The sequence below is a fragment of the Vicugna pacos genome, chromosome 27, assembly GCF_048564905.1.
Source record: "Vicugna pacos chromosome 27, VicPac4, whole genome shotgun sequence".
NCBI lineage: Eukaryota > Metazoa > Chordata > Mammalia > Artiodactyla > Camelidae > Vicugna > Vicugna pacos.
Genome location: NC_133013.1, coordinates 18,770,274 through 18,906,809, shown reverse-complemented (window position 1 = coordinate 18,906,809; position 136,536 = coordinate 18,770,274). Strand labels below are relative to the sequence as shown.

At 50.5% G+C, this 136,536-nt stretch overlaps 8 protein-coding genes and 1 long non-coding RNA gene across 35 annotated transcripts; 6 read left to right on the top strand and 3 right to left on the bottom strand.

The window, feature by feature from the left end:
• The first annotated feature begins 24,689 nt into the window (after window positions 1-24,689).
• Window positions 24,690-44,084, top strand: FURIN (furin, paired basic amino acid cleaving enzyme). 6 transcript variants are annotated; one of them, XM_072950809.1, is made up of 17 exons: window positions 29,462-29,500; window positions 31,875-31,960; window positions 36,258-36,598; window positions 36,974-37,072; window positions 37,186-37,281; window positions 37,602-37,730; window positions 37,841-37,917; window positions 38,230-38,318; window positions 38,834-39,006; window positions 39,454-39,666; window positions 40,118-40,218; window positions 40,340-40,443; window positions 40,533-40,650; window positions 40,762-40,941; window positions 41,347-41,471; window positions 41,572-41,682; window positions 41,920-44,084. In XM_072950809.1, the coding sequence occupies exons 3-17, from the start codon at window positions 36,422-36,424 to the stop codon at window positions 42,510-42,512; spliced, it is 2,385 nt and encodes a 794-aa protein (XP_072806910.1). In that variant the 5' UTR covers window positions 29,462-29,500; window positions 31,875-31,960; window positions 36,258-36,421; the 3' UTR covers window positions 42,513-44,084. The 6 variants fall into 6 exon arrangements, with proteins under 6 accessions (XP_072806912.1, XP_072806909.1, XP_072806913.1 ...); XM_072950811.1 differs by lacking the exons at window positions 29,462-29,500; window positions 31,875-31,960 and adding an exon at window positions 24,690-24,706; XM_072950808.1 differs by lacking the exon at window positions 31,875-31,960 and having other exon boundaries at window positions 29,393-29,500.
• A 734-nt stretch (window positions 44,085-44,818) lies between these two features.
• Window positions 44,819-55,086, top strand: FES (FES proto-oncogene, tyrosine kinase). Of its 2 annotated transcripts, XM_006198430.4 has the most exons (19): window positions 44,827-45,240; window positions 45,730-45,951; window positions 46,151-46,324; window positions 47,748-47,844; window positions 47,978-48,161; window positions 49,575-49,712; window positions 49,785-49,904; window positions 50,042-50,164; window positions 50,299-50,485; window positions 50,612-50,695; window positions 51,177-51,386; window positions 51,753-51,875; window positions 52,276-52,329; window positions 52,886-53,004; window positions 53,311-53,405; window positions 53,503-53,626; window positions 53,891-54,048; window positions 54,168-54,290; window positions 54,723-55,086. In XM_006198430.4, the coding sequence occupies exons 2-19, from the start codon at window positions 45,739-45,741 to the stop codon at window positions 54,863-54,865; spliced, it is 2,469 nt and encodes an 822-aa protein (XP_006198492.1). In that variant the 5' UTR covers window positions 44,827-45,240; window positions 45,730-45,738; the 3' UTR covers window positions 54,866-55,086. The 2 variants fall into 2 exon arrangements, with proteins under 2 accessions (XP_072806908.1, XP_006198492.1); XM_072950807.1 differs by lacking the exons at window positions 53,891-54,048; window positions 54,168-54,290; window positions 54,723-55,086 and adding an exon at window positions 53,729-53,878 and having other exon boundaries at window positions 44,819-45,240.
• Window positions 55,087-60,098: 5,012 nt separating this feature from the next.
• On the top strand, window positions 60,099-77,748 carry MAN2A2 (mannosidase alpha class 2A member 2). 10 transcript variants are annotated; one of them, XM_072950792.1, is made up of 25 exons: window positions 60,099-60,183; window positions 60,947-61,154; window positions 62,037-62,190; window positions 62,725-62,982; window positions 63,054-63,198; window positions 63,321-63,492; window positions 63,921-64,048; window positions 64,251-64,424; window positions 64,818-65,004; window positions 67,245-67,422; window positions 67,734-67,936; window positions 68,143-68,325; window positions 68,474-68,588; window positions 68,821-68,888; window positions 69,049-69,214; window positions 69,714-69,950; window positions 70,196-70,318; window positions 70,636-70,750; window positions 70,989-71,122; window positions 71,296-71,437; window positions 72,975-73,108; window positions 73,422-73,496; window positions 75,033-75,227; window positions 75,390-75,500; window positions 76,128-77,748. In XM_072950792.1, the coding sequence occupies exons 3-25, from the start codon at window positions 62,059-62,061 to the stop codon at window positions 76,278-76,280; spliced, it is 3,528 nt and encodes a 1,175-aa protein (XP_072806893.1). In that variant the 5' UTR covers window positions 60,099-60,183; window positions 60,947-61,154; window positions 62,037-62,058; the 3' UTR covers window positions 76,281-77,748. The 10 variants fall into 10 exon arrangements, 9 of the variants coding, with proteins under 9 accessions (XP_072806893.1, XP_072806892.1, XP_072806891.1 ...); XM_072950791.1 differs by lacking the exon at window positions 60,099-60,183 and adding an exon at window positions 60,313-60,519; XM_072950790.1 differs by lacking the exon at window positions 60,099-60,183 and adding an exon at window positions 60,545-60,682.
• Window positions 73,101-81,812, bottom strand: LOC140689718 (uncharacterized). The gene is made up of 3 exons (XR_012064792.1): window positions 81,730-81,812; window positions 75,564-75,740; window positions 73,101-73,635 (listed from the first exon to the last, which is right to left on the bottom strand). It is a non-coding gene; the product is annotated as an uncharacterized lncRNA (long non-coding RNA).
• Window positions 81,813-82,305: 493 nt separating this feature from the next.
• Window positions 82,306-83,960, bottom strand: HDDC3 (HD domain containing 3). The gene is made up of 4 exons (XM_006198435.4): window positions 83,799-83,960; window positions 83,445-83,500; window positions 83,094-83,334; window positions 82,306-82,793 (listed from the first exon to the last, which is right to left on the bottom strand). Exons 1-4 carry the CDS (start codon window positions 83,908-83,910, stop codon window positions 82,663-82,665), a joined length of 540 nt encoding a protein of 179 aa, XP_006198497.2. The 5' UTR covers window positions 83,911-83,960; the 3' UTR covers window positions 82,306-82,662.
• A 751-nt stretch (window positions 83,961-84,711) lies between these two features.
• LOC116285790 (protein shisa-like-1) lies at window positions 84,712-86,632 on the top strand. The gene is made up of 4 exons (XM_031691602.2): window positions 84,712-84,738; window positions 85,333-85,464; window positions 85,653-85,863; window positions 86,461-86,632. The coding sequence occupies exons 2-4, from the start codon at window positions 85,362-85,364 to the stop codon at window positions 86,630-86,632; spliced, it is 486 nt and encodes a 161-aa protein (XP_031547462.2). The 5' UTR covers window positions 84,712-84,738; window positions 85,333-85,361.
• Window positions 86,633-86,723: 91 nt separating this feature from the next.
• UNC45A (unc-45 myosin chaperone A) lies at window positions 86,724-99,627 on the top strand. Of its 3 annotated transcripts, none has more exons than XM_072950797.1 (20): window positions 86,724-86,842; window positions 87,068-87,229; window positions 87,462-87,498; window positions 87,798-87,973; window positions 89,611-89,703; window positions 90,206-90,373; window positions 91,632-91,800; window positions 92,044-92,214; window positions 92,937-93,108; window positions 93,724-94,024; window positions 94,838-94,932; window positions 95,187-95,328; window positions 95,701-95,841; window positions 96,051-96,178; window positions 96,388-96,454; window positions 96,904-97,017; window positions 97,246-97,361; window positions 98,219-98,336; window positions 98,443-98,598; window positions 98,748-99,627. In XM_072950797.1, exons 1-20 carry the CDS (start codon window positions 86,837-86,839, stop codon window positions 99,003-99,005), a joined length of 2,790 nt encoding a protein of 929 aa, XP_072806898.1. In that variant the 5' UTR covers window positions 86,724-86,836; the 3' UTR covers window positions 99,006-99,627. The 3 variants fall into 3 exon arrangements, with proteins under 3 accessions (XP_072806898.1, XP_015108125.2, XP_072806899.1); XM_015252639.3 differs by having other exon boundaries at window positions 86,796-86,887; XM_072950798.1 differs by lacking the exons at window positions 86,724-86,842; window positions 87,068-87,229; window positions 87,798-87,973 and having other exon boundaries at window positions 87,475-87,498.
• A 256-nt stretch (window positions 99,628-99,883) lies between these two features.
• RCCD1 (RCC1 domain containing 1) lies at window positions 99,884-107,594 on the top strand. 4 transcript variants are annotated; one of them, XM_072950805.1, is made up of 8 exons: window positions 99,888-100,210; window positions 101,579-101,787; window positions 101,873-102,272; window positions 102,443-102,564; window positions 104,831-104,929; window positions 105,304-105,468; window positions 106,342-106,371; window positions 106,967-107,594. In XM_072950805.1, the coding sequence occupies exons 2-8, from the start codon at window positions 101,613-101,615 to the stop codon at window positions 107,116-107,118; spliced, it is 1,143 nt and encodes a 380-aa protein (XP_072806906.1). In that variant the 5' UTR covers window positions 99,888-100,210; window positions 101,579-101,612; the 3' UTR covers window positions 107,119-107,594. The 4 variants fall into 4 exon arrangements, with proteins under 4 accessions (XP_072806907.1, XP_072806906.1, XP_072806905.1 ...); XM_072950804.1 differs by having other exon boundaries at window positions 99,904-100,210; window positions 101,583-101,787; window positions 105,298-105,468; XM_072950803.1 differs by having other exon boundaries at window positions 99,906-100,210; window positions 105,298-105,468.
• Window positions 107,595-112,472: 4,878 nt separating this feature from the next.
• PRC1 (protein regulator of cytokinesis 1) lies at window positions 112,473-135,774 on the bottom strand. 7 transcript variants are annotated; one of them, XM_072950801.1, is made up of 16 exons: window positions 135,625-135,763; window positions 134,956-135,141; window positions 127,747-127,879; window positions 127,398-127,520; window positions 125,437-125,670; window positions 125,192-125,362; window positions 124,611-124,760; window positions 124,161-124,308; window positions 123,221-123,357; window positions 120,844-120,939; window positions 119,592-119,738; window positions 119,280-119,390; window positions 116,829-116,939; window positions 115,582-115,758; window positions 115,218-115,259; window positions 112,473-113,653 (listed from the first exon to the last, which is right to left on the bottom strand). In XM_072950801.1, the coding sequence occupies exons 4-16, from the start codon at window positions 127,506-127,508 to the stop codon at window positions 113,582-113,584; spliced, it is 1,707 nt and encodes a 568-aa protein (XP_072806902.1). In that variant the 5' UTR covers window positions 127,509-127,520; window positions 127,747-127,879; window positions 134,956-135,141; window positions 135,625-135,763; the 3' UTR covers window positions 112,473-113,581. The 7 variants fall into 7 exon arrangements, with proteins under 7 accessions (XP_072806902.1, XP_006198499.1, XP_072806900.1 ...); XM_006198437.3 differs by lacking the exon at window positions 134,956-135,141 and having other exon boundaries at window positions 135,625-135,774; XM_072950799.1 differs by lacking the exon at window positions 134,956-135,141 and having other exon boundaries at window positions 112,473-113,075; window positions 135,625-135,774.
• Window positions 135,775-136,536: the final 762 nt, after the last annotated feature.

The window sequence follows — 136,536 nt, the reverse complement described above, 5'->3', positions numbered from 1 at the left end:
GTTCAGGGTGCAGGAGGCTGGAGTGATCGCGTGGCCCCTAGACCGGGGATCCCTAGGTCCAGCCAACCCCACTGGGGGCTGCCCTGCCCATCCCTGAGCAGAAAGTCACACTTCTCCACCTGGCCACCCTCCTCACTTCACGAGGCAAGGGCCCTGGACTGGGTCACCTGCCTAGGTGACCATAGGGAGCACAGCAGGAACTCCAGCTCAAGGACAGGGTGCTACATAGGGGAAGGCGGAGAGGGATGCCAGCCAGCCTGCAAGGACCCCCGCCCGACAAGTCCCGCCACTCCCTCCACAGTCCTTAGCTTCGGTCTGTGCTTTGCCCCGCAGCGGGGTTCTGGCCAGGAGGACCCGGCGCACAGCAGGTGCCTAATAACATTTGTTGGATGGGTGGAGGAAGAGGCCACTCTGAAGGCATCTGCCTAGACCGCCCTCCCCATGAGAGGATAAGACAGGAGGCTGGGGCCAGGGGCTTGAGGCCTGCTGGAGCTTAGAATCTCGCAGCCCAGTTGGCACTGCCAGGCCTGTGGAGCAGGGCGGCAGACGGCAGACTGGAGGCTCCTCCCTCACCGCTTCTGCTGGCTTCACCAAGACGAGTGAAAGCTGCCTTCCAGTTGGCCTCAGTATTCACTTAGATTTCCTATTTTACGTGTGACTGATGTTTTGGTTATTAGTGTTTTATTTGTTCTCAGAAATCTAGCCAATTTCTCCGTTTATTGATTTGGAGAGGTCTTGTTTACTGTGGGCTAAGATTAATACAACCACTGATGAGTGTCCAGCTCCCTATTCTGGCCTCGGTATCTGGAGTTCGCTCACATAGGGAGGACCAGGATGTGCGGAAGTCTTGGAATTCAAACTTCAGTCACTGCTGCCTATGCAGAGCTTCAGATCCCAGCTGAGAAGGCAGCAGCCTAGGGCAGTGGTTCTCAAAGCTTCAGCATCACCGGAGGGCTAGTTAAAACAGTTTCTGATCCAGATCTGGGCTGGGGCCTGAGGGTCTGCACCTCTAACAAGCTCCCTAGTGACGCTGAGACTGCCAGCCACCCTGGGCCCACTGGCCTCGGGCAGGGGAAAGGGCACCAGGGGTCAGCCCGCAGGGTGAACTCGAACCTCAGCTGCTGGGAATTTAGCTTTGGGCCTTGGGCAAAGCATCCTCATCCTTGTTTCCCCGCAATGTTGGCCAAGCAGGTAGGTGGGTCGGAACCATCTAGAGGCTGTTTAGAAATATACAAGTGGAACAGCCTTGCCCAGTGAGAGCCACTTTCAGGAAGGGGTCTGATAGGTCTAGCCGCCTTAAAGAGACTCGGCAACAGGGAAGCTGAAGCAGGAACGCCGTTTCCCGCAGGCACTTTGCAAAGGGCACTGGAGGCAAAGGAAACCTTAAAGGCGGTGGAAAGAGTGTAAGCTGACATTTCCCAGGCCTTGCCAGCCTGGGGGAGTCAAATGGGGTCACATTACCACCCAAATTTGCCTGAGGAAGGAGTTCTGTCTCCCTGCCACACCAGGCAAATGCCACTTCGTGATACAGTCTGTCAGCTCTCGAGATAGGGGCCCATGTGCTACAGAGGCTTTCCAGAAAACCGTCATTCCAGCGTCCACTTAGAGCCAGCTCTCTTTGCCTCGATCCTGCAGCATCTGAAGTCAAGTCTCAGAACAGGATGGGGCCAGGTGCCCACCCACCCCCAGCTCAGAGTTTATCACCGGTTCACAGGAAGGAAGACTATCAAATGGCTCTGGAGTCAGAGTGCTTGTGGTTAAAGGTCAATTGGGTCAATTTATTGTGTGACCTTGAGTAAGTTACTTAACTTCCTGAGCCTCAGACTGATCATAATAGCATAACCCTATGGGACTGACTGTTATGAGGACTTAACGAGATGATGCCTGGCACTCACTGACCATGAATTATTGTTACTGTAGAGTAGGCCCACTCTGTGTGTGTGTTGTCTGTTGTATAGATCTGTGCAGAAGTTGACTGGCAAATAAACTGGACGTAGTTCTCAGTGGGCTCAGCCATTCTCAACCTGATCCTTTTATGAAATTGCCCACTTAAAAAAGAAGCCTCCAGGGATGGTTACATCCAGTTCTCCAACCATCATAAGCACCCAGATTCTGGGTTCTGAAGATTGGCAGAGAGCATCTCCTAACATAGGAGGTATCAATCCAGACTCTAGGAACCCCTGGAAGTTCCAGGGATAGATGTCTGAGGGCATATATACCCCTACCTTATATTACTATTTTTATATGTCTGTGCAGCTTTCTGGGAAAAGTCTGGCCATGACTTTCATCAGACGGTCAAAGGGGCCAGCAGCCCTGAAAGGTTAAGAGACCCTTCCTCAGAGAGGCTGAAGAAGGCCTCAAAATGTTCCCTGAACAGTACAGCCCCACCCAGGAACACAAGGGGCTCCCTGAAACGAAGACTCGCTACAAAGATGGGAGGAGCTCAGCTCTGCACCACCTCCCCTGAGAGCCAGGCCTTCTCCAAAGTGAGGAGAGGACTCAACACTGTAAGATGGTTACAGCAAATAAGGAAGTGTAAAACCCTAGGTAAAAAATGCCTGAAAACAATTAGCGCTAATGACAAGCTGCCCTCAATCTCTAGGGAGAAAAGCCTTGGGGAAGAGTGAGTGGAGCTGCCCCATCACAGACCAAGTAAGCAGAGCGGTCAGCAGGGTGTGGAGAGGTGTCCATGTTGCAGCTCAGACTAGAATAGCCGAAGGAGTTGCAGAACGGGGTGAGTCCAGGTTCTGGGGCATTTCAGCCACAGGAGCCCTGAGCTTTCCTTGGCCTTGCTTCCTCATCTGAAAAACAAGACCCTGTGGGACAGAGGTGGCCACATGACCTGTCTCCTCTGGGAGGTTGCTGTCAAGAGCCCAGAAGCCCATCTGTGTGGGGATGTGTTCAAGGTCGGCTTCAGCAGCCACTGGGGCCTGGGCGGCCTGAGTTTGACTTCTGAGTTGTCCACTCCTCCCTGGGCGCTCCTGGGGCTCGTGGGGTCAGGATGACCCTGGCACGGCGTCGCTTCCTGTACTTTCCAGAGTGGTGCAGCCACATTGTGATTCACACACACCCTGGGACACTCGGAGGCGCCGTCAGCCCCGCTGTGTTGGTGAGTGCAGTGCAAATACAGGGCCAGGCTGGCCACAGAAGGGACTCCAGGACACATGGGGTGGGAGAATTTAGCAGGGAAAGATCAGAAATGCCCAGAGGGACATTAAATTGCAGCTTTATTATGGTGAACAAAGAGATGCCTTTTCCGCATCTCCTCACAAAAATATTCCAATGAAGTGTTGCTTGTTTCCTGGTGGAATGGAACTGTTCTGAGCTCAGTAGCCCCAATACAGAGGGCCTGTGCTGCAGGAAGCAACCATCACCACAGGCTGAGAGGGTCCTATCATTCCCTGAGGGCCCGGGAGTCCCCTCAAGCTGCCTGATGTCACCAGGTCGGTGGGGCAGGAGGAGAACAGGCCAGGGGCAGACACTCTGAGCGGCTCTGCCCAGCTGCCCTGAGGGTCCTGGCCCGTCCTCTCCAGAGAGGGTCAAGTTGTACTGCCCTGTCGTGGCCCCAGCTGCTCCAGCAGCCCCTTCCCAGGGGAGAAGGGGGACCCTCCCAGAGAGGCCTGACCCCACCCCTCCCCAGTGCTGACCCCACTTCTTCTGAGGCAGCTTCCTCACCAGGCCCTGGGCTCCTAACACAGCCGCGGAGCTGTGAGTGAATGGGATGTGGCAGGTGTGAGGGGAGGTGGGGTCACTCCTCCTGAGTGGGTTAGGACAGCCAGTTTCCCTCCTGGCCAGAGTTCCCCAGGGCAAGGGACACAACCATATCCTCTCTGCCAGATGGGAAGGGGGCTCCAGCCACAGGCAAAAACCTTCCAGCCCATGGAAGTGGGCTACCCCCATCCCCAGGGCCCAGATCTGAGGTTGGCACTGCCAATTCTTCAAACTTAACTCTTCCAACCTTCAAACATGTTGTTGACTTGCTGTGTGACCTTGGGCAATCACTTCCCCTCTCTGGGCCTCTGAGGCTGCACCAAAAGAATGAATGATCCAATTTGTTTACCCATGAGGACATTCCAAAACTGTGAAGTGTTCTTTGCCATGTGATTTTACATAATCAGAGCCACATTCTTTTAAATTGACAAAAATGCAAATGGCCCTGGTAGATGACCCAGCAGTCCTCAACCCTGGCCTGTACACCCACATCACTTGGGGTGGGGAGGGTGGAATCAGAGCCTCTGGGCCTCTGGGTGGGCAGGACCTGGAGATTCGCATTTGTAGGGGTCTGCCTAGGAGAGGCATTGAGACTTTAGAAGGCAGAGTGAGGGGAGAACACAGACTCTCCAGCCCCAAAACCTGACAAAATGAGTAACAATGACAAACTGTTTATGAAGAGAATGGGCCAACATGTGAAGAAGACAATCTCCACAGCAACGGCCTCCAGGGCCCTCTGCCCTCACGGACCCCAGGCTGCCTGGGATGCAGAGGAGTACCCACACCTGGTGGGGCAGAGGGGGCCTGGGCACAGGGCATGGAAGGGATGGCAGAAAACAGAAGACCCGCGCCCCCAGCAAGGTTGGGGGGTCCTCCCCCACCCCTGCACATTTGGGCACCAGAAAAGCAGTCTTTCTCGGGGACTGTCCTTCTCTGGGACTGCAGCGTGGTTCCTGTGTGAGAACGAGCAGAGGGTCTGCGGGAGATGCTCAAGTCAACTGAGCAAGATGAAAAGAACTCGCAAGGCCACCCCACCAACTGCCAGGCAGGGGAAGGAAATCACGAGGGTGCGGCTGGAAGAGGATGAGGCCGAGGATCAAAGGCAGCTTCCCTGAAACTAATAGCTTGAGGAGAGAGAAAAGTTAATGAGAATATGAATAGAAGATAAAAAGAGCACAAAGGAGAGATGATTGAAGAATAGCACTGGGGAGGAGGGTCTGGCTTAAGTGGTAGAGCACATGCTTAGCATGCATGAGGTCCTGGATTCAATCCCCAGTACCTCCTCTAAAAATAAGCAAATAAATCTGATTACCTCCCCCTTCAACAACAAAAAAGAAAATTAAAAATAAACAAACTTTTAAAAAATATAGCCTTGAGAAATGCAAAAAGAGCTTGAAGATGGGAGGCTGCACACGGACCTTCACACATCTAAACACAGAGTTACAATGCAGGGCTCTCGCCTGAAAAGCAAATTCATAGCACAGAGAGAAACTTGAACTAACCACAACGAATTCAGAGAAAGAGGACACATAAATTCAAAGAGTTAGAAGACAATCCTCATGGAACCCAGACCTTCCAACCTAAGATGATTTGAGTCCCTGAAGTCGATTATCCCACAACTAGAGTAAAAGACTGTTTAGAGAAACTCTTCCTAGGAGGAGGGTAGAGCTCAGCGGGAAAGCACATGCTTAGCATGCAAGAGGTCCTGGCTTCAATCCCCAGTACCTCCATTAAAATAAATAAGTAAGTAAATAACTTAATTACCTCCCTCGCAAAGAAATTGTTTTTAAACAGAGAAACTCTCCTTGAAACGAAGGGGGAACCAACTGCACAGATTAAGAGGGCACGAGAGGGATTCAGACTGATGGACATCTGGAACACAACTCTTCAGGCACCCAGGAGGAAGCACCAAGTCAACAATAAGGGGGAGAAGAAAAGCAATCTGGCCTTGCAAAAGGAAAATCAAAATGGAGTCGGTGTCTCTAAGGGAGCTCTCTAAAATGGAGCCTGGAGGCCACCAAGGAAGTGTGACTTCTGTACACCTCAGCCCACGTGGAATCTGACCTTTTGAGCATTTGCCATCTTAACACAGGCATCTAGGACATCTACCCAATGTTTCAGAAACTCCAGATGCTGACTGGACCCTTATCTAAAATAACTCATGACAGCCTATCCCTTAAGGGCAAATATCCCCTTTCTTGTGTCAGCGTACAACCTCATGCCTTTTTCCTTAACAAGCCCCTGACTCTTTCTCTTTCCTGAAGTCTCCTTTGGTTTTACCCAAGTCTGTGTCTCCTGATTTACAATTCTTAAGACCCCAGGGAGGGAGGTTATAGCTAGTGGTAGAGTGTGTGCTTAGCATGCACGAGATCCTGGGTTCAATCCCTAGTGCCTTCATTAAAAAATAGTAATAATATACAAAGAAGTATATTTCTATGTGTATGAGGTGACTCTCATTGTCAATTTTTCCTGAACTTAACTCATAGCTGGAATGTACTCCAATTTGAATAGTTTGAAATATAATGTAACCAACACAGGATAATACTTTCATTTTTTTATTGATTTAGTTAATCAGGCAGTTTTTATGATATCCATTTCCTTTTGGTTGCATTATCATCTGTTTCAATCATTTTTTATATTGGAAGCAATTATGAAGATTAATTTTTATTCAAACTTCTTAGATTTTAAATAAATAGTATGATATATTAAAAAAAATAGTAATAATAAATCTAATTACCTGCCCCCCCAAAAAAAAGAATTTAAAAAGTTACAATTCTTAAGACCTCGAATAAACTCTTTTCCTATTTGTAGCCTTTTTGGTCGACGGCCTCAGAATTTTCCACAGCAACATTCAAGACCAGAAGACAAGGGAGCTGAGTGCTCAAAGTGGTATGAAAAGGGGGAAACCAAGAATATTTCACCCAGTGAGGTTGTCCAGATTCATAGACAACACAGAAAAGGTCGGGGAAAATAGCATTTTTAGGCCTTTTTTTGAAGGAAAAAAAACTACTCAGCAATGAAAATGAGAAGTGTCCGCTTTTTCAAAGGTAAAATCATGACTCTCATATGATATAAAATGAACACATGTCAAAATTTTTGTTTAACTCATGAAGTCATTAGGGAACAGTAATATTTCCCAACTGGTTCAAAAGAAAATTGGAACAACATACACATGTATCACCAGACAAGAAATACCGAAATGAATTTACAGATACGTGCAAGACTGATCAATTGCCACAGGTAACAATCGATTACATTCCGCTGGACAAAATCTATTTGCATTTCAGATGGACAAGACTCATCTGCATTGCTATAGGTTTCCTACAAGTTAGATTTGCTCAAAGACGATGGATGAAAGGCACAAGTCCCTAAGTACCGGACACCCACCGGTCTTTGGTGGTGGTGATGGTGGTCCATTTCAAAGTCTTTCACAATTTTTCCTGATACAATGAAGAGAGAACTCCAAACACAAAACTCAGGGACACAATGTTCTTAAAAAAATGGAACGGAATATATTTACGTACAGGACAAGACAAAATACCAGGAGAACTATGGTTGCCGAACAGGGTATAATTATTATAAACCTTGACAAAGTGAAAATATTAGCATCAAAATCAGGAGCTATGGAGCGTGGGGAGGGAGGATGCAGAGGAAGTGATCACTTTTTTCATCACAAGAAAAACTGAGCCTGCCCGAAGTGAAGGGTTTATTCTTCTTCCCCAAGACTCTGATCTCTTAATGAGTTTCATAATCTTTTTCTTTACTGTTAGAGAAATTCATTATAAACCAATATCTCTGTGGAAAGTAAAAATTTATTTAAGATTCAGCAATTTCTTCATTTTCTTTCTGCTAAACTCAATTAAAATTAAATACTTTAAGCTTAAATATAGCAGTTGTGGTACAATCTCATGTTTTAAAATTATTTCCATCTATTTACTTTTCTCTCTACCTATACCTCTTTGTCTGTTCAAAGTTCTCTGTGCATAGAGGACAGTCACCAAATGTTAACAGGGATGGTGGGCTGTAATAAGCATCTACTCTGTGCCAGGAAGTTCTAGGTACTGGGAATACAGGGAACAGAACAAATAAAAATCCTGTGCTCAGAAGCGGGGATGGGATAGCTTAGTGGCAGAGCACCTGTTTAGCATACAGGAGGTTCAGTCCCCAGTACCTCCATTAAAATTAGTAAGTAAATAAATGACCCTAATTACCACCCCACCCCCGAAAAAGGAAAAAAAGAAACCAAAAGGAAATAAAGAAAAAAGCCCGTGATCAGGAAGCCAGCATTCTAATGGAGGGAATTATTGCTTCCTTCTTTGTACTTTTCTGTGTTACTTGTTTTGTCTGAGAGTGAGTATGTATCATTTTTAGAAAAACAATGGTTATTACCTTCACACACACCTCAGATGATTCTTCTGAACAGCCAGAGTTGAGAAATACTACATTTTAAGCTGTATGAGTCATTAACACTTTACTGTAAATAAGGTTTTTAGGAAGACAACCCAAGGACCCAGCGTTTCGGCAGATCCCAACCCCAGCAGCTGAATCCTGGGAAAAGCGGGAGAGGAGCTGGTCCCAGGGTCTTCAGCCCCTCTCCACTGGAAGCACCAACGAGCTTGTTTTCTGAGCCTCCAGCCAGAGTTTTCTGTCCCTGTCCCTGTCCTAAGCTCCTAAGCCTGTGACACAGATACCCATTCTAGTGGGCGCTGGACCCAGGCAGCCTTGGGAAGTGTCTGGGACGTACAAGGCCACGGCTCTCCTCCCTAGGAGGTGCCCAAGCCCATCTGACTCCACTACCCTCACATCCCACTCCCACCTCTTGAGTGGAGCCCTGACCCCACCGTCTTCATTCGCACCCTAACTCTAGCCACACTACCTGAGTTCCCCTTTCCCATCCCATCCAGCCTTTGCACATGCTTTTCCCTCCACGAATCCCCTTCCTGCCCGCCTTCCCTCACCGCCAGATCCCAAGGCCCCTCCTCTGGAAGCCTCCCTGACCCCTCTCAACCCCACAGTGTTGTGGGCTGCCCTGGCTGTGGGCTGTGAGCCCCCCATTGGCCAGTCTGGCTCTGCTCAGCCCTGTGGCCCTGGGGGAGCCAGGGCCTGGTGTCAAAGAGACAGCAAGACACGTGGGTGAGACTGGGCCCTGGTCTCTTACCAGTGGGGTGATCTCAGCCAGGTCCCTTGTCCTCTCTGACTTTCCCTCATCTGAAAAATAAGGACATGGTAAAGTCTTCCTCATGGGATCCTTGAGAGGAATAAAAAAGATAATCTGCATTTTTATTTTAAGGTTTGTTAAAAGAATAACAATGAGATATGAGCTTAAAGGAGGAGGGGAGGGTGAAAGGGGAAATCATTAAGTCAGTAAGGGGAGAAAAGCAATAAAGAGTCTAACTGGAAACAAGGGCCTCCAGACCCAGTGAGAACTTCCTCCTCAGACCCCTCACCTCTCACAGCACAGCTCCCACACCCGCTCAGAGCCCTGGGGAGCCTCACCCAACCGTGTCCACCAGCTCCTGCAGAATTTCCCTCGAATCATTTTCTCTCTTCACGCAGTGAGCTCACTGAGCAAATACAGCTCCAGGGCAAGCCCCCAGCACAGGTGGGTGAACTGAGGTCACCCCCACCCCGATGGTGCTGGGTGAATCTCCGGGCAGGCAGGGGGCGGGGGTGAAGGCTGGGTCTGTCACCCTGTGTCGCCTGATGTGCCTTCTCCTCCCTCAGGAAATAGTGGCGTGAACTCTTCCCCTCCATATGCTGGGGGGGGGGTGCTGGGGAGCTGGCTCAGCACCCCCAACACACACACAGAGCGCGTGACAGGCCAGGCCAGAGCCCATGGCTCACCCGCCAGTCTGACCCCAGTCTGGCCTCTGGGCTGCACTCCCACAGTTCCCAGTGGACAAAATTTAAGTCACATTCACCCTTATTAGACACCTATTCTGTGTATTAGGTGCTCATTTCAGCTGCAAGGTGCGCAAAATGTCCCCATTTCATGGATGAGGAGACTGAGGCAAAGAGAACTGAATGGGTTGCTGAAGGACGCACGGCTGGGATTGGCAGGCTCTGACATCTTCCACCTCACTTCTGCCCGGCCCCAGGGCCTAGCAGGGACAGAGCAGCGCAATGCAGGTGTGCTGAGTGAGGCTGTAGGGGAGAGGGGGCTCTGAGGGACACGGGCGCCTTGGCTAAGCTGTTTGTGGCCACTCTGAGGGTTGGGCACAGAGCCTACATGGGGGCACAGGAGCTGCCCCTCCTCTCTCAGCCCCATCCAAGAAACCTCATTCTTTTTCCCTCACAGCCCTCCACTGAAGGAACGCCCAGAATCCCGGATCCCCTCCCCACTGTTGGACATGCAGGTTATTTCTAGTCTTGCTAAGACAAGCAGAGCTGTGATGACTCCCCTTGTCTTACAACCCTCTAGTGCCTCTGTGTGTGTGTGTGTGTGTGTGTGTGTGTGTGTGTGTGTGTGTCTAGGATAAATACTCCAAGAGCTCCAGCAGGCCCCATAGACAGGACGCTGGGCCTCATGCCAGGAGGGCACAGTTTCCAGGAGGGCCCCTCACCTGGGACAGACCCAAGCTCACTCCAGAGCCAGCCAGTCCCCAAGAATCAGCCAGTCTCCAAGAACTCTCAGAAAGACTACATTGGAACAAAAATGGCCTTTCCTTACACCAGAGATTTATTTGTTTGGTCGGTTGGGTTTTTTTGGCCAGAGGGCAGTGCTGGGCTCCAGCCCTGGGTGCACAAGGTACAAAGCTGGTCTGGGCAGATTGTTATGCAAATCAAACTAGGAAGCAGAGCTCAGGGAGCAAAGGGGTTCCTGCTGGGCCACCTGCCAGGAAAAAAACGGGGACTAGCAGTCCCACCCCTGCAGAAGGCCTGAGGGGTTCAGGGAGTGGCCCACCCAGTCCCAGGGAAATTGGTCTCAGCTCCATCCCTTGTGTTCCTGGGAGTCCCTCCAGAGCACCTGTGTGAGCTCAGAATCCAGTCTGGGCGGATCCTGAGACAGAATGGCTGTTTCCTTCCCCTTCGCTAGCTCTGGCCCCTCAGCTGCCTACATGGCGTCCCCTAGTGATGCGGGAACGTCCAGTGGGGTCTCCCCTGTGCCCACAGCCCTGACCCTTCCGCATGGTAGTGAGCTCTGTGCTAGCAGAGTGGGTCAGGGTCATCGGTGCTGGCCTGGCGCCCAGCACCATGTCGTAGATGCCCAGGCTGCGTCCCACCGAAGACCCTGACAGTGCCACACTGGCGGGGAGTGGGGACAAAGCCATGCCTGGCCCAGGGCCCCCAAGCAGGGCCAGTCCTTGGTCCTTGGTCCTTGGGGATGACACAAGCACTCTGGCCAGAATTACCAGCAACAAGCCCACAAGAGGGAGAAGGAAGAGAAATGAAGAGTCCTCCCCCTAGACCTGAGGCCAACTGGGGGTGAGGCAGGAGGAGCCAAGCCAGTTTCCCTCAAAATGGTCCACGTATCATATAACGATCCTAGACGGAGAGTCCAGCTTCTCTCGCCTTCTTTTGTGTGCTTTAGGAATTTTTAGCTAATTAACTTAAGGGCTCTTGTGCCTAGGATTGGCGATTCAACAAGCATTTGAGGAATCTGCCTGGTTTCAGACACAAGGCTTCACGTGTGCCCACTCACTCCTGTTTTTGGTGAGTTTTGCCTGTGTTTGTGTGCAGAGCAGGCTCCTTGAACAAAGCAGCCGAGCCCATGGTCTGCTCTCCAACCACTGGTGAGGAAAGACTGCTTAACCGCAGTGTCAGAGATGCGACGGACCCCACTGCAGAAGTGCGCTCTGCTTCCCTGCAGACACATGGATCAGGAGGCACCAGCGAGCCTAGCAGTCCCTAGTTTCTGTGCACATCGATGCCTGTCACTAGTGTGTCTTCATTTTACTCCAGCTGCCTCCACCCTTCATGAGTGGGGGCTGAAAAGCCAGCCTACTTCAGCAGCTCCTGAGGGTGTCTGCTCAGCTGAGGATGGGGTCAGGCCGCCTGCTGCTCAATGCCAAGTGCTAAGAGCAAGCCTCTGGGCCTTTGCCCACATGTCCCTCTGCCCGGGGAGCCACTTGCTACCGTTCTTTTAAAAAGAGGTAAAATCATGACTGTCACACATATATAAAAATGATCATGTGTTAAAGAGTTTATTATACCCCTCAGTTGATGAGGGAACTGGGAGATGTAACCAGATCAAAAGAGAATGTGAAGAACAGACACATTTCTTGATGGGAATATGGAAACGAATGAGGAAACAGAGACAAAACTGAGCAGGGGAAGTCAGTCTGTTCTAAAGGTCAGTGCGGAATCTGCAGGATAGACAAGAATTAGTTTGCATTACTATCGGTTACCTATGCTTTGCAGGGTTGTAAAATAGCCTTCATAGAATGGAACCCGATAATCCCAGGGGTGTCCTGAAAAGTTGAGTTAATGCAGAGATTTTCCACCGATGTACAAAGATTTGCCTACACCCCTGGCCACCAAAGTCCTTCACCCGGCCTGCTGAGGTCACGCCTCCCCCAGGACCTCAGAGACAATGTAGGGGCTCCAAGATGGGGTAGGGGGCAGGGTAGGTGCCATCCACTCAGCTCCTCTGGTCCCTTGAACTTCTGATCACACTGTTCTGTCTCCTCCATCAGACTCATGAGATTCTCTCTCATTGCACCTGTGAGAACTCAAGAGGCATCTGTTGAATGAATGAATGAGAGAACACAAGAATGAGACAGTAAAGGACCTGTAATGAAGGGCAGCAGTGCCTCCTGAAAATGCACACGTTCCCAGCTTGATCTCACCAAGGGCGTCTCAGAAATAAGGCTCCCAGAGCAAACAACCTTGGAAATGCTGGGTTAAACATAAACAGGTTCTTTGTTTTTCCCCTTTTAATCGCAGCACATCTAAGAGCCTTTGATATATCAGAGTGCCCTATGAATCTCTCCAGGAGGAGATTGCCATGTTCCAGCATTTTCCATGCTTATCTGATGGTAAGGCAAATTTTTTTTTTGATGGAGCAAAGGTGAGGGTTCTGGAGAATTTACACTGAGAAACACCAATTTAATCCAACCGGCCTGAGGTATTTCATAACATATAAGTGATTATCACCTGCGGAGCACTCTGGCTCCAGCATTAGTGTTCCCATGGTCTTGGGCAGGTTAATGTCGCTGCGCCTTGATTTTTTTTCTCTATAAAATGGGACTAAAAACAGAACTCGCCTCAAAGTTGCTGTAGGGTGGGGGATTAAATGAGTTAGTGTGAGGAAAACACTTAGTGTAGAGCCTGGTACAGGATGTACTCAATAAATGTGAACCATGTCATTATTAGTTATAAAAACATGAAGGATCATTTATTGACTGTATTTTTGCATCATCTCACTTGATCCTCACAAGCTTGAGGTCAGATGAGGAAGGCGAGGCAGATGAGGGTAGAACACTTAGGAGCTGAAGTCACTGGCCCAGGGCCTCGCAGCCTAAGTGGCCAGCATTCTTGGACCAGGCATGAGGCCCTAAGAACAAGCGTAGCTCAGGGCTTGGCATGAAGTAGCTGCTTAATAAAGACTGGTTTCGCCTCTTCCGCTCTCCTCCCTCCTCCTTTCTTCCCTTCCCCCTTCCTGCCAAGAGTCATGCTGGGCCCCAGTCTGAAGGTCACTCCTGGCCAGGGTTACGGTGGTGGGATGGGTGGAGCTGCCGGCCAAGGGCTCCCAGATGCATGAGCAGGCGCTCAACCACTGAGCCCCCCCAGGGCTTTACTCTTAACACAGAGAAAGGGCTTAAAATCGTTCTTAATTCAATGAATGAATGAGCGATGCCTGTGCACTGGGGCTTGAGTGGGCTGCCCGGGCCACCGGAGCTGCCCGGACCACTGGAGCCGCCCGCAGGATCAACACAGACCCACGCAGGGCCCCGCCCGGCCAGAATCCCTGCCCCAGCTGAAGGCCTGCTCAGAGAAATGACTCAGCTGGAGTGTTCAGATGCAATTTTCCACGTCCACCGGACGAAAGGTGTTTTCATAACAGCTGGGGATGACGAGGCAGCAGTAGGCTGTAAACAGCAAAAACGGCCCCGGTCTGAGGCCCCACCCACAAGCAGGGCCTCTGAGGCTGGAAGCTTCTCCACGGCGGCGGCGCCTCCTTCACGTCCAGTGAGACCAACAGCTCCTTCCTTCATCTGGCAAACAGCACAGAGCTCCCCTAAAATGACATGGAGACTCATCCAGGCCACTTCCTAAACTGAGGAGGGAGGTGAGTAACAAAGCGGGACCTGCAGCCTCAGGGGCCTGCTCTGTCTCCCCAGGTGCCTCGGGCCTCCTTGGGACTGGAAGCCTGCCATGGGCCAGTGTCCTGCGGCCAAGAATCTGGGGGGTCCTGCGCTGAGCCAGGGTCGGGCTGGGGCGGTACCAGCGCACGGGCAGGGAAGATGTCCCTCCCCCCCAACAATGACGGTCCTGCTTGGGGGAAATGACACACATGTGCTGAAACAACTGATGGTGTGAGACAAGGAAGGTGGTGCTTAATCCTCTGGAAGGGCTGCAGGAAGTAGGGCAGCACCCCCACCCCTACTCACTCCCCCATCTGCACCCCCTCATTCATTCATCCAGACAGTCATTTATTGGGCATTTTCTAAAAGTCCACCTGTCACCTTCACCCCAGCTTTCCCATCTCAGCAAATGGCACCACCAGCTACTTTGGCCAACAACCAAGGAGTCATCTTTGGTCCCCAATTTTTCTGATACGTCAGGAAACCCCATCCACTTTACTTCTACGACATATCCAATGTCAGCCCACTTCTTGGCCAAGCTGCACACCTCTGGCTTGGATGCTGCAGCAGCCACCAGCTGGACTCCTGACCCTTTGGCCTTGTCCTCTGAAATCCATCCTCCCCTCATCAGAGTGACCTCGCTGCAGCATCACTCCGGCTCAACCATTTCCTGTCTTCAAGTCCTTCATTGGGTCCTACCAAATGTTAAAACTTTTTAAGGAAATTAAGCAGACTAGCTTTGGCATCAGGCTATAAAGAGATGAAATGAACAGAAGAAGGGCCCAGAGGCAGAGCTGTGCATGAACAAGAACTTGCTACATGACAGAGAGGCATCACCAACCAGCGGGGAAACAACAGACTCTTTTATAAATGGTGTTGGGACAAGTGGTGGTCCAGATGGAAAAAGTAAAATTAGATCCCAACTAACACCACACACACAACTCCAGGTGGATTCAAGGCTTACATGTGAATAGCAAAATTTTTAACACACTTAGAAGAAAATCAAGGAGAATATTTTTATGACTTCAGGGTAAAGAATGATTTATTTTTTAAATAAACCTTTTGCTAATTACAGTATGCATTTTAAAAGTGCACATTATACATGTACAACTCCATAAAAATCTCACAAAGTGAACCCGGCGCTGTACCCTGCACCCACGCCAAGAAATAGGATGCCGCCAGCAACTCGGAAAGTCTTCTCGTGCTTCTTGGGGGGAAGAATATCTTAGGTGCAAAAAGCATCAGCTGTAAAGGAAAATATAATGAGTCTGATGGCATTAACATTCCCATCTTCAGTTCAACAAAAAATGCCATAAACAAGATTAAAAGATATGCCACAATCTGGAAGAGATATTTGCAATACATATGACCAGCAAATTAGTTTCCAGAATATATAAAGGACTTCTGCAAATCAAGAAGAAAGACAACCAACCCAACAGAAAATTCAGCAGAAGTTGTGAACAAATACCTCCTAGGAAAAGAAATCCATATGGCCAATAATCATATGAGCAAAGAGGCTCTACCTTGCTGGTATCAGAGAAAGGTAAATTAAGACAACGATGAGATATTATGTCTCACCTACCAAATTCACAAAAATTAAAAAAAAAATGATGCTGCCAAATGTAGATCCCATGGCTGGTGGAGGAATAGATTGATAAGGCCATTTGGCAGGAGCATGATGTGGCATCTTGCCAGGTTGAAGGCCAGCATATCCATGACCCAGCCCTTCCTCCTCCGGGTACAGACTCTACAGAAGCTCTCATGTGAGTGCCCCGGGAGGGAAACTGGAAATATCATCAAAGCATGAGACAGTCATGCAGTGGAAATAGCCAGGCAATTAAAGGAAGCAAAATAAAAGGGAATTATCAATGAGTTACAGCAAGCAGGACATGTATGCAAGGCAAGATGTGAGAGATGGGAACAAAACCAGAGTCTTTGGGAGGAGAGAGAGCCTGCCTGAAGGGGCTGACCCTGAGGGGCTGAGACATAGGCTGGGCCTGGAGCACTGGGGAGAATTTATGCACAAAGAAATAGGAGAAACAACATGTTGTTGTTGTTGTTGTCGGTCTCTTTCACTCATTTTGCAAGTAATAAAGGTAAGCCCCAAGAAGGGAAATGACTGGCCATGTTGGTGACCAAGCTGAGATAGTGACTGGGCCTCCCCTGCAATTCTGTGCCCTTTCTATTGCCCTCCCACCCCTGCCCCTCCTCTTAGTCCTATAGCCCCTCCTCGCAAAGACCTGGACCAGTGCAGTAGCCTCCTCCTTGGCCTCCCTGCCTCTTGTTCTCCAATCTGCACAAGGACCGAGAGGCTTTCTTAACCCAGCAGCATCATCACGTGGCTCCCCTACTCAGAAGCATCCTCAGCTCGCCACAGCTCCTGGCTCTAAGTGCAAACTCTTAGTGGTCTCCTGTTCAAGGGAGTGAAACAACTGTTACTGGGTCACAGATTCTGGGCAGGACTCAGAGGGGACAGCTTCTGTCTACTCCATCACATCTGGGGCCTCAGCTGGAAGACCTGAAAGCAGAGGGCTGGAACCCTGAAGGCCCCTGCACTCCCACGGGGTGAGCGATGCTGGAGATTGACAGCTGGGCACTGGCTGGAACTTCTGCGTGAAGATTGCTGTGTCCAGGACTTCCTTACAACATGGCAGATGGGGTCAAAGGTCGAGAGAGGGAGGCCTTATCAATTTTATGACCTAGCCTTGGAGGCCACACTGCATCATTGCTGCCATGTTTTCTTCATCAAAGCAGCCACAAAGTTCTGCTCACATTCAAGGAGAGGGGAAATGGACTCCACCCACTGTTGGGGAGCAGCAAAGTTTTAGAAAATCATATGGGACCAAAAATATTTCTGTGGCCTGTCTTAAGACAGTTGACACAGGGAAATATTGGCACGTAGAGCTGACATGTGTGGAGCAGCTTCACAGCAGGCCTTGAGTGGGAGCCTCTCAGTATGTGCAGAGTGGAGAACAATAGGCAGGGAGGCCAACGAGCAGGTTACAGGTCCAGGCCTTCGGTGGAGGAGCCATGAGGGCTGGGAGGAGGGGACAGGGGGAGGGCAATAGGAAGGGCACAGAATTGCAGGGGGGACCCAGTTACCTTCTCAGCTTGGTCACCAGTGTGGCAAGTAATTTCCCTTCTTGGGACTTACCTGTAAAATGAGTGAGATGAAAAACAAACAAAAGAAGATCTTCTATTGAAAAAAAAGAAGGAGGTCTCATTCCTGTTGTGGACCTTTTGAGAATCTGATGAAAGGAATGAACTCTCTTCTCAGGAAGAAAGATACACTCAGGCACATACATGTAAACTGGGCTGAGCCTTCTGGAGTGCTCAGAGTCAGCCTCGCTCAGTGGCTAAGATGGAGCCTCTGGACGCAGAATGTCTGGATGTGAATCCTGCCTCTAGTCCTCACCAGGAAAGAGAACTTGGGCAAGTGACTCTCTGCCTTTGTTTCCCCACCTGTAGGAGTTAGGAATGCATTTGGCTGCAGGTACCCGAGGACCCCGATACTCATTGGCTTTGGCAAAATGGCGGCTCTGTTTCTCTCACCCAGTGTGAGAGAAAAGCCCAGTGTGCATGGTTGCTGATGTTGTTTGGGGAACTCAGACAGAGGATTTTTGTCCCTTCTCTTAGAAAGTCTCCTCACCCTGAAGACCTGCCCTTGAGCTCATTGCCCGAGGTGGAGTCATGTAAGTTGCCCACCTGAGCAAGGGTGAGGGGTGCAGCATTAGATGCGTGGTTCTCAACCAGGGCCAGAGTCACAGCTTGACAGGATGTGTGGAAATGTGTGGGACATTTCAGATTGTCACCGTGATTGGGAGTCTGGTGGGAGGAGAGGGTTGCTGCAATGCATGGACCAGTTTTACATAAAGAATCCCCCCCACCAAATGTCTAAAGTGTCCCTTTTCAAAGAACTCCAAAGCTCTTCTAGTCTCTCTAATGGAGATGATAAAGAAAGGAGGGAATGCGGGCAGGTCAGCCAGCCCATGGCACCTGCCACCACGTGTACCGCACAGGATGCTGCCAGGGGCATGGATGAGTGCTCAGGTCAAGGCACAAGCAAATGTTGGGGTCCCCTGAGGGCCCAAAGGCTGCAAATGAGGCCCTCCGAGACCATAGCACCTGGGGCCCTGCCAGGCCTCGTAGCCAAGAGGAGACACTGCACAGAACCAACCATAGGACCTGGAGGTGGACACACGTGGGGACACAGAGCATCTGCTAGTGCTCTGATTTTACACGGAGCATCTTGCGTCTCTTTGAAGCCTGCCTGGCCCTCAAGGCCACCAGAACGTCCTGCCACATCCCACCGTCTGTCCCCAAAGGGACCCTGACTCAGCAGTAAACGCAGCCAGGCAGGTAAAAGGAAGTGGGGGAAACGTCACTGCTGCTTGTCACCACGTCCGTCCGCCTGGCCCAGTTCCCGGCAGGGAGGGAGGCAGCAGTCCCCAAGTGGGCGTGGGCCAAAGCCACAGGCCTGCCAGCCAGCCAGCAAGATGCCTGGCAGGACATGTGCCACCTTCAGGATGGGGGGATGGAGAGGTCTGGGGAGGAGGCCTGTGGCCCCTTCCCCTCGCCACTACCCACCAGGCCTGAAGGACAGAGAACCGGATCTCCCGGGGTGGACCTGTCCCCACCCGAGCCTGAGGGTCACCACCCTGCAGAGCAGGCCAGGAAGTTGGCCCTCTGCTCACAGCTGGAGCCCAAACCATAGGCTTTGTGTACCTTTGTTTAAAGGTAGTGGGTATTGTTGTCACTATTCCGATGACAAAAGCAAATCCAAGTCGTGCTTATTGTCCAAAAGTTCGAAAAGCATAGAGAAGAAAATATAAATCCAGCCTCCAGCCAGTCACCTAAGACAACCATTCTCAGCCTGTTGTTATGTTTCCTTCTAGTTTTTTTTAGTGTGTGTGTATATAAACTTCAGTTTACATACCATTTTATAACCAGCTCCTTTTAAATTTTTAATTATTTTTGTTTTAAAATGCTATGGATCAGTCGATGCCAACAATTCTTCCTCCCACCCAGTGCTACCAATGTCTCCTTCCCTGGGATAGCCTGTGTGATATGGGTGGGCACACGGGGCAGTGGTCCCAGGAATGGCCCTTAGGAAGCCAGAGGTGGGCATCCTTTGCCATAACCTGTCTCCAAGCAGATTTGATGATTTACCCACCAAGTCCCCACTAACCAGGGAATTCCCTCCATAAATGGGAGGGGGCCTCTGTCCATGGTTCCTCCCACTAACGCACAAAGGGGGCCGCTGTTTCAGAACTTTTGGGCCACTCCTCATCCCTCTTGTGCTTCCCTCAAATTCAGAAGTCGATTTTCTCACCCTCCAGGTTTGGCCAAGGTATTTCAGTTCTGGTGACTACAGAGCCAGTGTAAGAGGCAGTTTCCCGCAGAAAGCTGCGGGTCACAGGCTGGGCTCTTCGAGCTGGAAAATCCTCAGGTAATTCTAGTTGCCCTCCCTGAGCACCTGTTGTGTGCAAGCACATGCCAAGCATTTTATAGAATTAGTTCATCCCATTCCTGTGACATCTCAGCAGGGGAGGTAGCATTAAACCCGTTTAATGAATGAAGAAACTGAGGCTCAGCAATGTTAAGCCACAGGTCAGCTTCCTTGTTGATGCAGCAGGCATCTGAGGCCAAGAGAGAGGAGATGACCTGCCCAGAATGGGAACCATCCTAAAGCAAGTATTGTCCCTTGGACTGGGACTGGCCGCCTCTGTCTGAGGGTACTGGGGCCTTGGACACAGGCCGAAGACTAAGGCTCAAGTGGACATATCGGGCCCCCAGTCATGTTCCAGGCACTGGGCCTCCCTGACATCTGCCCACTGCTGCCCCGCTGACTCATGGAGCCCAGAAAGTCCAAATTTTATAAGGTCAACCCAACCACCCAGAGACTTCACCTCCTGCACTTGTTGACAAGAGGGGCTGTAATGTCTTCTTCCACTGGGCATGTGGACGTGGGGACACACACATGTGCTCTGTCTCCCAGACCAACTGACCAGTCACAGGCAAAGGCTTCTGGGCCAGAAGTAGGAAGACTAGAGCTGCAGACCCTCCTTCCCCACTAATGCCCCACATGACCCTAGCCAGGTCTCACTCCCTCCCTGAGCCTCAGTCTCCTCATCTGAGGAATCCGAACGCTGTGATTCCCAAGAGGCAGGGATGGTAAAGACAGATTTCTTTTGCCCCTCACTCAGGAATGGGTCTTCCACCAACAGGAGCCATTAATCTCACCTCATGTGTGAATTTTGATAGATTAGCAGTGGCCATCTAGAATGCAGTGGAAAGAAAGAGTTCACAGCTGTGTGGTGACGGATTAGCAATGTCTGCCATGGATTAGGACAAAGAAGTGGTGCGTGTGTGCTGTGTGTTTACCGTAACTGTGATCCCTAAGTGTCTGTCCCAGGTGAACCCGCAAGGAGTTCCCCAAACAAACCCCATAGGTGAGGTGGCCCAATAACCCCATTTCTGTGAAGCCCGAGTCCTTGGAGAAATTATGCAGCTGTAGAGAGGGGATTTTGCATTGATTCGTGCTTCCCATAGCCACTTCCTGTCCCAGATAACCTGCTCCAGTGCCTGCACTGGGTTTATCTGTGAGGTCACTGCTACCTTGTGGTCTCCGATTCTGAGGACTCCCGTCATGGAGACCAGTGCTCATAGGCTGCCTACTTTCCTGACAGTGCCCCGCTTCTAAATGCCCCCATTACCAAAACTCACACCCCCTCAAGACCCATTCTCAGCCAACATGCAAATTCAGACCTGATTTATGTGGCTCAGATGGCAGAACACCTGACTCTCCCCAGAGTGCATGCTAAAAGCAGAAACTTAAGTCTAGTGGTGGGATTCCAGACATTGTGGCAGGTGGATGGGGACACATCTGAGGATGCAGGGACAGTCTGACATTCCTCAAATCAGTGAGTGACTTCACCCCACCTTTGTCACTGCTTGCTGAACCCGAGCAGGTCTCTGCTGTATTTCCTCCTGGGACACTCTTGTTTGGCTCTGACAGATGATTCCACTCCACCCTGTTTCCCAAGTCTTCTGGGTTGTAGGGCTCCACACCCAGTGCTGAGGGCCAAGGGAAAAGCCCTGTGCTGGTCAGTGGCTCTAAATGGCCAAGAACAACTTGGGCAGTTGTACGCAGATAGGGTAGGGGGTCCCCAGAGAAACAGAACCAGGCATAGCTTTCTTGACATAAAAGAAGCCATTTTTGGCCTAAGCCATTTTGTGATCTAAGCCTGGCCACAATGTTTGCCCTGGAACAGGTCTCGATAATTAATGATCTTCAAGGAAGTGAAGGAAAGCTGAAACGAAGGAAAAGGAGTCGAGAAACAATAGTTTAGCAATAAAAGGGTCCTAGTCCCTCCTCAAGGGATATACATCACACTGTCTGATACACATCTTTGAGTTCTGCAGGAATTAAGGCCCCCACCCAGGCAGAGGATAGTAATTACATGCTGAGACCCCAGCCTGGTCAGAACCTGAGGAATGATGATGTTGACCTTTTCTGACCCTCATGAATTCAATCAACTAAAGTTTGGACTCTGTTGACCTTTGGCCCAATTCTATGTTGAATTAGTCTCTGCTCAAGCCCCTTCATGAATATGCATATATCAACCAACCCCCTTCATGAATATGCATGTTCCCTTAGCTTAAAGCTTCCTTAATTTTGCTGTTTGAGGAGACACTGCTTTGGGAAAGATCCCCAGTGTTCTCTTTGCTTGCTGCAAGTAATAAATCCTTCCTTCTCTGGCTCTTTGGCTTGGTTGTGTCTTTTGGCTCAACACCCACCAAGAAGCAAACCCAGTTTTCGGGTAAAACAATGGGGAGCCTTTTACAGGATCCTAGAATTTTCCTGAGAGAAGGAGTCCCACCTTCATCCACTACACACGGCCCTTCCACAACCCCTCACCAAATGAATGCTCAGTTTCCACTTAAATTCCTCTAGAGATGAGGTGCTCAATTGGAAGGGACAGAAATTCTAGGTATCTTCATCTTTGTGCTTTGAGGTAGGTTCAAGTTTTTCTACAGTGAAATCATTCACTCAACAAGTATTTTTGGAGCACCAACTATGTGTCAGGCACCACTGTAGCCACTGGGGATACAGCAGTGAGCAAAACAGAGAGAGCTGACATTCTAGTGGAAGAAGAAAGTCAACAAGCAAACAAATAAGGAGACTACAGAGTGTGTCCAATGGTGAAAAGTGCTGTGAAGCAACGGAAGGGGGTGGGGAGTGCTGCATTTGCATTTTCACATACTGGAGGCCCTGAAGGTGACAAAGTCCTGAGAGATGAGTGAGCACATGGATGTCATGGAAGAGAGGTCAAGACAGGTAATAGCCAGTGCAAAGGCCCTGAGGCAGGAATGCTGTTAGAGGGATAGAGAAGCATCAGGGAGGCCTTATGCTGGAGCCAAATGAGCCAGGGGGAGGACTGTGGGAGATGAGATGAGATCAGGAAAGCACAGGGTAGGGTGGATGGTGTTTACATATGTGTAGCTCTTGTAATGCAAGAAGCCAAAGTTTTTAAACAGGAAAGGGTTAGATTCCAGCAGAAGGGCAAACCCAGATGAAAAGAATACCCAAGTCTAACCATGGGGAGCCAAGCAAAGACCACACTGGTAACGATGTGATGGGACCAGCTTTTCTGGAACTCTATCAGTGTCTGGCATATCACCTGAGCCAAAGGGACAGGGGACAGGATAAGTTAGCAATTTCGTTTTTACAATCAGTTGTATTGCTCTAGGAAAATAGAAACCAAATTACTAAGTTACTATGCCATGTGGAAGGCTTAACAGAAGGGGCTGCGGGGAGTGGAAGGGAAGGGTGTTAGTGTTCCTGAGCCTGGATCTGAGGAAGGGTAAGGAGGGAGGCACAGAATGATGCCCTCCCCTCCTCCCTTGGGCCTGAGTACACCCCCTAGGACCCTTGCCAGGGGAGGGTCTCTGGCAGGCAGTGGGAGTACCCAGGCATGGAAGGCCCAGGCATTTGTCATGTATATACTAGAGCGAGTCAGCTCCAGCAGCCTGGTGGGCCCCAGGTGTCCTGGTCCTTGAGAGCCAAACCCCTACCCTGGGGACGCCATTCAGAAGGATGGCAGCCAGCTCCCAATAGGACTCTACTCGTTTACTGTCCTCTTGGTTGAACTGTTAATATGCCCATTGCCCAGGAAGCAGATGAAGGTCAGACATGCTACGTGACTTGGTAACCACACGGGCTGAGGCGTCACTCCAGGCCTCTCTGACCGCCCAGTCTCTCCTGGACTTGGAGCTACAGGCTGAGGCCTCAATCGGGAACAAGAGTAGGCTCAGGACAGGGGATGAGCAAACCCGACAGGAGAGGGGTCGGGAGAGACAGTGAGGCTGGGTGGGAGCCGAGGGAGGTGGAAGGCCACAGGGAGGAGAAGGCTACAGAGTCCACGCTTTCAACCTGAGCACAGCCCAGGCCCAGCCCAGCCCATCCCAGCCAGCCAGAGACTGTGTAAAGAACGTTCAGAACTTTCAGTCCTTTGCCAGAACCTGACAAAGTGTCATTGTTATATATTGTCACCAGTCATGGACATAGATTCTTATCTTCTAAATGGTGTTTTTGGCGTGTGTGTGTGTGTGTGTGTGTTCACTTTGATACTGAGAGAGGAGGCAGGGTCACATTACAGACTCAGCACACTTTCAGACAGGATTCAGGGAGAAGGTCCCAGGGAGTCCAGGCCCCTGTGGGGGGCTGTGACCCATGCAATCCCTTTTCACCCTCTGCCTCAGGCCCCATGCATCCTGCCTGGCCCAGCCTAGCAGCACCTAGCCAAGGTGAGCAGTTGTGGCCAGGACTTAATGACAAAGAGCGTAGTAAGTTTCCTGTCCCAGCTACCAGCCCTTGTAGTGATCACTGGGTTAGTCTGACCCAGGATTCAAATTCTGACTGTAACTTTCCGAGCACCTGTGACCTGGAGCAAGTTATTTAATTGCTTTAGGACTAAATAAATGTTCTCATCTGTAAAATGGGTAGTGCTTACTTTATAGAGTTGTTTGGAGGATTACATAAGACCCTGCATGTAAAGCGCTTAGCACAATGCCAGCTCATAGCAAATACTCAGTAAATGTTAGCCATTATGATTATTTTCATCATCATTACTGTCGGCATGACCACCTTACAATCTACTGTTGACACAGGATTTCACTGCCCAAGTTTGCATTTGTGTTTATGATGGTGTTGGCATCAAACAGTCCTTTTTAATTGCTGCTGGTTAACAAGAAAAGAACAGAGGCGGATTTAATGCGTAAATGATGCGTTGAAGCCAAGTGCAGGCCAAATGATGTAACAGCCCACTGTGCAAACAGAGGTACTGCGGTAATTCAAGTAGAAAAAAGTAGTGGGAGAACTGAGTCATTTCCCAGCACACGGCAGCATCCATAGGCATGTCAAACTCAAAAGGAGATCTGCTCTCATTGGTCAGTCCCATATCGCTGCAAGTGGCAATTTTGTTTTCGCCAAACAACATCATCCTTCCCATTAAACTAATGTTGTCACTTTGAATTGTATTGGGTTTGTGGTTTTATTTTTATTGTGTAAACTTCTCCAGAATGTATTGCTAAGTAAAAAAAACCCAAAAAATTAATATGCTACCTTTTGATAAAAAGAGGGAAGTATAAGAAAAGAGATAATTGTGTGTGTACATATATAACTTTTATTCTTCTTTTTTGCAGAAAGAAACACTGGAAGGATAAATCCAATCTAATAAAAACTGGTAAGTGTGGAAGGGGTCTGCACAGAAGGGGCTGAGGTAGGAACAAAATTGCTTTATGTGTATTTTTCTATAAGTTTTGATTCATTTTGGATTGCTGGTTGCATGAGAACTATAAGAAGGAGTATGCCCATCTATCAAAATTCATCAAATTGTACATGTGAAATATGTGTAGTTTACTGTGCAGGAATCATACCACAATAAGGGTGTTTTTAAAAAAGTGGAGTATGCCTAATACAACAAAAATAACTTACCTTAATCAGTACTGGGGAGGCTGCAGGGGTCCCTTCCCCATAAAGGGAATGCACAAGACTCAGATTAGAGACTTACTGACAGGGATAAAAAGCCCTATTGCTTCCCAGGAGAACGATCTTCCTAGAATACTATCTGGAAAACATTTCTTCTCTCTAAAAACAAGACAGTCAGGAAGATCGGCCCTGCCAGGCCTCTATGCAGACAGAACTTAGCAGCACAACGATGTGGCCAGTGTTGGGAGACAGTACAGCCACCTGTCTCCCTGTGGCCAGACCCCTTAAAGAGCACTGCCCACTCCTGTATCTGAGACAGGTTCTGAAGCACCCAGGCCCCAAGCAGGCATCAGGGTGTAGGGTGGCAGCTGCCAGTGAGACCCCACCTGCTTCAATCAGCCTGGTCCTTCTGCCCCAGGGGGCTGTCCACACTTTCTGCACGTCATGATGCGAACATGTTGGGAAGCACTGCCTCAGAGGAATGTCCGCTGAACTCCGACCTCAAAGGCAAGGGGTCAAAGGAGCGAGCAGCTTGCAAAATGGTTACATGGCACCTCGTGGGCCACCCAGGAACCAGGCCACACCAAAGGCTGCTCTGAGCACAGCGGTAGTGCAAGGAGGCTAGCAGGTCTCCTCCTAGGGAAACAATAACCTAAAAGCACCAAGGAAGAGTCCCAGGGTGAGGGCAGAGATTTCATCCATGAACGCCTGTGTTTGGGCCAATGCGGAGGAGTTAGAGACGCTTCCATGGCCAGCCCGCTGGAAGAGCCTTCCTGCCTCAGACTGAAGGGTTCATTTAATCATAGTAGCCACCGTGGCTGACCTGGCCCTGTGCTGAGTGAACACTTCACAGGTATCATCTGATGCACTGGGTAGTTTTCACCCCAGTTTACAGATGAGGAAACTGGGGCCTTGAGAGGTTAAGTAATTTGCCCAGGGATGGCGGGCTGGATTTGAGCCTAGGGCTGGGCTGCTAACTGGCACCCTCTGTGGGGGAAGGGCAGCCCCACAGTTCTGTAGTGCACACATTACAGAAACACCCACACGTATGGCAAGGAGAGTACAGGTAAACAAGCCTTGTCCAAGAAAAAGTCAGAGGTGAATCACAGCAGAGCCACCCACAGCACGGTGCCTCAGGAATCGGCGTCTGATTCAGCTCTAGTTCACTCTCTTCTAGTGGCAGAAAGCTAAGTGGTTTGTGTGTATGCTCCCCAGGTTCAAATCTTGGATCCTCCTCGTCCTAACTGTGATCCAAGCAGGTTCTCTAGGCCTCAGGGTCCTCGTCTGTAAAATGGGAATAACAATGGTGCCGTGCTGGCCCAGGGATGCTTTGAAAAATAGAGGCAATCGGAGGAAAGCACTTAGCAGGGTGCCTAACAGGGAAAGAGCTTTCTGAGAGTTTGAGCTTTAATTCAAGGGCCTCCCTTGTTGCCAAGTCTGCAGTTAAAGATGCTGATAGCAGTGTGATTTAGGGAGAAACACCTGAAACCACCCAAGCAGTTGGGCAGTGGGGGCCTGGGCCCGGCCGTCCTGGCCAGCTTTCAGCCTGAGGAAGCTCGGCCTTCCCAGCGTAGGCAGTGGCAGGGCTTCCGTCCACCCTTCCCAGGTCTGCCCCCTGTTCAGGAGCCCACAAACCTGCTTCCTGGGTTATGAATGTCACCCAACTTCCCCAAGCCACACCTCTCACCCCTCGTGTAACAGGGAGGGCCGCAGATGGCACCTCCTGCATAGAGCTCTTGTGGGGCTCCAACTCTTACCCACCACGTGTCTTCTCTCCCCACAGTAGTCAGAAGGGCCCTTGAAAGGGGCAAAGTAGTAAAATTCGCCCCAAACTGCCCATTGTTGCGGGAGTTCGATTCCACGTCCTGACCGGCCTGCCACATGCTGCGTGGTCTAGCCCTGCAGACCCCTCTCATCCCATCTCTTCCCACTGTCACCCTCTCCCACGGCGCTCTGGGAAGTGCCTGCTCTCCAAGGACAGGAGCTCACACAGCAGGCCCGTGTCCCACGGTTTCCTCTGCCTGCTGCCTGGGACACCTTCTCTCCAGACCTTCACATCTTTGTCCCTTGCTGGAGCCTTGGCTCAAGTATCACCTCCTCAGAGAGGCCTTCCCTGACTTCCCCAGGGACTACAGCATCACCCTTTGCTATTTTTGTTCCTGAGTTCATAGGATGAGCTGAACTTCTCTTATAAACTTATTTACTTATTTACTTGCTGTCTGCCTCCCTCACCACTGGAGCCCTGGAGCAAGGCCTGCACCCAGCAGGTGCTCAGTGAATATTTGAGGAAGGAATGAATGAAGCCCCTAGTGCATAATCAACCTGCCACAAACAGAGATTTTTATTGTCACAGAACATTCGCTTCGCGCAGCCTCTCCTGGCTCCCCTGCCTCACTCAGGGCTCCTGAGAACCTCGGTGGAAGTCCCTATCAACTAAAAAGCACTTGAACTGTCAGTGAGAGGCATTGTTGGCCGCCCACAGCTCTCCCTCCTGGGCTTCTCAGCACCCTTCCCTGCCGAGTGCACAGCCCTGCGCACGGGCAGTGCTGGCAACTTTCCCGTGCAGCCAGCTCCTATAAAGGCTCTCTGCTCCCCAGGTGTACCAGCCCCACTGAGGGATAATACTTGCCCTCCTCCAGGTATTAACTGGCTTTTCCCCCAGCAATGTTTGTTTTAGGGATTAAAGGTAGTAGAGGAGCCTGTAATTTCCAGATTCATCTGTTCCCTTCCTGGCAGCCGGCACTACATTTGTTATTTTATTTTCCCAAGCCCCTGATAATACCGCTCCAGACACGTTGGTTTGATAGCATCACCCAAAGGGAAAACTCTCCAGTGCTTCCTCTAAGCCAGCAGACAGGCTCTCGCTGGCTTCATGGAAGGACACCTGAGCTGAATGTTCTCAGCATCCCTTTCCTGCCTTCCCTGGGTCAGCCTTGAGGTACCTGATCCTTTTCTCCTTTTTTTCTGTTTTCTTTTTAAGTCCTACCGTGCCCCCCACCCCCATTTATCTGGCACAGTCAAGAAATGGCTACTTCACGTTAGTAAATTTTCAAAATAATTCCTTTCAAGCACTAAAACTTGGAACAATGAAATACATTTTAAAAAGAGCTTTATTGACGTATAATTGACACACTGCAAACTGCACCAATTTAAAGTGTACAGCTTAATCCGTTTTAACGTTCGTTTATACCCATGGAATCATCGCCACAATCAGAATAATGAACATATCCATCACTCCCCAAAGTCTCCTCCCGCCCCGCCCGTCCCTGCCGCTCTTCCCCCAGCAACCACGGATCTGCTTTCTAAATACATATTTAATGCAAAGCTGTCTCATCCACTTCCTCACCTAAGTAAACAGAGTGTGATCAGCGTGATTGTTCCTCTCCTCGATGCAGCATTATCGTTAGCATTCCTGAGAGCCATGTCCTCAGATGTCGTGGAGATACATAAGATTGCTTGCCCTGAACACTAAATGGCCCCATTGTTGCACTGCCCTGCCTGGCAGTTTGGGGTTTGGGAGTTTTCTCCCTTGCTGCCAGCTGTCTGGGTGCATAGTTCTGAGTAGACAACTCCTGCTGCCTCGAACCCTGGCACGCCAACCCACGCCACTCCCATCCCTCATTCTGGACCAGTGGTTCTCGGCCAGGGGCAATTTTGCCTCCCAGGGAACATTTGGAAATGTCTGGGGATATTTTTGGTTGTCATAACGGGGGTGAGGGTGCTATTGGCCCCTAGTGCTTAGAAATCAGGGATGTTGCTTAACATCCTACCATGTATAGGACTGTTCCCACAAAAAAAGAATCATCTGCCCTAAGATGTCAGTAGTGCCAAGGTTGAGAAATTCTGGTCCGGATTACAAAACTAATTGGAAAACTCAACAAGAAGACATGTTAATTGAGTGTTTCTTTTCTGGATCAAGAGGGAGAAGGAAGGGCAGAGCTTGTTGGAGCTACAAGGCCAGAAGGGAGGGCACAGCTTCAGGAAGATCCTGGCGTTTCTCAGGTACTTCCGTCTAACTCTACCAGAGGAGCTCGCTGCCTTCCTGAGGACAAGCTCTAGGGGACTCAGCTTGAGGCTCCAGGGCCCAGCATTCAGCAGGTGCTTAATGAATGCCTGCCAGACTAGACTGTACCCAAAGCACCTATTAGGTGTCCAATTGTGAGTAGCGCTGGCTGGGCATTGAAGGTAAAGCAGAAGACACAAAGCAGGCAGAAGGGAACCATTAAACTGACCAGTGACTTGGGGATGTGGCGGAGCCAGCAGGTAAGAGGTTAAGTGCAGATGTAGCCCAATAATTGGGAAAATGAGAAGGGCTGGCTGTGCCGGGATCCTGTCCCAGCGTGACCAGATGCATCACCAGCCGACTTCTAGCTCCTCCCCCCACCCACAGACACCTTGTTTGCCTGTCCTATAAAGGAGGTTTTCCCAAAGTGGTTTAGCCAGAACTGGAAGGGCCCTGCCCCATGATGGGCTAGGAAGAGCCTGATTGTTGCCCCAGCAGCGTTCAGGATGAACCCCAGGTGTTCTGGAGCGAGATGGTGAAGTATGGGTATGCTTTGTTCAGTTTTGCATGACTAAAAGTTTAATTATCTTATTCTAAAAGTTATGGTAGAAATTACTGAAAATGCAAGTAAGCAAAAAGAAGACAAAAAGCTCTCAAATCCCACCCTTTTAGGGAAAACACCAATTAAATTTTGTTGTCTGGCCATCTATGCATGTATGGATGTGGTGTAGACATTTTGATTAAAACCAGGTGTGGGTGCTGCGGCTGAAGGCTTTGTTGGAGGTGCCTGAGGGTGGGGAAGAGATTTGGAGAGAAGAGGACAATGGGAGTTCCTGGGGTGAGGGTGACTGGCTGGATTTTACCATAGGACTACTGTTGCCCAGGAGCCTCCCAGATTAGCTCCAAATCCAAGGATCAAGAAAGGCCTGGCTGGCTGGACCCTTCCTTTGGGATCCCTGCTGGGAAGCTGGGTACTTCCTCCCTCAGGCCTTACCCATCAGGCCCTGCTCCTCTTCACAGGTCATCCTCCACCCTATCTCTAGGCTTCTGTCACCTAGGGTCCCCTGTCCTATTAACTGTAAAACTGATCATGTGATCCAGAGGCTCTGGGGCTTCCCAGGGTAGCAGGTGGGTGTGGGGGGGTGCCAGCTCCACAGGCGGTTTAGCTCCCTCTGGCCTTAGGGCCTCAGATAAATGGGGAGTGATGAACGGAACAAAACCTGCCCACAGGACTTGTTCCAGGAGATAAGGGAAGAAGTTGGCTAGCGGTCACCAGCTGTGGCAAGCTTGGATTCTCTCCTGAGGGCCCATTCTCAAGGAGAGTGGCTTCCACATTCTTTTTTTAACAACAGGATTGTTGTAAAATACAAGTGTATGTGAAATCCTAACCCAGGAGCAGGACTAAGGTGAAGATGCTCTGGGCAAAGGCAGGGCAGGTGCTCACTCGCTCAATCCTCTCCTCTCTCCTCCCCTCAGTGATGCACTTCTGAGCAACACAGTTTAACGAATTCTCCTCGTGCCAAAGGCAGGATTGGAGGGGCAGGCTGTCGGGAAGAAACTGGAAAGCTCCAGTTCCTCTGCCAGGATGGCAGCCATCTGAGACAGGGCTAGCCCCTCCTCCTCAGCCCCACTGCGGCTCCCCTGGGGCCAGCCTCCAGGATGGGTGGGGCACTCAGACAGGATTGCTTTCTTTCCAGGCTGACCTTTCTGTAGGTCAGAGGACAAGTGGGAAAGGCACTGGGGGACTGAGAGGCTAGGTGGGGCGAGCGCTGTCCCTATTTCCCCTCAATGAGGTTCTCTTGCTCACAGACTGAGGAAGAACCGTGACTCACTTCCTGTCTCCATCTGACTGAAGTATTGTTCTCCCAATGTGGCTGGTGCTGCTGCTGGAGGCTACCCCAGGGTGGCCCCTAGGAGTCTGCTTCTTTGGGGGCCGGTGGTGGTTCCCACTCTGAGATAGGGCCAACTGGACTTATCTCTCAACTCAACTTTCAGAACCCCACATTCTTCCCCAAATTTCCAGTTTTTGCATGGGTGCCCAAATGGTAACTTAATCCATTAAATGAACATTATCTCCATTTTACAGAGGGATAAATTGAGGCTCTGAAAATGAAATAATGCCGCAGGGATTTGAACCCAGGTTTGTTGGTTGATTTATTACCTACTTACCTAAGGAATATTACCTAAACTTTCAGGACCTCGGTTTTCTCCTCTGTACAGTGTAGATAGTGATACATAAGAGGTGCCTGAAGGAAAATTATACCCATCTTAACGGGGTTTGTGGTGAGAACAAAATAAGTTCACACAGGGAAAGAGCTGAGAACAAAGGGCTCCTGGCTCAGAGTACGTGCTCAGCGGTGATCATTTTTGTTATTATCCCCAAACCTGTGCTGAGGAGGCCACAAGGTAATACTGTGCTTCCAGGTTATCTCAGAGGGAACAGGAAAGGATGGGCAGGGACTGCTCTGCAACCTTGGAGTAACCCAGCCTGGGGAGCTCTTGGCCATACTTCCCCTCTTTTCTTTCTCAGCTCAAGCAGTGGTGGCCTCAGCCAAGTAGCACAGACGTTTTCTAGGGCAAGGACCCAGGGAGAGAGAAAAGCCGGCTGGTATATTGCAAGTAGTCTGGATTTAGGCTCTGCCGAAGCCCCAGATCGACCTCCTCCAGGATCTGAGACCTGCTAGTTGTGAGACCCTGGGCAAATTATTTGAACTTTGTGCGCCTCAGTTTCCTTATCTGTAAAATGGGATTAATAATGTCAGCCTGGGAGGATTATGTAGATTAAATAATATACATAAGGAGGAGATAATATAAAGTGACTGGCCTCGTGCCTGGCAGGCGGTTGGAGTTAAAAAAAAAAGTTTAAAAAAAATTAAAGGGGGATGGGCTACTTGTTCCGCTTATTCACCTGTCTTTATAGATGCAGACAAAATCGTGGGTCCTCTTAATAGGCCACGAGGATTTGCCCAGCCGCGGAGAAGTCTGACCTCCGGTGGGGTACCCCAGGTGCGTCATCCCAGGGCACTTAACCCGGTCGTGCCCAAGCTCGTGGCTCAGAAGTGGGGAAGTGGGGGAAGGAAAGAGCCAGCTCCCCCAGAATCCGGCCGAGACTGGGCTCAGAGCGACGCCGCGAGCCCTCCCCAAGTTCCGAGTTCGGGTCTCCGCGGCCGCCGGCCCAGGGAGCTCGCGGCGCGAAGAGCCGAGCCCGGGGGCGGGGGCGCGGGCATCGGGGCCTGGGGGACGCGCCGAGCCGCCGCCAGGGCTTTGGGATCGCCGGCCCCACTTCCTCCCCGCCCGACCAAGAGCCGGAGGCAGCAGGCGCCCCGGAAGGCCGCAGGGCCGCCGCTCCGGGACCGGCGCTCGTGGTCTGCGGTGCTCCCGCCCGAACGCAGCGCGGGCCCGGGCAGCATGGGCGACGCGGCGGGCCAGGGCCGCGGGACGGCGGCAGCGGCCGGGGAGCGCGGAGGTGGCGCCGCCAGGGGGAGGGGCGCGGCGGCGGCGGCGGAGGAGGAGGAGCCCGGGCCGCCGCAGCGGCTGACAGCGGCCGGAGTAAACAAGCCGCGCCGCCGCGGCCCGGCCGCTGCCCCCGCCCGCGCCGGAGCCGGAGCCGAGGCGGAGCCCTGCCCTGGTCGCCGGCTCGGCTGAGGCCGCGCCGCCGCGCCTCCCCGCCTCCGCGCGGTGACGCTGCTGCCGGGCGCGGGGACCGCGCCGAGCCCAGGCCCCCGCCGCCGGGCTCTCCGCTCGGCCAAGGGGCGCCCGAGCCGCCGCGACGCTCGCCTGTAAAAGTTTCCCCGCCCGGGCTCCCTAGGGTAAGCGGCGAGGGCGCGGGGCCCGAGGAAGGCAGAGCGTCGGGAGCCGGGCCGGAGGGGAGCCGGCCGTACCGGGCCGCTCTGCCGGAGGAGCGGGCTCCGCGGCCCGGGCGCCCTGGCGGGGGATGGTCGGGGGCGCTGGCGCCGAGGCAGCGCTGACCCGGGCCTCTCGGGCCCGGCTGCCCGCCCGGCTTTCGAAACTGCCCCCGGGGCCGGCCCCGAAGGTGGAGCTGTGGGGAGCAGGAAGGGCGACCCGCAGCCCACCTGAGCGCGCCGGGCCCGGCTCGGCCCCCGGCCTCTATCGGTGCCGGTACTTTTCCGCTTGGGGCCGGGGCGAGCCCTCTGACCTCAGGAAGCGCCTGCCGGGGCCCCCGCTGGGGCCGGGATGGGGAGAGAATTCCAGAGGCGCTGGGTGCTCCCGCCTCCCCGCGGTCTTTCGGGGGCCGCCGCCGGCTCGCCCACTCCGCGGCCGGGGAGGGCCTGTGCTCCCTCCGGGGGAGGGGAGGAGCGGCTGTTTCGCGTGGCGGAGGGGATTATTCACCCCCGGGGCCTCGCCCCCGTCCGCACACCTGGGCGGCGAGAGACTCAGGTGAGGGATCCGCGGGCGCTGGGAGGCTGGCTCAGGACGGTTCTGGGAGGCCTGGCCGAGGCCCCTGCTGCCCCCGTGGGGTGGCTGGACTGAGGGGCGGCCTGCTTACCAGACAGGTCTTACAGCAGTCACTTGTCAGTTCAGTACCTGCTTTCCCTCCATTCCCTACCCTTTGCCCCTGGGGATGCAGACCTTCCTCCAGAGGGTGTTGGAGTTATTTCTGCCTTGGGAAGTGCTAGGGTGATGTGGCCTAGCGAGGGCTGGGCGGCTGCTGTCCAGGTGTGGACACAGCATGGAAGAGTAGCCAAGCCTGACCTGTCTCAACCGTAGCCGCCCAAGTTTTACTATTTACTATATTGGACTTCTACGTAAGATTTGATTTTTAGAAAGTGATTCTGTGACTTAAAAGAAAAAAGTTTGGAAACCTCTGGTCTAGCAGTTTTTACTACCAAGGAAACTTGAGGCCCAGAGAGAGGAAGTTACTTGTTTAAGATCACTCAGCAAATGAGTAGTTGAGTGGGGACTGGAATTCAGAATTTCAGCAGCGCCTTCAATGCCGGTTACAGGACCTGACTTGGTGTCTCTTTGCTGAAGAGTGTTGATCAGTTTTCCCAGGCAGCCCTGTCCACGTCAGACCCCCAGTGCCTGGGAAACAGCAGCCAGATGGGGGTAGGTTCAGTTTGGGTGCCTCAGAGGGGCTGTGTCCTGTGTCGGGAGATTCCTGGGGCTGGAGAAGCGGGCTTTGATAAAAGCCAGGAAGACCACCCACAGCTCTCCCTGTGGCCACAGCCTGGAGCTGAGTCCCATGTGAGAGGGCATCACAGGAGGCTAGAGATACAGCAAGCCTCTGGGTTTGAGCTAAACTAGGACTCAGAGGGTGAGTCAGAGTCTGGGATGGGGGTGGGGAGAATCCCATTCATTCATTGTTCTCAGTGCCTGCTCTTTTGGGAGGTGGTCCTCCTTCCCTCCAGGATGCTGAGGCAGAACTATCTGGGGGTTTCAGGCTCTGTGGAAGCCATATCCACTGCTCACCATGGCTGGGGATGCTGGGCAGAGGAAGGCTGGTCCTTTCTTGGGGGATTGTTTGGTTGGGCCTGAAGCCTGCTTTCTTTTTGTGTGCTGCGAGGTGATAGTTGATTGTCTTTAATGCCAAGCAGCTGCAGCTCCATCCACAATGTGCCAGAACCTGGGCTAGAATCAGATGAACCCAGTCTTGATTTGGGGGCTACGTGGCTCACAGCTCTGTCATCAGGAGGTGGCCTGCTTGGCATCTGGACCAGGCAGCTATTGTGGGAAGAAGGGTAGAAGAGGCTTTGTTGCTGTCAGGTTCTGCCCCTAGGGCCCCACATCCTCAGTTAAATGAGAGTCTTGGGGTCTCTTCATCCCCTCGGGCCAGATATCTGGCTGCCCAGCCATTGCTCAGACCAGCTTTCTGGACCTTGGTCGCCCAAAGCATCATGGGGCTGTAGCTTCTGGCCTGTCCGGGAACCCTGTGGACTCTGCCCATCAGGGTGAGGAGGAGCTGCATTGTGGATGCCTCCTGCCATCAGCTGTCAGGTTATTTTGGTGTAAACTGAAAATACTCCAAGAACTGTGTGTTGAGTCTCTCCAGTCTGCAGGGTGGGACCACAGCAGGAACAGGCAGGGAGGCTGGTTGTGGCTGAGGGCAGCCCCTAGGGTTCCCAGTGGTGAGCTGCCTGCCCATCTCCCCAGGGCCTGGGTGAGCCAGGGAGCTTTGTTTTGCCATCCAGCAGAGTGGCCTCCTTTGGGGCTGGACCCTAGGAGTGGTGGGTGCATCCCAGGCCCTGTGGACAGTGCTCTGCTCAACAAGCTTGGCACTGAGGTGGGATACCTCTTGCAGCCCCACTGGGACCTTCCCCAGCTCCTCCCCACCCCAAGGGGCTTGGCTTCTGGCTAGTCAGGGGCCCTATGTGGGGACAGTTATGTGGCCCCAGGCAGAGAGGTCCAGCTGTCTGTTTGCTGAAGGAGGAAAAACAACATGGGGACTATTGATTCAGCCTCACCTTGGTGCTCCTGGCTCAGCAGCCAGTGTTTGCCCTGGCTGCCCGGGCTCAGATTACGCAAGGCTGGTGGGCGTGGAGCAACCAAGGGGCTGCCGCAGGCCTGCAGGCCAGGGCTGGGTGGCCCCAGCATTTCCCAGGAAACAGCGTAAAAAGGACCCTGACTTTGCTGATGGTCGCCTGTTTGGGCCATAGAGGGAAGGTGAAGCCACTGCGATCCCCCATGCTCAGGCCCCAAAGCCCCCATCCCACCTTAGATTGCCCACTCTTTCTTACCAGGGACTGTGGGTCTTTGCAGATAACTCCCTACTGGGTCTGCTTTGCTGAACCAGGAAACTCTAGTGAGCTGTGTAGGTGCTACTCATTAAAAAACGAAAAAGCCAACATTGTAATCCTTTATAATATTTTATAGACCTGGGTAATTAGGAAAATATACAACAGCACAAAGAAGAAAACAATTACTCATAATTCTCACCATCTTGAGAGAACCATTGTTAACATGTTAGCATGTGTCCCTCCAGATTTTGCTCTGTGGTTATATATAAGCATACACGTATAAATAGTTTTTCAAAAACCAAGAGGGATCGTGTGTATCTATTGCTTTATAACCCATCTTTTTGACTTTGATTCTGGCAGGCATCTATTCAGTTCTTGCTTCTGGTTTTAAGTGACTCAAACCTTGTTACTTTTTATCTTGCTCCTGGATTCTTGTGTGTGGAGGGTCCATTTGTCCACCTACCTGATTGCCCTTGAGGGGCCGGATTTTCACCCCTCTCCCCCAGTGCCCCTTTCAGTCCTGGATTGGGCCATGGAGGGGAAGGCATCTTTAGTGTGTGGCTGGGAAGAGACTGACTCTCCCCCTTTTCCTTGCTTGTACCTCTCAGAGCCGGCAGCCCTCGTCCTCCCCGCACAGCCCTGCCTGTCCCGGCCCCATGCCCCCGCCAGCCAGCCCCGGGCCACAGGCAGTGAGCAGGTACGCGACAGCCGAGGCCCTGTGACCAGGCCAAGGAGACGGGGGCTCCGGGGTCCCGGACACCTGTCCCCCCCCATGGAGCTGAGGCCCTGGTTGCTATGGGTGGTAGCAGCAGCAGGAGCCTTGGTCCTGCTGGTGGCCGATGCCCGTGGCCAGAAGGTCTTCACTAATACCTGGGCCGTGCGCATTCCTGGAGGCCCAGCCGTGGCTGACAGTGTGGCACACAAGCATGGCTTCCTCAATCTGGGCCAGGTAGGTCTTCTTCCCTGCTGCTGGACTAGGCTTAGGACATGATCGGTGGTGGGGCCAGTGAGGGCAGGGCACCGGGAGCAGGAGCTCTGGGGCTTGTCTTCTCAGGGGCATCTGGGTAGGAAGCGTGTTCTGGCCAGGGATGAGAGCCGTGTTTTGTCCTGCCCTTGGGCTTCTAGCTCAGTGGACCAGCATATCCCAGGGAGGGTGAGCCCCCTTGGTCCCTGTGCCTCTTGCTAGGTCCTGGGCAGGGAGCAGGTGCCCACCACCCTCTGCCGTTGTGAGCCTCCCCTCGCAGCCGGTTGTCCACCCCCGTCCCCCGCCTCCCCAGGGACTGACAGATGGAAAGCCCAGCTCAGTCTCCCTGCTCTGTTGCAGATCTTCGGCGACTATTACCACTTCTGGCATCGAGCAGTGACAAAGCGGTCCCTATCACCTCACCACCCGCGGCACAGCCGGCTGCAGCGGGAGCCTCGAGTGAGTGCAGCCCCAGCCCCTCCTGCTGCCACCCTTCCCTTTCTGTTTTCAGGAGGCCTCACTCTCCCTCCCCGCTCCTCCACCCACACCATCTCTCCCTCACTCCCTCACAGGTAGAGTGGCTGGAGCAGCAGGTGGCAAAGCGACGGACCAAACGGGACATATACCAGGAGCCCACGGACCCCAAGTTTCCCCAGCAGTGGTACCTGGTACGTTGTCTCCCCAGCTGTATTTATCCATCCACGGAGGGGTCCTGCTGGTGGATGAGGCTGACTTTGAGGCTTCCATTCAGTCTTCATCTGTCTGCTGAGTAATCTTTCTCTAGCCCATTCTTCTAAGCCTGAGGAGTGCCCTTCCAGAGTCCTTTGTAATTCCGTGGAGCCCAGACAACCAGTGGTGGCATTTCAGGAGCAGGGGCGGGTGGAGAAGGAGTTTTTGGGGGTGACAAAGGGATTCTTCAGGGTTCCCGTAACCTCCCCCAACAGCCAGATCTCATAAGTGCGGGTGATGGGGGTGGGTGTCTCTGCAGTCTGGCATCACCCAGCGGGACCTGAACGTGAAGGACGCCTGGGCCCAGGGCTACACGGGGCGTGGCATTGTGGTCTCCATTCTGGACGATGGCATTGAGAAGAACCACCCGGACTTGGCAGGCAATTATGTGAGGAGATGGGGGTGGGAGGCAGCGATCCCTGGCGAGGGACATCTAGGGATGTTCCTGTTCTGTCAGTGTGGTCAGGCTGTCCCTGATGATGGGCACATCTTTTCCAGGATCCTGGGGCCAGCTTCGATGTCAACGACCAGGACCCTGACCCCCAGCCCCGGTACACACAGATGAATGACAACAGGTAAAAATTGGCAAGTCCTTGGCCTCTGCTTCCCTTCTTTCTTCCACTGAGGCAGCAGGGCCCAGTCTGTGTTAAGACATGCCCAGCCTGAGAGACTGAAGTCTTTTCCACAGTCCCGGTCTGGCTGTAACTCTGAGGGAGGGTTTGATGAGAGCGGAGGTGGCCATAGGCTGAGTGGAGTGTGTAGAGGGGGAACTGTGCACAGACACGGGACAACCGTCAAGGATGGAGCAGCGTGTGACCTTTCCTGCTCCTCAGGCTGCATCTGCCATTCTCTGTCCACTGCTAATGCTGTGCTCTTGGCCCTGACAGGCATGGCACACGGTGTGCGGGTGAGGTGGCCGCAGTGGCCAACAACGGTGTCTGTGGCGTTGGCGTGGCCTACAATGCCCGCATTGGAGGTGCGTGTGGGCTTTGGCCTCCCTGTCTTTGGAAGGACCCTTCGGGTGGGATTCTCCTCTGCTCACTTCCCATCCAGCCACTGTCTGTCACTTTCCCACTCTGGATCCTTGGACCACATGGCTCTTCTTTGGAGGATTCTTAGCAACTCAAAGAGCTGAACCACCCGTGGTGGTGGCCCTGTGCTGCATGGTGGAGGGAGTGTTTCTGAACAGGTGTCTCCCTAAATCTTCACCACCCACTCTGAGTCCTTACATGGCAGGCCTTGACCACCATGGTCCTTTGGGACCCCAGAGACACATCCTAGTCTGGAAGGTGTGGTTGAGGGCCAAGGTGCTCTCTTTTCCCCTGCCCGGGTCTTGTCTTTGAGAGGCAGAGACCGCAGCCGGCTGAGGAGTTAAGGGGCTTACGGTTTCCAAGCACCAGCCTCTGGGTGCAGGGCTGGATGTGCTCCAGGGGCTGCCCCTGGCAGCTGGACCCACGCAGCATCCCTCTCCCCGCCCCCCTCTGCGGCCAGGGGTGCGCATGCTGGATGGCGAAGTGACAGATGCAGTGGAGGCACGCTCACTGGGACTGAACCCCAACCACATCCACATCTACAGTGCCAGCTGGGGCCCCGAGGATGATGGCAAGACCGTGGATGGGCCAGCCCGTCTTGCTGAAGAGGCCTTCTTCCGGGGGGTCAGCCAGGTGAGGTGGGGGTCCTGGCCCAGCCCTGGACACCAGGCCCAGCCTCTGAGGGGCAAGCTGGGTGGCACTATCTTTTCCCTACTTTCTTCTTTGTGTTTTTCTGTACCTGTTTACTTAGTCTTGTGTTTAATTTTAATTTTACACAGAGCGTGTTTATTAAAATGTTAAGGGATTAGAAGCACAGAAAAAGAATAAAGTAAATAAAAATTGCCCATAATTCCGCTGTCTGGAATCACCACTGAGCATTTGGGTGGTGGTTTGGGTCAATTTTTTTTATGCAAAAACAGATAAGACACACCAGGGATCTCACAGGGGAATGGGGGTGGGGGTGGATAGAGGGTCCCCGGAGAATGAGGCTCCAGTCTTCCCAGTCTCCAGCAGTGTCTTCCTGCCAGGCCTCCCCCAAGTCCTGTTCTCTTGAGTGACCCCAGCCCACTGTGTCCACAGGGCCGTGGGGGGCTGGGATCCATCTTTGTCTGGGCCTCAGGAAATGGGGGTCGGGAGCACGACAGCTGCAACTGCGACGGCTACACCAACAGCATCTACACGCTGTCCATCAGCAGCGCCACGCAGTTCGGCAACGTGCCCTGGTACAGTGAGGCCTGCTCGTCCACACTGGCCACGACCTATAGCAGTGGCAACCAGAACGAGAAGCAGATTGTGAGTCTTTTCCCGGGCAGAGGCTGGGGAAATGGGGCTGCCTGCTGGCTCTGCCCAGGGCTCTCTTTCCAACCCCATCTGCCTCCCACCTGCGTGTGGCTGGGTGGTAGTGGCTAAGGCATCATGGAACGGGAGTTGGGGGGCTCTCTAAGACCCTTGGGGGCTATGGAGCTATTGCTGAAGCCCCTGAGAAGTGTATACTCTCCCTAAAAACATGCATTGCTCTTAATGATCTCCAGCCTCTAGTTCAACCCCCTTGTTCCTTGGGAAGCAGGCCCGGAAAGGGCCAGGCATTGGTCTGTCCACAGCAAGTTAGCAAGGCAGAAGCTGGGACCAAGGTGTCTTGGCCCTGGCTCCCAATTTATGGTGCTCAGGGCCTGTGGGCAGAGGGAGGGCAGGTAGGTGGCCTCTGGGGCCTTTCACCCTCACAGGCCCAATATCATTCTGGTAGGTGACCACTGATCTGCGGCAGAAGTGTACAGAGTCTCACACAGGCACCTCAGCCTCAGCCCCCTTGGCAGCTGGCATCATCGCTCTCACTCTGGAGGCCAAGTAAGTGGTAGGGCTGAGGGGCAACCCTGTCCCCACTAGCGCCCTCTGCTGGACAGCCCTGGGTCTCCAGCCTTTCTCCAAAGAGATTGAGCCCTCAAGCCTCTCCATTGCTCCTTTGCAGTAAGAACCTCACCTGGCGGGACATGCAGCACCTGGTGGTACAGACCTCAAAGCCAGCCCATCTCAATGCTAACGACTGGGCCACCAATGGTGTAGGCCGCAAAGGTGAGGACAGGGTGGCCAGTGGGCTGGATGGGCAGTTGGTGGGGGGCATTCTGTGCCTCCTAGCTGACTCTGCCTTCCCTGCCCCACAGTGAGCCATTCGTATGGCTACGGGTTGTTGGATGCAGGTGCCATGGTGGCCCTGGCCCAGAACTGGACGACAGTGGCCCCCCAGCGGAAGTGCATCATCGACATCCTCACTGAGCCCAAGTGAGGGCTGGACCCTGGCTGGGAGGGGGCAAGTGGGACCTGAGGGTCGCAGGGGTGCCCACTGGTCCCCCTGGGCCAGGCTGATAGACCATAATGCTGCTGTCTGCACAGGGACATTGGGAAGAGACTGGAGGTGCGGAAGACCGTGACCGCCTGCCTCGGGGAGCCCAGCCATATCACACGGCTGGAGCATGCTCAGGCGCGGCTCACCCTGTCCTACAATCGCCGCGGTGACCTGGCCATCCATCTGGTCAGCCCCATGGGCACCCGCTCCACCCTGCTGGCCGCCAGGTGCTTACCCTCCCCACCGCCTAGCTCGTCCTCTCTCTTACCCTACCTGCACTCATTCATTCATTCACTCACACAGTCCTGACGGTCACCAAATACATACTTCTTCACGGGGGCACTGGTGGCGTTTTGGGAGAGACGATTTTGTCCTACAGGACTGTCCCGTGTTGCAGGAATCTCTGATTCTGCTGATTAAATGCCACGTCTGTGTGCCTTCCCATGTGTAAAGCCCTTGCACATTTCCAGAATCTTCTGGTTCAGAACATTTGGCCTCTTGGGAAACAGAGCCAGCAGGCAGTTCCATCCCAGCACTGGGGGAGAGTGCATGGTCCATGTGTTGTGGGCTAAGTGTCCCCTGGCTGGGGTCTCCCAGAGGCCTCAGGCAGCTGTGTGTCCTTTCCTTTCCAGGCCACATGACTACTCTGCAGATGGGTTTAATGACTGGGCTTTCATGACAACCCATTCCTGGGATGAGGACCCCTCTGGCGAGTGGGTCCTAGAGATTGAAAACACCAGCGAAGCCAACAACTACGGTATTGGGGGCGCTTGAGGGCTGGGGAACAAGGAGAGCTGACGGGGTCTGGGGTGCCAGGCATGGTCCCAGTGCCCTCTAACTCTTATCCCCCACAATAGGGACGCTGACCAAATTCACCCTCGTGCTGTACGGCACGGCCTCTGAGGGGCTGCCCACACCTCCCGAGAGCATCGGCTGCAAGACCCTCACATCCGGCCAGGCCTGTGTGGGTCAGTCATGGATGCTGTTGGGGTTTGGGGGCCCAAGGCTGAGGGGACAGAGGGTGCCCGTCCTAAAGGAGGAAAAAGGGTGTGAAGAGACCCTGGGGCCCTTGAGATGACCACAGTTCTCGGGCGAGGAGCTCCTGGAGCCGCCAGTGACTGTGCTTGGGGCTGAGGTCCACAAGCTCGTGGCTCGACGGTCAGGGGGAGGTTAACTGACACCCACCCTCTCTCCTGTGCTGGCAGTGTGCGAGGAAGGCTTCTCCCTGCACCAGAAGAGCTGTGTCCAGCACTGCCCTCCAGGCTTCGCTCCCCAAGTTCTCGACACACATTATAGCACTGAGAACGACGTGGAGACCATCCGGGCCAGCGTCTGTGCTCCCTGCCACGCCTCGTGTGCCACATGCCAGGGGCCAGCCCCCACAGACTGCCTCAGCTGCCCCAGCCACGCCTCCCTGGACCCTGTGGAGCAGACATGCTCCCGGCAAAGCCAGAGCAGCCGCGAGTCGCCACAGCAGCAGCCACCCCGGCCACCACCCCTGGAGGTGGAAACAGAGCCGCGGCTGCGGGCGGGGCTGCTGCCCTCGCACCTGCCCGAGGTGGTGGCCGGCCTCAGCTGCGCCTTCATCGTGCTGGTCTTCGTCACTGTCTTCCTGGTCCTGCAGCTGCGCTCGGGCTTCAGCTTCCGAGGGGTGAAAGTGTACACCATGGACCGTGGCCTCATCTCCTACAAGGGGCTGCCGCCCGAAGCCTGGCAGGAGGAGTGCCCATCCGACTCAGAAGAGGACGAGGGCCGGGGCGAGAGGACCGCCTTTATCAAAGACCAGAGCGCCCTTTGACGAGCGCCTACTGCCCGCCCCTTCGAGCCCATCCCCTCCTTGGGCACTTTTTAATTCACCAAAGTATTTTTTTATCTTGGGACTGGGTTTGGACCCCAGCTGGGAGGCAAGAGGGGTAGAGGTGGCTTCCCATCTTGGGCCACCTGACTGCCTAGGGTGGGACCCCAGGACCAGCTATGGGGGCAGGGGAGGACCTCTCCCCACTGTTAGCACCCCTCTATGTGGAGAAAGGAGTGAAACCTTTAGGGCAGCTTTCCAAGGTCCAGGCCCTAGCCAGAGGTCCCTGCAGAGTGAAGAGGGGCAGCCCTTCCCTCATGAGATCCCTGACCTGGGCTGCAGCTCTTGCCCCTTCCCTGTCCCTCTAAAGCAATAATGGTCCCCATCCAGGCAGCAGGGAGGCTGGCCTAGTGGGTATTTGAAGCAGGAGGCCACCTCTCCAAGGGCTTTTGCATCCCTGACCCTGTCCCCAACCTCTCTGGTGAGCCTTGGGCGGAAGCAGTGAGTGTAGGAAGGGACCAAGGCAAGGCAGGTACTTCTAGGGTGCGCACATGTGCACATGTATGTCCCTTTGCCCATCTCCACTACAGTTGGCTGCCTGCTGAGCGAGGCTGGCCCGGCCCCATGCTGGTGTCCTGACCACCCTCCCCTCTCTGGCACCCTCCCCTCCCGCCAGGGCCCAAGTCCCTGTTTTCTGAGCCCGGGGCTACCTGGGCTGTTGGCACTCACAGTCCCGGAGCCCCTGGGTGGGTGGTGGGGAGGGACGGTGGCCCAGCCGGCCTCTCCCGCCTCCCACCCGATGCTGCTTTCCCCTGTGGGGATCTCAGGGGCTGTTTGAGGATATATTTTCACTTTGTGATTATTTCACTTTAGATGCTGGTGGGTTTTTTGTTTTTTGGGTTTTTTTTTTTTTTGTATTTTTAATGGGGGTAGCAGCTGGACCATCACCTTCCCACACCCACTGTCCACCCTGCTGTTCCCCCGGCTGTCCTGGCCCTGTGGTGTGGGGGGCTGCAACGTGTTGCTGAGTGAGGAGTAGGTGAGCCCCACATCCTGAGGCAGGCCAGGCCAGGCGGGCCCCAGGAAAGGAAGATCATGGTGGGAGGGGCAGGCTGTCATCCGTTTCAGATGGGGCTCGTAGTGCCAAGGGCTCATGGGTCACTGGTTCTCCAAATGCCAGGGGTGAGCAGGCGGTGGTGTTGAGCCCCCTCTAACACTGTGCCCTGGTGGAGAAAGCACTGACCCATCCTGCCCCCCAAGTCCCTCTCTTCTGACGTGCCTTTCACACCCCTCCCGTTAGGACAATCAGTCCCTTCCCATTTGGGAGCCCCCTTTTCTTTCTCTCCCCCAGCCCCTCTTGGCACCCAGCCACCTGCCCAGGGGTGCCCCCTCCTCTCCTATCCCCCCTACCCTTGTGGCCAGCCCAGCTGGTTTTGTAGGATACTGGGTTGGTGCACAGTGATTTTTTTTTTCCCTTGTAATTTAAACAGGCCCAGCATTGTTGGTTCTATTTAATGGACACGAGATAATGTTAGAGGTTTTAAAGTGATTAAACGTGCAGACTATGCAAACCAGGCCTGGTCTCCAGTGTGATGATAACTGTTCTTCCCAGAATCCTGGGGCTGCATCTGGGATGGGATGGGGTGGGGGTAGGGGTTGGGGGCAAGTTACATGCCCACATGATGTCCTGCCTGCCTCTAGGTGCCCAAAGTCCATCTCCTGAGGGGTTTAGGGCCTCCTTCAGGTGAGATGTGGAAGGAGACAGCAGCTGGAAACAAGTCCTGGGGTGGGACAAGTGAACCCCAAGGGTGGGACTAGCTAAGCACTCCCACCCCCACAGGCCTGGACTCCAGAGGGGTGGAGAGTAATGGCCTGTGTCCAGTTGCTCAGGGCCTCCCTTGGCTGAAGTGGCCCGGCCACCAGCTATAAGGTTGAGGCCTTTAGTGGGGCCTAACTGAAGCAAGATGACTTTTGCTGGGGAAAGCCTGAGTCCCACTCTCAAAATGCCACACTTCTCCAATCCCCGGCTCAGGCCCCTGCCTGTCCCAGGTTTCCCTTGGGACCAGAAGCCCCTGCCTGGCAGTAAGGGAATGGTGCCAGTTCCACCAGGATCTGTGCCTGAGAAGCAGGCCTCTCTGGGATATTTACTTGGAAATTTTATTCAAATGGAGACTGGCGCCTGAGCTCTCCTTGGGGAATCCAGTGGGTGGGGAAGCCCTGGACTAGGCTTCCCCCTTCCTCTTCTGGGACAGCCCTGGCCTGCTGCTAGGACTGCCCGCCTGCCCCCAGGCTCTGGACCCCAGGCTTCTGGGCCCAGTGCAAACCTGCAGCCCCGCCCTGTGCCAGGCGCCGACCGCGCACCCGCACCCGTGGGCCCCTTCCCTGTGTTCTCGGGCGCTGTCCGGGCCCTGGGGAGTGCTGGGCGCAGGCTGCTCTCTTCTGGGCCATTCTTTCCTGGCCCCCTCCTCCCTTCCGTTTCCGCGGCTGGCCATAAGGCCGGCTGGAGGCAGCAGGCCGGCGCTGGGCAGGGGGGCGGACAGGCGTCAGGGGCTCCCGCCCGCCCCTTCCCCTCTGCCGGCCCGCCCCGGGGCCTGGGCCAACTGAAACCACAGGAGGAGGAAGCGCGGAATCAGGAACTGGCCGGGCGGTGCAGGGCCTGAGTCTGAGTCTGTCCTCGGTGGCCCCAGGAACAGCTGCGGGTGACTCCTGCCCCGAGGCCCAGGAGGCCGTGGTAGGAGCAGGGGGCAGCGGGCAGGGGGGCTGGGCAGGCAGTCTTGAGAGTCGGACTCGGGCCTGGTGGGGCAGGGTCCGCGGAAGGGCAAGGGCGGTTGTGTTGGCGGGGCTGTGGCTGCCGGGGGCGCCAGAAGGGGCGGGCTTGGCCCTGCCAAGGGCCCTCTGCGCACTGTGCCCCTGCCGTGGGTGCTGGGTGCTGGGTTCTGGGTGGAAGGGCCCAGGGAGGAAGGCTCTGGGAGGTTTCTGTTCCAGGGCTGGGAAGGGGACTCCTGGTAACAGGGACGCAGGAAACAATGAGGGCCTTCCCAGGCCAGGCTGCATTTTGTACCTATGGCTATATTTCAACAGGACAGGACCCCAACTCCTGCCTGTCTGTAGCTCCTCATGGCTCCTCTTGGACCAAAAGCCCCTCGCCTCCCTGTCCCACCGCTCCATTTCCAACTACTGCTTTGCCCCCAGTGGTGGCCTCTCCTCTCTCTCTCTCCAGGACGACACTATGGGCTTTTCTTCAGCTCTGTGCAGCCCGCAGGGCCACGGGGCAGTGCAGCAGATGCAGGAGGCTGAGCTTCGGCTCCTGGAGGGCATGAGGAAGTGGATGGCCCAGCGCGTCAAGAGTGACAGGGAATATGCAGGGCTCCTGCACCACATGTCACTACAGGACAGTGGGGGCCAGAGCCGAGGCATCAGCTTCCATAGCCCCATCAGCCAGGTGGGATTCTACGGACCCTAGACCTCCTCACCTTCTTCCCACCCTTGACCAAAGAGTTCCTCTGTGTGCTGGGCATGGGTATATCCGCCTGCCCCTTCCTTTCCCAGAGCCCACTGGGGAGGGTTGGAGATTTGGCAGGCCCAGGCTTGAAAGCCATCATCGCCCATTCCCCATCTCACCCGTCTCGTGTGTGCTGTAGTCGTGGGCAGAGATCACCAGCCAGACGGAGGGCCTGAGCCGGGTGCTGAGGCAGCACGCGGAAGATCTGAACTCAGGGCCCCTGAGCAAGCTGAGCCTGCTGATCCGGGAGCGGCAGCAGCTGCGCAAGACCTACAGCGAGCAGTGGCAGCAGCTGCAGCAGGAACTCACCAAGGTGGGTGGGTGGCACTGGGGTTTCACCTGGTCATTTCTGCCTACTTTTTGAGACTAAACGCACTGGTTTTGCACAAGAGCCCCTGGATTCTCTGGGGAAGTGGAAGTATCTGACCACAGGCCTGACCCAAGGCCTACTCCTGCCGCAGCTTCCTTCCCGCCTCCTCCCCCACCTCAGGCTGGCCTTTCTGTGCATCTTCTGTCTCCTAACTGTGTGCCTGCGCTCAGTGCTGGGAGTACAAGGATGAGTGATCCAGCCATCGCCTGGGAGGAATGCAGGGTCTGTGACCCACCTCCCGCATTGCACCCGCTGGGGTCTGAGAGATAGTGAGAGGAATGAGGGCTATTCTGCCTGCCCTTAGTCCAGGTTGGCTCCTCCCAGGGCCCTAGAGACACCATAAGGCAGCAGCACGGCCCTCTGATTCAGATGTTAAGGACCAGGGCTGCGAAGTGGACCTGCTTGCATTTGAATCCTTCCCAGCTTCTCAGTCTAGAGACGGTGTGATTGGAGCTATTTATGTGGCTGTTTTAGCCTCCTTATTCGATGTGCTGGGCTGCTGCCTGCACCACACCCCTTCTACCAGCCCCAAACGTAGCCTTTCCACGGACCCACAGCGGCCCCTGGTGGCCAGTCTTGACCCCTTCCACTCTCTCCTCAGAAGATCATGTAATTCAGGGGGTCTGCTTGTTTTTGTAGGCAGTTACTGGAACACAGCCTTGCCCGTATATGTTCATATTATCCATGGTTACTAAAGAGCTACAATGGCAGAGCTGAATAGTTTCAACAGAGACTGCATGGCCTACAAGCCTAAAATGTTTACCATCTGGCCCTAAAGAAAAAGGCTGATCTAGTCTATGCATTTAGCTCAGCTACAGATGGAGAAGCTGAGGTTCAGAGGAGAGGAGTGGAGCTTGCCCAAAGTATGCCAGTGCATAAACAGGGACCTGGGATGAGAACTCTGGTGTTAACCATCTATGGTTCCTGCCACCAGGAACGGAATTTGCGGGACTCAGCGCAAAATGAAAATGTGGGGCCCCTTGTTATAAAATTAAGAATTTCAAGATGGAACCAATAGAGCATTAAACCAATCGCAGAGCCCTTCTGAGTGTGGAGTTATGTGCCACAACTGCACAGGCTGCACACACACCTGCCACCAGATACTACTCTAGGCCAAGGAGGGACAGTTGTAGCCTGCCCAGTCCACCTCTCTGCCTCCCTCAGGGACCTGCCCTTAACCCAGCTCCTCTGACCTTAACCTCAACAGCAGAGGCTAGATCCCAGAGGTCTCCAGGCTCTAGTTGAAGGATGGACCTGGATGTGCTGCCTGCCTGGACTGCAGGACCTGTTTAGGGCTTCACCTTGAGCAGGAATCTCTCATGCCCTGGGGACCTACTGTCCCACTTGGTTTCTTCTCTCTCTCCAGACCCACAGCCAGGACATTGAGAAGCTGAAGAACCAGTACCGAGCCCTGGCACGGGACAGCGCCCAGGCTAGGCGCAAGTACCAGGAGGCCAGCAAAGGTCTGGGGCTGCCCTCCCTCCCTGGCAGGGCGGGAATCCCAAGCCAGCTCAGACCAGTCCCCAGGTACTCAGGGAGGGGACGCTGCCTAGGCCTCTGTGCTGTCACCCACACCCCCTTGCCCCCACCTGTCAGACAAGGACCGTGACAAGGCCAAGGACAAGTATGTTCGCAGCCTATGGAAGCTCTTCGCTCACCATAACCGCTATGTGCTGGGCGTGCGGGCCGCACAGCTGCACCACCAGCACCACCACCAGCTCATGCTGCCTGGCCTGCTCCAGTCCCTGCAGGACCTGCACCAGGAGATGGCCTGCATCCTGTAAGCCCACAGCCCCGCCCCACCCCACCCTCATCACAGCCCGGAAGCCCTGCCCCCGTGCCCAGAGGCAGGGTCCAGAAAACCCAGCCCTGTCAAAGTGACAGTCACATAATCAGGTGCCAGTCTACTTACATCCAAATTACATCATTCCAGGGCCGTTACTGCAGGGGTTTATTGTATTTATTGAACACTGTTCTAGCCTCTGTGATACAGCAGGGAATGTAGACAAAAATATCTGCCCTTTAGACTGTTCATTTGTGAAGAAAGAAAAGGAAATCGATACAATACAGGTGATAGGTGCTATGGAAAAAATAAAACAAGGAAAGAGAATGAGGAGACGGGGGACAGGGCAGGAGGTTACTGTTTGAAATGGAGTGGTCTAGAAAAGCCTCACAAGTATGGGAGTGGGCCAGGGGGATATTTGGAAAAAGGCCATTCCAGGAAAAGGGACCAGCAGGCTCACAGGCCCCAACGTGGGACAGTGCCTGAAATCCAGGAACAACAAGGAAGCCAGTGTAGCCTATGCAGAGTGAGGGAAGGGCAGAGTCAGACACAAGGCTGGAGGAGTCCAGGGAAGACGGAGGAGTCCAGGGAAGACAGAGGGTCCAGCAGGACTTGGGCTCTGTGTGGACCAGAAGAGCGACGTGATCTGAACTGTCTTAAGTATGGCTGCTGTGCTGAGAATAGACGTCAGGAGGCAAGGAGAGGACTGGGGAGACCAGACAAAAGCTACTGGAGTGATCCAGACCACAGACCACGGCCACTGGATAGGGCGGTAACAACGGAGGGCAGAAGTGGTCAGGTCCTGGGTGTACTTTGAAGGCAGAGCCAGTGGAGTTTCCTCATGGATTGGAAGCAGGGTGTGAAATAGAGCAGTCAAGGATAACTCCAGGAATTTGGCCCAGAGCACCGGGAGAGATGGTGTCTCTGTGGAGAAGGTTATGCAAGAAACAGGTTCAGGAGACAAGAACAGGAGTTTCTTTTTTAGCTGGGGTAGTTTGGGTGTCTAAGAGATGTCCAACAGGACGGTTTGAGTAGGTGGATGGTTACATGAGACTGGAACTCTGAGAGGTGCTGGGACTGGAGTTATAAATGTGGCGTCAGCAGCACATCCATGGCTTATGTGTGTATCAGAACCCCAGAGTCCCAGCTGTTGGGCTGACTGTCCGGAGTAGGCATGTTTGTAGCTCACATTTACCAAGCACTTCCTCGCACCACACACTGCACATAGGCTCTTATTGGGTCCTTACAACCCCAGGAGATGCCAAGTAATTTGCCTGTAGTCATTTGGCTGGTAAATGATGGGTGTGGGGTCAACCCCAGGGTGGATCCAAACCCAGTTACATGAGCCCCAAGCTTCCCAGCCATGCCCAGCCTGAGGCCCTGCTGACTGGGGTTCCTGTCTGGGGGCAGGAAGGAGATCCTGCAGGAATACCTGGAGATTAGCAGCCTAGTGCAGGACGAGGTGGTGGCCATTCACCGGGAGATGGCTGCAGCGGCTGCCCGCATCCAGCCTGAGACTGAGTACCAAGGCTTCCTGCAACAGTATGGGTAAGTCCCTCCTTGCAGCTCCCGAGGGCCAGGGCTGCTGGCCTGTTCACTGACGGGCACTGTTCCCCGCAGGTCCACACCTGACGTCCCACCCTGTGTCACCTTTGATGAGTCACTGCTTGAGGAGACTGAGCTGCTGGAGCCCGGGGAGCTGCAGCTGAACGAGCTGACTGTGGAGAGCGTGCAGCACACGTGTGTGGTGGCTTGGCTTAGGGCCTGGGAATGGATGCTGTCTATACAGAGCTGTGGCCAGCCCACCAGGCTTGTTTGGCTCTGCAGGGATGCATCTGAGGGGCACGGCTCTAATACTGCCCTTCCTCTGGGCACAGGCTGACCTCAGTGACAGATGAACTGGCTGTGGCCACTGAGACGGTGCTCAGCCGCCAGGAGACAGTTACTCAGCTGCAGCACGAGCTCTGCAACGAGGAGCAGAATATCCACCCCCGGGAGCGGTGAGTGGGGCCCACCTACAGCAGCCTCCTGGCCCTCCCTTCCATCCCTCTGGCCTGCCTGACCCACTGCCAGCCACTAGCAGCAGGCTGAGCTCCTCTCTCTCCCTGACCCTTCCACCTGCCCCTGCCTGCAGGGTGCAGCTTCTGGGCAAGAAGCAGGTGTTGCATGAGGCGCTGCAGGGGCTGCAGGTAGCACTATGCAGCCAAGCCAAGCTGCAGGCCCAGCAGGAGCTGCTGCAGGCCAAGCTGGAGCAGCTGGGCCCCGGCGAGCCCCAGCCCGTGCTGCTCCTGCAGGATGACCGCCACTCCACCTCATCCTCGGTGAGCCGCCCACCCACTGCCCATGCTGCCAGCCATGCCCGCCAGCCCGCCCCAGACCGCGCTCCTCATTTTCGCCCTCCCCCTCCCCAAGCCTGGCCACCCGCTGACGTCTGTCCCTGGCCTCAGGAGCAGGAGCGAGAAGGGGGAAGGACGCCCACCCTGGAGATCCTTAAGAGCCACATCTCAGGAATCTTCCGCCCCAAGTTCTCGGTGAGTGGAGCCCAGCCTGGGCTGGCACCTCTGCCTTTCTTTAAGGGGTGGGCCAGGCCAGGGGCCTCAGAGATGTACCCTGGGTTGCCCTAGAGAGGTGGCTATTCTCAGGCCACCTCTCTTTACTGAGGAGTCCCCTCTTCCCTGGGATTCAAGAAGAAACCTGCAGCCTTGTTACCCTGTGGCTCTCCTGGCTCCAGGAGTGGGTGAGGGCCTGGTGGAAAAAGCAAAAGCTTGGTTTGGGATCAGCCAGCCTGGGCTTCCCAGCCCAGCTCTGCCTGGAGCAAACCTGAGCAAGTTTATCCCTGGCTTCAAGGGTTATGGATGGCTCTACGTGGTACTCGGATGGTTTGTGAGGGGCACGTGAGAGAGACAGAGACAGACAGATAGATATTCCCCAATTGGCCCCTGGCTGGCCTGGTGGCCTCCCCTGACGAGCTGGCTGACTGACCCCTCCTTGCTCCCCACTTCCCCTTTCCAGCTACCCCCACCGCTGCAGCTCGTTCCAGAAGTGCAGAAGCCCCTGCATGAGCAGCTGTGGTACCACGGGGCCATCCCGCGGGCAGAGGTGGCTGAGCTGCTGACCCACTCCGGGGACTTCCTGGTCCGGGAGAGCCAGGGCAAGCAGGAGTACGTGCTGTCTGTGCTGTGGGACGGCCAGCCCCGACACTTCATCATCCAGTCTGCTGATGTAAGTGGGGCCTGGACCCAAGCCTTCCCCTTCCCATCCTTCCCCTCCCCTCCACCTCATCAGGGAATAACCTTGAAAAGGTATGAAGGAGCTACCTTGTCTCAGACACCTCCCTGGCAGAGCTGAAAGAGGCCACAGAGACTACCCAGTCCCTGCACTGAAACAGAGGCTTAAGCCTTCAGCGTGTGTTCACGCTGAAGATGGGAGAGCAGACTTGTCATGCGCCATCAGGTTCTGCCTCTGCCACAGGTCTCTGCCTCGTGTCCCAGGCAGTCCCTTTCTCCCTGCTGCTTTTCCTCTCCCTTCCCAGGGTTCAGGCCCCTTCAGCAGTGGAGGCTGTTGACCCCAGGTCCCCCTGTCCCACAGAACCTGTACCGACTAGAAGGAGACGGCTTTCCCAGCATCCCCTTGCTCATTGACCATCTGCTGCGCTCCCAACAGCCCCTCACCAAGAAGAGCGGTATTGTCCTGAATAGGGCCGTGCCCAAGGTGAGCCTGCGCCCAGCCCCTGCCACCTGCTTGGGGGTGCAGGTTCAAGCCCACATAGAATCAGAGGAAGAGCTTGCCAGGCCCCAGTATAGAAAAAGGGTGCAAAGGGACTCCTCACTCCCCAGAGGGCCAGCCTCCCTCTAGTTTGGAATGTCCAGGCCACTCCTGTTCCCTGGGCCACACACACCAGGCTGGTGCTCCCCCAATTAGTGTCCTTGCCTGGCCCCAGAGTCACCTGAGTGTGATCCTGATGTGATCTAATCCCCATTTTACAGACCAACAAACCAAGGCACCAAGAAATGAAAGACATAGCATTGGTGGGGGGTGTTCAGTCCTTCATAGGGCCCAGCATGCCCTCCTTTCATTGACTTCTTACCCCTCCCACTCCTCCCTCCCCCAGGACAAGTGGGCACTAAGCCATGAGGACCTGGTGTTGGGCGAGCAAATTGGGCGGGTGAGTTGAGTGCACTCTTCCAGCCTCCTGGCTGCCTGCTTTTCCCTCCCCCAGCACCGCTGCCTTCAGGCCGAGTCACAACAAGGCCTCATCTACAGAGAGCGCTTCGGCCTCCCTGCCTCCTTCTGATTCTCAACTTGTACTTCTGACTCCCCGTCCAGCCACTCTCCCAAAAGTAGCCGTCCCGAGAACTCCCCAGAGACGGCTCTGCCAGTAGCACCTGCCCCCCAGCCTCCTCAGGGAGGGGAGAGACTCTCTGTTCATGTGAGCTATAAAATACCTGCTCAGGAAAGAAGTCACTTTCCTAAAAATCAGATGCTTTTCCAATGCAAGTGAAAGTGATTTTTGGATTTTCCTTGTCACTTCTCAGTGAACGTGGCAAATCAGAGGTAATTGTCTCTGCCTATCCCCGTGTGTACACTCGGTCCTCTGACCGGAGAGCTGGGATGATTAGCTCTAAGCATCAGGGGTAGGTGGGGACAAGCTAGGCTGTGCCCTGAGTAGAGAAGAGGACCACAGTCTGCAGAAGACAGGTGGGAACCCAAGACCATTTCAGGGGAATTTTGGTGAAGTATTCAGCGGACGCCTGCGAGCGGACAACACCCTGGTGGCGGTGAAATCTTGTCGAGAGACACTCCCACCTGACCTCAAGGCCAAGTTTCTGCAGGAAGCAAGGTGGGTGATCAAAATAACCATCACCATAGGTTCCCCATGTGAAGGGTTCCTCTGCGCATGGTGTGACACCAAGCACTTAATCCTCACAGCCCCCTATAGTGTGGAGGGGAAGGGGCTCAGGGACCCACCCAAAGTCACACATCCAGGTCTGTTAGCCTCAGAGGCCGAGCTCTTCTCTTCTGCTGTCCTTCTCCCATTCTCCCTCGGGCTGCCTGGGCTTCCTTGGGGCTCCCAGGGCCGAGGAGGTGAGTGTACAAGACCCCAAGGCAGGAGCCTAAGCAGCAGTGCCCCCCCGCCCCCCACCAGGATCCTGAAGCAGTACAGCCACCCCAACATCGTGCGTCTCATTGGCGTCTGCACCCAGAAACAGCCCATCTACATTGTCATGGAGCTTGTGCAGGGTGAGCAGAGACAGCTGATCTCCAAGTGTGGGGCTCTCAGCCCAGCCAGATCTGCCCCCATCCCCAGAAGTCTCAACCAGTTTCCCCCCACCCCCAGGGGGAGACTTCCTGACCTTCCTGCGGACAGAGGGAGCCCGCCTGCGGGTGAAGACTCTGCTGCAGATGGTTGGGGACGCAGCTGCGGGCATGGAGTACCTGGAGAGCAAGTGCTGCATCCACCGGTGAGGGCGAGGGCGTGGCAACCTCATGCAGCCCCCGCCAGTCCCACAGCCAGCCCCCGCCCCGACGCAGGCAGTGCTGTCATCCCATACTCCCCTCCCCAGCAGGCACCAGCTCCAGAGGTGGAGCTTCCCTCACTGACGGACCAGGAGTCCCAGGGGCAGGGAGCAGCTTTGGTTCATGGCTGTGTCTTGAGCGCCCAGGCCAGGCAGGTGACAGGTGCTCATGGATGTTGGCTGAATGAGCCCCCGTCCTGCTTCGCCCAGAGACCTGGCTGCTCGGAACTGCCTGGTGACAGAGAAGAATGTCCTGAAGATCAGTGACTTTGGGATGTCCCGGGAGGAAGCCGATGGGATCTACGCAGCCTCAGGGGGCCTCAGACAAGTCCCTGTGAAGTGGACGGCACCCGAGGCGCTTAACTACGGTACCTAGGCCTTTTCCACTCTGGCTGCAGGGCCCAATGCTGGGCATGGGTCCTGATCCCTGGCCCTCTCTGGCCAGCAGATGCGGGCAGCCCACTCACACTGCCTTACCTCCTGGCAGGCCGCTACTCCTCCGAGAGTGACGTGTGGAGCTTTGGCATCTTACTCTGGGAGACCTTCAGCCTGGGAGCCTCCCCCTATCCCAACCTCAGCAATCAGCAGACTCGGGAGTTTGTGGAGAAAGGTAAGGGAACCCTGCGGTGTGACAGCAGCCTCCAAGCCAAGCCCTCTTCTAGTGCGCCAGCTGGACTCTTCCAGATACCCTAATCTTCTAACCTTCCCAGTGGGGCAGAATAAGAATAATCCGGCGGCTACCAAAACAGGAATGACCCCTTGTTATGTGCCAGGCCACACACTATTCCATTTACTCTTTACAGCATGTGAGGTAGGGATTAACAGGTCCCTTTTACAGAAGGAAACACTGAGGTTTGCAGAAGCCACACAACTAGCACACGGTGGCCTGAGATTAGAACCTCTGTGTTTTTGGTGAAGAAAAGTGTGTCCTTATGAACGGTGTGCCTTAAGCAGCTCCCGTTGCTCAAGGTATGCCCTCAGGGGCTGCCAGAGGCCCTCAGACCCCCTCCTCATGCCCAGTGTGCTGTGCCTGACCTCACAGGGGGCCGCCTGCCCTGCCCGGAGCTGTGCCCCGACGCTGTGTTCAGACTCATGGAGCAGTGCTGGGCCTACGAGCCCAGGCAGCGGCCCAGTTTCAGCACCATCTACCAGGAACTGCAGAGCATCCGAAAGCGGCATCGGTGAGGCTGGGGCCCCACTTCTCAAGCCAGTGGCCTCTGCAGGCAGGATTGTACCTCCTCACCAGCTCCAGCTCACACCACTGGACAGCTCTTCATTGTCCTGGACTCCAGCCACCGGTATCCATGCTGCCAGCAGGGATGCAGCACCGTGTCTGCTGTGCATCCCTGCTCCTGCCAGGGCTTCCTCCCCCAGGCAGAAATAATAAAACCACTTGTGCCCATCAAGTACTCTTGGCATGTGCACTCCTCTGGAGGGCAGGTCTTAGAAGGAGTAGAGGCTCTGTAGCATGGCCTTGGGGGAGGAGGAGGACCAGCAGTGGTCACAGGCAGAACTAACAAGGTTTGGTAGTTGCTGGATGTGAGACATGCACGGGGAGGAAGTGAGGAGATCAGGATGATATACAGGCTTCTGACCAGATGGTGGTGTTATTCCTGAAAAAGGATCATAGGCAAAGAAGCAGAGCTGCAGGAAGGATGGGGAGTTTGGAGACACTGCATCTGAGGGGCCTATGGGGATGTGTGACCCATAAGTCAGGAAGCTCAGATGTAAAGTAAAGGCTGGCAGCTGAGGTTTGAAAGTCACTAGCTTATAAATATTAGAGACACTATGTATGTGTATAGCAGTTACATGAGATTCACGAGGGAAGAGAAAAGTGTTAGGGGAAGTTAAATTTCCACTCAAAGGAGACAGAGTGGCTGCAGAGAAAGAAAACACTTTCCATCTCTCAAGACAAGTTTACTGAGCTGTGGGGTAGCAGAGCAGGGAGCCCTCAACTCACCTCCTCCCCTAAGTTCTCCCCTCCCAAATCTATAGAGTTATTTGAAACTTTTCTAGCTAGTGAAGATCAGGAAGACAAAGATGTATGAACAAACTGAAAAACAGAAACTGGGAAAGATTTACAGCACCAAAGAACAAAGCAGGCAGAAATTTGAAGTGGAATGGCCACCCCCCAAGAAAGTTCAGGAGATAGTTAACATATATTTTCAAAGAGATAAAAGGCCTAAAACTTGTTTAAACAAAAGGAAATCAAGATAGAGTGTGATGTGATGCAGTGAAAATACTGAGAATTCACAGTGGAGCCCCATCAGAAGTGGTAAAAAGCAGAACTGAAGAACTTCTGCTTCTGATAGGATGTGGTAGGTCTCCTCAGGCCCCCACACCCATTGCAACAGCTAGGAGGAAACGTAAGGTGAAGATAGTAATTTTTAAAGAGTGGCAAGTGGTAGGAGAAATACAGACCATGTGAACTATAGTTTCAAGGAGGAGAAAGTCTGTCCAAGTTGACCTGGTTATGGGTGGGTAGTTTTTTCCCTGAGACATTTGCTGATCTGGGACATCTCTGATGATCAGAATTGCCCCAAGCAGAGACTCTATTGGGGGAAAAAGAAATGGACAGTTTCTGGTGCTTACAATGACTATGCTATGGACTGGCACCTGGAGGAACTTGAAATGCAAAGCCAGCTTTCCACCATGGAACATTTGCTGCGTTCTAGAGCCATGTGGGCAACTAGGAAGAAGCTGGGTTGGAAAGGCAGGTGTTTAGAGGGAAGGGGCCTGAAAAGAACAAATAACTAGTTTCCCTCTCAGGATACTGGCTAGATTTTAAAACCAATGAAATGGGCATTACCCAGTAAGTGTTTGTCATTAAAGGGAAGTGGTACATCCAAGGGCAGAGTAAAGCAGGCAATAATGGAATCTCCTATTGCATGAAAGGGTGCTCAGGCACCAGGTGTGGCTATCCCCAGGGGCAGAGTCTGTGCCAGCACCTTGGGGTCCTCAGGCTCCTCAGTATACTGAGATGCCTGAGGACCCAGGCCTGGCTTATGGACAGATGTAGAGCATTAACAGCCAGTGGAGTATCCTGAACTTCTGCAGCTGTGCAACCACAGAGAACACCGGTTACAACTTTGCACAGAAAAGGGAACAACACACAATGGGCAGCGCTGCTGGCTATGTGCTTGCCCTGGAAAACATGGCACAAAGTCAATTCCCAACACACCTTGTTACATTTTGGCTACTTGTGGGCAGCAGCCAATGGGCTAGCAGTCTAGAGTCTAGCAGCAGGACAACTGCATAATCAAGTCCCCACTCCTGTAGGAAAAGCATGATGGCAACAGATTATATGTGACACATGTCCCCTGTTCACAACCCATGGGGATCGTGATGGTTACTTTATATATCACCTTGGCTGAGTCATGGTGCTGAGATATGTGGTCAGATATGATTCTGGATTGTTTCTGTGGAGGTGTTTTTGGTTAAGATTAAGATTTAAATTGGTGGACTTTGAGTAAAGCAAAGTATCGAGTTCCCACTATAATGTGGGTGGGCCTTATCCAATCAGCTGAAAGCCTGAGCAAGAGGGAATTCGGCAGCAGACGGCCTTTGGACTTGAACTGCAGCATCGGCTCTTCTCTGGGTCTCCAGCAGGCTGGTCTACCCTCTAGATTTTGGACTTGCCAGCCCCCATTACTGTGTGAGGCTCTTCCTTAAAATAAATCTGCATCTACCTATGTAGTTCTACCTACGTCTATTTATCTCCAATTCGTTCTTCTCTGTAGAATCCTAATACAGGGATGTCCGTGGAAAAGGACCCTTTGACCATGAACATCAGTGAAACCAACAAGCTGTCAGAACCACTGCCACCTGGGTACACTGTCACACAGGACATGGCAGTTCATCTGTAATCCAGGGCCAGGCTAATTAACGTGCCTGGATTACTAGCTACACAGTGGAGTGGCAGAGGGAGCTCTGGAGCACAAAGCCTGGGGCACTGAACCTGGTTGGTCCTAACAAATTATTATGTATCCTCTACTTTCCCCTTGAGGGTACCACTGGGCATTGCATCGATGCAGTAGATGGCTTTTTCTGGGTACAGCACAGCAATTCCTGTCTTCACAGTGCATGTGGGCCATAACATTCAAGGACTCCTAAATGGACTATGTTGCATCTTTGGGTTCTTCAAACACATCCAGTCGGGCAACAGCACTGCCTTTATAACCAAGAATACCCAGGGGGCATTTGCTGGACATTTTGTGCCCTGTGTCACCAATAGGTGGCAGGTGCCAACAAAAGATGGAATGTACTTTTAAAGAAGAATCTAAAACAGATAAGTGAACAACCAAAGCTCAGCTCTCAGTGGACCCCACACTCGAACAAGATGGCGTGGATTCTAAATGTGGCCATTCCAGGGAAGGATGCTTCTCATTTGGACAGAGTGTTTAACTATGAGGTCGGGAGGGAGAGAAGAGGCCCCAGTCGGCTATAATAGACTCAAACAACATATTTAGTCCTTCTTACTCTTCTTTTTACCCTCTTAGGCCTACCTCCAGGAAACAGGCTATTGGAGCTATGGTGGCAAAGAGGAGCCAGAGGGTGGGAAATTCTAACCCAATGCTTCTTCTACTGCCCTGGATATACTTACAGACATCAGGCTTGTGCTTGTCTGCCAAACACCAACCAGTCTAAGCTATGTAGTGTAAGTGGTGATAGACAATCGTACTGCCTCAGGCTTCATGCTGGTCAGTCGAGGCAGCAAATATGCAATTGCCAACATGTCTTGCTGCACTTAGATTAATGAATCAGGAAAAGTGGAGTGCTCTATCTCTCAGGTCATAAACAGGGTGGCTCTCAGGTTGATCCCCAGTGGCATCTGGGACAGAGTGGTTTGGCTCCAGATAAGGAGACTGGCTGTGGTCTGTCCTGCAACTGGGCCTGATCATCCTGCTGGGAGGCATAGTTATGGTCATGCTCATCGGATGTTGTCTAAGACAGATAGAAAAGATTTGGTCCAAGCTCCCATCAGTAAAATGAATCAGACTATCTAAGGGGTGACATGCTCCTGGAAAGAATTCTTAGCTGGATGCATGGAAGATTGGGGTGGTGGGAAGTAGAGTTTTCAGAAACAGCTCTGACACAGTGCCTTGACCACCTTGCCTGGGGGCAAGGCTTGACCACAGTCCAACCCAAGTCTTGGCAGAACACACTATGATCCCTGCTGGAACAAGGGAAGCAGCAGCCTGGTGAGAAGCCACCCTCTTCTGAGGGAAATGCCACAAGGCCCTTTCTCCTCCCTCTTCCGAGTTTCAGTTGAGTGCAGGCCTTTCCACCTTGCTCCTCCTCCTTCTCCCATTTAGAGTGTAGCTGCAGGCCATAAAATTGTCTGATGGTAGTTGAGTTGGCACCTCAGCCACAGAGAGACCTACCACCATGCTGCCTGTCATCTGGTCCCTCTGGTTCAGTGTTGGCCTGTGACTAGGGAAAGCTGCCACACCATGCTGGTCTTGCTTTTGCTGTCTGTGTAATAGCTGTCTGGATCCATTGGGGCTTGTCATCTCCTTGCTGGCTGGGTCTCATGGAAGTGTAGTAGGCACACCTAGCAGCTGCATAGTGTTCCTGGTGGCCCTGTTAGCTACCATGCTGCACTTAGGGCCTGCTTAAAAACTCTTGATAGAGGGGAAACTTTTAGAGCGATGGGAAAGTCTCATGTTTTCATCTGAGCGGTGATTACAGTTGTATATACATTTATTAAAACTCACCAAGAAGTACTTTTAAGACTTGTGCCATATACTGTAAGTTGCATCTCAATTTTTAAAAAAATAAACCACCAGAGAACCAATAAGAGCTCTTGAAAATAATATTATGGTTGCCAAAATGAAAAATTCATTAGGAAGGTTGGAAGGTAAATTTCCCAGAACACAGGGCAAAACACACATAGAGGATGATGAACCCAGCTTAGGTCTTAGACCTTAGTAACAGGCATTCTAGTTTAGCAAATAAATCTGGAAAAATGTTTCTGAGGGTGATAAAAGAAATGGGAGTAAAAACAATGAAATGAGTTTGTAAATCTAGTTAACCAACTAAAAAGTTGTTTAAGCAATTTTCCACAGTTTGTAAGTGACAGTGGAGACTGGCACAATCCTTTTGGGGGGCAATAGAATGCCAAGTATCAGCAGCCTTTATCAGTCCTTATCTGTCGCCCAGGTAACCTCACTGGTGCGAATTTGTCCTAAGGTAATAATTTGAAAAGAAGAAAAGTGTGGAATTCATAGAGATGTTCACTAATGTGGTTTATTATGCTGCAAAATTATAAACAACTCAGATGCCCAGTAAAAGGAGAACAACAGGAAAACTGTGTTACTGACTGGTGGCAAGCACGGAGAGGGATGGTGATTCCTGCACCGTACCAACAGGAGGCAGCACCCCTTCGCCTGAGGAGCGCAGCTGTATCAAATTAAGGATACCGACACCGGAACCGGGAAAGGCTCGGAAAATGTACTCCATCGCTCGGCTAATGAAGTGCGGGAGGAATGTTTATACCACCGGTAGTTAACATGCTTACTCTAGGAAGATTCGGAAAACCTAAAGTTGCGCGCCCCTCCACTCCGCTCCGCAGCGCGCGAAGGCCGGGGTCCGGACTGCGGCTGCGCACTGCAGACACGCTGCCGGCGCCCGGGGCCACGACGCTGACAACACGGGAGGCTGGACCCCGGAGCCGAGAGAGGGCCGCCCGAGGCCCGGCTCGGCGGGGCGCACCGGCAGACAGCGGCGGGGCCGCGGCGAGCAGGCGGGGCCGGGGCGGCGCGGGGGCGCGGCGAGGCTGTCCCCGCCACGCACGCCGCTCGGCCCGGCGGCCGCGAGAGGCGGGGGAGCGGCGCCGGGTGGGTGCAGCGGAGTCGGGGGTGACGGGTGGGCGGGCGCTGGCCTTCGCCTGAGTCGCTGCCCCCGCGCCGGCTGCCGCCCCCGGGGTTGTGAAGGGCGCAGCTCGGCCGGCTGGGCTCGGAGCGGGGCTCGGAGCGGTGCGGACGGAGGCCGGCCGCAGAGGTAACGCGCCGCTTGGGCGCGGGGAGGGTTCCGAATGCCCTGGCCGAGGCCGGGCTCGAGCGGCAGGAGCGCCTGCGGCGCTTCGGTGTCGGAGACGGCCCGAGCCCCCCCACTGGGCAGTTGTCGTTGCGGTCCCGGGGCCGGCAGAACCGGGGAGGGCCGCGGCCGGGCAGGGCCGGGAGGGGGCTGGGCTGGCAGACAGACGAGCAGCCGAAGACCCGGCGGCAGGTGCCGGCCCCCGGTGATCCAACTCTTTCTCCTCAGCTCCACCTACTTTGGCCTGGACCCAGCTTCCAAGGGCTAAAAATATTGCCCGGAGACTCCTGAGTGGAATCAGATCGCCCTAAGTAGGGCACAACGCTGCAGAGGCGACATAGCTCCCCAGCCCCAGGGCTGGAGGAAGACTCCGGAGTCGCCGCTCCTGCCCACGCTCGGCCCGGCAGCTGGCGGTCCCACTCCGCCCGGCAGGCAGGCAAGTGCGGGCCGCGGGCGGTGGCGGAGGGCACTGCTTCTCTGAAATTGCCCCACAACCGAGCAGCTGTGCCTAGCTTCTCCCTACCCAGGGGATCTTCGACATCAATCACTGTTGACTTCCAAGGGGGTCCCCTAAATGCTCTATAAGCAGAGGCTGAAAGTTACCCACTGCAGGAATCAGAACTAACAGGGAGAAGATGTAGGGCTCTTTATGTTAGAAACAGAAGCTGTGGCTTCTTCTTAAGTTCATTTTGCATTTTTGAATAGGAGAGGAGCTGTGCCAGGCACTGTTTCTGGTGAGTCTGATCCAAGAGGGCAGGGAGAAAGGCTTTCTTCTGAGTCTCTTGGGAGCTTTAGCTAGCTATATCCTTTAAATCAAAACAGATACCAGTTTGTTCCTCTCAAATTAGAAGCACATGGCCAGGGAGCCTGGACACCTACCTCCTTTAACTAACTGCCTGTGGTTTTTTTGTAGGCAAGCTCTGAGAGCGGCTGGTTATAATCAGGAAGTTGTATGGTGAACTCAGGAGTCACAGCTGGGAAGTTTGTTATTCGGTTGTTTTTTTATAGCATCTGCCTGGGAGAGAGCATCATCTCCATTCTAGGGGCAGAGCTGCTACCAGGACCAGGCAGGACTGGCCTCAGATGTGCCTTTTTCTATGCTTTTTGTATCTCAGCCAAGAGAATACGATCCAGGTTGGGTCAGGATCCATAGCCAGTGTTTGGAAGTTTGGGATTTAGTGCTTGGAAGTTTCCTTTTCTTTGGAGTCAGGCAAATAGGTGTTCCTCGAGAGCAGCCCTCAGGAGCTCATTGGAGCATTTGGTGGAAAGACCTCCAAGGGGATTTTGCCTTCTGGAGCTACATCTGATGTCCCTCCAGCCAGGTGTGTGTGGAGGCCAGTATGAAGCTGAAAAAGCAGGTGACAGTGTGTGGGGCTGCTATCTTCTGCGTGGCTGTCTTCTCACTCTACCTCATGCTGGACCGAGTGCAGCATGATCCCACCCGCCACCAGAATGGTGGGAACTTCCCCCGGGTGAGTCATGCCTGTCTGCTAATCTCTTTGTATACAAATCATCTGGGATCAGGTTATTGCCCCATCTGGAGAGTCATGTCAGCCCAGAGCAGGAATATTCTGGAAACTCATAGCTGAAAACAATGATGGTAAAAAAAAAGAAAGAATGGAGGGAAAAAATGGCAATATGTACTGCCACTTTGTCCTCCTGAATTCTTGGCAGACATTGCTAATGGATTGCAGCATTCTTTCCCAGTAAGCCCCAGTGCAGTCCTTGTCAGCATGATGCTCCAGATAGGCAACGCCAATTGTTGCGAGTAGGCGTGGGAGATTATATCTTTGCCAACCGTGAGCTGGAGAGTGAGGGTACTCCCAAACCAAGAGGATTGCAGTTCTCCGTAGTGGTGTGCAACTCTTCCCTTACCTGCCCAGAGCCATCCAGCCCTGTAGGCTCATGGTCCTACCTTTGATTGGGGAGGGCCTCAGGTGTTGGGCCCTATGCAGAGATCCTGTGACGTAAGGAGCTGGGCGTGATTGCTTTGTTTTTTTTGGCAGAGTCAAATTTCTGTGCTGCAGAACCGCATTGAACAGCTAGAGCAGCTGTTGGAGGAGAACCATGAAATCATCAGCCACATCAAGGACTCCGTGCTGGAGCTGACAGCCAACGTGGAGGGCCCACCTGCCCTGCTGCCCTATTATACGGCCAACAGCTCCTGGGTGGTGCCACCAGAGCCCCGGCCTAGCTTCTTCTCCATCTCTCCTCAAGACTGCCAGTTTGCTTTGGGGGGCCGGGGCCAGAAGCCAGAGCTGCAGGTAAGAGTCAGAGCTGGCAGGGACCCACGGTGGCCATGGCTGGGGCACTGAGCTGCTCTCCTGCCTGGCAGATGCTGACTGTATCAGAGGAGTTACCTTTTGACAATTTGGATGGCGGTGTGTGGAAGCAAGGGTTTGACATCTCCTACAGCCCTCATGACTGGGACACTGAAGACCTGCAGGTGTTTGTGGTCCCACACTCTCACAATGACCCAGGTGAGCGCCCAGCAGACCCCTGGGAGCCGGGGTGTGGAGTAGGCTTTCTGACGGCAAAGATAAGGGAGGGAGAGTTGAAGAAGAGGGTGGTATCTTCAGGGGATCCTATGTTGGCTCCTCAGGCTGGATTAAGACCTTTGACAAGTATTACACCGAGCAGACCCAGCACATCCTTAACAGCATGGTGTCCAAGCTGCAGGAGGACCCCCGGCGGCGCTTCCTCTGGGCAGAAGTCTCCTTCTTCGCCAAGTGGTGGGACAACATCAATGCCCAAAAGAAAGCAGCAGTCCGAAGGCCAGTGCCAGTTGGGGAGCACGGGAGGGCTGTGGGCCCTAGGATGGATGTGAAGTCGTCTCCTGGTACTTTGGGTACCAAGGGGCCAGGGAGAGGCAAAGGCAACCGTGTCAGAGATGAGGCGTGATGGTAGAGGGGCCCGGACTGAGAAGACAAGAAGTGGTAGTTCAAATCAAAGTAGTATGAACACAGTCGAAAAGAAAGCACAGGGCCTAGCCCCTGGAAGCACGGACAGAGGTCCAGGGCTAAGCAGAGCCAGGGCAGCATGGAGGTTGGCTGGAGGGAAGGGAGGGCTCATGTCTATTTTCTTGGCCTTGGGTTCGGGTGGGCTGGCTCAGTGAGGCCAGTACACATAGGTCCTGGCATCTGGTTGGCAGGACTGAGCAAAGGGTCTCCACCCTACGCTGAGTGTGAGTCCTTAACTCTAGGCTGGTGGGAAACGGGCAGCTAGAGATTGCGACAGGAGGCTGGGTAATGCCGGATGAGGCCAACTCCCACTACTTTGCGCTGATTGACCAGCTCATTGAGGGACACCAGTGGCTGGAGAAAAACCTCGGTGAGTCTGGCTCAGGAGTGGGAGTCTGCGCCCAGAGGACAGCAGGGGGCTATAAGGCACAGGGATAGGCAGGGGTGGTTCCTTTCTAGGCTAATTTTACCAGCATGGACCTGGTGTGACGGCAAGAGGGGAACTGGGGCCCCAGTACTGGGAGGCCAGGCTGTGAGGCATTCAGGCCTCTGGCTTCTGTGCCCCTGCCCAGGTGCAACCCCACGCTCCGGCTGGGCAGTGGACCCTTTTGGATACAGCCCCACCATGCCTTATCTGCTGCGCCGCGCCAACCTGACCAGCATGCTGATTCAGAGGGTGCATTATGCCATCAAGAAGCACTTTGCTGCTACCCACAGCCTGGAGTTCATGTGGAGGCAGACCTGGGGTAAGGCCAGGTAGGGTGGAGGGGGTCACAGAGTAGTTCTCACTGGGAAAGGACAGGGATATCAGAAATAAGACCCATGTGCCCTTCCAAGCAGACCAACAAGCACTGGTGCAGACTGTCAGAAGCTCTCTCCTTCAGGTTAGGTGGGAATCACATCGGCCTCTGGCCTCTACAGGGCCTGCTGTCTGTCCCAGGGGTCCGAGCATACTGTTCCTTGGAGGAGCTGTGGGCTCCACAGCCCTCCCTGTGTCCTGACCCTTGGCCTACATGTCCTCTGCAGCCCTAAGTCTAGCTCAGGCCTCACACTCTATCAGGGCTGCCTTTAGCTGGAGCAGATGCCTGTCCTCTTGGCATCCCTGTGCCCAGGCTGACTGCCTGATTTGTCTTCCACAGACTCGGACTCCAGCACAGACATCTTTTGCCACATGATGCCCTTCTACAGCTATGATGTCCCCCACACATGTGGCCCAGATCCCAAAATCTGCTGCCAGTTTGATTTCAAGCGCTTGCCCGGTGGGCGCATCAACTGCCCTTGGAAGGTGCCGCCCCGGGCTATCACAGAGGAGAACGTGGCTGAGAGGTATGTGCTCGCAGCCCTGGAATGGGCGTGGTGGTGCCATTTTCCCTCAACAGAGGAGTCAGGAAACCTGGCCTCTGGTCTGGGCTCTGCTGCATGGGGGAACTTCGGGTTCTACATCCATAAAATGGTGGAGGGTTCAGGCCCACAGCCGCTACAGTGGCAGCTCCTTTACTGCGTCTCCCAGGAACTAGAGTGGCTCAAAGGAACCACCTTTTCTAGAATGAGAACGTTTTCCAGTGTCCTAACAAACTGTCAGAGCCAGCAGACTGACTCAGAGGTGAATAATTCTCAAATCAGGTGCAGTGCCTTACAACCTTTAGCCTGGGATGCCTTTAAGCTCAGGCCTCCTGTCTTGGCTTGAAGTTGGCCAGGATCCTCAGTGCTCTGTGCATCCAGAATCCCATTCAGAGGCATATTCCATCCCACCCAGCAGCCTCCAGCCTCCAAAAAAGCAGACCTGTTTCCTTTGAGAGAATTCTTAGGGACCCCTAAAGACGTTGCTGAAATCAGCTCCCCTGGGAAAGGGTGGATTAAGAGAAAGCTAAACAAACGATTTAGCCAGAACTGGATTGGTTTTAAGAATATAACAAGTTGAGAGGGGGAGATTGTAGCCCAGTGGTAGACCGCATGCTTAGCATGCACGAGGTCCTGGGTTCAATCCCCAGTACTTCCTCTAAGAATAAATAAATAAGTAAACCTAACTGCCTCCCCCCACCAAAAAAAAAAAAAAAAAAAAAGAAGAATGTAACAAGTTGAACTGGTTTTCCTGTTGCAAGACTCTGATTTCCCTGATGTCCAAGAGGTGAAGCATGTGACCAAGAGAGAAAGAAAGTGGTCTTTTGTTTCCAGAATCCAGAAATCTGACTGCTGATTCCAAGCAAGAATCTAGGGCTTTTAAGGCATGATTTTTCTTAAAGCAGCAGCTGTGATCTACAGATGCCAGGCCAGGTTTAGAGAGCAAGTCATGGGCGGTAACTTCATTTTCTCCTTTAAAAGTCTTGTGAGGCTGGCGAATTAGAGGAAAGTGGCATTTGATGAGTTCTTTCTTGACAGCAAAGTGGAAAAGAACAAGCTGGACCAGTATGGTTTAGTAGATTAGTGGCTGGTTGAACTGTGACACCCATAACATGCCTACCAGGTCGGTCTAAAAAGAGAAGAAGGCTTTAATGATATGCCACAGGGCTCTGGTTTTTATTGATTTTATTAGTGACTTGTACAAAAAAGAAAATAATAAATGTTTATATATAGTTCCTATTATGTGCTGGGCATTGTTCTGTTTAACATATACTAGTTTGTTCAGTTCGTTTTAATTTTCGTAATACTATGATGGCAGTTACTGATGTTATCCTCATTTTATAGAAACTGAGGCCCAGAGAGGTTAAGTAACTTACTCAAGGTTGCACAGCTGGTGCACGGGAGCTGGCATTGGTGAAGTCTGGCCCCCAAGTCTGGGCTCTTCTCTCCCACTAACTGGTAGGCAAAACAAAGCTGGAGTGTCGGAGTCAGGATCCCAAAAGATCTCAGTAGGTTAGCACGTGGGCCATATCTACCAGATAAGATTTATTAGATATAAAGGTAAGGCTCCACCCTTAGCTTCAGAAAACAGAATAGGAAAATTCTGGATGAGAGAAGATCTTGCTGGGCTCCGTGCACGGGAAACATGGTCACTGATGTCAGCATGGTGGGGGCTGCCAAACGCCTGTGTACTTACACTGCTCCCAGGGTGGCTCTGGCCAGATTGGAGGTGTGTGGCCTGTCTTGCCTTGGCGGGTCAGCCCACCCTGGACTCCCATATTCAGCGCTGGGCCCCGCACTCTGGGATCCTGGCAGATGGGCTGCTCAGAGAACTGCTTGTGAGTGGATTCTAAACCACTGTGTAGGGACCAAATAGCTGGAGGAGCTGGCATGGTGGAGCCTGATGAGAAAGCACAGGGAATGTGAACATATCTTTTATATGTCTGAAGGACAGTCACGGGGAGGGAGGACCGATTTGTTCTGTGTGGTGTCCACGGGCAGAACTGGGGCCAGGGAGTTGAAGCCATGCATCAGGAAGAACTCTCCAGTTGTCCAGAGAACACTGAGCTCCCTGGGACTGGGCTTCCCACCCTGTAAGGTATCTGCCCACAAACTGAGTGACTCCGTGATGAGGATGTATCAGAGGGCTTCCTTCATGCTGGCTCTGCTCCTGATCCTGTGCGACCGAGACTTCACGCTGGGCCCATTCCCCTCCCCACCCACAGGGCAGGCCTGCTCCTGGACCAGTACAGGAAGAAGTCCCGGCTGTTCCGAAGCAACGTCCTCCTGGTGCCACTGGGCGATGACTTCCGATACGACAAGCCCCACGAGTGGGATGCCCAGTTCTTCAACTACCAGCGGCTCTTTGACTTCCTCAACAGCAAGACTGACCTCCATGTGCAGGTGTGAGGGGCTGCTGAGCTGGGGAGGGGCCTCAGTGGTGCTGCAGCCCAGCCCTTCCTGTGAGGTTTCGTGCTCCGTGTTACCACTCCAAAGCAAGGGTTTGTTCCCAATTCTGGAGCAAGATTTCCCTTTTGTGTCACAGTTCTTTCCCAGGCTCCCCAGCTTCTGTGAGTCCCAGAAGGATAGGATGTACCGTGACTGCCCTCTGCGTAGGCAAAATCCCTGCCCTTAGCCCCCAGCCACAGTATCGGGAGCCACAACTATCAGCAGACTCTAAAACTGATGGAAGCGGGTTTTTGGGGTCCCCACAGGCCCAGTTTGGCACCCTCTCTGACTATTTTGACGCTCTATACAAGAGGACAGGGGTGGAGCCAGGGGCCCGGCCTCCAGGTTTTCCTGTGCTGAGCGGGGATTTCTTCTCCTACGCGGACCGGGAGGACCATTACTGGACAGGCTATTACACTTCCCGGCCTTTCTACAAGAGCCTGGACCGCGTCCTGGAAGCCCACCTGCGGTGAGACCTGCCCCCACTCCAAGCTGGAGTGAGTAGAGTAAGCCTTTGGGGTTTAAGGAAGGGCTGGATTGGCTCAGAAGGGACTAAAAGGGCATGGAGACCAAGACAGGTGGAGAAGGGGTGGGAGGAAGAGGAGCAGGGCTTGCAGCGTGAGGGTGGCCCCGGGGAGCTGTGTGGGCAGGAGGCTGACTTCTCTCTCTGGGCAGGGGGGCAGAGATTCTGTACAGCCTGGCTGTAGCTCACGCTCGCCGCTCCGGACTGGCAAGCCAGTACCCGCTCTCGAACTTCGCTCTTCTGACAGAAGCTCGGCGCACACTGGGGCTGTTCCAGCACCACGACGCCATCACTGGCACTGCCAAGGAGGCAGTAGTGGTGGACTATGGGGTCAGGTGGGAGCCCTTTTCTCTTTCCCATCAGCTCCAAGCCTCTGCCCATGATTCCCAAAAGGAGGATGCACCAAGAGCTCGTCCTGCTGGCAGGTGGACAGCCTCTTGGTGGTCATCTCTCCCATGGTCCCTCTCCTGCCCGCCCTCCCAGGCTTCTGCGCTCCCTTGTCAACCTGAAGCAGGTCATCATTAATGCAGCTCACTATCTGGTGCTGGGGGACAAGGAAACCTACCACTTTGACCCTGAAGCGCCCTTCCTCCAAATGGTGAGCCCCGCTTCTGCAGCTGCTCAGGGGGACCCTCTGGTGTGTGCAGTCCTGTGCCAAGAGCTGTGGTATGAAGGTGTTGCTCCTTTTCCTTCCTGGTCCTGGGGTGAAAGATCTGTGCCCAGCCCAGCTGGTGGTCCACGTCTAGGACAGGTGGGGGGCGGGGGAAGCAAGACTCCAAGTCGGGCTGAGCCCCATGATGGTTCTTCCCTTCCCAACCGCTTCATTCCAGGATGACACTCGCTTAAATCATGATGCACTACCAGAGCGTACAGTGATCCAGCTGGACTCCTCACCCAGGTGAGCCATGCCAAGCACAGAGGCAGTCCCTCCCTGGCTCTAGGCACCCTCCCACCCCCGCACCTGCTGAACCATCAAGGGACTCTTGGCCTGGCTGCCGTTCCAGCTTCCACTGCCCCAGAGCAGTGGCCTCCTGGGTGAGTCTACCTTCTACCCACAGGTATGTGGTGCTATTCAACCCACTGGAACAGGAGCGGCTCAGCGTGGTGTCCCTGCTGGTCAGCTCACCCCGGGTGCGGGTCCTTTCAGAGGAGGGTCAGCCCTTGGCTGTGCAGATCAGCGCACACTGGAACTCTGCCACTGACATGGCCCCTGATGTCTACCAGGTGGGGCCCGACCTCGGCCTTGTGTGCTGATCCTTGGCCTCTCCCTGGGGCCTCACTCTGCCCTTCTACACCAGCTTCCCACCCTCCTGCTTGTGGCCCTCTTACTCCCCAGGCTGGGGACAGGAGTCCTGGGGAGAGGGGTTGCCCCGAGGACAGTCATTCCTGGGATTTGAGTCTGTCCTTGAGAGGAAGGTGAAGTTTGGGATACTGTGATGATGGTAAAAGTGTCGATTATGTTGCCCCCTCATTTGTTCATTCAGCGTATGTTTACTGAAACCTTACTGTGTGGTTACCATTTCATAGTTTTTCAGATGTTCTTTGAGACTTGTGAATGTCTGACAAGGGGCAAGGAATGTCGCCTCCCCTTTCAGTGGAGGCAACAGAGGCCCTGGTGGGTACAGGGACTTGATCAGGCTCTCAGGGCCTGAACCCCAGACCTGCGTCCAGAACTGACACCCATGCCGTGGCCCGCACTTTCTCACCGCTCCCATGCCCACAGGTGTCTTTGCCCGTCCGCCTGCCGGCCCTGGGCCTCGGTGTGCTGCAGCTGCAGCTGGGCCTGGACGGGCCCCGCACCATGCCCTCCTCTGTGCGCATCTACCTGCACGGGCGGCAGCTGTCCGTCAGCAGGCACGAGGCCTTCCCGCTGCGCGTCATTGACTCCGGCACCAGCGACTTTGCCCTTAGCAACCGCTACATGCAGGTCTGGTTCTCAGGCCTTACTGGGCTCCTCAAGGTAAAGGGCCAGGGGCTGGAAGCCAGAGGAGGGCACGCATATTGGGGGATCGTGCCAAGCTGCCTCTGCCTGGAAGCCTGCTGCCACCTGACTGAGGGTGGACCCAGGAGCGGGCCTTCTCAGTTCTGAGCTGACAGCACAGGGAAGTGGGCTTGGCTCCTTGGGGAAATACGTCCATGCCCTCCCAGGGGGCAAGCCTGACATGCTGGTGTGGGGCCAGGGGTCAGGGCTGTGTTTCTTGGCAGAGCATCCGAAGGGTGGACGAGGAGCAGGAGCAGCGGGTAGACATGGAATTCCTCATCTATGGCACCCGCACATCCAAAGACAAGAGTGGAGCCTACCTCTTCCTGCCTGATGGCGAGGCTAAGGTACCCTAAAGACACTGCACACCCCAGCAGGCCCTGGGAGCCTCGTGAGCAGAAGGCACTAGGAGATGTGAACTGAGGCAATAAGGAAGGGCATGGGCCTTCCTCCAGGGTGACCCCAGCCTGCCGGGGTGCCTCACCCATGCTACCCCTGGTGGATGTAGAGGGCTGAGGAATACCACCTGGGGGCCTGGGCCCGGCTCAGCCACGGGTCTCAGCCCAGAGCCTACTGGGAACACGTCCTGCCTGACCATGGGCTGGTACCCCCCTGCTTTGTACTCCGTGCTGTGGGTTCAGCTGCCACTTGCTCTTTTCCCCAGCCCTACGTCCCCAAGGACCCACCTGTGCTGCGCGTCACAGAGGGCCCTTTCTTCTCAGAGGTGGTTGCCTACTACGAGCACGTTCACCAAGTGGTCCGGCTTTATAACCTGCCAGGTTAGCCTCGCCAATGAGGAAGGCTGGGAAGGAAGTGTGGGCTCTGTGGGCTGTGACATGCTCTTCCTCCTGCCCATTCTCTGTTCACACATCTGTTCCCAACAAATGTATCATTGGAGACAAGAATGACACCTAATTCTCTCAGAGTAGAGGTTGTCCAGAAATGCTGGGAATTGCCTGGGATTGGGCTGTGACTCACCCTCACGCCACTCGGCCCCTCCCGCTGTCCTGTGCCCAGGGGTAGAGGGGCTGTCTCTGGACGTGTCATTACTGGTGGATATCCGGGACTACGTCAACAAGGAGCTGGCCCTGCGCATCCGGACGTACATCCACAGCCAGGGCACCTTCTTCACGGACCTCAACGGCTTCCAGGTGATGGCCAGGGCCTGGGAGACCCCATGGAGCAGAACTTGAGCTGTTTACTGCCTCTTTCACAGGCCCCGGTGGGTGGTCTGCCACCAACAGAGGAGGAGGAATCGGAGTCAAGAGTGATAAGGGGCTCAGATAGCGCCCGGACACTCTGATCTGCTGGCCTTGCCCCACAGGTGCAGCCCCGGCGGTATCTGAAGAAGCTGCCCCTGCAGGCCAACTTCTACCCCATGCCAGTCATGGCCTACCTCCAGGATGCACAGAACCGCCTAACGCTGCACACTGCCCAGGCCCTGGGCGTCTCCAGCCTCCGTGATGGTGAGTGGGGAACAGAGGCTGTGTGGAGGGTGGAGGGCAAGGTTGAGAAGCTCATCCCTGACTCCCAGACCTGTCCCCTTTGCAGGCCTCCCCCCATCTCCAGTCTATGCAGACCATTAATAGCTCCTGTCAGTCACTCACCGGCAGGCCTTAGAGGAAGGCAGCCGCCTGCCATCACCCTTCCCCTGGTGTAAGCAGCTGTGGAGATGACTGGGGTGGAGGGGGTAGGTGGCCTATTGGATCCACTCCAGAAGCATCAGAGTGTTGGGTGATTTCAAGTGTGCAACCCCGTTCTCCTGGTCAGGTGGGAGTAGGGGAAGTTGGAAAAGTATGTTCAGCATTATAATGAAATACTTAGCAAAGGAGAAAAGTACATCCTGCTTTCCTACTGGTGGTCATTAAAAGAGAGAATGACATTCTTAAGAGTCAAAACCAGGACACGAGGAGACTGACCTGGAACTGGTCACGCCGGGTCAGCCCAGGTGGCTCCCATATCCTCAGGATAAAGTGAATAGTTTGCACTTAGAGGCCTCGGAGGCCTTCAGATCATCCATATTGGGGATGGAACCTTTGTGCAGGGGTGAGCCAAGAGTGCCCAGTCCAGGCTCTGCGGGGGCCTGCGGCAAGCACAGTAGGGACGTGACTCCCTGCTGGAGGCAGTGTGGCTCTGCTGCCTCTTTGCCCAGGTCACCTTGGCTATAAAATTTCTAATCCAGTCCAGTGTCCCCAGTTGGTTCTCTCTGCCCTTCTGGAAAAACGTGCTAAGTGATTGTTTTATATGCAGGGAGTCCATTTTAGGATTTTGGGGTGTCTTTCTGTGGTTGCTCAGGGCTGGGGAGATAGGAGGGCAGATAGAGCCATCTGTGTGGGCTCCTCTCAAGAGATTCTTAAATAACAGGTGCTGGGAAAATTCCTCATCCCAATGTATGTCAGCTTTGCAGAGAGTCCCTTTCCCAAGCATATTTTAAAAAGAAAGCAGAGGTGATCATCTGCCACCTCTTGTCCCCAGGGCAACCCCAGATGAGCTGTGTCTCTGCCTGACAAGCCATCTGGCTGTCCTCTCTCAGCCCTCCTTTTGACAGCTGCGGCGGGCAGAGCTGGAGACCACGTGTTCTAGTCCCAACAAAATCTGCCCACCCTGAGAAAACCTGCCCCAGGCCAGGGCCCCTGCAGCAGCTGCTGTTGGCTGATGATGGGGTTTTGTGTTTGCTGTTTACTTCATTTCATGCAGCCAGTCTACAGACGGCTCCCTGCCTGGGCACCCAGGCCAGCCCTACTCCTGAGCCACAGAGCACAGGTGGTTAACTGCCAGGGTCAGGCTGCCTGCTCTGGGCTCTTGTTTCCTCCCCTGTGAAACCAGTCTGGCACTAAGCCCCTTCCAGCTCCAGGTTCCACAGCTGCTTTGTCCCCTGAAGGACTCAGCTTCCAGCCAGCTCCCTGAGCTTTCCCCTCGGGCCTGTGGTTGGGGTTTTTCTTCCAGAGGTTGGTATCTGGGGGTGAGGGAGGCAGGCTAGGGGCTCACAGTTAACTTCCCCAGGCCAGCTGGAGGTGATCTTGGACCGGCGACTAATGCAGGACGACAACCGGGGCCTGGGCCAGGGGCTCAAGGACAACAAGAGAACTTGCAACCACTTCCGTCTCCTGTTGGAACGGCGAACCACGGGCAGGGAGGTAAGTTCTGGGCCTCCCCTAAGGGAGCCAGGTCAGGCTAGGCTCCTTGGGTGGCCCTGGGGTTCCAGTCTGGGCTTGAGGAACGTACTGGAGGTGGGCAAGGGACAGTGAGAGTAGGGCCTGCTCCCCGGGGCGGCGGGGAGTGTGTCTGCGCTGTGCTGCTGCATCTCACGGAGCGCCCCTCTCCCACAGCACCCTGTCACCCTGTCGCCTGTGCCCTCCTCATGCTCATCTCCCGCCTTCCCAACCCCATGTCCTCTAACCCTTTCTGCTCCTACCCAGCTCATCTCATGGCTTTCTTTGCCCCCACCAGCCTGGCTTTTTCTCCAAACTGGCAGCCATGCTTAGGGGCTTGATCTTTCACAACAGCAGGAGCAGGAACCAAGAGGTAAGGGCCAGCAATGGGGTGCTGAACTAGCGTTAGCGATTCGTAGCCAGAGTTGGAGCCTGTGGATGGCAGAGTCTGCTGCTCAGTGTCCCACGTCTGGGGCTCAGTCACTCATCAAATAGCTGCTGTGCTGTAAGGACTGAGAGGGACACAAATGCATAAGATATTAACTCTGCTCTCTGGGAATCCTCTCGTGAGTAGGGGTTGGGGACAAGCTATGTGTGTGAAAATATAAGGTAGAAAATGGGTGCATCCACTGGTCCTGAGAACGTAGTGGGCCAAGGGGATCAAGGACAGCTTCCTGGAGGAGGTGTCATCCATTCGCATCATCGATGAATGGGAGTCTGCCCTACACACTTGAACCAAGGCACAGGATAGGAGGCAGGAAAGACAATGTGAGCGGGGAATGGCCATGAGTTCATTCAGCTAGACTAGAGCTGCCTGTCCACTGTGATAACCACTAGCCACAAGTGGCTATTTAACCATATTAAAACTAAATACAATAACAAATTCAGTTCTTCATTTAAACTAGCTACACTTCGGGTGCTCGATAGCCACATGTGGTATCTACTGTGTTAGTGCAGATATAGGATATTTCCATGATTGTAGGGAGCTCTAGTGGCCAGTGCTGGGCTGCCATCGGTGGGTAGGTTGGGGCAGACAGTAGTGGGCCTCGAATGCCTGGTGAAGAGTATGGATTTCCTCCTAGAGGCCAGTGAAGGATCTGAGCTGGGAGGGACACTGTTGGGACTCTGCCGTAAGCAATTCAGTCCAACAGCAGGGAGTAGGGTGGATCTTCAGGGAGACGGGAGCAGATGTGACAGGTTAAAGGCTATTCAAGCAGGAAATGTTGGTGACTTGAACTAAGCTTTGGGAGGTAGAAGCTGGGGATGTTTGTGAGGACACTGCTCAGTGGGAATGGAGATCGTGGCTGAGGGAAATGAGAGATTATGGACAACAGGAAGGAGGGTGGCGCTAGGGACAGAAATCCAGAATGTGGAAGAGTAGCTGCCATGGAAGAAAGTTCAGCTTAGGCCTGTGAGTGTGATGTCAGGTCAGCCATCTAACATGTCATCCTCAGGCGGCACAGCTGTGGGGACCCTGGGGCCCAAGAATCAGGGCTGGTGCTGTGGATCCAGAGTCATGTTTGAAACCACGGGGTTGCCCTGAGGACTTTCTCCATCAGAGGCCCATCTTCCATGATGAAGCATCTGTCTGTCTTTTTTTCCATCTTCCTCCCTGCACTGAGAATTTCTGTGTGATAGAGACACTGCTGATGGGAGTGTGTTGCTCATGATAGTGTTATGGAAGCAAAACCCAACAGAGTTAGAGGAGAAATGGCCAGTGAAGTAGCCCTTTCTCAGTCATTTGAGATGGGAAGTGACCGTACTTAAAGGGTCCTGGGGTCAGGCACCCCTGTATCCGGACACATCAGAGAGGTTCCTTCCAAAGGAACTGACCTGGATGTGCTTTTATCCTCACCCTCACCTTCTCCCGGCTCCATGTCCTCACCCACATCTCTGGCCAATCTTTCAGGTCCAAGATGGCCTGTCTACCAGCTACCCGTCCCTCCTCAGCCACCTGACCTCCATGTACCTGAACACCCCTGTGCTTGCCCTGCCCGTGGCCAAGAGGCAGCTCCCAGGCCCTGCTCTGCGCTCATTTCATCCTCTGGCCTCCTCAGTGCCCTGTGACTTTCACCTGCTCAACCTGCGTACACTGCAGGCTGAGGTGAGTATCCTGCTGGGCGCTGTACCTCCGGGACCAAATCCTGGCCTTTCGTCCCCCGGGCTCCTCCCTGTCCCAGTCCTGCCTTCTGGGCAGAGGTGCTGCTGCACCTGAGCCCTGCAGAGACACCCTGCCCCCACTGCCCTTCATGTGTCTGTCATCCAGGACGACAGCCTGCCCTCGGCAGAAACTGCACTCATCTTACACCGCAAGGGTTTTGACTGTGGCCTTGAGGCCAAGAACTTGGGCTTCAACTGCACCACAAGCCAAGGCAAGGTGAGCAGGCCCCAGGTGTGGGAAGGGAGCCCCTGATGAGAGGAGGGCAGGGAAACGGAGCACCTGGGGATGGCAGGCTAAGCGAGCTTGGTGACGCTGCAGCGAGGAGGTTACTCTGGGGCCTTATGGAGAGAATGAAGAAGCTGTCAACATTTGTTTTCAAAGCCTCTGAGGCCTGGCAGGGGCCAGTTCCAGACGCAGCATACAGGTGGAGAACTTCGGTTCCATGAGTAGGTACTTCTGTCAAACAAGTGGAAACACCAGAAATTAAAAACCAAAGGTTTTTACCTGGTTTTTACGCTGTTACCTTGTAAGCTCTATTCATTGTTTAAGCCAGCAAACGCTAGCACTGATAAATGCCTCCGTGCGCTGGGTGCCAGTGACTCAAGTGAATCAAGATATGGTCCCTGTCCTCAAGGAGCTCCCAGTGAGTGCCACAGTTCCTATCCTAAGGTCCACAGATAGGCTTCTGGGTTGAGTGAACTCACGTGTGTGTGTGTGTGGGCACCTTGCTGCGGAGAGGGCCCGTAGCTTCTGTGAGGTTCACACAGGTTATGTAGAGGAAGAGCGTCACCATCAAGTGATTCAGCGCCCAGCACTGCCCTGCACCTTCTGTCCTCCCCACAGGTGGCCCTGGGGAGCCTTTTCCATGGCCTGGATGTGGTTTTCCTGCAGCCAACCTCCCTGACGTTGCTGTACCCCCTGGCCTCACCCTCCAACGGCACTGACATCTATTTGGAGCCCATGGAGATAGCCACCTTTCGCCTCCGCTTGGGCTAGGGCTTCTTGTGGCCTGAAGAGAACGTTCATCCACAGAGACTGCCTCCTCACATGAGGTCGGGGTGGACAAGCCACACTGGGTATCCTGTCCCGATCTACCTCTCAGAACTGTGACAGACTGGGCTCTGCCCTCATTTTCTGTTTATTGTGGCTTCTGTGTTTGGGAGCAACCCATAAGCCCACTGTTGGGTGGGTGGGGCAGACGCCAGCGAGATGCAGGAGGGAAGGCCCTTGGTCAGAGCGAGCGGTGCCGGCCTTGCTTTGGGTTATGAGTATATCCACCTAGTTGTGCACAGGCTCAAACACCTGTCCTTTCCCCCAAATGGGATGGAGGAGAAGCAGGGGAGGTCAAGTGGGTAACAGCCCAGCATCAGGGTCCCCGTAGGCGAGAGCTGGCTCTAGGGGAGTCCTGTGGTTATATAAAGACCACAGGTCCTGGTGTGATGAGCAGGAGCAGAGTGATGCCAGGAGGCGGGGAAGGGGACCGAGAGTTAGCAGTGGGGTGGAGGAGTAGAAGGAATCGCTGCTTTCTGTGACTGCTCCCCTCTAAGTTCTCCCTGACCCGCACACCCTGGCCAGGGCTACAGAGTGGCAGGAAGGATTCATGAAGACCGTCATGGCCAGAGGTCATAGGACACTTCAGGTACCAAAACCCCATCTCAAACTGGCATCTCGGTCTCTGTTGATTTGTGGGATGGTGGCAGGGGCACAGAGGTTCTTCATCCTACTTGACTTCTCTTTGGTTCCTGCACTCTGTGCACCTCTGTCCCCAGGAGCTCCTCCCTGTCATGGGGATGTTTGATTGGGCATATTTCCTTTCCCTGGGAAGAAAGTGAAGCCTCTAGGACCCCGTGTGGTGGGCAACTTGAGAAGGCTTTCAGCACCGTCCCTATGGTCAGTCATGAAGCTTCACCCACGTACATCCTTCTACTGGAGTATTCGATTCCTAGCGCAGGAACGAGGAATATGTAGATGAAATTAGGAGGCGCTGTGGCTACTTATCAGCCTTCATCAAAGCTTCGGTTAATAGAGCAAAATTTATGATAGTCTGTATAGATGCTGAAATGATACTGGGTAAAATTTAAAATCTATCCCTTATTAAACTCTTAGTAAGTTAAGGTTAGAAAGAAACATCCTAATCGAGATAAAGGTGTCTCTGTCTGAAACCAGCAGTCACTGGCATTCTAAAGAGTCAAACAACACTGGCATTCCCCGTCAAGTCAGAAGCCGGCCAAGGACATACTGTTATTTAGCCATGTTCTGGCACTGCTAACCCCTGCAGTGGCGCAGATGAAAGAGGGGAGGAAGAGTTACAGCTGTCATTATTTGCAGACGACAGAATGGCCAACCTATACAGCCTAAAAGAATCAGCTGAATTAAGAGCATCCCTTGAGTCTACCCAAACGATGCACATCACATTCCTGTACGAGTTCTGTTCTCTCCAAATAAAGTCCATGTACTCCAGTGAGACTGGATACTTTTTGGAATTTGATAGGTTCTAAAGTTCATTTAGAAGAGGAAATGTGTGAGAATACTAAGAAAATTCTGAATGACTGTGTCAGAGCGGTGGTGCTGCGGTGGGTAAGAGGCACTTGTCCCATGGGACTTCTCAAAGGACTCTCGATCAACCATGAGTTCAGTCATTGTGGCCTGGAAGTGGGATCAGGCTGCTGGAACCAAAGGGACAGCCCAGCAACAGACCCAGGTGGAAGGGGATTTGGTATAGAACACAAGGAGTATTTTAAGTGGGAAAAAGATGGATTATGTAATAAATACTACTTTAAGACAACTGCCTAGCCATTAAAGTAAGAGATTCTCTACCTCACAGTTTCCACAAAAATTAGCTCCAGAGGGAAAACGCAAAAAACTAAACTACAAAATTACTGAGAAAAATGCAGGATATTTTTGTACCTCTGGTGTAGGAAGGTCTTTTCTACACATAACGTGAAACTTAAAAGCTATAATAAGGGAGAAGATAAACAGGTTTTACCACCAAAAATATACTGAAAGTTTCTACATGATGGAAGCCATAAAGGTTAAAACACAAATGACTGATGTGGGAGAAAATATTTGCAGCCCTTAAAAAATCAGTGAGTACAGTTACTTCAGGAGAAGAGCTTGCTCCTTAGAGCAAGTCACTGGGGACTGGTCAGCAGTCATCTAAAGATTCAAGAGTGACCAGCTGAGTTCTTCCAGGTCATCCAGGGTCCTTGCAGCACCAGGCCAGGGCACATCAATATCATAGTGGAAGATTATCAGTGTGAAGTGCTTAGCCCAGTGCCTGGTACATCTAAGAGCTCAGTAAATATAAGCTACAATCATATTAGTAAAGGACACTAAACAGTTACACTACAGCAGGTGTTATTTGCTAGTATAATATAATTTATAATCAAATGGTATAGAAGAATCTGTGAACCCCTAGGAAATTAGCAGAATAAAGCCTAATTCTCTTTGGAGGTCTTAGATGTGCAATGAAATTATTCATCTACCAGGAACTAAAATGTTTACTCCTAACTGGCCTTTTAGAACTATGTAAGGCAGCAATGCTCAAGGTGTGGTCCAGAATCACCAGAATTGCTTATTGAAATCCCAGCTTTCTGGCCTGTCCTGACCACGGCTGCTCCTTTAGCCTTGGTGCTGGAATGGGTATCTGTGTAGCAGAGCCATGGATCCCAGAGACTGACTTGTAAAAAGAGCAGGAAACAAAATCTCCCTTTAGTGCACAGAGGGAAAAGCAGATTCCTTGGCACAATTTATTGAACCAATAGCTGGGCATAGGGGCCAAAGAATCTGCCATTTTAAACAAGCTCCCAGGTGAGTCTTTTGCACATGTAATGTGGAAATGGGCCGACTATTTTAAGGCTAGCAGCAACCCTTTCCCACAGAGTTCTGACACTGAGGCCTTACAGGTTTGGGGGTTACAATCAAAACTGAAACCAGGGCGTAACATAGAAGCAACTTCAACCACTGTAAAGGGGCAGGATTCCATTCTACAACTCTCCATCTGCTTAGAACCATTCTGTTTCCATGAAGAAGGGAGGGCCGTATGGCCAGCAGAGACCATGAGAAGAAAGGCAGACTCAAACTATGTAAAAGCTGGGTCTCCCGGAGCAGGGTGGGCCAGGCCCAGACAGCGCTCCAATTTGGCTTGCCTAGGGGATGGGTATAACCATGAGCACCTGTGTGGAGAGAATGGCATCTTTACCTAAAATTGACATGCTTACTACACTGCCTGTCACTGTAGTTAGCTAATGACACTTGTGCACTCATAGAGGGAGGAAATCACAGTGTGGGTGGTAGGAATGAGGCTTACCATCCAAAAGAGAGATCTCTGAACCAATTTTTGTTTTTCCCTAACAAAGCTATGTACAAAGAACAAACACTTCAAGGGGCAATTTTCATAGAAGTGATAGAGAAGAAACCAGTTCCTTCACAACAAACCTCAATTTTACTTAGGGTCAGTAGGAAATCTGATTTGATCATAACAGTTGCCGGGACCAAGTGATTTTGCAGAGAGTCTCCATCCATGTTTGCTCTGACTTTAGACCTCCCTAGTCAAGAGTAAACCTGAACTGAAAGAACTCTGAAATCCGGTCATCTAGGCACAGGGAGCCTATGTGGGGTTGAGGATAAGGACTCACTGGCATTTGGAATGTGACAGGGTTGAAGACGTAGGACACAGCGTCGGGCGTAGAAGGCCTGAGCAGCTCGGCAGAGGAGGAAAGACTGGGGTTTCCTTGTCGGAATGCCTGGGGACTTGCATTCAAACTAGAGGAGTAAGCACACCTGTACTGCTGCCCCCTCAACTCCTAATGCCTAGGAATACTAAATAAAGTATTAGAAATATAAAAGCATCGTAATACTCAAGACAAGAGGAAATCTCCTTTGACCAGGAATGGAGAGAACAGCTGCAGCCACAGTGGAAGCTGAGGCCGTGCGGCTCACACTCTGGACAGGGAACCAGGAATAACGCAGGGATGTCAGGACACCAGGGCCTGCCTGTCTGAGTGAGGAGTGCAGGCAAGAAAAAAGAGGCTGCAAATAAAACCATGACAAAATCCAAGCAGTCCAAAACAAGACTTTGAAAATGTGTATAATTATCAAAGGGCTCAAAGAAGATACTCATCCTTATACTGAGAACATAAATGAGAAGGGGCAGATTTCCCAAATTAGAAGTCCTGGAAATGCAAAACTACAATTATTGAAATATATGTATGAGCTAAACACTAATCTAGGTGCAAATGATAGAAACTTTGTGGGTTTGGAAGATGGAACTGAGGAATCATCGAGAACACATCACAGAGATAAAATGAGAAGCTAAGAGAGATGGAGGATAGACCGAGCAGCCATGACACAGTGTTTAATAGTTTTAGGAGAGACTAAAGAGAACAGGGAAGAGGAAACAGTCAGAAACTCCTTGTGTAAATGAGGAAATGAAATTATTTAAAATTATCAGAAAAAAAATTATAGTATTAAAAAAAATAAAGATGGAGAGACAGTGAGTGAGAATTAAGGAGAGAGGGAAAAAAGACCCAGAAATCTGGCAGATCCTTGGCTTTCACTTTTAATGTAACAGCTGTTAGCAGGGACAGTCAGATCCTCAGGGTAGCCAGGAATCTCTCTGTTGTCCTTCTAATTCTAGGCCAGAAGTAAAACTTTTGGTTCCCAGGCAAGCAAAGGCCAAAATAAGCATACAAGTAATCTGTGAAGACTCCTATCATCACAGACTTAAGGTAGTAATGTATTAACATTAATTTACTTAAAGTAGTAACATATTAACATTAATTTCCTGATGTTGATGTTTGTAGTTTGATTTGTGTAGAATTTCTTTGTCCAAATACTAAAATATTTAGGAGTGATAGGGCATCAGGTCAACAAGTTACTCTCAAGTGGTTCAGGGGAAAGTTACATTGTACTTCCAACTTTTCCGTAAGTTTCTTGATTGCTTTTTTTAAAAAGTATTGAATTTTAAAAATCCACTACATTGGCTCAGATTAAACAGGTTATCCAGGAAGACCTCAGACTTGTAATCCAGATCCATTAGCTTCTTTATACTTGCTCTTTACTGTATTCAGTATGGTTGGAGCTAACCTCAATTTTGGTCATTCTTGTCTGCTTAAAAAGTCCCAGCAATGTGGCAAAAAGAAAGATTCTGGTCCTGATTCTGTCATTCTTCCATCTATTTATCATTAACAAGTCTTCTCACCTCTCCGAGCTTCATATTTCATTTATAAATGAAAACAATAATCCCTATCTCATTTGGTTCTTATAAAGAACAGATGAGGTAACACACGTGAAAAGGTTTTGTAAAACATCAAGCACCTTGAGACCCCGAAGTCGCCTTTGACCTAACAACCTCCGGATCCCCCCACCCCACCCCGAGTGTATTCTTTTTATTTGGACTAATAAGCCTTAACTGCTAAGCGGCGACCAAAAACCCATCCATTACTTGATCCCTCCAGGCGGACACGCTGAAAAGCTCCGCCTCCTCTTCCAGACCCCGCCTACCGCCTGGCTCCAAGAGTGGGTCAGTTCCCAGGCCACTTCCCGAGGCACCCGGAAGTTCCTGTCGCTTAGCAACCCAGGAGTGCTAACGGTGAGGCGGGGTGGGCTGCAAACTGCAGCAAGTTTCAGCTGCCACCCGGAATATGAGGGAACCGCAGTCCCCCACTGGCTCTATCATGTTGCTGCTGGGGGCTCGCTCATGCTCAGCAAGAGCTACCAGTAAGCTGGTTGGCACTCCTTTCCAATACATCTGTCAACTTGTCTAACTTTCTTAATGAGGAAGACTGCCAGTTTTTGAGCACCTACGTGTCAGGCTCCATCAGGAACGTTACATAATCCACCCCTGACAATTACATAACCCAGCTGACGGATAAAGAAACCAGGCTCTGAGGGGTTGAGGCCCTCAACTTGAGGGACCTGTCCCAGGGGCACATAATTGGAACCCTGCCCTACTGAAGGGGAGGTATCCCATCTACTGGCTCCCCACTGGAGAGGCTGGAGAAGGAGCAACAGCAACTCAAACCTTTATCCAAATACTTTATTTTGCATAATGACTTTCAAATCAGCAGTTTTAAGCCCAAGTCCCTGAGGAGCCAGAGATCCCATAATGCAAAATAGCAAACAGACCCAAGACCTGGAGAAGGGAAGTGAATGCATTAGAAATAGATGGCGTGCATGAGATTACAATCTGGGGCTCAGTTCAGTTGGCAAGGGATCTTCAGAGTGAGAAAAGACAAGTGTATTTGGTCTCTAATATCTGGGCTGAGCTAACGAGGGAAGGAGCTTGGGAGGTACCGAAAAGCAAAAGCTGGAGTATGAATCTTCTCTGGTCTGAGCAAGGATGGAGTCTGTGCCACCAGATGGCTCCAAGCACTGCTCAGAGTGTCAGCCCCCGCTCCTTAAACAGCTGCTTTAGAGCCTCTTCCAGGTGTGGGTTTGTTCCCTGAAGACCCTTCACCACCTGCGCTGCCCACTCGAAGTATTCCTGGACTCGGTATTCAGACCATCCTGCATAAGAATGGACAGGAAACTGTTCATGTCCAGGACAGCACTGGATTTTGCCCACTTTCCTAAAGGGCTTGGTGCAAGGCCATGAGATGAGTTCCTGATGTTAGGATTTGTCCCGAAGACTTCCCCTTGGCCCAGGTACTGTATTTCTACTGTAGGAAAGATCAGAGTGGTCTAATAAGATTAGTTCAGGGAATTAATAAGAACACCCAGGCTTTTTTTTCAGGGAAACTGATCAACCTCTGCCTTCAGAAGGTGGGCACGCCTCCCCTTTCCCTCGGAAAAGATGTGGGAGCGTACCCTCTGGAGTGCAGCGGTTCAGGTCCCTCAGATTGTACAGCTTGTCTGCCAGCTTCACCAGTTTGGCCCCGGGGCTGCTGTGAGGTGCATGCTCCACCTGCAGCCGCTTTCTCTCCTGCTTGGGCAGAGTCTTATCATCTGTCACCTCCTCCACCAGACGCCGCACTTGAGCCCCAAAGTGGAGCTCCACCTCATCCAGGGTGGTGTCTGTGTCCTCTACCGTATCATGGAGAAGAGCTGCCTGGGGACAGGCTTCCACTCAGTCCTGTGACACCAGCCAAGTGGTGCCCAGAGCTGAGTGGGGCCCCTGACCCCCACCCCAGCCTCCTAGCAGAGAAGGAGGAAAGTTACCTGTAACACCACAATGTCAGTGATTCCCGCCTCATGGGTCAGGATCCGAGCCACACCTGACGGGGTAAAGCAGGAAGTGAGACAGGAGGGAGTCCCGGGGCAGTGTATTATGGGTTTTGTAGAGCCTGATGTGACCCCTCGCTAGCTGGGTGACCTTGGGCAAGTCTCTTATTTTTTGGATGTCCGCTGTACAAAGGGAACAATCATGCCTACTGCCCCAGGTTGCTGTGAGTCTTAAACACCTGGCACAAAGCTTGGTACTTGGTGCTCAATGAGGTGCATGCCCTCCGCATTCCCTTCCCGAGCCCCACCCCCTAGATGCTGCTGCCTTTGCTCCCCCGGCGGCGCGCCCACCGATAGGGTGGTTGATGTAGGGGGTCCCTTCGGGGTCTTTCCGTCGCTGCCATTGGTGCTTGCGAGCAGCGAAGTCCGCAGCCTCCAGCAGCTGGGCCACCTCGGAGCCCATCGCGCGGTTGGGGCGGGCAACTTTGGTCCCGGGAGCCCGGGGAGCGTGGCCCGAGAGCCCACAGCGCCCCCTGGCGCCACGGAGGCCCGAGGATTGTGGAGTCTGGCCCAGACGGGTTCCTCTGGGGCTGAAGTGAGAGCAATGGGTGTGGGAAGCTGCCTCCATCATCGCAGCCCCTGATTCACTGCAGTGTGCTGAGGGTGCAAAAAGAATGTCCTGGCTCTGTGGGAGCCCACAGCGTGGGGAAAGGAGGAAAACAGACAAGAAATACGACAATGGCCTTACAGTGTCCAGGGCAGAAAGGCACAGGGGTCTATGGTAACTTGGAAGAAGGACAAGTCACCTAGTTTCCCCAGGAGGGGCCTCTCTCACCATAAAAAGACAATCTTCAACCTGTCGATGCGCTGAAAATTCTTAAAGTGCTCTGAAAATATTTCTCCCTGCAAGGATGGGCCTGGTTGCTGTAGGCAGGGGAGCATCACATTTGGGGTCAGAAGACCGTAGGGCCCGATCTTCTGGAAACTGGAGCCTACACTGGGAGCCCTCCCTAACTGTTTCAGACTTAGGCTCCCAGGCCGCAGTGCTGTTTCTGTAGGAATTGTCTTCTTTGTTCTCAGGTGCTGGGAACAAAATTTACATTTATTTCTTGTGCCATGAGGGTTCCTATTTCAGTCCCTAGGAACTGCTGTGGGCCTCTGGGGTGATAAGTATTGTCACTGCTGTTCTGGGAGCAGGATGCCTCTGTAGACTCTAGGACAACACAGCACGGCTGGCTGGTGGCCTTTGGCCTTGTGGAGAAATTCTGTCTCATCAGGTAGCATCTATGAGGTATGAGGGGTAAGAGACCTGGTGACCCTGGGAGAGCTTTCCTTGTGAAATGGGGTTGGCTGGTAGCTAAGTATACTCCAGTCCGATTGGTAGCTTTTGTACTTTGGCTGGTAGCTGGGGCAGATGAAGTCTCGGGGGAAAAGTTAACGAAAACACTCACCCTTGGTTTTCACCTAGTCTTAGTGGTTGCCATGATGCAGAAGTTAGGGAGGGAATCTCCAAACGCTGAAACTGAGGTCTCTGGGGCCTGAATTGGAACAATCAGAATTCCCAGGGCTTCCACGGCAGCCTGAAAGTTGAGAGTGGGTGGAGAGAAACATACCTGGTTCTAAATGCTTGTCTGTTCTTCAGGCTCAACTTCTCTATCGTTCCTCATTCAGTCCTCTAGTTTTCTGAGCCTTTTCCCCTTCACCTCAGAGAACCTTAGGCAGCTTGGAGCCACAGTCCCATTGTTTCCCAATAGAAAATAGAATCTCAGTCACTACAGGTCAGTGACAGAGAAGCTTCAGGTTTGTGTTAATGGTGCTTTGGGGCTTTGATTTTTATTTCCTTACTGTCTGGAGCTATGCTTAGCAACAATGTTGGGATTTCTAGGACCAGGGCTGAGGTGGAGGTGACCACTCATGGGCTTCCATAGGAGGCCGGGCCCTCTGCTGACAAGCCTGTTGGTAGGGCTACTGCTGTTCTTCAACTGGATGACGCTTGCCCAGCCGACCTCTCTCTCAGGTACAGCGCTCTCCTCTGCCCACCACCCCCTCGGGTACCCTCTTCTTTTAACAGGATATAGGCTGCTCTGGGGAACTGGTGGGTTGGAAGAGAGGCTGCCCTTCTGATAATGGCTGATCCCTTTCACTCTCCAAAAGGGATGGAGTGGGGTGGGTAGATCATTCCTACCCCCTTGCGCCTCCCTTTAGCATTGGCCCACTACCCCCACTTGTGCCAGTCCACCTGGGATGCTGATGGCCGTCACTCCCCGGGTTTCTTCTGTCCTCGGCTCTCTGATACTCCGGAGGAAGCCTACTGCTGCCACCTGCAGGCTGCGGGGGGCTCCTGCTGCACCCGGGCTGAATTTCAGGCCTTGTACCAGGTCAATCTGTCTGCCCTTCCGCCTCCTCCCATCCTCAGGTGAGAACTCCAGCCCCAGAGCACTGGAACACTGACAGGATGTTCCAGTATCTGGGGCTCTATTACTAATTTCTGGGGTGGGAGGCTTGTAGCTTACAGACTAGCGGAGAGACAGACCTCAAGCATAAAATCACGTAAATAAATGATTATAAACCTGTGAAGGAAAAGTTCAGGGGGCTGTGAAAGCGGGTAACAGGGAGACACTGTGTTGTGTGGCGGGTTGGGGTGGGACAGGTGTCAGTACTGAGAGGATCTTGTAGTCCGTGGATTCCACGCATTATAGTCGGGCTTTTCAATTCTGAGTCTGTCCATGGATGACTTGTACCTGTGAGCTCCCCGAATCTGGGGTGTGTGTGTGTGTGTGTGTGTGTGTGTGTGTGTGTGTAGGTTCACGCTTCTCAGGGGCTCTGTGAGCTCCCCGAATCTGGGTGTGTGTGTGTGTGTGTGTGTGTGTGTGTGTGTGTGTGTGTGTGTGTGTGTGTGTGTGTGTGTGTGTGTGTGTAGGTTCACGCTTCTCAGGGGCTCTGTAACCCACAGGCTGCAACAGTGAGAGCGCGGCTTGGGGCCAGCATCCTGATACTCTCCCGTCTCCCACAGGGGCCCGGGCCCGCTCCTAGCGCTGGATCTTTACAGCCTGCTGCTCATGGCTCTGATGACGGCAGACCTCGTGCACTTCTGCCGTGGTCGGGACCGGTGTACCGGCAGGAACGGAAGTCCCTCTTGGTCCTCCGCCGCGCGCCCCCTGCAGGTCTCGGCCGGAACACACTAAAGGCGCCCAGGGATTCTCTGCGCCTGCTGACCGGGGCCGACCAGCCCGCCTCTCTCCCGGCGCGCTCCCGCCTTGGCCCCGCCCCGTCGCTGCCACCGCTTTTGACGTAAGACCGGGGCGGGGCAGCCGATGGCGGATTCCCGAGCCTAGAGCGGCCCCGCCCTAGAAACTGCGCCTGCGCACGCCTGGGACGCCGGCTCCGAAATGACTGTGAGTGGTCCAGGGACCCCCGAGCCCCGGCCCGCTGGCCGCGGGGTGCGTACACATCGCCCGCGCCATCACCACGTCGCTCCTGCTCTGACCATTCCCTAGCCTCCTCCCCCCTCAGTCTTGGCCCTCCGTGGGACTCGCTCCCGACCCCCAGCCTCCTCTCCCCTTAGCTCCCCGGCTCACTCTTGAGTCCACCTCCGACGTTTCCACCCCTTTCTTCCACAGGCCAGCTCAGTAGAGCAGCTGCGGAAAGATGGCAACGATCTGTTCAAATGCGGGGACTACGAAGGCGCCTTGACGGCCTACACCCAGGCCCTGGGTCTGGGCGCAGCGCCCCAGGACCAGGCCATTCTGCACCGGAACCGGGCCGCCTGCCACCTGAAGCTGGTGAGGGAGCCGGCTACTCTTCCTCTGGCCTGCCCAGGCCCCTGTTTGCCCATCTCGCTGTTGCTTGGGCCCCCACTGCACATTCACCTTCCCTGGCCACCCACACTTGTCTCGTGCCTTTTGGGCCTCTAGCTGGCAGGAGATCTGGTGACTCAGGAGAACAACTCTTTTGCCCAGTTATTCCCCAAAAAGGAGATGACCAGCCTCTAAGGCCCGTGTTTTTCTCTTACAGGAAGATTACGATAAGGCAGAAACGGAGGCATCCAAAGGTATGGGAATGTGGGCCCCTTTGTGGAGCTGTGAGGCTTCTGTGATGGGGCAGGGATTCTGGGACCATTGCGCCTTCACTTTCTTCTCCTTACACCCTTGAAACACGGCTGCCTTCTTTCTTTCCCACTTCCCCGGGCATTTCCTTTTCTGCAGCTACCCTCACCTTTTCTGAGGCTGAAGTTCTGAGCCCCACATCCGTCCCCCCACCTTCCTCTGTGGCCCTCGAGATCTTTCCCTACTGCTCTTGCCTGGAGACGGTGGCCTCATGGGTGCTGACAGAGCTCCCGTTTGTGCTCAGCCATTGAAAAGGATGGTGGGGATGTGAAAGCACTTTACCGGCGGAGCCAAGCCCTAGAGAAGCTGGGCCGCCTCGACCAGGCTGTCCTTGACCTGCAGAGATGTGTGAGTCTGGAGCCCAAGAACAAAGTTTTCCAGGAGGCCCTGCGGAGCATCGGGGGCCAGATTCAGGAGAAGGTATGAGAGTAACAGAGAGAGCAAGGCATTGACCAGTTGTAGAGGGGCACTGGTAAATGGATCTGGGTCAAAGGTATAAACATAGTTCTCTGGAGAGGAGATACTGATGGCAAATCATCTTGTAGAATGGCGCTCAGCCTTGCCAGTAGTTAAGAAAAAACAAGTTAAAATAACAGCAGGGTGCTGATTTTTTTGGTGGTCTGTTTGACAAACATTTAAAGTTTGTACACATCGCTAGAAGAAGGGAGATAGACACTTAAGTGGTGAGGTTAGGAGGGACATTCATGACTGCTGGAGGGGTTATCAATTGGTACAGCTCCTTGGAAATGTCCTTTACCATATGTCTTAAGTGAGCATATACTGTCATTCAGTATGTTTACTTCTTGCTCTCTCTCCTAGAGAAGCGTTGCCCATGCACGCTAGCAGATGTGTGTATGGTTGTTTCAGCCTTGCTTGTAGTAATGAAAAATTGGAACTGCCTAAATGCCCAGGGGAGTGGCTAAATAAACCTAGTGATGTCCTTACTATAGGCTCCTGTGTTGTAGTTACCAAGACAAGGCAGATCCACATGTGTGAGTGTGGAAAGCTGACACTTAAGTGGAAAAAAAGCAAAATATACCGTAACACACATAACATGATACCATTTATGTTAACGTGATCCCCCACATATGCACCCAAAATAATACCATGTTTTTTCCCATGGGTACACTTGGATATGTAAATTTTTTTGGAAGAGATTTTGCTTGATCTGTTCCTTTTTTTTTTTAAGTAAAGAGACATTGTGTGGTACATATATTAAAAGTTAATTTAGGAGAAAAGAATCTAAAGGTCATTATGAACTATAATCAAGCTTGAATCAGTCAGATAATTTGGTGTTAAAATGCTGACACAGTGGAAGCAAGTAATATGATGGCAAACACCTTATCAAAAGGTTGAGAGCTACCTTTTGATCGGCAGGGGCTGCATAGAGCCCTGTGTTGAGAAGGGTTGGGAAGTAGGTTGCCTGGGCTTGTGTTGTGACTGATCACTCATGCTCTGCCACAGATGCCGGAGGGGAGAGGGGAGCGGCACACATGCTAGGCACGTGCTACTATCCACGCCCAGGAACCCTGGGAAGGGAGAGGGCCTTGTTAAGGGATGAGCTTCATTGTTCAGATTATTTTTAAAACAAAACAAAACCAAACCCAAAAAATCTATCAAAAAGAAAATCCTCAACCTAAAGGGAGTGTTAGCAACTACCTCGTGACCTGCTGGCTCCCTTGCAGGAGGTTTAAGTGTGAATTCAGTGCCACGGGCGGTGTAGCCAGGCTGCCACTACATACATGGCCCCCCAGGAGTGGGTTGCCTCTTGGCTAATAGGACGCCAACCCTTCTGAATGGCACTGCCTTCAGCATGGGTGCTGCCCAAGCGGGAAATGGCTCAGAGAAGAAAACAGCCAGGTAAGTACAGGAGAAGCTGCCAGGCGAGTCTCTTCCTGCCCAAGGTAGCTTAGTGCGAGCCCTAAGCCCAGACATCCTTGCTGTGCCTCTCAGAGACAGGAGCCAGGCGCTGGGAGGAGCCAGAGAGGACAAAGAGGGAATGTGTTGTCCCTGGCCAAGAGAGATGATTCCTGCCATGCTTTGTTGGTTTGTCGTAGGTGCGGTACATGTCCTCAACAGATGCCAAAGTGGAACAGATGTTTCAGATACTACTGGACCCACAAGAAAAAGGAACTGAGAAAAAGCAAAAGGTATAGGAACAAGTGAGTAGGGACTGAGCTCCCCTAGTGCTGCCCGCCCCTCCCTGTGTGCTGCTGTTGGCCCCGGATGTCCCTGCTGGCCTGGTCTGCTGTGTGTCGCTCTTAGATTGTGCAGCTGGGCTCACAGAACCTCTGGAGCTCAGAGGGCCTGGGTCCTGAGTGTGAGCCAAGGAGAGGGGACCAGTATTCACTGAGCCCCTCATTGACCAGGCCCTGTGCTGGGAGCTGGGTGTGTGGAGGTGACTGAGGCACAGTCTCTGTCCTTCAGTCTTTGCCAGGGACTCAAAGCTCCATTTACTCGAACCGTCAGTGAGGGAGCAAGCTCCTCCCTCTACTTACAGAGGAGAAAACTGAAGTTCAAAGAGGTTAAATTTATGGCCAGGGTCACTCAGCTGCTAAAAGGAAGCAGTGAGACCCAGAGCTCAGGGCGTCTGCATGCCTCACCCTGTGCTGTGTGCGGTGTTCATATTATGATGCCCTTCTTATGATGCAGGCTTCTCAGAACCTGGTGGTACTGGCCCGAGAGGATGCTGGAGCTGAGAAGATCTTCCGGAGCAATGGGGTTCAGCTCTTGCAGCGCCTGCTGGACACAGGAGAGACCGACCTGATGCTGGCAGCTCTGCGCACGCTAGTCGGCATTTGCTCTGAGCATCAGTCACGGGTAGGTGGGGCGGAGGATCTAGTTACTACCTCTGTCTGTCTGTCCATTCACCCACCGGTCCACCTCTCATCTCATAAAGTCTAAGGAGATCTGTAACAAGAGAGGCAAAATTAAAATGACACAAAAAAAGGCCAGTATGATTTGGGACAAAGTGGGGCCAGGAAAGAGCAAAAGCAGCCCACTGACACCCTGAGCACTCGTGTCAGGTGGGCTCACAAGTGTGGGCCTCGGCTCTCCTGCAGTCAGCCCCAGAGATGTCTGGTCTCTGGCCCCTCACTGTCTGTGTGGTGAAGCTAGCTGGTTGTGGATAGCAGGGTACCTTCCCTCACCATCAAACTGGCATTTCCCTTGGAGAGGTGTCCTCACAGTGAGTGATGTGGTCAGTGATGTCACTCATAGCATCTTTACCATCGAGACCATGACTGGGTATGTAGGGCTGGACCTTGAGATGATTCTTCATGTAGATGGTGGATGTCCCACACAGACAGTTCAAGTTCAGCAAGGACAGCCCTGCCCTGGACCAGTGTCACAAAGTTCACGCTCTTTCTTGAGCTGGCTGGATTCAGGGGACAGGGACTTGACCCTTGGTTGCTCTTAGAGGAGCCCGCAGTTCCTAGATCAGAGGTAGAATTGTGAAATAGTCTATGAAAGTTCTTCAGACCAAGCTTGGGGTCTATTTCTGGGTCTCCCAGGACTAAGAATGGTCAAACTGTATGAATTCCATTGCCTTCTCCAGCCTTCCTGCCCATCCTTGTGTGAACAGGGATGGACCCAAGTGGACCTTCTGGGTTCTTCCAGCTTAGAAATGGATGGAGAGGCCTTGTGGTTCATTCCGTGTATGTCCACATCCCCAGGGTGTAGACGGAACCTCAGGGTCGGTAATGGGGAGGAACTTGGTGCTCCTGGGCCTGGTAGTCGGATAGCTTTGTCTAGGCCTATGTTTCTTCTTCCTAAGGAGAGACAAACCAAAGCAGCTGCTCTCAGGACCACGATATTCCTTGTCTTCTCTAATTAGAGCCCAGGAGAGAGAGAGAGAGGGAGGGGGTGGTTCCCCTGGAATATTTTCTTTAGGATGCCCTTCCAACATGATAATCCTGGCATCACCCTGGCCACACCTTCAGGCAGGCCCACTTTGCTTTCATGTGAAGCTGCTTCCACCCAAATGTCCTTCCCTCTGACCATCCTCTCTGACGCACAGTCATGGATCTCCATGGCTGCCCTTCACCAACGGGAGGCTCTCTCCACCTTTCTCCCACAGACGGTGGCAACCCTGAGCATGTTGGGAACTCGGCAGGTGGTCTCCATCCTGGGTGTGGAAAACCAGGCTGTGTCCCTGGCAGCCTGCCACCTGCTGCAGGTTATGTTTGATGCCCTCAAGGAAGGCGTCAAGAAAGGCTTCCGGGGCAAGGAAGGCGCCATCATTGTGGGTGAGTGGAAGCAGGTCTGTGTCCTGGAGGGTTGCTGTTGTGGAGGGGAAGGGACTGAGCCAGCCAGGCCGGCTACAGCTGCAGGTTGTTCAAGAATAACAACAATGGTGACCGTATTTTACTCTGGGGTTCTAAGGAGCCAGGGTGCCTGTGGGGAAGGCTGGAGCCCAGAGTCCAGGATATAGACCCCTCTCCCTACTGGCACGTTTCAAGGTCTGGGCACTAATGTCGTCTTCTTGTCAGATCCCGCCCGGGAGCTGAAGGTCCTCATCAGTAATCTCTTGGAGCTACTGACTGAGGTGGGGGTCTCAGGCCAAGGCCGAGACAATGCCCTGACCCTCCTGATTAAAGTGGTGCCCCGGAAGACTCCTAAGGATCCCAACAACGGCCTCACCCTCTGGGTCATCGACCACGGTAGGTGATCCAGTTTTAAAAAGGAACAGAAAGAGACCAAGCATATGTGTAGCATCTTACTTGGGTGGCAGGGCCTGCTTGTCCCCAGGAGCGACTGCAGCCAGCATGTGTCTGCACTGAAGTGCACACGTGGCCTGTGCTGTACCCTTAGGGAACTCAGCATTGGCCTTTAGCCGAGTACACGTGCACCTGCGCGCACGCTGAGCAGGCCTGTGAGCAGGTTTACGGGGAGACTGGGTCAACTTTCTGTATCTGAAGTTTTTTTCAGTGAGTGTGTATCACTTCTACACCAGGGAAAAAATTCTTAACGTTTAATATATAAATTCATACTTCTCTTTCCCCCTAAAAGATAAATGAGAAAAGCTTGCATAAGTCCCAGCATAAGCATATCTGTTGGGTGCTCATCCTCTCTTATTACCCCAATAACCCTACAAGGTGTGGGTGTTATTTTCCCCTTCGGTTCTACAAACAAGGAACCTCAAAGCCCCAGCGCAGTCGGCCCCACAGGCACGCCGGCACGCAGACCTCACTTCTGAGGTCCTTCCCTGACCCTACAACTGCCCTCAGAGGCGGTGGATCAGCCACCCAGATGCTCTGAGCCTGTCTGCGCTCCGTAACCTTTGTCTACTTTGTCCAGGAGTGGTCCTGCCTTTCCGTGCATCTCCTAGGAAACCTAGGGGTTGGAACTAGTGTTCTGCTGTCTAAATAGAGTGTCTTTTCAGGTCTGAAAAAGATTCTGGAGGTGGGGGGCTCTGTGCAGGACCCTCCCGGGGAGCTCACGGTGACGGCAAACAGCCGCATGAGTGCCTCCATTCTCCTCAGCAAGCTCTTCGATGACCTGAAGTGTGATGCTGAGAGGGAGAATTTCCACCGACTCTGCGAAAACTACATCAAGTGAGGGACTGGGCCCCATCTCCCAGTGCTAGGGTTCCAGCGAGGGTTCTGACTCCTTGGGAAGGGACAGCAGTGAAAGGTTTTCCACAAGAAGAGCCGCCTTCGGAGGACTGGTGGGGGCCAGACACAGGGTTCCCAAGGCCCACTTCTTGTTCCACAGTGACCTCCCCAGGGACGTTCTTCCTCGTCAGTTCTCTAATATAACCAGTCTCCTCAAGCACATACTGCTCGCTGAGCACTGCCTCTGTGTCTGTTCTGACACGGCCGTGCAACGTGACAGTCCTTACCTTTATGGAGCTCACAGCTAGAAGACTGATGGAGGACCGGTCATGAAATAAGCAGCACAGGTTCAGATCTTAGTACAGGAAAACAGACGAATGGGGTGGTGTGAGTGTGAGTGACCTACACGAGGTGGATGCCGTGGGGGAGGCTGGAATGAAAGCCGAGATGAAGAACACCAGCGCCAGCCGTCTAGGGGAATGTCCTGGTCTTCTCGTTGGCAGCTTGCTGATCTTGCCCAAGTAGTGCTGATGCCTGGCCAGTGGAGGGAAAGGGAGGGAGGAGAGTCCTTTGATGCTGGCTTCAGTGTGACAGCTGCCACCCTGTGCCCCTCAGGAGCTGGTTTGAGGGCCAAGGGCTGGCCGGGAAGCTGCGGGCCATCCAGACGGTGTCCTGCCTCCTGCAGGGCCCATGTGACGCCGGCAACAGGGCCCTGGAGATGAATGGTGTCATGGAGAGCGTGATCGCTCTGTGCGCCTCGGAGCAGGAGGAAGAGCAGCTGGTGGCTGTGGAGGCCCTGATCCATGCAGCTGGCAAGGCCAAGAGGGCCTCATTCATCACGGCCAATGGCGTCTCTCTGCTGAAGGACCTGTACAAGCGCAGTGAGAAGGACAGCATCCGCATCCGGGCACTGGTGGTGAGACGGCGGGCCTGGAATGGGCCGGCAGGCGGCTGAGCAAGGGTGCCGGGCTGGCTGGTGTCTCAGGGTGCGGCCCAAGCGGACTCTAGGTGAAAATATTGGACATGCAGGGCCTTGTTGAGGCCAGAGGCAGGGACCCGGGCGCCTCCTAACATAGGGCTTATGGTCGGGTCAGGGAGATGAGCCTTATGCAGAGAGGACACTGAGAACGTGGGGTGGCACATGCTGCCCCCTGCAGGCGATGGGAGCAGCACCAGGAGGAGCTGATGGAGGACTTCGGAGGGCACACTGGGCCAGGCCGGTCAGAAGGGCTGTATGAGAAGGCTGGGCCGGCAGGTGGCCCCAGGAGCTGGTGGTTCGGGGGCCGTCTGGCTTCTGTGAGCCTATTGCAGCCGTCACCTTGAGGAAGCCAGTCCTCCTCTTTGGGGTACTTAGTCTTGGGTTTCTCCAACCTGTGAGGATCTTAGTCTTGGCTGAGGCATTGTCTTCTCCCCACACATCTTAGCTCCACCTGTAAAGAGCTTCCTTGTATGATGTGGAAAACGAACAGAGCAAATCTCTGTGCAGATCAGAAGGGCGGGGGCCCAGGCCTGCACAATGGCCAGTGTGTCAGTCTCTACCAGATGCCATGTCACGTGGCCACCTCAGTAGCTGATTTTGCTGCCCAGGGCTCCAGGTGGTAGCCCGAGGGGGTGTGCATGGCCCCAGAGAGCCTGGAAGAATGCTGGGGGGCAGCCCACACCAGCTGTGGAGGAGCCCTGCTCTGCCCATGTCCCTTGGCCAACAGCTGCATCTTGCCTCTTCAACCAGGGACTCTGTAAGCTCGGCTCGGCTGGAGGGACTGACTTTAGCATGAAGCAGTTTGCTGAAGGCTCCACTCTCAAACTGGCCAAGCAGTGTCGAAAGTGAGTCATTTAGCATTGCCGTTTAGCATTGCCACCCCCTCCTGCCAGCTCAGTCTCAGGAGAGGAGGGTCTAGGTGGACGCTGGGGCCTCCTCACTGCCCTGCCCTCCCCCGGTCAGACCCTCCTGCACTGCCATGTGAACTATTTCTGTGTATGTGGTGGGGATGCCCCAGTCTCTGGCTTTTCCCCCTTGGTCCTGGTGTGCTCCTCTTGTCACCAGTTCTGATGGTCGTCGCTACCCTGCATGTTCACAGGTGGCTGTGCAATGACCAGATTGACGCGGGCACTCGGCGCTGGGCAGTGGAGGGCCTGGCCTACCTCACCTTCGACGCTGATGTGAAGGAGGAGTTTGTGGAGGATGAGGCTGCCCTGAAGGCTCTGTTCCAGCTCAGCAAGGTAGCCCCCTGCAGTCATCTGGGGACACTGTCTAGGATTAGAGCTTATGGGGCTTTCTTGGCAGGTCTTGGCTAATGGCTTTTGTGACCCCAGAGCAGGAGAGCTGGTAGTCTGAGTGACCGGTCTGTGTGGCGTAGGTACACTGACCTGCCCCAGCAGTACTGGGAAAGACAATCTTTTAGGGGGAGTCGGGGAGGCCAAGTGTATGAGCTCCCAAAGTCTGGGGCCACCCTGGGGCCTGGGAGGTTCCTAGATTCTTCCTGGTGCCTGAGTGGTCCAGCTGACAGTAGAATTGAGAGCCTGGACAGCACTTATCCTGGTGCTGCTCTGTTCCCTGGAATGGCCGACTGACCGCCCCTCTGCTTTTGGCAGTCTGAGGAGAGGTCAGTGCTCTTTGCAGTGGCCTCAGCGCTGGTGAACTGTACCAACAGCTACGACTACGAGGAGCCAGACCCCAAGATGGTGGAGCTGGCCAAGTATGCCAAGCAGCATGTGCCCGAGCAGCACCCCAAGGTGAGGGGCCGCTAGGAGGAGCTTGGGGGCCTCCATGGCATTGGGACCAGTTGACCTGAGGCATCGACAGCAGATGAGCCTTCTGTTTAAGTGGCTTTTTTTCCCTTCGTTTTCACGTTCATCAATTTGTGCTGTGAAGAGGGTCCCCCCACCCCGACTTTCTCTACCTAATAGCTGAGGCCCCCCTGCTAAGCTGCCTCCTTCCCCAGGATAAACCTAGTTTCGTACGGGCTCGGGTGAAGAAGCTACTGGCGGCTGGCGTGGTGTCGGCCATGACGTGCATGGCGAAGACTGATAGCCCTGTGCTGACCAATTCCTGCAGGGAGCTGCTCTCCAGGTGAGCCCATCTTGGCCACCCAGACCTTTCCCAGCTCATCAGCCTCGAGGCTGCTGACGGAACTACAGAGGGAGCAGGTCTTTGTGCTGTGGGCCTCCTGGAGCAGGGGGACCCCCCATGTGGCTGCCTTCCTTTGCTTAGCCCAGAAGTGGCGGGTCTGCCTGCTAGAGCCCTGGGCCGGCCCACCCAACACAGCCTTCTCCCTGCAGGGTCTTCCTGGCTTTGGTGGAAGAGGTTGAGGACCGCGGCACTGTGGTTGCTCAGGGAGGGGGCAAGGTAAGCAGGCTTACAGACTCCTTCCTGATGGTCTATAAAACATGACTCAGTGGCTGCTACACCAGAGGTGAGTGTTAGATGTGGGATGGAAAAGTATTATTAGTGACCAGCAGGAATGTCTTCCTGATGAGTGATGCTGAAACAGGCGGGCCCTTAGCACCCTCGGCACTTTGTACCTTAATAGGTCCTGAGCTCTCCCTTCCCTTGTGTCATTGACCTTCATGGCCCAGTGCCGGGCACAAGCCATGTCTAGCCCTTACTGTGTGTTCCAGGAAGGGTTTGGGTGGCTTACTGAGAGACCTCAGGAGAGAGGGCATGAGCAGGAGTATCGTTCAGCTGGGGAGAGAGTGGGGGAGGGTGAGGGCAGCACAGTCAGGGTCTCAAGGCCTCGTTGTTCGGGCCTTACATTTTTGAGTACATCTTGGACATTGACAGGCTTGTCCCTACAGGCTCTGCTCCCGCTGGCCCTGGAAGGCACTGACGTGGGGCAGACGAAGGCAGCCCAGGCTCTCGCCAAGCTCACCATCACCTCCAACCCAGAGATTACCTTTCCTGGAGAGCGGGTATGTGTCTTCCTGCTCCAGCGCTAGCCTGTCCTCCACCCCTTCATTCAGCCTTGGTGGCTTTGACCCAGGCTGTGGCTCCTCCTTGGGGCTGACAGAAAGTGAGAGCTTTGCTGAGCCCTGGGATGGGCAGGGCAGCCTTCTTTCAGGGGGCAGACTCCATCTTCAGGGCTGTGGGGTGGGTGGGAGCTGAGGCATGTAGCCCTGACAGGTGGTTGCATATTGCAGATCTACGAGGTGGTCCGGCCCCTTGTCTCCCTGTTGCACCTCAACTGCTCAGGCCTTCAGAACTTTGAGGCACTCATGGCTCTGACGAACCTGGCGGGGATCAGTGAGAGGCTCCGGTAAGGTCCCTTGGGATGTAGGGCCTGGGCAGGGCATCAGGGTATCAGACTATCCCCCTAAAGCACTTTACAGCTTGGAAAGCACTCCTCAGTCACTCACTTATTTCCTCCTCACAGTGACTCCTTTGCATCATAGTTGAGGAGACAGGCCAAGAAGTTTGACTTGTGCTGTGTTCCATGAGAGGGCAAGGAATTGGACAATGACGGTGCAGGCCCTAGAGTCAGACTGCTGGGGTTCAAATCCTGGCTTCACTGGTTACTATTGTGTAACCTCACAAGTTATTTAACCTCTCTGTGCCTCAATTTCCCCATCTGTGAAATGGGATGATTATAGTACCCGTGTCATGGAGTCTTGGTCAGGAGAATTAAATGAGAAGATACATGTAAAAGCATTTACTACATAGGTGCCTGGCAGTGTGCCCAGTCAAGACGCGTTAACTATTATTGCTAATTGTTACCTTGGGCACGTTACTCACTACTTAGCCTCAGTCTCCTCTTCTGCAAAATAGTAATGATAATCACACCTGCACCTTCATCACAGGGCTGTGGTGAGGAGTAAGGCAGTCCAAGTGCTGGGTCAGGGTAAGTGCTCAAATGTTAGGTATTAGTCTCACCATCACCACCACCTGGGTCTCCTAACTCCTAGGTAAGAGCATTTTTCAAGGTCCCCTGCTATCTCCTAGGCCTGGTTAGAAGGCTAGAAGCCACTGCAGTTCATACTGGGTGTGGGGTGGGGGTCTTTGGGTATTGGCCAAGGACATCGTTGACCCAGTGCTTGATTGTATGGGGACAGGAGGGTAGGGGTGGTGGATGCAAAGGCTCTGAGGATTCTGACCCTTCCCTGATCCGCCCCACAGACAGAAGATCCTGAAGGAGAAGGCTGTGCCCATGATTGAGGGCTACATGTTTGAGGAGCATGAGATGATCCGCCGGGCAGCCACGGAGTGCATGTGTAACTTGGCCATGAGCAAGGAGGTAAGGATTGGTCCAGCCAGCTGTGGCGGGCAGGCATGCAGAAGTACCAGTTCCTGCCTGGGCTGTGCCCTGGCTGACCCAACCCACTGCCTTTCTCTGGCCACAGGTACAGGACCTCTTTGAAGCTGAGGGCAATGACCGGCTAAAGCTGCTGGTGCTGTACAGCGGAGAGGACGACGAGCTGCTGCAGCGGGCAGCTGCCGGGGGCCTGGCTATGCTCACCTCCATGCGGCCCTCGCTCTGTAGCCGCATCCCCCAAGTGGTCAGTGCCTCTTCTTGGTGAGGGAGGGGAGATGGGCCAGAAACACTCAACTGCCCTCGGTTGGCAGAGGGCAGTCCCAGGGTGTGTGGGTGTCTTCCCTGCCAGGCTTGAGCCTGCTGCTCATGGTCACACTGCCCTGTTTCCTGTAGACCACACACTGGCTGGAGATCCTCCAGGACCTGCTTCTGAGCCCCAACCAGGAACTGCAGCACCGGGGCACTGTGGTGGTGTTGAACATGGTGGAGGCTTCGAGAGAGACTGCCAGCACCTTGATGGAGAGCGAGGTGCTGGAGATCCTGTCAGTGCTGACTAAGGGCAAGGAGAGCCCCGTCACAAGGGCTGCCACAGCTTGCCTGGGGAAAGCAGTGGAATATGGGCTTATCAAACCCAGCCAGGACGGAGAGTGAGGGCCTGCCTCATGGACACGCTACCTATTGCAGCACAGGGAGCAAGGATAGAGGGGGCTTTGGCTGGTGGGGGCTGGAATGTCGAACACTCTGGCCTCTCCTCTCCAGCTGCCCTCTGATGTCCTCTGTTCTGAGTCAGGGACCCTGTTCATCACAGCCCTGCTCTGTCAGCACTGCTTCCAGCCTCACGCAGCAGGGCCCTTTTCTGGTACTACTGTAGACAGTTGGGAATGGGGAAGGTGCATCCTGACCCAGCCTGTGGATCTTTGGCATTGGAAAGGACACAGCGCAGCCTCACCAGCTGTGAGCATCACTTGAGCCTACTAGCAGGACCACCCCCGGGTCCTCTAATAAAAGTGTGTGGAATTCAACAAATGTGTGCCCTGTCGCTGGACAGGGAGGGCTGGCTGTGGGGTGGAGTCTGGAGCAGGAGCTGGGCATGGTTTCCTGTGTGCAGCGCAGCTTTACAGCAGCACAGCCACCTCTTCGAAGGAATCCAATGGATTCCCCACCCCAGAGCTCACTGAATTGCTACTTAATCCTGTTAGGACAAGATGTAAACCTAAGAAGTGAATAGGTAAACTATTCAGTTGTGTGGAAATAAATGCATATAGGCCCTTCAGTACTTTTGCCTTTGTATTGAGGGTTCTTAGTGATCTCCACTCAGGCAGTGCTCGGAATCTGGGGTTTGGAAAACCTGAGGGAAACTCCAGTAACTGGGCCGGGTGGGAGAAAAGTCTGGGCTAGGCGGGCTTCCCTGTCTGCTTACATTGAGTACCAAGCCCAGCTTGAAGCTCATTGGCTCAACAGAGATAAGTGACAAGATTCCGAGCCAATGAATGGTAAAATCTGTCCGGAGCCTGCCTAATACGGCTGCTGCTTGTTGGGTATCAGACCTGCGCGTGTCCAGTAGCGAGCCGCCGCCGTACCACGCTGACGGGGAATGACAGGCGATACCCGTCACCAGGGTCGCCCGTCGCCAACTCTTTAGATGGCTCTGGGTGATCCCCAACGGCTTCCAATCCGAACTCGGAGGCCCCGCACATGGCTGCGGAGGGCGGGACCATTTGGTCCAATCTCTGCCTCGGGCCCACACCCATCGGAGGTTTCGCGCATTCCACGCCCTAGGCCGCAGAGGCCACAGTAGGCCTCGGGACCGGCTCGACCGAGCTTGGACTAGACAGGCTGCGGGGACTGCAGGCAAGGTGAGTACCACCCAGCGGCTGCCCGCCCTGCGCGATGGCGTCACCGCCCTCGCCAGCGATTGGCCCCGGGGAGACTGCGGCAGCCAATGGGCGCCTTGTCCAGGGCGCGACTCTTCAAATCCTTCCACTTGCGGCTGCCAACCAAGTCCCGGGCTGAGGAACAGTTCCTAGGCGGTCGCCCTACGCCCCCTCACTTTCTTTGTCCATCGGAAGGAGCTGCTTGACGGGGTGTAGGACACAGGGTCAAAATCAAGGTCAGAGGTTTCCTTGGGTTGGATTGAACCCGGAAGTGGTTAGGAGACTAGGCAAAGGTCAAGGAAAGACCAAGGATCTGACTTCAAAGGCTCGAAGATGCCATTGAAATTCTGATCAAACCAAACTTGCTGTACGGAGAAAGTGGCCTTGCTGTTGTAATCTCGACTGTGGGTCTGTTTCCCTATTATGCATGAGCTCCTTGGGAGCTTCTCATCAGCCCAGAGTAAGGGATCAATAAATGTGTGTGAAAGGAATAAACGACTAGATGAAGTCCAGTTGAAACTGCTTTGTATAGGTCCCTCGAGACCAATAAGTCATTTTTATCTATTCTAAATACTGGATTTAGTAAACTTAGTGTACTTAACCATGGTATGTGCCAGCACTTGAACCCTTTATTTGCATCTGTTACCAAGATTCTACAAGGTGTGTACAAACCCTCCCCTACTCTCCAGCTTTGTAAAACTGAAAAAACTGAATTGGACTGAAAGAGCTTAAGTAAATTGGCCAAGGGCACAGACACTACTAGCTGCAGAGGCAAACACGTGAACTATGGAACTGGACCTAACCCGTGCAGGGCACTGCCTCTCAAACAGTCTTTTTACTAGTGGGAAGAGCACTGTATGTGGAGTTGGTGAGCCGAGTTCAGCTCTCAGCCCCGCTCAGTCCTAAGCTGTGTGATAGGATAAGGATTACTTTGAGAGTCTCCTGTGCCAAATAGAGGCAGTTCTAGTTCTCAAGATTACATGGGGAGGTATGTCTGACACTAGGACTTCGGAGAAGGAGGGGTTCAGATCCTAGTCCAACGCCTAAAGGAGAGGCCACTTAAAATAGCTCCTGCCCACTTCGTGGGACAGTGAAGTTGCTTGAGTCAAAAGGGAGGACAGAGAAAGTATCCTACTCTAGGCAGCTCAGAATCCTCCTAAATCTGGTAGGATTTTAGCGAAGCCTCCCACTCAGCGAACGTTTGTGGAATGCATATCGTCTGCCTCTGTGGTTAGGAGGATGGCATTTTCCCCATTTTACTGGTAAGGCAGTTGCAGTGTCCCGTCAGGGCTCATCTGGAAGAATCTCGTCCGGTTCTGCCCTAATCTTCGGTCCCGCCACCCGCCCCAGCCAGGTCACAGCCAGCAGAGGGCGCCGCCGGGGCATGGCCGGGGAGCGCACCGGGGCCTGGTTCGGCTTCGGTTTCTGCGGCTTCGGGCAGGCGCTGGGCTCCGGGTGCGGGAACCAGGTACTCAGTCCCGAGCCGCTAAGGGCGCCAGGCGCGGGCCTCGATATCTGCCGCGTGAGCGCGAGCTGGAGCTACACTGCCTTCGTGACCGGTGAGCGCCGCCCCCGTCCCCATCCCGGCCCCCGGCCCTGGGTGCGTGTCCCGCCCGCTCCCCAGCCCGCTCTTCGCCCCCGCAGGTGGAGGCCAGGTGGAGCTGTCCGGCTCCGCACGCGGCGCCGCGGGCGGCTGCAAGGACGCGTGGGCGTCGGAGGCGTTCCTCGTGGTGCTGCGACCCGGGCCGGGATCCGGACCCGGGGCGGAGCTTCAGGCCTGGGCGCCCGGCTCGGCGCTGCGCGGGGAGCCCCTCTGGGCCCAGACAGTGGTGCCGGAGGCCGAGCGGAAAGACGGACCCGGCGGCGGTGAGACCCAGGCTGGGCCGCTGCCGCTGCTGCCCTGCACTTGTGCCTACGTGAGCCCGCGGCCGCCCTTCTACCGGCCTCTGGCCCCGACGCTGCGGGCTCGCCGGCTGGAGCTGGGCGCCGAGCACGCGTTGCTGCTGGACGCGGCGGGCCAGGTGTTCTCCTGGGGCGGAGGAAGGTGAGTGGCGGCTTGGCCTGGTGGGCGGCTGGGCCTTTGTGCGGATGGGGCGGAGCAGGTAGACGTGGCTCGGAGTGGGAGGTGAGCATATAGGGGGTGGGAGAGTGCCTCTGGGGAGGGGAGGAGGCCTCTTGGTGTTTCTGTAGCCGACTAAGGTCTCCCTTGCTCAGGCACGGACAGCTGGGCCACGGGACTCTGGAGGCAGAGCCGGAGCCGAGGCTGTTGGAGGCGCTTCAAGGCCTATCCATGGCTGAGGTGGCCGCAGGAGGCTGGCACTCTGTGTGTGTGAGTGGTGAGTGACCTAGTGCTTTTCAAAAACCAGCTCAGGGGCTCCTAGTCTCCAAACCTTCCGCCGCCTTAGTTTTTCTTTCCCAGTTTGATGGATGGCATATCCAGGCGTCCTTGAAAGCTCACCCCACATCAGTCAGCCCAGTCATTCATGACTCCCCAATGCCTTCCAGGTGAAGCCGCTCTGCCGCCACGATTGCCCACTCACACCCAGGCCATTGCAGTTTTCTGTTACTGGTCTCCCTACGCCTCCCATCCATTTGCCTTCAGCCACTGCTACCTTTCTAAAATACTCCCCAATAGAAAATGAAGGGGTAAGAGGCAGCCCAGCCAAGGAATACGAGGAAGGCAGGTAGCAGTTGCTCAGGGAGCCATGATGTATAGCACATAGTGGACACTTAGATGCCCACGAGGAGGATGCTGGTGGTGAGTGTGAGTTCTGGTGGTGCTGTGGCTGGTGACCTAGGGCCAGAAGGAGTAGTTTAATTTTGGATTATGTTGAGTCTGCTGCTCTGGCAGGTGATCCAGGTGCAGCTGATTCCTAGGCTGTTGGGTGGGGCTGGGAGCCAGTGATCTTTGTAAGGATCTGCATCTGGGGCTCTGGCTGCCACCTGTATTGTTACCAAACCAGGTCTGTTTGCCTGATGCGCAGCAAGCCAAATGCTGAGGTGCTGGGGTTTACAGCCAAGAGTTTATTCATAAGGCAGCCAAGTGAGGAAACAGGAGAATAAATCTCAGATCTGCCTCCCTGAAAGGGGGTTGGGGTATTTATGGGGTAAGCAGGGGAAAGATGATTGGAGGCAGGGAAAAGGTGAGGTAATCAGTGTTTGAGCAGGTATCTGGGTTACATGCTTCTGCATATTCAAAATGGAGGCACTTAGCATGATCTGAGGTGGAGTTTTCCAGCCCTCTGTCATTAAAAGGCACTCACTGGCCATCTGCCCAGGTCCAGTTTTAGGGTCAGTGGTCCCAACTAGTCCCCAGCCAGCTTTCACTGGGCAGGAGCTGACTCCAAGTTCCTGTAAAAACAGCTGAGTTGTGTGAAGCTGGGAGCATATGCAGTTAAAGAGAAAAAAAGACAAAAAACTAAAATGAACTTAATGAAGTCAGTTTACAAGCAAAGAGGTTTTACCAGGCTGTTCCCTTGTCTGTTGTTCTGTAAGACAAGTTCAAGAATTTCTACCAGTTGCCATCTTCTGTTATCTCTATGGGTCATGGTTTCAGTGTCACCAGTGATCTTTAAAAACCACCTATGCCTGTAATCTCTCCTCCATGTTCTCATGCAATGGGCCTGGGTTGGCAGTCAGGCTTGAAGGGAAGAGAAGGGAGGGCTGGAAAGTGAGCCCAATGGGGAAGCTCACACTTAAGGTCCAAAAGGAATTTGAGGCCTTGGTGTAGTGGTTGGGGCACAGATACTTCAAACCAGACCTCTTAGGTCTAAATCATCACTCTTCTTCTCGAGATCTTGGGCAGAGCACTTAATTTCTCTGTGCCTCAAGTTTTCTGTTAAATAAAATGGGGATGTTGTGCTTAAAACACCGGCACAGATTAAACTCTTGATAAGAATTAGCTACTATTGTTAGTGATTTTTAGCATTAGGGTTGTTGCTCCAAACAACAAACTATAGTGTTGTGGGGGTAAGAAAGGTGAGAGGTTCTAGAGGTCTTCTGGGGGGAGGGGGAGGGCATAATGGGTAAAAGTGGTCAACTACATGATGACGGTTGGAAACTAACCTCTTGGTGATGAATGCTCTGTAATGTGTACGGAAGTCAAAATACAATGTTGTACACATGAAACTTATATAGTGTTATAAACCAATGCTACCTCAATTAAAAAAATTTTTTTTTAAGAAGAGGACTTGAGCAGGACCAGTGGCAGGTGGGACTGAAGAAAGGGGCCTGGGCTCAGTGGATTTGAAAGAGAAATCATTGAGGAACTTCTGGGGGCACGATTCCAACGTGGAAGTTGTGGGAGGGAGCAATTTAACTACAAAGGGAAAAAGTGGAAGTGGAGAGGAAGATCCAGTAAGAGACTTCCTTTAAGAAAAGGTGACCTGAAGGCACTTGAGGGGAAAGGGGACCCGTTGAGGCAGGGAAGCTGCTGGGCCTGAGGGAGGCACCTGCGTGGAGTGCTGACTTGGGCAGACAGGCAGGAGTTGTCTCCAGGGAGCTAGTGGAGAATAGGGGAGTTTGGATGGATGCAGGGGGCCGAGGAGGTGGAGGGGGCATTATTCACAGTCTGTTTAATGGGGTTCCCTTTATGTCTTTCAGAAACTGGGGATATTTATATATGGGGCTGGAACGAATCAGGGCAGCTGGCCCTGCCCACCAGGAGCTTGGTGGAGGATGGAGAGACAGTCACAGGGGAAGGTGAGTGTCAACTCTTGACTTCTGCATGTTTCTGTCGTTCCTGACTCCTGGCTATATGCTGACCTGAGAGCTATAGTGCTCAGTAGGTGTATGCGACATCCTTGGGACCCCCAGGACACAGCCAGGACTCTGAGCCCCTTATGAGAGGGAGTTTGGCAAGGCTGATGCCAGTGTCAGCGCTCCACTCCCCATAAACCTCTCAACTCCAGCACTTCCTGGGGAAGGTAGGGGTTGGGAGCACCAGCTCTGGAGCTTAGCTTGTGCTTCACCTGTGGTATTGAGTGAGTTAATGTATGGATAAGGTTTCGATCAGTGCTCAGTGAGTGTTAACCATCATTGTCATCATCACTCTTATTGCTTCTCTGAAGCCACAGGACTGAATGAAGATGGTTCTGAAGTGAAGAGAGTAGCCAGGGGTGAGAATGGAGCCCCTGCCCCCTTTATAGCTGTTCAGCCCTTCCCAGCTTTATTGGATCTCCCCATGGGCTCAGATGCCATCAAAGCCAGCTGTGGATCCCGGCACACAGCGGTGGTGACAAGTGAGTGGGGCTGGGGAGGCTGGTTCAGGATGGAGCAGAAAGTCACTCCACCCCAGTCTCCAGCTGGGAGCTGCAGAAAAGGGTGTGGTCACCTAAAAAAACTATCATTTCAAGCGTCTCTGTCATGTACTAGGTAGCTGCCTCTCTCAGTACACCCCGACATGGCTTTAATAGTGGCTCCCTGGCCGGTCAGACCCCAAAGGTTCTTCTTCTGGAGGGAGGCTAGTGTTTGCCAGCCTCCTCACCCGACAGCAGGGCCTGCTCAGCTTTGCTTCTAAGACTCTTGAACTCAGCAGCTGTGAGAGTCAGGCCAATCAGCTGGCGTATAGGAAGATAAACTTTTTTTTTCTTTTAAAAAAAAATTTTACTTATTTATTTTTTATTGAAGTATAGTCAATACTTCTGGTGTACAGCACAATTTCTGGTGTACAGCACAATGCTTCAGTCATATAGGAAGATACATATATTTGTTTTCATATTCTTTTTCACCATGGGTTATTACAAGATATTGAATCTGGTTCCCTGTGCTATACAGCATAAACTTGTTTTATCTATTTTATGTATATTAGTATCTGCAAATGTAGAACTCCCAATTTATCCCTTCCCCTACTGGTAACCATAAGTTTGTTTTCTATGTCTGTGAGTCTATTTTGTAAATAAGTTCGTTTGTAAGATAAGCTTTTTCAATCTGGATCCTTTTCACCCCAAATGTGATTAGACAGCTGTTAAAAGAGAAAGAGAATATGTTGTCCCTTGCCAAGCAAACCTCAGGACGACTGTGATGTGCTGGCTATGGGTTGTGGCAGGCCAAGGAGGACAAATGCCTTGTCAAAGAGCAGTGGTGACGGCCATTTACTGTCCTTTTGGTTGCAGGAACCGGGGAGCTCTACACCTGGGGCTGGGGTAAGTAAATGGTTTGCTTTTGTGATGCTTAAACCACAGGGAGGAAAGACCTGGGGGTAGAGGACAGGTAACAATAGCCATGCAGACAAGTGGAAGCAGGGGCCTGGGCCGCCTGACCACTGGGAAGACTGGGACTGAAAAGCTGTCTGTCTATTCCCCTCTCTGGAACAGATCTAGGCACACTTAGAAGGGCAGAGACCAGACAGCAGAGAAATAGGAAATATCAGTACTTCCCATCTACTTTTCTTAAGGGAATATTTAGCCAGCATTTGTGAGAAACATCTTTTGGTCTGGCACTGGGTAGAGAAAAAGGTAAAATGAAAATCTCTGCTCTGAGCATCTGAGTTGAGGAGTGGGGAGCCTGGAGGAGCATCTTGCCTGGAGTGGCTGCTGGCCACTGCCTCTTGAGGACCTGCAGACTTGCCTGGTCCTGGAGGCTCTATGGTGCTGTCTCCTGACTTCACAGAGCAGACACCAGCAGAGTGCTGGCTTAAGCCTGCAGTTCGGTTGGCAGGCTGGTTTTCCTCCCTGGAGGGGAAAAGCGTCAAGGCCCAGGGGAGAGGAGAGGATGGCAAAAGGGCTTATTTCACTTTAGGTAAATACGGACAGCTTGGCCACAAGGACACAACCAGCTTGGATCGGCCCTGCCGTGTGGACTACTTTGTAGATAAGCAACTCCAAGTAAGGACTGTGAGCTGTGGGCCCTGGAACACCTACGTGTATGCTGTGGAGAAAGAGAAGAGCTGACATATACAAAAGGGCATAAAATAAATGTACGGTAGAGTAAAAAATTATTAAGCTAATGCTTGTGACACTTCACCCAAGTCAAGGAGCACCATTGCTGGCCAAAGGCCCGGCCCTCGCCCCTCCCCGTCACAGCCCTCTTGAACCACCTATGAGCAACATCCTCGACTTGTCCTCGCATTAGAAACCCTAGAGCTTTGGAAGTGGATGCCTAAGGCCAGCACTGCCGACACAGTGAAATCAGAACTTAGTTAGGGGTGTGGAACCTAGATGTGGGTAATTTTAAAGCTGCCGCATCCCACCCCAGGTGATTTTGAGGTAGTGCCCATATGGGGAACCACTAGAGGCCATCTTCTTTTGTTATTTCTCTTCCCTGTCTTCATTTCGAATTGTACCGTCCTTGTATGCATCTTTATACAATATAATTCGTCTGCTTCTGAACTTTAGGTAAATGGAATCACTCTGGGTATGTTCTTTTATGTCTTGTTTTTTCATCAACATTAATGATTCATCTACAGTGTCCTGCAGTTCATTCATTTTTATTGTTACATGGTATTCCATTGTATGGATATTCCTCGTTATATATATATACTCCTGTTGATAATAATTTCTTCTTTTTTATTGAGTTAAAATACACATAAAATTTACTATTTAACCATTTTTAAGTGTACACTTCAGGGATATTAAATGCATTCACATTGCTGTGCAGCCATCACCACCATCCATTCTCATCTCTTTTCATCTTGTAAATCTGAAACTCCACACCGATTAAATAACTCCCCGTTCTCCCCAATCCCTGGCAACAACCATTATACCTTCTGTTTGTCTGTATGATTTTGACTACTCTTAAGTACTTCACATAAGTGGAATCATACAGTATTTATCTTTTTGTGACTGGCTTATTTCAGTTAGCATAATCTTTTCAAGGTTTCATTCATGTTGTAGCATATGGCAGTATTTCCTTCCTTCTTGGGCTTGAATAATACTCTGCTCTAGGTATACATCACGTTTTGGGTATCCATTCATTGGCTGATGGACACTTGGGTTACTTTCATGCTTTAGCTGTTGTGAATGATGCTGCTGTGAACATGGGTTTACAAATATCTCTTTGAGACAGTTTTTACCCAAAAGTAGAATTGCTGGGTCATAATGTAATTCTATTTTTATTTTTTTGAGGAGCCTACATACTGTTTTCCACAATGGCTTTTCCATTTTATAGTCCCACCAATCGTGCACAAGGGGTTCCAGTTTCTCCACATCCTCACCCAACACTTTGGGTTTTTTGTTTTGTTTTGTTTTGACAGTAGCCACTCTGATGGGTGTAAGGTGGTATCTCATTGTAGTTTTGATTTGCATATCCCTAATGATTAGTGATGTTAAGCACCTTTTCATGTGCTTATTGGCCATTCATACATCTCTTTTGGAGAAATGTCTATTGAAGTCCTTGGCCCATTTTTGAATTGGGTCTTTTTTTGTTGTTGAGTTTTAGGAGTTCTCATTTTACTCTGGATATTAATCCCAGATAAGTGACTTGGAAATATTTTCTCCCATTCTGTGGGTTGCCTTTTTATTCCATTGATAGTGTCTCTTAATGTAAAGTTTTTAAATTTTCATGAAGTCCAGTTTGTTTTTTCTTGCCTATAACTTTGGTGTCATATATAAGAAATCACTGCCAAGTCCAATTTCGTGAAGCTTTTGTTTTCCCAATTTCATTGTTTTAGGTCTTACATTTAGGTCCTTGATCCCTTTTGAGTTATTTTGTATATGGTGTTAGGTAAGGGTCCAACTTCATTCTTTTGCGTGTGGACATCCAGTTTTCCCAGCACTATTTGTTGGAACGACTGTCCTTTCCCCATTGAATTGTCTTGGCACCCTTGTCAAAAATCATTTGACTGTGTATGTGAGGGTATATATGCCATTTGCAGCAACATGAATGGACATGGACATTGTCATCCTAAGTGATGTATATATATATGTAAGAACATTTTCTTAACCCCAAAAAGAACCCCCTTACCAATTAGCAGTGACTGTTCATTTATCCCAGCCTGTGGCAACCATTAATCTATTTCTATGGATTTGCCTATTTCATATAAATGAAATCATATAATATATTGCCTTTGTTTGAATCCTTTCAGTTAGTTTTCAGGGTTCATCCATGCTGTAACATGTATTAGTACTTCATTCCTTTTTATGGCTGTGTAAAATTCTGAAGAGATATACCTCATTTTGTTTATCTGTTTATCAGTTGATGAACATTAGAATTATTTCCACTTTTTCACTGTTATGAATAATGTTGTAAACATTCTTGTACATGTCTTTGTGTGAATATGTTTTCAACTGGTATAATACCTAGGAGTAGGATTACTGTGTCCTATAGTAATTTATCTTGAGGAAGTGCAAGACAATTTTCCAAAACAACTATACCGTCTTACATTCCCACCAGCAATGTAGAGCCAGCCTTGCATTGCCAAGATAAACCCCATTTCATTATGATGTATTCTAAAAGTTTTAAATTCAATTTTGTAATATTTTGCTATGGATTTTTGTGTCTGTGTTCATGAAGGATATTAGTCTATAGTTTTCTTGTTTTATGTTTCTGTCGTTTGGGTACTGGGGTCATTCTGGTCTATAAAAGAAGTTGAAAAGTGTTCCATCTTATGTTTTCTGAAATTGTACAGAATTGATGTTATTTTTGTTCTTTAAATGTTTAGTAGAATCTACCAGTAATACCGTCTGGGCCTGGAGTTTCCATTTTCAGAGGGCTTGCAATGATGGACTCAATTTCTTTTATTGCTGTAGGGCTACTTAGATTTCTTTTGGGGTGAGTCTTGGTAAATTGTGTCTTTCAGGGACTTGTCCATTTCAGTTGTCAAATTTCTGTGCACAGAGCTTTGTAGTAGTCACTTACTGTTCTTTTTAAGTTTGAGCCTATAGTAATATTCCTTTTCTTGTTCCTGAGGTTATCAATCTGTAATATCTTTTTTTCTCATTTTCATTCTTTTTCACCATGTTACTATAAGATATTGAATATAGTTCCCTGGGCTATACAGTATAAACTTGTTCTTTCATCTATTTTATATATAGTCGTTAGCATCTGCAAATCTCAAACTCCCAATTTATCCCTTCCCACCCTGACCCCACCCCTCCCCCCCGTAACTATAAGTTTGTTTTCTATGTCTGAGTCTGTTTCTGTTTTGTAAATAAGTTCATTTTTTTTTTCAGATTACACATATAAGTGATATCATATGGTATTTTTTCTTTCTCTTTGTGGCTTACTTCACTTAGGATGACACTGTCCATGTCCATTCATGTTGCTGCAAATGGCATTTTATTCTTTTTTATGGCTGAGTAGTATTCCATTGTATAAATATAACACAACTTCTTTATCCAGTAATCTGTTGATGGACATTTAAGTTACTTCCATGTCTTGGCTATTCTATCTAGTGCTGCTGTGAACATTGGGGTGCATGTATCTTTTTGAAGTCAGGTTCCCTCTGGATATATGCCCCAGAGTGGGATTGCTGGATCATATGGTAAGTCTATTTTTAGTCTTTTGAGGAATCTCCATACTGTTTTCCATAATGGCTGCACCAAACTACATTCCCACCTCATTTCTTTTAATAAATGAGTTTAGCAAGGTTGCAGGACAGAGAGCAATATACAAAATTCAAATGTATATCTATATACAGGCAAATAACAACCATTCTAACTTAAAGATACCATTTACAAGAAATATGAAATACTTAGGGATAAACCTGACAAAACTATAAAAGATCTATACACATGACCTACAAAATATTCCTGAGAAATGAAAGAAAACATAAATAAAAGGAGATATATGCCTTGTCTGTGGGTCATGTCAGTTCTCCCCAAATTGGTCTATAGAGTTAATGCAACGCCAACAAAAATCCTACCAGATTTTTGGTAGAAGTTGACAAGCTTTTTCTAAAATTCATATGAAAATGCAAAGGACCTAGAACAGACAAAATAACTTTTAAAAGTACAAAGTTGGAAATCTAACATTGATTTCAAGAATTAGTATAAATCTACAATAATTAAGACAGGGTAGTACTGGCATTAGGACAAACAGATTAGTGGAACATAAACTCACACATACATGATAAACTGATTTTTGAAAGTGGTACATAGGCACTGCAGTGGAGAAAGTTTAGCTTTTCAAGTAATGGTGCTGGACAACTGGGTATCTGTATACAAAGAAAGAGAATGATCTTAAAGCCACACCTGGAGCCATATAGATAGATACATATAGAACCAAAATGGATGGATCAGACATAAATGTAAAATCTAAACTTTAAGCTTCTAGGAGAAAGTCTTCATCATCTTGGGTTAGGCAAAGATATCTTAAAGCAACAGTAGCACAATCCAAAGAACAAATGGACTTCATCAAAATTAAACCTCTGCTCTTCAAACACACTAAGAATGAAAGCCTGAAATTAATGTTTTACATCAGTTATACTAACAAGAAAAAAAAAAGAATGAAAGGAGAGGCCACAGACAGGGACAAGATCTTTGCAAACATACATCTGATAAAAGGAGTTGTAGAATATAGAGTTCTCAAAACTCAACAGTAAGAACACAACTCAGTTTTTTAAATGGGCAAAAATAGTGAATAGGTACTTCACCAAAGGTAAGAATGATGGCAAAGCAGCAAGTGAAAAGATTTTCAACATCATCAGTCATTAGGGAAGCACAAGTTACCACGAGACGGCACTGCACATCAACTAAAATGGCTAAAATTATAAAGACTGACCATACCAAGTGTTGGAGAAGATATACAGAAATTCGTACTTTCATACATTACATGATTCTACTTATATGAAACTCTAGAGAATGCAAACTCCTCTATAGTGACAGAAAGCAGAGTGGTGACGGGGTGGGGATGGAAGGGAGGACTTACAAAGGGGCAGGAAGAAACTTTTGGGGGTGACAGTTATGTTCAGTAACTTGATTTGATGAAACTTAATGGTTTCTCACAGGTAGATATGTCAGAATTTATCAGCGTATACAGGTTAAGTATGTTTTATAATAAATATAAAGGTGGTTTAAAAAAAAGCCAGGCTGCCTAACCCTATTAAAGCCAGTCCTGTTAATGACAAATAGCAATGAAACCAGAAGTTTCCTAATAGTACCTCAGCCTCTGTACATCAGGAGTCAGGCTTTTTATTCCTCTCAAAAACTTTTTTTCTCAGAATAAGATGTTCTTTAGAAATATACAGAAGAATGAAAATCATCCTCCCAACTAAAAATTTCTTGTATGTCATTTTAATCTTTTGTTTTCCAGACAAAACCAACCAAAAAGTGATCTGGGGAAAAAAATGAAAACATACCACAATATATACATTTTGAAACACAAGTATACACATTTTAATTTATTTTTAAGAATATATTTATATTTTAAAATCAGGACATGTATATGTACGACTAAACAGCATGGCTGATGCAGACCAAATCCACACTGGTTAAGCTATGAGAACCATTCAATGTGCTGACAGTAGTACTGGCGCAGGCAGACAGAAGAATAAATACTAGTGCTTTGGGGAGCACAGTAGTGATCGGCAGGGTAGGTAAAGAAGGAGCCTCATCGTGGACGCTAAAGCAGGAACAACTCCCCAGTACTGACATGTGCAAAGTTCCAGCTCTCCACGACAAATGGCCCAACCCATCCAGCCTCTCAACATGGCTGGCAAAGGGAGAGGGGTACAAGAACTCAGGCATAAGGGGCACAGGGATCGGGGAACTGGACCCAGAGGAAAACTGAAGTAGAGTTCAGACAAGCATGTGTATTCATCCACATACCCCAACAAAGGGCAGTGCCCTATATAACAGAACTGTACACAATTTAACAAAGGTGCTCCCAGCTTCCCTGTCACCTCTTTGGCAGTGAGTTAGGCCATCCCAGGTTCTGACACACAGACATCTTCATCAGGAGGAAGGCTGGCCTGTGTGGTGGGGAAAGGCCTTTAGGTGAGGGCAAAGCTATTGTAGCTATAGCATTAATTGAACATGCCTAAACAAAAAAGATGTTAATTGCTAATTATAAGTGTATGAGCCAAAAATTGCTTCATGTCCCATACCCCAGGGCTGGGCACAATCATTTTCCTATACAATGGTGAAGTATATGTAATAAGCCCTTGATGTGCATTAGCAAGTAGAATACGGGGTAGGGAAAGAAATTAGGTTCATCTGCTAAAATTTACACTTACTGCTAGGAACTAAGTTTTAATGTATTTCTTGAGTCAAAATAAAACCAAGTATCTAAGGACCCACTAAGCCCTATGTTGGACTTTCACCTGTAACTCATTCACTTCTGTAAGTTAGGCCCATGGAAATGGAACTTGTCTAGGCTCTCAAGCACACCTACGCTGAAGAAACATTAAACCACCCCTGTATAATTAGGTCCAGTCTAGGCACGGGAAGCCTCAGCTGGCTGACTGATCAGGGCTTCTCAGGACTGGATGTTGGTTGAATTGAGGATTCGAGAAGTAGCATCAGATTTGGAAGCCTTTGAAAGTTCTCGCTGTTGAAAAATAAGTAACATCAGTGGCAGTACTGCCCCCAGTTCATGCATGCCCCACCCTTGTTAACATGGGTTAAGTGTCAACATAAGGCCCTCTGAGGGCTGTTTGTCTAAGACAGTGGTCCCTAGCCCAGCACAGGCTGTGTTAGGAACAAAAGGTGAGGGCCTCTGAGCACCATTATATTAGTCAGATAAGCGTGTGCACATATGCCCTTGACCCCTCTCCTCAGCCAGTACATTCTATAAAACCTTATAGAAGAGAAATCCCTTATACTTCACAAAGTACTGAGTTGTCAAGCTAGATAGGCAATAAGCTTTGCTCTTTTGAGCCCTTTATGAAACAATGGGCCAGAGCATATATCTACCAATCCCTGGGGCTGAGGGCCTTATAACCTGCTGGTGATTTGATCTCATGCTGGAGCACATGGTATAGAAGTAGAAGACAGAGCATGAATGATCACTGAGAAAGACAGATGTTAGTAGAGGTTAGTTTGTTGGCTTCAGTGCTGCCTGGCAGAGTCTACCAGCTATAGCAAACAAAACCAGAAGAATCTCCCCCAGTCCCAGCCAGAGGTAAACAGACATTTAAGCCCCAAGTGGAGGAAATGGGACTTGGCTGAAAAAATGGAAAAGAGAAAGCTAGACTTTGTCCAGCAGTCAGCTAGCCAGACTGACAAGCAGCCACTTCTATAGGCAGAACCACACCAGTTAAGTAACTTGAGAAAAGTAACAGAATATGAAGCTAGCTTCATTGCTCAAAATGAGCTGTAGCCTTGGGCAGCTGTCACATTCTCCATCACTGTAGCAAGAGAGTTGACACCCTAGGCTTTAAACTCAGTATCCTTCCCAAGGGTGAAGGGCAGCCTCACCACTCAGTAGGAAGACACTGAGGGAAGTGAGAACAGACATTGTTAAGGAAACAGCACTACAGTTAAGTGTCAGCAAATATGGAGTAGGTTACTAGGAGCCAAAGAGCATTGTGGGAAAAAAATACTCTTCTAGTGACTCATATATATGCTAAATTAGCAGCTTAATATGGTAGAAACAGGCAAAGGCAAAGAAATGAGCAATGGCTAGCTCAGAGTAGACAGAAAGTTGGCAATTCAGCTCCGAGGGGTTAGTAAGATATATATACTCCAGGAAATAATCAGCACACAGGCCAAGAACCTCGTAGGCAGCACACAGCTGGGGCCCTCCCCACGTGATGGGGCCTCTATTCTTTCCAGCACATTGGAGGCCTTTAATGTCACAGCTGGGGAGGGTGAAGGTTTTCTGTTGTGAAATAACATGATTAAAAAAAATTTGCCTGACTTTTAGGTGGGGCTGAGAATCCAATTCAAGTCTGAACAAGTTAATCAGCAGGTTAGTCTGTTGGGAACTAAAACAGATATTTACCATTTTTGAAATCTGTATTAGGAACTACTGCTTTCTTAAAAAAAAATTTATGATAGTACAGCTGAGATTATTGGTTAGTGTAGCCCTGTGCCTAGATGGGAATGAAGCCAGCAGACGACAGATCAGTTTGGAAAAGGGACATGGGACATGCAGGGGTTGCCATACAGACCTGAAGCCCAACAGTGGAGCTGTCAGAGAGGGACGGATCCTTCTAAGAACAAAGAATTAAGACAATTACCAAGAACTCCACCAAGAGAGCACCAGGGCAGTGATTACAAGGGTCACCTCCTGCAGCCAGGGAATGGTATTTCTTAAGCAGAAGGGTCCGGGTTAAATGTCTGGTTGCTGCTGCCATCTTCCTATTTACCCACCTCAAACCACCCCCACCTCATGCCATGGTCAAGGCAGGAAAGGGATTCTCAGCCTCCAAAGAACTGTCCTAACTAATAGCCTGGGTGCCCTTGGGAAGATACCCACTCTGCCCCAACTGTGTGCTCCCCAGAGACTGGTAGATATTAGAAAAGGTGAATTACCGCAAACTCAGAATAGGTGCTGGCAACAGAATTAATGCTGAAGTTGCGTCGGAGGGGGGCCGAGTCAGGGTACCCACCGCTGAGGATGCTGCCATTGAGTTCCTGGTTCTCCTTGTTGGCTCCATGCTTGATGCTGTGAGGTGTTTTTTTCCCCGAACAGGTGGAAGTGAGGACTGGCTATAGAGGAAAGAAAGATCAATGTATCAACCTTATAATGACTACACACACACTAGCTGTCAAAGGCTGGATACCATCTTTATATTATTCAAGTGTCTGTAATCCTATACTTCTAGTTTAAGAAAACCAAATTCTTAATGATTTGCAGAACACCTATCTTGTGTGTAGTCTGTAAAATACTTGTAAGACTGAACACATTTTAGCATATACTCCCCCACTACCCCTCTCCTTGTGCAAGAGTATTTGGGTCTAGTGATCCAGTGTCACTGGGCTAGAACCCACATGCAGGGACTGAAGACCAGGCTTTGAACTGAGCCTACAGAGACCACCACCTGCTCTTCAGTTTCCCAGTCACATCCCCAGTGCTTCCCATGATACTAGTGGGGCTTAGAATGACCATGCTCTTCTTTCTCTCATTTAGGTTTTGACAGATTAGCTAGCTTACATCTGTCAACTCTCAGCATCTCAATGATAACCGAATCCAGGGATCTTAGAAACTGGAACAAGTAGGTGGGGCCCTGTGTAGCTGAACCACACTGACTCCTTTTTGTCAGCTACATCTGATGCCTGCAGTCCTACCCGCTCTGTCTTTTGCCTGACAGCTCTAGCCTACTCACAAGGAATGTGCCCAAGCCAGATAAGTTCCTTACCAACTTTGACCCTTGCCTTCATCTGGTATGGAAACTAGAAGAATGTCTTTTGCTGATGCACATGATTAATGGTCATAAGACCCTGAGAGAAGGAAAACTGCCTGGTTCCTGTCAGTATAGATGTGCCTCTCCCTAGTCATTAGATGCTGTTTTTAGCTTTGGCCCTTTTAAATCCCCCTGTTCCCCCTTCAGCATGGCGTACAGCTGCTAATGCCTTTGGATCATTGGCCCAATCCTGTGGGTAAATTACCCACAATAAACTTCATAATTGCACTTTATGGAGTTGCCTGCTTCATTTTTTGGTCTCAAAGTTCCTTCTCAGTCCACAGGATGTTATTCAATATCATTCCTCCCAACAGGCCCTGGAGTACATAGGTTGGGGCAGTGCTGGGGATGTGCCTGTACGCAGAGCATACTAACCTTGCTGCCAGAAGGTGGAAGTCGAGACACAGGGGAGCGGTAGACTGTCCCCGCAAAGACAGGCCGAATGCTACTGTTGGCCGTAGCGTTGGACATGGTGGTAGTGTTCAGCTATGGAGAAAAGCAGAGGTTAATGATGTGAGATAACATACGTAGCAACCCATCCCTACACTACAGAGAACTGAGAATGGGAAGCAGTCTAAGATTGTTTTCATGGTGAAGAGCTTCCGGGAAACCTGTGAAAAGTGCTGAAAGTTCCATCCAGCAGATGAAGTGTAAATGGACAACCATTTTGCTTCTAAAAGTTAGACAGACACCTATCAAATGACCTAGCCATATCACTCCTGGGTATTTACCCAAGAGAAATGAAAGCATATATCCAAAGACTTACACATAAATATTTATAGTTGTTTTATGTGTAACAGCCAAAAAACTAAAAAGAAACCAAGTATCCATCAACACAGGCAACTAGATAAGCAAATTGTGGTATATGCCTCCAATGGAAAACTGCTTAACCATAAAAAGGAGTAACCTACTGATATATGCAACAACACAGATAAAAGAAGCCAGACATTAAAGTATACATACTGTATGAGTCTATCTGTTTACAGAAAATGTTAGAAAATGCAAACTAATCAACAGTTACACAGCAAAGCTGCAATTGCCAGGAGTGGGTCAGGGTGGTGGCTGGGGTAAAGGATGCAAAGGAATACAAAGAGGTAAAAGGAAACTTTGGGTGTGAAAGTATGTTCACTCTGTTGATACTGGTGATGGTTTCAAGGTGTATACGTATGACACAGCTTATTAACGTGTACACTTTAAATATTATGTGTCAATTTTACTCAGTAGAGCTGTAAGCTTTTTTTTTTTTAATTAGAAAAACTCTAGGTAGATGAAAAACCTTCAGTGGGATAGCAAAACTATTCAAATACAAGACACAAACTAAGAAATCCAACATAGGAAAGTACCTCTGTGGTCTTAGGTCATAGATTATTTGCAAGGTACAAGAAGTACAAGCCATAGGGAAAACAGAATGAAAGCATTTCACTGTATTAAAATTAAGAACTTTTTGTTCATCAACAAAATACTATAAACAGTAAAAAGACAAGATACAGAAGACATAAAAATGCTGAGAAAAGCTATTGTAACATAGCCGACAAGAACATACACAAGAAGTCTTACAAAACTTGTAAGAAAGAGACAAATGTTCCAAAAAAAAGAGCTTCAAAAATTTTCTCAGCAAAGAAAATCCAGAACTGGGTTAATGAACAGGGCAAAGGTTCAACTTCACTAGTAATTAGGAAATTGTAAACTAAAATCATGAGATATTACTTCACACTCATCAGATGGGCAAAAACTTTAAATTCTGAAAATACCACATGTTGGCAAAGACTGGAGCCGCCGTAACAGTGAGGCACTGCCACTGGAGGCATAACCTGTGATAACCACTCTGGTGTCACAGACTGAATGGTTAGTGCAGCCACGACTGCAGACGTGTCTTAATGCAGCACTCCTGAAAGCCAGGGCTGCCTCACTTATCTTTGTATTCTCAGCATCTAGTATAGAGATCCTCAAACTTTTAATGAAAATGCAAACCTTTCTAGAGTTAAATATTATAACACGTTTAAAAAATTTGTCACACTATTTTCATAATAAAAAATTAGCTACTTAAAAAATAATAAAAAAATAAATAAAAATTAAAAATTAACTACTTAATATTAAACAATAGGGAACTAGTTTAATAAATGGCATTATGTCAAAACAATAGGCAGTGAATAATGAGCATGTATTTGGAGACAGTTTGGTGCTATGAAAAAAAAAAATCACAACCAATACCAAGTAGGGAAAAAAGCAGAAATCAAAATTATATATGTGATCTCTACTTTGTAAAAATACACTATTTTTAAAAGTTTTTTTACAAAAGCAGGAAAAACACATATTCTCAATGGTTCTCTTGGAGTTACATTATGGGTAATTTTTTAAATATTTTTAATACATTATAAAATATGAGTTGAGGAAGAAAAAGGAAAATAATGCTCCCCTTCATTTATCAGAGAGGAAATAAGGAAGGAACTCCCTGATTTCCTGCCCTAGAGATTAAAGAGTATTAGGTATTCCATTTCCTAAGCACAAAGGCTGCTTTCACATAGTGCCATGGTCACTTGTTGGAATTATAGGCTGAACCTCTGAAGGATTTTGTCATTATAAAATGTTGACAGGTATGGCCCTCTTAGTTTAATCCAGCCTCAAAAACTGGCACACATCAAAGCTGGCCACTCCTTGACTGTTGCTGTCAAGCCACTACTCAGGATTAAACTCTCTAAAATGGACTCAACCTGGAAGGCTAGAAAAACCCTTTCCCATCTCTGCAGGACAGAAGGCAAGAGATGGGCAAGAGCCATAGCCTCAAAAATGCCTCGTACATGGCGGCTCATGGGGTCTCGTGTTTACCTTGCGCACTTTGCCCGGCGTGCTAGGTGCTAGTCCTCGTCGCTTGCTCGGTGTTCGCGGAGCGCTGCCATAGAGCATCTCTGTCTCTGTTTGCTTCTTGTTCTTCAGTTGCTGTGTGAAAGTCAGAGCAACAGTGATAAATCCCAGAAGGAGAACAAGTCTGGGATAGGGGCAGAGGCAGGGCCAGAAATCTAGTACAAGTCCCTGCGCCCAGAAATGAAAAGAGCTGCCATGACTTCTTCAACCAACCTAGAGCCCTGGCAGAGATGCTGGGCTGCTCACTCATTATCTTCCCAAATTGGGTTCACTTACTCTTTCCTGCTTGGCTCTCTCCTTCTCCAATCGATGCATCTCCCACTGTTCTGTTACATACTCCATGAATTTCTGTCCGTTCACCACAAATGCCTTTGAATGCTCCTGCTCCCACATTTCAATCCGTGCCTTTAACTCTTCTTCCAGCTGAGACCAGAAACAAGGACAAGTTAATTACTTCAAATCTTTGGTTGTGAAGCCCAAAGAATGCCTCCCCTCTCCCCAGCGTATCATTAGTATGACTCAGGTAACTGGACCCACGTGGGAACAGGTTAAAGTCTCGGGATGGTTCATTCATAATACACATGAAGGTGGGAAAAGGCAAGAACCCAGAATTGACCACTAAGGTTTTGATGCCTGAAGCTGGAGGCAGCACTGGGGAAGACCAACAACGTTAAGGAGACAGTATGCACTAAGAGCAGCACTATCTGGGTTCCAATCTAGAATCTGCCTTTTACTGGCTGTGAAAAGGTAGGTAAGTTACTTAAATTCTCAGTGCCTCAGTTTCCTCATCTGTAAAAATGGAAATACCAATCTCATAAAAATGTTATGATGATTAAATGAATTAATAAACAGGAAGCACTCTGAAATAGTACCTGGCACTTAATTTGATAAATGCTAAATATTGTTATTATTATTATTAAAGTAGAGAATAGTAATAAGTCCAAAGCACTTTCTCAGAAGGTTATCTTGTGTTATGGGCTGAATTACGTCCCCTGCCAAATTCGTATGTAGGAAGTCTTATTTCCCAGTACCTCAGAATGTGGCTTTATTTGGATACAGTGGTAATTAAGGTTAAATGAGGTCAATAAGGTGGGTCCTAATCCAACATGACTGGTGGCCTTATAAGAAAAGAAAATTTGGACATAGACACATACGAAGGGGGACTATGTGAAGATACAGGGAGAAGACAACCACCTGTAAGCCAGAAGAAAGTCCTCCCTCAGAAGAAACAAACCCTGGTGACACCTTCATCTCAGACTTCTAGCCTCTAGAAGTGTAAGAAAATAAATTTTTGTTGTTTAAGCCACCCAGTCTCTGGTACTTTGTTATGGTAGCCCTAAAAAGCTAATAAAACTGGATATTCAGTTGCTTATACTAGGAAGGCACAGTATATACTTACTATCCTTGCCTAAACTTTGGAAGTGAAGACAGTTTTAGGGCAAAATGATTTAAACCACAGGGTATACAAGAAGTGAGGATTTTGTAGCCAAGTATCAAAAATTCTTATCTGGTGTTGTCCCTGGATTACCTTAGGGAGTGTTTTTTGGAGCTTGGCTCGTTGCTTTTCTTCTTTTAGAAGATTTCCTCCACGATTTGTAAATCGACTTGGATCTGAAGCTTTTCTCTGTGAAAAATACATTTTAAATTAGAGTAAACCCTGGACTGTCAGATCAATCACTTCTGCTAAGAATCCTCTCTCATAAATGGAGACATATCATTAAGAAAACTTCAGAGTTCTGCATTCCATGTACTCTTCGCAGTGAGAAATGGCTTTCTAAGGAGGGAGTGGGGTGTGAGCACTCCTGGGCATATGTAAGATCATACACTGAGGGTACAGGAAAACTATTGTTTCCTTTTTAATCTAAAAAGTAAGACAAGCTTTAATACTTATTGCACAATTTCACTGCTCCCTTTACTGGTTCAGATGTCTCCGACGGGAAATGGAGTATGTGGGGGATGAGGCAGAGGTCTCCACTCAGAGGCCCTGGTGGTGGCACCCCTACTTGCTCACTCACTTCTAGCATATTGAGACGACGCAGCTTAAACGTACTCAGTTATGGAGTTCATAGATAATCTGCTTTCTATGAAATTAACCCTCACAAAATGGACAAAAAATGTAAAATGCTGGGCTTCTTATTCTTTTTAACTCTTCTTTTTTGTTATTCTATAGTGTGTACAGCATACGAGAATAGTAATATAAGCATATAATTTATAAATATAAATTAGGTGAAATACACTCAAAAATAAGTACAGATAATCAGAAAAGTTTAGAAACAATCTTGACAATTTGGGGGCCAATCTCTTAAAGAAATTGTTTCCCTTCCAGACTACTTGATTGGTAACTGCTTATAAGCAATAACTAAAGAGAATGGTAATTAGTTTCTTCTTTTTTCTTAAATACTGGCATGTAAACAAGGGTTGCTTATTTGGCTCTTTATTGGCTTTATATATGTATATATATATGTATGTATGTGTGTGTGTGTGTGTGTGTATCTTTTTAATTGAGATATAGTTGATTTACATTATTATGGAAGTTTTAAGCATACAACATGGTGATTTACAGTTTCTGAAAGTTATACTTCATTTTTGGTTATTATAAAATATTGGCCACTATTCCCAGTGCTGTACAATATATCCTTGTAACTTATTTATTTTATACATGGTAGTTTGTACTTCTAAGTCCTCTACTCCTACACTGCCTCTCCTCCCGTCCCTCTCCCCACTGGTAACGACTAGTTTGTTCTCTATATCTGTAAGTCTGTTTCTTTTTTGTTACATTCACTAGTTTGTCTTATTTTCTAGATTCCACATGTAAGTAATAGTATACGGTATTTGTCTTTCTGTCTGACTTATTTCACTAAGCATAATACCCTATATAGGTCCATCCATGTTGCTGCAAATGGCAAAACGTCATTCTTTTTGTGGCTGAGCTCTTCGTTGACTTTTACTCCTCCTCCTCGCTTTCAAACAGAAGTAGTAACTGAGAACTAGAACACCTGTTCTTCAACAGCTATGAGCTCTCATACAGTTCTCTCTACTTCTGAGTCCTAGTTTCTCACCTGTAAACTTGAAGGAATTTGAAACTCAGGATTCTCTAAAAGCCCCTTCAAGCTCTAACAGGGAGAAGTATGAACCTGAAAATGGGTCTCCCTGAATTTCATGCCCGAGGTTCCTCACTTGTCTCATCCTAGTCCCAGCTCTGAACTCTAAAATCATGCTAAGTCTATGAGAAGAAAAGGAATTCAGAGTACACAAACGTGCCCTAAAACCCAGGCAATTTTCTAAGGAAACAGCAAAAGTTTGAAGAGTACAGAATATTAGTTGCCTGTCCCAACATTCATTCTCTCCTTCCTTAGTGACAGAACCTGAATTTATCTGCAGTAGCACTTCTCTCAGACTTGCCAGCAGTTGGTGTGGCACTTCAGCATAGATGCTGTGAAGAGAGCCTGGGAAAAGCCCTTAGAGCAGGTGGAGGGGCAATGCCTCCGTGTTCCCTCCTCTACCACGCTGCTGGAAACACTTCAGTGGGAGCTTGAGCCGCCTTGAACCTGAGGACAAGACCCACCCCTTAGTGGTTGAGGAACTATAAGCTGGAGAAGCCTGGGACCCCACTGACTGTGGAACGGCCATACCTGCCCTGAACTGCCCACCTCTAGACCTCCTTTATGCAAGAAACTTCAGCCTTACTGAAGGCATTAATTTTGGGTTTTTCTCTTATATGTTTCTGCATATAAGCTTGACAAATACAGATGGGTGTGAGCAGTAATTCACAGACTTAATGATAAAGACAGAGTTTTAGAAGGCTGGTAAACAGCAAAAGAAACAGGCCTTTGACTCTATACAGAGGATGCTTTCTTAACACTTCACTGTACTCTAAGGAAAACAGACAAAATCTAGGGCAATACCTCAAACTCTAAGAAAAGCCTCCAGCTTTCTTCCCACTTCTGGACACCTTCAAAGAGTTCTTTGTGAACCTCATAGTAGTTTCTTAACCGCACAATCTCGGCATCATGGAGCTGGAGCAAATTTTCTGTGTAGTCCTCTGCAAGATATAGGCCCAGTAAGTTTCAAAAACTTCCTCTAGTATTTAGTATCCCAATTTACTAATCCCTCATCCTCTGAAATGGAAACAGATTTTTCTTTTTTATAGTAAAAATGATACATGAGTAAGTATATGTTGTGCATAATAAAAGCCAGGGTTGCCACCATCAACCTGGTGGGACTAGAGGCTAAAGGACTAGGGTGTGGACTAAAAAGACTAAGATTCTCAAAACTCTGTGTCATCTCTTGCTTTGTCTTAGGTTTCTTTCACATTCTTCCTTTCTACCCTGCCCAATAGAGGGCTGAGTCACAGAATACGTCGAAAAATGTTGAACTTAGTAAAGACAGCATCATCTTTACATTCAGTTCAGGTCAGACTAGAACTCCACTGGCCCGGGAGTCATGCTCCACAGGCTCAAATGTGGGCTCTGCCATTTACCTGCTGTGTGTCTCTGGGTTAAGTTGTTTAACATTTTTGTGCCTCAGTGTCTCATCTCTTGACATGAGAATGAAGTGAGACAATCCTGCTAAGAGTCTGACATTGCACCTGGCATACAGTAAGCACCTGATAAACTTGAGCTTCACAACTACTGGCTACAGTGATATACTGCTTCAGAAACCAAGAGATCTCTTATTTCCCAATAGTATTTGCAAATACTTATTTGAACAGGAATGGCAATTTATGCTAAATGGCTTGAAAAGGTAGCTGTATCTGTTCAGCAGAGGAACTACTTCCTGGTGAATGTCCACACTTGTAAAAGGCAAGTGAGCAGGCCACAAGAAGAGCGACGCTTCTGTACTAACCAGCATAGTAAGGGGCAAAAGCTTGTCTCTGCTCTTGGCTATAAAAACACTGGTCCCAGTACTGAGCCAGCTCTACTCGTATTGCCTCAATCACTTTCTTCATGTTTTGCATTTTCAGTTCTTCCAACCGATCCACTTCTAATTGTAGCTGAAACAAAGAGATCTATTAGAGGTGCCTGTCATACATACTTGTATATTCATATACATTTGCAAAAAATTTTCCCCTCTTTTAATAAAATTACAATACAAAACCACAGAGGTAAGTCAACACTTTATACGATATCACAAGAATCAAAAACCTAAGAAACATACACAGAAAATAAAAGATGAGCAGGCTACTGCCACCCTTTCCTGATGCTTGTCTTAAAAACAGGTTGACTCACCGCTGAAGCTGGTAAAGAAATCAGACTTGACACCAAATGCTGACCCGGAACCCTCTGGGCTTCTTACCGCTTTCCTGACCTTGGCCTTTGACCCAGTCATTAGTGTGGCCACAGCTTCTCTCTCTTCTGCAGGTATTTGCAACCTATCCCAGAGCTCTCGTATCTGAGCACGCAGCCCCTCACATACTGCTTCATTTTGTGATTTTCGCATTTCCAGCTGTAGCAAGAAAAGCCAGCAGTTACACAAAAGTCAGCAGCACAGAGACCTCCCACAGGTTACGTCTGTACCCACATGGAGAAGCACTTTTACAAAATTGTGAAGAGGTGTGTTTTCACGACTTCTGAAAACAAACCATAAGGCTGTCATTATGGAAAGATCCCCAAGGACTAGAATTCAAATTTTTAATTAAAATATTTTTTTTCAATTAAACAGTAAGCTAATTCAAATAACTATTACTATTTCATCCATAGTCTCAATTTTATATCCTTAGAGCTATATATGAATTAAGGCTTTTTTGTTTAAAAATAAATCAAGGTTGTACATCATACAATACTATCTCATTATCTTTAACAAAGGAAAAAACTGTCAGTTTTCTCAAATTGCCAGATATTATGGAGATCCCAGGCCATAATATGAGCAGACATTACCTGCCGTAGCAACTTCTGTAGTGTCGCAATATTTTCCAAAGATAAACAAAAGGCATCTTCATCTTCACACACCACATCTCTTTCAAAGCTTGTGTCCGGGGTGTGATCTAAATCTTCCATACACAGTATGATCTGTCTCTTTATGTTGACAAACTCCTCACGCCTAGATGCCTGTAAAAGAAAATGATTACAAGATACCTAGAGGAAAATCAAATAGCTTTACGGAAACATGAATGTAAGCATACCTTTGTTTCCCTTAAAGTTGCCACATGTTGTCTGAACTGGCTCAGCTCTTCTAAGCTGGGGACTGAGGTGCTGTCGACGTCATAGTGGGGCATACAAAGAATTTCACACAGTTCTTGATCTTGTTCTTGAAGTAGTTTCAGTTCTTGTTTTCTCTCCCTTTTCTGTTTTCGCATCAGTTCTACCTGAGTGCGTAAATCCTTTTCTAGTTGTAAGATAGTTGTCTCTCCTTCTTCCTGTATGAGACAAGGTACCATTGTTAAGGTTCAAGTGGAAGTGGGCTAGGATGACAGATTTTTACTTTAACTTACAAATAAGTCAATTCAAAGATAATAGAATATGGCACAAAGAGGGTCCCCTAAGGAAGGTCTCCATTATGGAAAGGTACTAGGACACTTTAACAAGAGGTAAAAATTGGTTGGAAAGCTTGCTTTGAGTTAGCTATAGGGTAGTATATTTATTTATTTTTTATTTTACCATTTTATTTCTATTTATTTGGGAGGGTTAGGTTTATTTATTTATTTATTTTTTAATTTTTTAAATGGAGGTACTCGGGATTGTAGTATATTTAGCTCATAACTAAATGCTTATCCCAATAATCCTAAAAACATTACCTAACAAATAAAAATAAATTTAGTACTCCTTGCTCTTCTCCTAACTGATAAGCAGAAGGAAAAAAAGTGGCAGTTGGGGGGAGGGTATAGCTCAGTGGTAGAGTGCATGCTTAGCATGCACGAGGTCCTGGGTTCAATCCCCAGCACCTCAATAAATAAATAGACCTAATTACCTCCCCCCACAAAAAAAATTTTTTAAATGGTGTTAATTTAAAAAAAAAGGGAAAATGACAATAACAAAAAAGAGGCAGTTACATGTCCTATGAATTTCATTCAACATTGGTGAACTAAAAACTGTGATGTAATTTAAGGGAGATGTACCACTGTATTCCCAACTTGTTATCCAATTTCACATTAAAGGTTTAAAAAAAAAAGACTAAAGAAAGAAACTATTTTATCCAAAATCAATGATCTTTATATCATTTATGTTGATTTCAGAAAACTCAACTGATGTCACAGTCAGCCTGATTACTCTTGGCTAGCAGATACGAATTATCTTTAACCTTTAAAGGCAGACTCTTCCTCCTAGGCTGACTCCATCTAGATACCCAGGCAGCTCTTCCTGTAACAGGGAGATGGACTGGAGACCTTATTAGTACCTCATTAGCCATCACATGCTGTCCCTGCACTACATCTATTCTAATTACCTTTCCAAGTTCCATTTCTGTCTTTATTTTTATGTTCCCAACACAGTTTTTACTGGTTCTAATCAGGAATATGTTTTGGGGCTCCTGTCATTCATGCCATGCTTGCTGGTGTCCTCATTCAAGCCCTAATGTGCTGGACTACAGTACAACAAGGTACACAGATAAACATGGCACACTCTGAATTTGACTATGCTTTCCTGATACTCCAGCTGCGGAGACATTTCTTCTCATGGCCATTCTGGCTGGTTCAGTGGTGTGTAGCTTTGGATATGAAAAAAAACCACAAAGGCAGGCTTTCTGGGTAACTTTTCCTTATATCACTGGTCACTTTTGTTTCATAGGTAGCCCTTTTTATTTTCTTTCAGAGAAGAATGGAATGATATCATCTATGCCTAGCTCAGAGTTAAAAAAAATTTTATGCCCTACAAACTGATAGTAAGAGGAAGCTTGTTTCTGATTAAAGCATTGCAACACTTATTGCTGCAGTTACATGTCCTATAAATTTTATTCACCTCTCAACAGGGCAACTCTTTACATAAGTGAAAATTACTTTGCTGGAACCAAGTAACTAGGCAGCACGTTTTCCCCATTTCTCATGTCCAGTGTCAGCCTTATGAGGAAACTTCCCACCTGCAGCCCTAAGTCAAAGTTCTTCCCTAAATCTCAGACCCAAGCAGGATCCCCTGACACCCTGCTGTGTACCTGAAATGGCTCGACATGTAGCTCACTGCACAAAGTATTCAGCTCTTTTTGACAGATGGATATGCTTTTGATGAGTCTTTCCTTCAGGCTTTCCTCTTCAGCAATCATCATGTCCAGGAGGTCCTATAAGACAGAAAACAGTCCCATAAAAGTTTTCGGTTTCTCATTGGCCTCAAACAACAAATAACAGCAAAACCCTCATAATTTCAAATTTTTAAGAAAGGACTTAAAAACAAACAATATCAGTAGGAGCCTGTGATACCCTAGTGTCACTCTATATGCTATCTTCGATGAGACAGCGACATCCTCCCCTGTCCCACTGCACAGAGACCAGTACTACTCAACCCACCTTGATGTGTTTCTTTACAACCTCAGTTCTTTGTAACCGCTGGTCCTCTGGAATGCCAATCAATTCCCATATTTCCCGAAGGTGATTCAGGGCTTTCTGGAGACATACTATGGACTCCTCTGCCAGCACCTCACTAAAAAGCAAAAGAGAAGCCCGCTACATGAGTTACTGCCTCCAGACTAAAAGCAGTATTCTCAGGAACTAAACAAACTAGTTTCTCAGTGGGTTCAAGGCTAAAACAAATTGAAAACAAGCTTTCAGTTTAACTCATCTTTAACTACTCCCCTCTCCTTCTCCCTCCAAATACCACAACACTGGCAAAGCAAAATTCAGTATCATATTACACTGTGGAAGTTCAGTCTTCTGAATAATACTCAGAACCTGGACTTTCATCAATGGTTCTACCTATGGCAGTACAATAAAGAATTTTAAATGCTTTTGTTAAAGAAAAACCAGACAAAGATATCAGTAAAACAAAACCTCCACCTAACACCAGAATTTGCTGGTGAGAAGCTCCTATAAAATAGCTGGCAAGTTATCATGATTTTGTTGCTGTTCTTTATTTTTTCCTTCCAGTTTTATTAAGCTATAATTGATATATAGCACTGTATAAGTTTAAGGTACACAGCATAATGACTTGATTTACATACATCATGAAGTGAATTATCACAATAAGTTTAGTAAACATACATCATCTCACATAGGTAAAAAAATTAAAAGAAATACAAAAAAATTATTTTTCTTATTATACTCTTAGGATTTACTCTCTTAACAACTTTTGTAAATAACATACAGTGGTGCTATTTATTATGTTGTACATTCCATCCCTAATACTTATAACTGGGAGTTTGAACCTTTCGACTGCCCTCATCCAATTCCCTTTCCTCCCATCCCCAGGCCTCTGGTTACCTAAGCCTCTGATCTCTTTTTTTTGTGTTTGTTTGTTTTTGAAATATAATTGACCTATACACTATGTTTGTTCCTGTTACAGAATATAGTTATTCAGTATTTCTATACATTTCAAACGGATCACCACAGTAAGCACCATATAAAGATATTATATAGTTATTGACTATATTCCCCACACAGTACATTTCATACTCATGACTCATTTATTTTGCAACTGAAAGTTTGCTTCACCTATTTCTTCTCTCCCTTTAGCCCCCCACCATTCTTGGCAAATACCTGTTTGTTTTCTGTATCTTTTATTATGTTTACATTTTGTTATGTTTTGTCATTTGATTTGTGTTTTTAAATTCCATATACAGGGGAAATCACATAGTATTTGTCTTTCTCTGACTTATTTCTCTTAGCATAATGCTCTGGGTCCATCCATGTTATTAGAAATGGTAAGATTTCATTCTTTTTTATGGCTGAGTAATACTGCATTGTGAGTGTGTGTGTGCATACACCACATCTTCTTTATTCGTTCTATTGATGGGCACTTAGGTTGTTTCCATATCTTGGCTATTATGATTAATGCTGCAATGAACACAGGGGTGCATATATTTTTTCTCATTACAGTTTTTGGGTTTTTTTTGGATAAATATCCAGAAGCAGAATTGCTGAATCATACGGTAGTTCTATTTTTAATTTTTTGAGGAAACTCCATACTGTTTTCCACAGTGGCTACACCAATTTACACTCCCACGAACAATGCACAAGGGTTGCCTTTTCTTCACATACCCGCCAACACTTGCTATTTGTTGTCTTTAATAACATGATCCTGATAGGTGTGAGGTGAATATCTCATTATGGTTTTGATTTCTATTTCCTTTATTAGTGATGCTGAGCATATTTTCATGTGTCTGTTGGCCATCTGTATGTCTTCCTTGGAAAAATGTCTATTTAGATGCTCTGGCCATTTTTAAATCAGATTGTTTTTTTTTAATGTTGAGCTGTATAAGTTCTTTGTATATGTTGGATATTAACCCCTTGTCAGATATATTGTTTTCAAATATCTTCTCCCATTCAGTAGGTGGCTTTGCTGTTGTACTTAAATTATAACTATTAACTTACAGAATGGCTAAAATTAAAAAGATAATCATCAAGTGTTGGTGAGGATACAGAAAAGCCAAAATTTTCATATACTACTGGCTGGAGAGTGAATTGATACCACCACTTTAAAAACTGTTGACAGTATCTGCTAAAGCTGAACCCAGCAGTTCCATGTCTCTATACATACCCAGCAGAAATGCACACATATGTACCTTTGTATGTACCATAATGATCAAAGCAGCATAATCATAATAGCATGAAAGCAGAAACAACCTAGATGTCCATCAATAGAATGCAAAAATAGTACATTCCTACAATGGAATAATATAGAAATGAATACAAAACATGGATAAATCTCAGAAACTTCATGTTGAACTATGCTAAATGAAAGAGGTCAAACACAAAGACTACATACTATGTGATTCCATCTTATGAAATTTTTAAAAAGGCAAAACTATAGCGAAAGGAAGAAAGCAAATGAGCTGCCTGAAATTAGGGCAGGGGATCAACTGCAAAAGGGCACAAGGAAACTTCTTTAGGGTGATGGAATGCTTCTAGATCTTGATGGTGATGGGGATTATGTAACTGTATACAATGACCAAAACTCAAACTGTACAAGTAAAATGAGTCAATTTTACTGTATGTAAATTACAACTGAAAATTTCAAGGAAAAAAAAGGTAAAAGAAATAACTAATGTAGAAAAACAAAAACAAAACAAAAAGTTGGGGAAGAGGAAGAAAAACAATCTGAGCAAAAGAAGCCAGATAACGCAAGCATCTTTCACTATGTGGTTCCATTTATACAAAGTTCAAAAACAAGCAAAACTAAGCTTCGCTTTGAGAAGTCAGAATAGTGGCTGTCATTGTCCCTGGAGGTGGTGACTTTTGGAAATGGCACAAGGAGGGCTGGTTATACCATGTATACTTTGTGAAAATCCATCAGTTTTGCATTTGATTTTTATACATTTCTGTATGTATGTTATTCTTCAATTACAAAAAGTTTATTTAAAAAAATTATTCATTATTTATCTGGAATACAAATTTAACTGGGTGCCTTCTGTTCATCTTTAAAAAAACTTTACTTAAAAAATGCTAACCCTTAATCTGCTTCATACAATGTTAAAGAACACATTTTCTCTCCTTTCTTGGTACAACTGGATAACAAAGAGACAGGTCTGGCGCCAGAGAAACTAGAATCTGGATGCACTTTGCTATCAGTCAGCAGGGAGGCCAAGAACAAGTCACTGAAGCTCTGTGTGCAAATGATGAGCCAAGAGGCTCTCACTGTCCCCTTTTCTGTCTCAGGGTATTCAGTGGTTCTGAATCACCAGCTTAGATCACCAAGGACATCAGTTTCTCCATAGGTTTTTAATATATTTACACCCAAGACATTTCTTTAGCCAAGAAATCCAGTTTAAAGGTTGCCTGTCCTAGTAAGAGAAAAGCTTTTGCACAATTACCAGATGGCATCAATACCCATATAATGAATAGTGTTTAAAAGAACTGACTGTTCTCCATTCATTTTAGAAATGTTAACAGGTAATTAAGTCATTTAATCTCAATTAACCAAAATTTAACTAAAGTGCTTCCTCAGGCAAATAATCCCTTTGTACTCCACTTTTAAGACAAAAGAATGCACAAGTCAAAATCCTAATTTTAGCATTTTATTTAAAATAACCTATAAGATCTAAACTGTGGCCAATATTCAGTCTGCAAAGCCTTAGAGTTGAGCCAGATCAGCCTGGGCCAGTCCTGAGGGGCACGCCTTCTGAGAATGCTCTACAGCCTTTGTTCTCCAGTCTGGTTGCCCTTCCATCTCCAGTCCTCACCAATCTCCACATAACAGCTAGGTTCTCATGAAAATAAAATCCAATCAAGCTCCTGCTTAACTTCCAGCTTCCCACCACCCTCAGGAAACATAGTATAACCAAACACCTTCAAAGGAAGGGCCTTCTAAAACTGTTCTCCAAGTCTGTCACTTAACCCCTCCTACCTCTCAACCCCTAAAACTCCAGCCAGCTGAACTTGCCAAGTGTCCCCTGGAGAGTCCCCCTCACTCAACCACATGTAGCTCTTGGTTTCTGAACAGCCTTTCTTCTGCACATTACCTTCCACCTGCTTGTGGAAAGCTGCAGATTCCTCACAGTCATCCCCCAGCCAGCAGACCATAAACTCCAGGGCAGGGACCATCACATTGTATCCATCCTCCTTTTACCCCAGTGCACAGTAATTATCTAATAAATGTAGAACAAATGGCCTAGAATTCCTGCCAAAAGTTCACTATGTTACTAACTTCTACCCACCTTAAGAATGTATGAGTTCTCAGATAGTGTCAACAGATTTACAGGCAGTGCCGCCTAACTCTGTAAGACATCTAGAAGGTAAAGTGATCACTTTTCTCAACAATTAAAAATCTGGCACAACAGGCAAAGCATCTGAATAGATGCTTTTTCTCCAAAAAAGATATACAAATGGCCCACAAGCACATTCAAAGATGTTCAACATCATTAGCCACCAGGGAAATGCAAATCAAAACCACAAATAAATACCAATTCACAGCCCCTAGGATGACTATAATAAAAAAGACAGTAATAAGTGTTGGCATGGATATGAAATTAGAACTTTTGTATACTGCTGGTGGGAATGTAAAATAGTACAGAAGAGTCGGAAAACAGTCTAGCAGTTCCTCAAACAGTTACACATAATAGTTACTATACAACCCAACAATTCCATTCCTAGGTATTTACCCAAGAGAAATAAAAACATATACTCACACAAAACTTGTACACAAATGTTATAGCAACATGATTTATAATAGCCAAAAAGTGGAAATAACCCAAATAGCCATCAACTAATGAATATATGATATACCTATACAATGGAATAATACTTAACAATAAACCTTGAAAACATTATGCCAAGTGAAAGAAGCCAGTCACAAAAGAGGACATATGATTCTATTTATTTGAAATATCCAGAATAGGCAAAACTATAGAGACAAAAGTGGATTAGTAGTTGCTGAGGGCTGGGATTCAGGGGGGTGGAGGAGTGTGTAAAAAGAGGATTAACTGCTAATGGGTATGAGTTTTTTAAAGGAATAATAAAAAATGTTAATTCATTGCAGTGATAGTTGCATAAATCTATGAATACACTAAGAATCATTAAATTGTACACTTTAGGTGAATTGTACGGTATGAGGATTATATCTCAATAAAGCTGTTATTTTTAAAAATCTGGAACATAATCTGAAGTTTTAAATTTGTGACTTAATTGAAAAACTTAGATATGATCACTAATTCATTTAGTCAAACAAATTACTTCTACAAAATAAAATGACATGAAATTAGGATAAAATTTATAATCTCAAATCCAGTTAAAACCAAGACAAACATCTATACAGCAAATGTACTGCTAAACTCCAGCAAATGGGCAACTAGAAGCAGTATTTACACAATTTGTTATAACGAAAAATTTAACCCTCCTTTGGAGCTAATAACTTAAACAAATCTGATTTGGTTGGAAAATGGGTGTTTGGAATTACCACATGTTCTAGAAATTGTTCTCATGACAGTTCAATTTTCAAAGACTTAAAAAGCTATTGACAACATTCCAATTGTATGACTGAATCCTAGTATCATCCCAACATCTCTTTCTTACATCCTTGCCATTAGCCATACTTTCAGAAGAGCCAGACTCTCACTCCTCCCTATCTCTGCTGTTACCTCCCTGGTCCAGGTCGCCATTGTTATCTCTTGCCTGTACTACTCCCCTGGCCTTTTAACTGGTCTCCCTGCTTCTGCTTTGGCATCCCTAAGCTTATTGTCTATACAGGAGCCACAAGGCTCCATGCCCTCAAAATCTTCCTATGATTCCCTCTCTTGGAGGAAAAGCCTCTGCCTTTACAAAGGCCTCCAGAGCCCTCTTCTCCAGTCACACTGGACTCCTAGCTCATTTCAGCACTATCCTACCTCAGGCATCGATTGGCATTTGTTATTCCCTCAACCTAGACTGTCTTCTGCTACATGTCCCATGGCTTGCCCCTTGCTGCCTTTAGGTCTTTTCTCAAAGATCATCTTCTCAGGGAGGCCTTTCCTGGCCAATCTCTTTAACCCTGCAACTCCCCTACCCCACACCTTTCTCTGCTTGATTTCTCTCCACTTATTACCATTTAACGAATAACTTGATGTTTCAAAAAAGTTGTATGATTTTAAGATGCCTCAGCACAATCATTGTGAATAATAATTATCATGATACAATTATGTACCGCTTTGCTACCTGGTTTCAGGTAATTCCCCAAAAGGTGCAAATATGAGATTTTTTAAATAATACATCACCAAAAATCTAAGTGTGCTTACAAGAATACCACCCAAGAATACAAAAGTTGTAAAAAGGGCCTATTTTTTCTCTTGAACCTAAGTCACTAAGACTGGAAGATACTGCAAATGGACCTCTAAATAATTTCCTACCTTCTGACAGCAGTCCACTGATACACTGTCCTACTTTTTCCCTAAAGCCCTCCTGAGAAGTTTTGTTAAGCTCCTCTGTATAACATGCTTCAGGAAATCGACAGCCAATGGTTAATTCAGTGAACAATCTGATAACCATGACATTCTCAAGCATATTTTCATAGTCCTTTTTAAATATGAATACCTGAAATTCAGATTACCCCAAAGTCTGGTTTTGTTAGTAGAGTAATTCTAGTTGCTCTTTTAAAGCCTAATTATATCTGTCAGCCGAACCAAAATTATCTTTTCTTCCTCCTTCATTCACTCTTGAAAGCAGATGCCTGAACAATCCAAACACTGTTCATGAGCTTGGGGTAAATTTCCTATAAAATGACATTTAAAACTTCACTAGTCCTCAGAACACGTCATTTGTTTAAACCCAAAGCAGCTTAAATGAGCTGTTTTTTAGTTAATATTTGGAATCCGCAACCTTATACCTGAGATCTGCTGTTCCAATGGTACCAGTGATTTGTACTCCACTCCCAAACTCCCAAGAACAAGCATTTGAAAAGGAACGGTTGGAATTAGTAACCATGGAAGAAAGAACCTTACAAAGCCATACATCAGTTTGACCAAAAACAAGTTATTTAATAATGAATCATCCAACGCTTCACCCACTACTTTCCGAAAATAAGGCTAACATTTGAATCGCTTTTAAGACAAAAGCCCTATGCATTGACATTATTTTAGAGATGAGCAAACTGACCATTCAACATCTTTGCCCAAAATCACGAGGCTGGTAAGTGGCTGGTCCCGATTTGAAGTTGGACACTCCTTTCCCAGCACCGCTTGAGGAGTTGTTACAACAACCGGCAAAGAATTCTTTTAACCGGAGTTTCTCAACTTGCAAAAAAAACCAAGCTATCTTTCCAATTCAAGTAAAGTGTTAACACTGTAACACAGATACATCGAAAAACGATAAATTAAAAACTTAACGACTATATTTAAAGAAAAATGAACTGTGACCGTAAAAGACTCAGGACTTAGAACAAGCCATCGGTGCTAAGCAGCAGCACCTGAGACGCTTTGCGGGCGGGGAGGGTGGGGCTCTCCCAAGCCGGCTCTGACCGCCGAGCACCCAGGGCGCTGGGGACACGAATAGCCTCCCGGCCCCACCGCGTCTCCCTCGCACCTGCGCTCCTCCCGCACCCGGGCGTTGGGGCCTGCGGGAGCCCTCGGCCGCCGGAAAGCTGTGCGTCAAGTAGGGCCTCCGTACCGCCAAGCCCGCTCACCGCTTCCCAGCCTCACTGGGGCGCCTGCTGACGTGACACTCAGACCCCGGGCCGAGAGCGGCCTCTCGAACCCCGCACCGGCGGCGCCCCCGGGATAGGCGTCCCTCCCTACGGCGCCCCCTCGATTCCTCCTCAACCCTCACCTTCTCCTCATGACGGACGCTCCAAACAGGCGGGCGTCGAGGACCCCGACCTTCTCGACGCGGGCCAGAGCACAGTAACCACCCGCAAGCGCCGGCGAGCTCGCTCCCGGTCGCCGCCCGCGAGCCGTTAGGCCTCTGCAGGATTTCAAACCTAACACCGCGGCGGAGGAGCCCCACGATTGGTGTCCCGGCCCGTCGCTCCTCGCTAAGCCCCGCCTTCTCCCCGCCCTCCGGCGCTCCGGGACCTGGGGCGGAGGCTCGAGCAAAGGACGTGGGAAGCTCTAGCTCACTGGCTGGAGATGGAATCTGCGCCTGCGCCCGCGCGCGGCTCGCTTTCCTCGCTCCGTAGTAGCCAGGACATTTCGTATCCTCCTCGCGAGCCGGCCACCTCGTCGGAGCCCCACCCGGCCCCACGCAGTTTTGATTCCAAGAGCGCGTTGCCGCCCAGAGGTCGCCGGGTCTCCCCGGCTTGGCGCGTAAACGGCTTCACTGCCCTCAGCCTGCGGGTGGCAGGAGCAGAATTTAACAGAAAAGCCTGGTGTCTTGTTTCCCTCGCTCATTGGAGACTGACCTTTGGTGGCAATTCCTCCAGATACAGGAAACCGTGCCCTAAAGGGGAAGGGAAGGGACATTGAACCCTGCTCACCGGCCTGGTACCTTTCTAGGCGAGTGATCCCATTTAATCTTAACAGTCCTGCTAGGTATTATTGCCATTTTACGGGGGAGGAAACCATCTCAAAAAGGTTTGAGTGATTTGTCCAAGTAACGATTGGTAAATTTAAAAAATCATGGTTTTCTTTCAAATTACATGGGTGTATATAATTGTTACATGAAAATTTAAAAACTTAAGGGGGAAGGTATAGCTCAGTGGTAGAGCGCATGCCTAGCATGCATGGGGTCATGCATAGCATA

Coding starts and splice junctions, on each gene's coding strand:
- FURIN (XM_072950808.1), top strand. Junction 40,444..40,532: donor CAATGGTGTAGGCCGCAAAG/GTGAGGACAGGG, acceptor CCTGCCCCACAG/TGAGCCATTCGTATGGCTAC. Junction 40,651..40,761: donor GACATCCTCACTGAGCCCAA/GTGAGGGCTGGA, acceptor CTGTCTGCACAG/GGACATTGGGAAGAGACTGG.
- FES (XM_006198430.4), top strand. CDS start 45,739: ATGGGCTTTTCTTCAGCTCTGTGCAGCCCGCAGGGCCACGGGGCAGTG. Junction 46,325..47,747: donor TGCAGCAGGAACTCACCAAG/GTGGGTGGGTGG, acceptor CTCTCTCTCCAG/ACCCACAGCCAGGACATTGA. Junction 52,330..52,885: donor TGGGCGAGCAAATTGGGCGG/GTGAGTTGAGTG, acceptor AGACCATTTCAG/GGGAATTTTGGTGAAGTATT.
- MAN2A2 (XM_072950792.1), top strand. CDS start 62,059: ATGAAGCTGAAAAAGCAGGTGACAGTGTGTGGGGCTGCTATCTTCTGC. Junction 62,983..63,053: donor GCCAGAAGCCAGAGCTGCAG/GTAAGAGTCAGA, acceptor CCTGCCTGGCAG/ATGCTGACTGTATCAGAGGA. Junction 69,215..69,713: donor TGGCCCCTGATGTCTACCAG/GTGGGGCCCGAC, acceptor CCATGCCCACAG/GTGTCTTTGCCCGTCCGCCT.
- HDDC3 (XM_006198435.4), bottom strand. CDS start 83,910: ATGGGCTCCGAGGTGGCCCAGCTGCTGGAGGCTGCGGACTTCGCTGCT. Junction 83,335..83,444: donor CTGACATTGTGGTGTTACAG/GTAACTTTCCTC, acceptor GCCTGTCCCCAG/GCAGCTCTTCTCCATGATAC. Junction 82,794..83,093: donor GAACCGCTGCACTCCAGAGG/GTACGCTCCCAC, acceptor ATTCTTATGCAG/GATGGTCTGAATACCGAGTC.
- LOC116285790 (XM_031691602.2), top strand. CDS start 85,362: ATGGGCTTCCATAGGAGGCCGGGCCCTCTGCTGACAAGCCTGTTGGTA. Junction 85,465..85,652: donor CCAGCCGACCTCTCTCTCAG/GTACAGCGCTCT, acceptor GCCTCCCTTTAG/CATTGGCCCACTACCCCCAC. Junction 85,864..86,460: donor CCGCCTCCTCCCATCCTCAG/GTGAGAACTCCA, acceptor CGTCTCCCACAG/GGGCCCGGGCCCGCTCCTAG.
- UNC45A (XM_015252639.3), top strand. CDS start 86,837: ATGACTGTGAGTGGTCCAGGGACCCCCGAGCCCCGGCCCGCTGGCCGC. Junction 96,455..96,903: donor TTGCTCAGGGAGGGGGCAAG/GTAAGCAGGCTT, acceptor TTGTCCCTACAG/GCTCTGCTCCCGCTGGCCCT. Junction 97,018..97,245: donor TTACCTTTCCTGGAGAGCGG/GTATGTGTCTTC, acceptor TGCATATTGCAG/ATCTACGAGGTGGTCCGGCC.
- RCCD1 (XM_072950804.1), top strand. CDS start 101,613: ATGGCCGGGGAGCGCACCGGGGCCTGGTTCGGCTTCGGTTTCTGCGGC. Junction 102,273..102,442: donor TTCTCCTGGGGCGGAGGAAG/GTGAGTGGCGGC, acceptor TCCCTTGCTCAG/GCACGGACAGCTGGGCCACG. Junction 104,930..105,297: donor AGAGACAGTCACAGGGGAAG/GTGAGTGTCAAC, acceptor GCTTCTCTGAAG/CCACAGGACTGAATGAAGAT.
- PRC1 (XM_006198437.3), bottom strand. Junction 124,309..124,610: donor AGGCCAAGGTCAGGAAAGCG/GTAAGAAGCCCA, acceptor TCTTTGTTTCAG/CTACAATTAGAAGTGGATCG. Junction 115,759..116,828: donor TTCCACCTTCTGGCAGCAAG/GTTAGTATGCTC, acceptor TTTCCTCTATAG/CCAGTCCTCACTTCCACCTG.